Raw genomic sequence first — 144,179 nt, 5'->3', positions numbered from 1 at the left:
GGACTTACGGTGCTACCTGATGAGAAAAATAGCCACACATAAGAGAAAATTGGAGGCTTGTTCTAGTCTATTGGCCCCTGTACAACATAAAAGATTAGACAAATTCATTAAGCCTAGTGCCAATAAGTGAAAAGCAATTTAGGCCGGAGATAGCGATAGAGTTCTATTTGAGGAGCATAGGAAAAACTACAAGATGGGGGTAAATCTGCATCAAAGGACATGTACCTACAATGTATGACAACTCACTGGTAATTTTATGTCCTAACTCATTACGTGTATGTATTGTACACCTGATTATTGCTATAGTAAAATACTTTACTTTGCTTCAGGAATGCCTTGCAGGCATGCCGTTGTAGCCATGTACAAGATTGGGTTAAAGCTAGAGGAGTTTATGCATAAGTGGCTGACAATGGGATCCATTAGAGCCACTTACAAACATTGCATCAAACCTGTGAACAGTGAAGAGTACTGGATTCCATCAACTGCAGTACCATGTAATCCTCCACCAATAAAGAGACATGCACACCGCCCAAAAATAAAAAGGAAGGTAGATCCAGTTGAGAAAGAAATGCACTCGAACAAGGCAAATAAGACTTTTGAAGTCACATGCAGTAAGTGTGGCCAAACTGGGTATTATTACAAGACCTGCAAAAATGAAGCTAAGGACCCAAACTGGACACCGATAACCAAGAAAGAGAGAAGGGCTGCTAAATTGCAGATTGTAGTCACCAACGTCCCTAGCCAGAACACACCACAGGTATCTTAGGGTTCGATTTGCCATATTATAGACATGGTCAGGGTCTTAAGTGTCTGGTATTTTAATGGTCAAGATTCGATTTGTCTTACTTAACTATTGGTTATCCATTTCATTAGGATCAGCTATAACAGGGCACTAGTGCAGCTGCACCTCAAAGTGATCCTTTGGTAAATATTCTTTTCACCTACAGTCCTATTGGTAATTTTTGTTATCTGATTGCAAAGTTCTTAGTCTAGGCAAAAGCAAAGAAAAATAAGAAAAAACAACCTAAAGCGATTGAAAGGTATAATCCTTCACTTACTCAAGATCATGTGGATGAAATACCCTTCTCACAAACTGCACCACAGGCAAAAGAGGTACTGTTGTGTGAATATATAACTTGTCTTTATTCAATATTTTCTCAATACGTAAATGTCTTCTTTTATTGTTTTAGCCTGCATCAGATACAATCAACTTGAATCACAAGCCACCACAACAGCCCATCTTTACTAAACAGATGAACCAGTTGCAAAGAAGGAAGCACCCTATTGTAAGGCTCCAATGCCTCCCACATCTGCTCCACCAATAATCAATCTGCTCAACCAGCAATGGGGTCAGGCCTTCTGCTCCACCAATGGTTAACCAATTTACTCAACCAACAATGGGTATCAGGCTTCTTTTCCACCAACACAAAATAGCATATCCACGGAGACAATGCACGCAGCAAGTTCTGGGACTGCTTCAAGGCTTTTGAAGTTTATTCCAACTCCTGGGTTCATCCCACCAAGAAAAAAATAATCTATATAGGGATATGACAAACTCATTTCATATGTTTTGTGTCTTATTTTGGTACATTCTGCCAATGTTAATTTGGCTTTGTTTTGGAAAGTTTAGGTCCCAAGTAGAAAACTGATAAATTATGTGTTATCTCACTTTTGTAAAGGGTTATATGCTGCCCCTGAATATGTGTTGTTACATTTTCAAAACTTTTTTTTTGTGTTGCTTCTTCAGTGCATGAACCTAATATAATATATGAATTGTGTTTGCTTTTCGTAAGCCTATTCTCAGCTTCATATGTCCACAATAACAATAATAATATTAAACAACATATGTGTTTGATTATCTCCAAACAAAATATCATAAAAAGATAACATTCTTAACATCAATTCACATAGTCATCCTCTAACTTAATGTCCTAACGAAGTTTGCAACTATAATTCCACAGAAAAATGCAACAACTGTTGCAACACTAAAACACCTATGGTCACTCTGCACATGTTTGCATCTCTTAACTTGCAGTTCTAAAGCATGTACTGTATGCTCTAACTCCCTCACTTTTTCACCCAGCATCTCAGCTGTAGCCACGTGCTGATCTTCGGGTTACTTTCCACTATCAAAACCAAACGATTTCGAGCCTTCAAAATCGAACAACGCCACGAAATCATCAAGCCACGCAAAGTATTTGCAGTGTGACCCTGAACTCTGTAATATTTACAAATAATGGTAAGAACATGTTACCAGGGGTCACATCAAATGAACTTAATTAAAAATTCAAATCACCTTAAAGTTGGGACATCCATAAAACAACCTATTAGGGTTAAGCTCCGTCGAAGATAGGAACAGAATTGCATGAGTTCCACAATAGCACCGTGGAGCATTAAACCTCTTCTTCTTCCTCGTCTTCCGCGGTCCAACACTTCCAGCAGAGCCGGTGGTTGCACTCCTGCTTTCGTCGTTGACTACGTCTCTTCTAATTTCGTGAAGGGATGTTGAAGTGAGCTCCCTCATGCTGCTCATGGCGACTTAGGGCTTCACAAATTAGTCAGAAGGAGGGGGACGAATACCCACAACGAATAAGAAGTCACCTCCCCTCAAACGACCACGTTTTATGTTGACGTAGATGCGAACAATTAACCCCCTTACCATTTTAGTTGTCCATGTCTCTAGCAATCGTTCACGTGATCCAGCTCACACACGCTCACCGTGACAACTCAGCGTTTTCTGTTCATTCTTGCCGGAGATTCACCCTCAAGGACCAGCTTGTGTGACGGAGGTATGGGACAGGGACCGAAGTGGATTACGATATTCGTCAGAGGTTGCTTTGTCATTGTGTGAAATGGTCAGGGACCGGGTTGGTAGTTCACTCTTGTTTTATCTTTACTTTTTTTTTTATTTACACAATACATTCCGCTCACACACTACTATTAGTACGGGTTTTATTTTTTTGAAAAAATTTCAAGTGTATCGGGAATATCGGTATTCCAATTATATTAACCGTTGATATTAATTAATATATATTATATATATTTTTTATAATTCAGATCAACGATTAAAACAATTGAAATATCAGTGTTTTCGATACACTTAAAATTCTTCCTATTTTTTTATCAGTGAACTTAAATATGTGTGCGGCTCTTAGTAATAAAATAATTATTCAATAATTATTTATCAGTTTGACAAGTCGACCTAATAAATGTCTTATTTTATCATTTTTACTAAAAAACAGTTAAATACGTTAGATTTTTTTCCTTTAAATATATTGAATTAAATGAATAGATTTTATTTACATATTAAGAAAGCCAATTATGGTAACGAATTTGCCGATGTATAATTACTAAAAAAATAAACCTTAAAATTAGATTCTTATTAATTTACACAATTTTAATATTTTAAAGTCACTAAAGTAAATTTTTAATATTTTGGTAACTGCTATTATATCAAAATATAATAAAAAAAATGAGTATATATTTCTATCGCCAATAAAAGAAAAACTAAAAAGATAGAGAAGGAAATTTGTGGCCGATAAAAATGACAACAAAAGTTGTTTTACTATCCAAAATCGGTTATCCTAGTAGTAAAACTAAAAAAGAGAAAGAAAGAGTTGTTGTCGCCAATAAAAATTACGACATAAAAGGCTCTACTAGCCAAAATTGGGTACGCTAATGGTAGAAGAACAATATTACTAGAAAAAAGAGATAATTCTTTTAACTTTTTTATTTTAAATTTTTTGACGTACACAATACAGTGATACACATTTACGACATTACTACAAGTTTTATTTTTCTCACAAAGAACTCGAATACATCTGTAGCTCCTAACGAGATAGGTAATGTTACCGTATTTTAAGATATCAGTTGCTTATCTTAACTTAAAATATATATATATATATATATATATATATATATATATAATAAAATAAATAGAATAAAATGAAAATTAGATTTTTAAAAATATTAATTTTGGACTAATTTATTCTTGAAAAAAAATATTTATCAGATTTTCTAAGATAATAAACGGTGAATATATATGTTCTTCTGTTAATAAATATGCAAAACGAAACTGAATTGTTTATATATTTCGTTATTTACATTAGTATATGTCTCGTTATTATCACATAAGTAGAAAAATTTTGTAGTTTTGGACTTATCTTTTGAGTTTTCATATATCATTTATCAACTGTTCTTTATTTATCACAAATTCTATTAAAATAAGTAAAGTTTCATTCCAAAAGTTGTTATCTATATGAGTATATGACTATTTTTCATAGATAGACATATCAGACCAATTAACAGTACATATAAGTATCATCGTTAGGTTTTAGTTAATGAATTGATAGAAATACATATGTTTACCGTTTACTTTTTTAAAAGACTAAATTAATACTTTTTTTTCTTTAAAAATTAATTTATTTGAAGTCAAAATCTTCAAGAATCTAATTATTACTTTACTCAAATAAATATTTAATTATTATTTATTAGTTTGACTAATAGACTTAGTAAATCTCTTATTTTGTCATTTCTACTAAAATAGTAAAATATACTAAAATTTATTTTTTAAAATATATTATATTAAATAAATAGATTTTATTACATAGTAAGAAAGTCAATCATAATAGCCAATTTGCCTATGTGTGATTCAATGTTATAAAAAAATTAAACCTTAAAATTAAATCCTTATTAATTTATGCAATTTTAATATTTTAAAGTCAACAAAGTAAATCTTAACATTTTAGTAACGGTTTTGTTAGTTAAACAACAAAAAATTTGAATAACGTAAATAATAGAATAAAATTTGATCTAATAAAAAAAAACGTACTTCACCTAAATTAGCTAACCAAAACAGTAATTTAAAAATTTAATCATCCGCATAGCTAGTAAATTGAACATCCAACATATTTTAGTTGTATCTAATTAAATCCATTCCGATCAAATAACTATCCTCATAAGAATTTAAATAACTATCCGCATATCTATTAAAATGGCCATCCGACTAAGAATTAAAATAATCACCCGCATACCTACTACATTAACCCAAAGAGACAGTGTACCAGATAATAAACGACGAACTCATGTTGGACGAAAATCTCAGGCTGAATCTAGCATCGTTCGTGACGACGTGGATGGAGTTCGAGTGCGACCACGTTGACATGGATAAAGGGGTGAGGGGTGCAAAAACGGCGCCACAACAGAGTTGGAAGAGAACCTAGTGCGGCGGTAAAATGGGGCGACGGCGTCAAGAGCTTTGTGGAAACGACAATGACCGTTGCGGAAGATATCAACGTCGGTGAGGGGTGAAAAACGGTGTCACTAACAAGATTAGAGGAGAACCTGGTGTGACGGTGAAGGAGGCGACAGTGTCAAAAGCTTTACAGCGATGTCAATGACAGTTGCGAGAGAGATCGATGCACGACGCTGTTAAAAGGGTGGTAGGATGCAAAACGTATAATATGGGAATATGTAACCGTACGTAATGGTTTAGATGTTAATTCTAATTTTTTTTCAAATTTTAAAATTTAATAATAATTATTTAATTAATTAAGAATCTTAATTTCAATTTTAAATTTACTTTCATCGTTGTTTAAATTGTTCACTATATACATTATTTTTCTATATATTTTTATAGTAATTGTTATTATCTTAAAAAATAATTAAAAATGAATATATATTACTATCGACGATAAAAGAAAAACTAAAAAAAGAGAAAAGAAGAGTTGTTGTTGCCAATAAAAAAATAGGTGAAAATTCAAGTGAAGTCAACTTTACGTGAAGTTGATATCTGAGAGCCGTTAAATAAAAAATTAGTCAAATCAGTTAAATTATCTAATTATTCTCAAATATTAACATCACGTGAAGTGAACTACACCCGAAATTTTACCTAAAAAAATAACGACATAAACTGTTTTATTAGCCAAAATCGACTACTCTAGTTGCAGAAGAACAAGAAAAAAAAAGATAATTCTTTTATTTTTTTATTTTAAATTTTCTTTGGACTTATACAACATGCATCAACTCACACATTATTATAGTATGGTGAATTATATGGTAAAGATGTAAATTTATAGATTTTTTTTATAGAATAAAATAGAAATTAAAAAAGATAGAATTCACACTTTAAATAATAATAAAATAATAAAAAATAACTATAAAAAATTTATTTTCTCTCTATACTACTTTAATTTATAAAGTAGAATGCCCTTTATAGTATTATTACTATGGATTCTTTTTTTTTTCACCGAAAATTCGAATACGTGTGCCCAGTGAGACAGGTAATATTGCCCGGTTCCAAGACTTCGTTTGCTTATCTTAACTTTAAGAAAAGTTTAATAATATAAATATTCAATTATTGTTTATCAGTTTGACCAGTCAATTTAATAAATATTTTATTTTGTTATTTCTATTAAAAATAGTAAAATACACTATTTTTTTTAAATATAGTATATTAAATAAATTGATTTTATTTATAGAGTAAAAAAGTCAATCATAATAACCAATTTGCTTATATATGATTAAGTGTTAAAAAAATTAAATCTTAAAAATAAATTCTTATTAATTTACAAAATTTTAATATTTTAAAGTCACCAAACTGACCAAAGTAAATTTTAATATTTTGGTAACTGTTATTATATAAAATATAATTAAAAAAATGAGTATATGTTACCATCTTCGATAAAAGAAAAACTAAGAAAGAAAAATGAAGAGTTGTTGTTACTGATAAAAATGACGACATAAACCGTTTTATTAGCCAAAATTAACTATTCTAGTAGTAGAAAAACAATGTTATTATGAAAAAGAGATAATTCTATTTTATCTTTTTTTTATTTTAATTTTTTTGGACTTACACAATACACATTTATTTATATTTATAGAACTGTTAAAATAGGCTAATCTTATCGGTCCGTATATACGGGCGGATTTTCTTTCTAAAAGTAAGTCCGTTTAAATTTTAGATTAAATAGATTGGTCCGATTAATCTAAAAAAATTACGGGTTACACAAGCGATCTATTTATTTTTTCTTTACAATTTTTTTAAGAGTAGCACTTTTTCAAAAAGATATATATTTTTTCGACTCGATCCGAAAATTTGATCCATCTACTTAAAAAATTGATTGTTTAAGATTTTTAACTTAAAAATAATATTTTTGGTCAAAATATTTTTCAAAAAATAAAAATAAAAGGATAAGTAGACAAGCTCACCATTTAACTCTCGTACTGGCCATAAATAATCTCGACTAAAAATTTATGGCTTGTAAATAAAGCGGATACAAACTTAAATGGATCCAGCCTAAATAAACTAGACTAGCTCGTTTGACGGTCCTATCCACTCTCACACTACTATTACTGTTCTATTTGTTTCAACGAGAACTTGAATACATTTACAGCTCCTAGTGTGGCAGGTATACTTGTAAAAAGATGTTAAATGGACTAGCTTATTCCGTTCTATCCCATCCCACCAAAACTCGTCATTTGGAAGGTTGGCATATTCTGCTCCACCTAATGAGACGATCTTGAATTTCTCTATCCGCCTAACGACAAGTTGGCAAGCTTCTCATTTTTTTAATTAATTTTTTTTATTAATAAACCGTTAAGTATTAAACAATATATATAATTTCATAATCATTTTAATTAATTTATAATTTTTAAAAATATAATAAAAAATTATAATTTTTAAATTCATAAATATTAAAATTTTTATAATTCTAAATATGTAATAAACATAATCATCAATTAAATTTATTAAAATAAAATAATAAAATTAATATTATAAAAAATAAAATAAATATTATCTAAAAATATAATTAAATATTTTAAAATTTTTAATCAATCAAATATAAAACATAATTTAAATTATAAGTTAAAATATTTTTAATTATCATATTTATTTCCAAACCGCACGTAATGCTGTGCTGCCTTGTTCCAAGGCCTCATTGGTTATCTTAATTAAAAAATTGATAAAATAAATATTTAATTATTATTTATCAGTTTGACAAATCGGCCCAATAAATGTTTTATTTTGTTGTTTCAAGTTTTCAACTAAAATTATTAAAATACACTAAAATTTTTATTTTTTTTAAATATATTATATTAAGTGAATATATTTTATTTACATAGTAAGAAAGTAAATCATAATAACCAATTTGTCGATATATAATTTAATGTCAAAAAAACTAAATCTTGAAATTAAATTTTTATTGTAATTTTAATATTTTAAAGTCACCAAAGTAAATTTTAATATTTTAGTAGCTGCTATTATATTAAAAAATAATAAAAAATGAGTATATATTATCGTAATTTCAGTATAGATTTAGAACTAACATCGTGATATTTTTTCTCCCTCATGAAGAGAACTTTCGTTTTATAATTCACTTGGATACTCTCTCTCATTTTCTCTCCGCTCTAGTTACACAGAATGCAACTATGAGAATTTGGTTTGGTTCTGAAACTTGACATCTCTTGTTTCAATACGAGGTAATTACTTAACAAATTAAACTCTTTTCTTTTATATACATTTAATTTGTGTATATAAACTTGTTCCTTCTTTTATTATTATTTTATTATTATTATTCTCTAGTTAATTCATTCTTTGATTCCTATTATGTTTATCAATGGTTTCAGTTTCAGTTTTTCATTCACAGCACCACCACCACCAACAACAATAGAGGTAAGAGGAGAAAAGAAGTTGACAATAAATTTTGTTTTTTTCTAAGACCCTTTTGCCCACTTTGATCGATTTCTAGTTTCTACACTATACCCTTTTAAGGCTTAAATATACAATCCTTTTTTTAAAAAAAATATTTATTCCTTGCATGTTATTGCATTTCTTTTTCTGCAATCTGGAATGTTTGTAACTATTGTGTATTCTCTTGTTTTGTTTCAGAATTATATGTAGTTGTGTTAAAATTTTGAATGTTGAAGTTGATTTTGATGCCCATGTCCGCTAATTCAATAATTTCTTTACTTGGCTGCTAATTGTTTGATTCATACTTTTTGTGAAGAGAGTGTTACCTTGGATATCATGATGATAATGGTGGTGATGATGATTTTTGCTATTTATTGTTGTTGTTAATGTTCTTCGTGTTTTGTGTAAAATCTTATTAATCAACGTTTATGAGGTGTTGATCTGGGTTTAAAACTGGATTTGGGTATATTGTGGCTTTTTGTGTGTGATTGGATTTTTCAGAATGTGGTTGCTTGATTGGTTTTTTCTGCAGAAATGTTCACGTCATTTGTTATTTTTTCCCCCTTTTTAACAGAGCAATGCAAGATTCAATTTTGATAGAAAATAAGATGGTATTGTATTTTCTACTTTTCTGTAGGGTTCTGCATATATTCGAAGTTTTACTGATTTAAAAATTATTGCTTCTCTTGTTTTTCTTCTCTAGGGATTTACTAATTCATGTTTAGATGTATGAATGAGGGTTTGACTTATACTATGGTACTGGCTCAGTTTATTTATCATCAATTATTAATTGTTCATACATTTTTTTTATGAGATGAGAGATGCTGATCTAGGTTTGAAACTCGATTTGGGTATGTTGCGGCTGTTGGGTGAGATTAGGTTTTTCAGGTTGTGGTTACTTAATTGGTTTTCTTTGCAGAATTGTTCACATCAATTTTTATCTTTTTCAATGGTATGCAAGAGTCAAATTTGAACAAAAGTAAGATCTCATTGCATTTTTTGTGATTATACATGGTTATGGATACCCTAAACCTTAAATTTTCAGAATCACTAAATTTATGTTTAAAGGTAAATATGAGGGTTTTACTTATACTATGTTATTGTCTTAATTTTGTTTATGCAAATCATGGTTACGAAATCAATTAATTAGATGGATAAATGATTGATTATTGATTAAAATTCTGCATAATGTTTTACAAACTCTCTGTTTCTCCAAGCCAATTTTTTTTTTTTAAATATTAACTGTCCAATATTAGCAGATGAAGGCTCTTTGCTTCGAGGATGACAACAAAGAAGGCACTGAAACGAAATCTTATTTGGATAACAAACGTAGAGACAGAAAAGAAGCTCCTCGAATCGGAGATCAGTACCAGGCTGAGATTCCATCATTAATAACAGAGCCTCGTATTTGTCAATCAGTGAAAATTTCAAGAGATTCGGATAAGACAGAAGCTGTTTCATTGAAGTTAAGAATTCCTCTTATAAGGCCACATTGTAAACTTAAAAGCAGTTTTGAGATTTTAGAATCTGTCACTACTCCAAGGGGCTCAAATCTTCTACCCGGCTTGCTGAGTGCTCCATCTTGGACAGAGGTTGAGCGCAACAGTTTTCTCCTAGGCCTTTATGCCTTTGGGAAGAATCTTAATACTGTGAAGAGATTTGTTGGGAGCAAAAGTATGGGAGAAATACTCTCTTTCTACTATGGAAAGTTTCATAGGTCCGAAGGATATTGCCGATGGTCAAAGTGTCGGAAGTGGAGATCTAACCGACGTATATATGGCCAGAAAATATTCATAGGATGGAGACAACAAGAGCTGCTATCGCGATTATCTTCCCAGGTGTCAAAGGAATGTCAGATCACTGTGGTTGAGGTATTTTTCTGTCATATATTTTATTGAATGTGAATATGTGATGATTAATTTTTGGCTTTGAACAAAACATATATGTGAATTTAACATTGCTCACTAATACTTAACTTGAGTGTCTCTGTTATTATTATAATAATAATAATAATAACAGAGACACTATAGTATAAACATTTAGTAGTCGAGAACAAAGCGGCGGAATCCGAATTTACGTAGATGTTTATTTATTATTGCAGCTCACAGGAAAATTTGCTGAGGGTAAAATGCGATTTCAAGACTATCTTTTTGCTTTGAAGGATGCAGTTGGAATTGACCAGCTTGTAGTGGCAGTAGGTGTTGGCAAAGGAAAAAAAGATCTCACCATTTCCAAGAAAACACAAATCAAGCACAACAATTCTGTTAAACAGAAGATGCAGAAGGTGAAAAACTGTATTTCATCCACAGACATAGTTAAACTTCTTAAAGGAGGAGATCTAAAACTTAACAAAGATCGATCCAACAATCTCTTTTGGAAAGATGTTTGGCCTCGTCTTGTAGCAAAAGGATGGCACTCTGAACAGTATAAGGATGGTACTGTTTCTGGTTCGAAGCAATCTTCAGTTTTTCTTATTCCTGGTATCAAGAAATTTTCAAGGGCAAAACTTCAAAAAGGTAACCACTACTTTGACTCCATAAGTGATGTGTTGAAGAAAGTAGCGTCTGATCCAAGGCTTCTTGAGATGGAAGCTCAAGCAAATGAGAAGAGTATAGCTAAGAAAAAATTAAAACAGGAAAAGCAAGCCTTAGATGGGAACTCAACGAAGCATCAAGTTTCACATCCTCGAATTCATAGCTCAAAGCGTCAAGATCCAATGAAATTCACAATTGTAGACACCACCATAGTTTCTGATTCGGACAAGCATAAGGGGAGAAAACCAAGAATCTCAACTTTTCGAACCCTGAGTATGTCTACCATCTCTAGCTACTCCAGTGGATCCGAACAAGGTGCATCTCATTCTCAAGAGATTGAAGATCAAGCCGAACAAACTAGCTCTTCAAACCTAGTCAAAGAATCCTCTGATAAAAGGGTGAAAATAGAGTCACCTGATTATACAGTCAACAACTATGAAGAACAAGAGCCTTCAAAGGAGATCAACAAGTACAGATTTGTCCAAAATGTGATATCAGATTGCTCAAAATATTCGCGTCCTATCGTGAAAAAGCCAAAGTTAGCAATGGCTAACCATGGAGAGTATAGCGATTGTACCGTAAGTACTTCTGTAGACAAGAAGTTAGATTCTAACGAGTCCTCGTCACAATCGTACCATTGTGGAGAATCGGAGAGCATTCCAGACATGATCAATGAAGGCAATGATGTTGAAAACCACAGAGTTAGAGAAATTCCTGGAGAAGAAACCAAAATCAAAACGAAGATGTTACTTGACTTGAATCTTCCTCTCATTGAACCTGATTTAGAAGTTAAAATTGAAGTTCCATCATCTATGATCATGCAACAAAACAATGATAACCAATGTGAAAATGTACCTTGCTTTCCATCTGAGGTAACTCAAATCAATGAGATAGAGGAGTTTTCTGATGGCCACGAAGAGCAGAAACCAATCATTGTCAACCGGCGCCAGAGTACAAGGAATCGACCGTTGACTAGAAAAGCATTGGAAGCTCTGGAGTCCCGATTTGTCAACTCCAAGAGGAAGAGAAAGAACTTGGAATCTTCACAGAATAACTCAAAGTCTCAAGGTGATGATAGCATTGACAATCCTATGCCTTATATAGGAGTAGAGAAGGAAAATGTTATCAAGGAATATAGCAGTAGCATCAATTTGGGTAAGGAGGACATTTATGATATGTGAAAACTGAAAAATTTGGCATAGATTCATCTTTTGAAGATACATGTTTAAAAATGTTTTTTTATGTGAATTATATAAATGATTGATTTTATTGTTTCAAATGGATACAAAGGTATACAAGATCATCAAAGTCGTAGGTCACAATAAAATTGTAGCATACTTAGTTATTTAAATTTAATCATTTGGAGATTGACCATCGTTTCTCCATGTTAGTGTGTTTTCGTGTTACATATAGTTTTGATATTGACCGGAATTTTTTTTTGTAAAATAAACAAGCTATTCATAAATAAGTAAAGAAACTCTTATATTCAATATTGCATCTAAATTTAAATTAAATTTACATGACATTTTGTAACTCATTTTACTCATTTTTTACTCTATTAAATAAAGTAAAATCAAACATATACTTAGAATATCATTTGGAGAGAGATCAAAACTATTTCTTGCCAAATTCAAAATCCATTATTCTTTTAAATCTTATATATTTGCACTTAAGAGTTTAAATAATAATAATAATAATAATAATAATAATAATAATAATAATAATAATAATAATAATAATATTGATAAATTTGTGAGGTTAATTTTTTTTTTTTTGGGTCAAAGATTAATTCTTCTTGTTTAATGAATGCATTCAAACTAATTTTTCATTTATTGCTGGGCCTTTAAACTAATTTTTAAAATTTTGGAACTCCAGACAAAAAAATTATTTTTTCTATTACGGAAATATATATTCTTTTTCGTTTTTTAATGCTCCTAAATATAGGGGTATAAAATGATAGTATGTTACTACCCTCTTAGAGATTGGTTAGCAATATTTAAATTCACAAAATACTTTAAGGACATTTGACATATTTATAGTTATAAACATCATGTAAAAGTTGTGCGTGCTATCACCAACTACAAAATGCTATTTCGGTATATTAAGTGTGAGCTCTAATATTAAAAAATTAAAATGATAAATATATAAGTTGTTTTTTAAAAATATTTTTAAATATTCAATCAAATTTTTCATAACAGAATATATAGTCAATTTTTTCATAAACATTAATGATCAAGCAATGTTGATTGTATATAGGATATAGACAAAATAAAATGATATGCAGTTAATAAATACTATGAAATATTTTATATTGATAATATATTAAAATTGATTTAAAACAATTTTTATTTAGAATTTAAAAGTATTACTATTAAAAATGTATACATAAAAAATATTATATGCATACCAAAATTAGTCGTCCTATATTTGTATATAAATATATTATTTTATCTATTTTAATATATATTTTATATTTTAATATTTATTTTATATGAGTGGCTGAATTGATAGCAAATTTTTATATATAAATAGTATAGTTGAATATTTAAGAAAAATACTAGATAAATAATAAGTTAATTTTTGTAATTAACGCTAATAAATTTTTTTTATTTTCTTCTTCTTATGTATCTCCTTTTTATTCTTAAACTAAAATTTTTGGTTATCGATTTTTAAATTATTGGACCAATTTGATTGAACTTAGTTATTAAAATGGCTTAGACACATAGTATTATTGAACATTTAACAGGGATAAAATATTTGAATTGAATTTTAAATTATTGTTTAATAAAGCTAATTAAGTTCATTTAACTTTTTACATATATACTTATTAGAGTTAAGTATTGAGCTGAAATAAAATGTTATGATTAGCATTTTGCTTGCATACTACACAGACACAAACCTTAAAAATGAAATTCAATTCTTTTGCTAGTAAGATTTTCTTCTTTCCCGAGTCAAATTTAATTAATTCAAAAATTGAGTCCCTAATCCAGAGTAACAAATGTGAGGAGAATTATTAAATAAGATTACCTCTTAATAGAAAGATACACGTATGATTCTACTGAAAAAAATGACTGTGGTTGATAATAAACCATTAATTAAATAATAAAAATCAATTAATATATCAACATACTGATTTTTTTTTAAACACGTAAAATTCAGGAAGCCACTCTATATAATCAACTTGGTAAATATCTTGGAGAACCGTAACATTGCGCTAATTATTTTATTTTATTAATTTTTTTGACCTTTCACGGCATTTTTTAATCTGATAAGTCAAAGATTAATCCGTTACAAATTATGAATTTGAGTTTCATTTAAAAATCTGTTATTGGCCAATAAATTATTATTATATGTACAAAATAAAATTCTTTAACCACTCGACCAACCCATCTTAATTACGCTAATTATCTAAGTAAATGCTCCTAGATTGAAACATATGCTATATGTTTGTAGAAGAGATAATAAGTCAATTCTTGTGGGCTAACATAATATTTTAGTTGTAATAAATGGAGTAATTGTCAACAATATTCCAACTTTTACAATTATGTTCAGGCTTAATGAGGGACCAAATTCTTTAAAACTATTTCTATTGAACATTATATTTACTATGTAGTCTAATTAAGCACATCTATGTGTTATTTAGGGTTGGCAAAAGTGATAAGAATTCAGTATATATTATATAACATTCAACATACAGTTACGGGTAAAAAAAAAAAATCAATTACCAAATCAATTATTTATATAAGTATATATTTAAAATATAAAATATATATTAAAATTAAATTAACTAACACATATTTTTATACACATAATAATCGATTTTTAGTGGACTAACCAATGCTGAACAGACAATAACAGAAGTTATTTAGAAAAATTAATATGTGTATCCTTGGACAACTCCATAAACAATTTATGAAAAATTCACAAGAAATGCCCATGGGAAAGAATAATCCATGGTTGTCAGCAATGTTGGTTTTATCTATAGAGCTCGTTTGTCTATGTCAATTAGCAACCTTAACAAATAAAAAAAATATAAAAATTAGAAAGCCTAATTAAAAATTCTGTATCCATGTGTAGGAGGGTATTGCAACAAGGGTTAAACAATAATTTAATAAAGGATAAACCACTAAAAATACACTTAAATTATTTTATTGTTGATAAAAATAGTCTTAGTTTTTATTATTAATAAAAATACATTTAAATTATTTAAAAATTTGAAAAATTGTACACTACTTATAAACTAACTAAGACGTTTTACGTTAATAGAAAATAGTGATATGACAAATAAAATTTTTTATGTGATAAATAAGACTCTGACATTGAGAAGTGAATAATATTACGTTTTTACGTTAATGAAATTAGTCTTTAATTACGGTTGAACATTTTTAGTATATTTTTAAATGATTTAAAAAATATTTTTATTAATAATAAAATTTAAAAATATTTTTATCAGCATCAAAATATTTCGAGTTAGCTTTTGGTGAGTTACCCTATAATAAATAAGTTGATATAGATTAATTAGAGTTAGATATAACTGATAATAAAATGTTAGCTATACTAGCTTCTGTCCGTTTATGGATGTAATTATATATGTGCATGGGGGCATGCATGCATCATCAAATGTATCGACCAAATGTATGTATCGATAATTTCTAGTAGGTCCTTCTCATCAATTTTATTAATTATTACTATTTTTAGATGGAGAAATTAAAGGGTACTTAGCATTGGAAAGGTCTTCACAATCTTGTGACGTAAAAATGTTGAGAACCTTAGCTCATCATGTTTGATATTCTAGGCTTTGTCTCTTTGGTTTCTTGTTGTTTCACATGATAAATTAAGTGTACGTGAGAGCTCATAATTTTTCCATGGGATTATGACTTCTTCAAGCAATTATCCAAAACTGTATAATAAACAGTATCAAAATTAAAGAATTTGTCATCTTAACTAATCTCATATTAGTTATTATTTTTATATGTTAACAAACATAAATACAAAAGAAATTATAAATTATACGTTAGTATTTATTACTCTATTAGAATTATTGGTGGATGGTGGTGAAAATTTAGCGACCATTTTTAGAACTGCCGCTAAATAGAAAGATTGTGACAATTATTAAAATTTAATTATTCTATTAATTTTTATATTTTTATTATATTTTTAGTTAGATTTTTATATTTTTTGATTGGATCTCTATATTATTTTTAATTTTATAATTAGGTCATTTTTATGTCAAAAATATTAAAATTAACATAATATTTTTCTTAAAATACATGCAGTCAAAAATCTAATTAGGTTTTTGATTATGAATGAATACTTTCAATTTGTGAAGAAATATTCAGTTAACTCTAATATTTTTTACATTAAGAATGACCTAATTATAAAAAAAATTAGGATAAAGTACTATGTTGGTTCTCAATATTTAGACCAAATCCTAATTTGGTCTTAACGTTTCAAACGTCCTATTTTTGTCCCAAAAAGTTTCAAGCATGTTTAATGTTGTTCTATTGATAAATTTGACACTGATAATTAACGAAATGAGTGATGTAAATGGTAATAATATTTCTAGTTAAGTCACATCTTCTTCCATATATTAGAAAAATATAACCAAAACCTTTTTTTAACAGTTCTCATTTTTTTTTACTAATTTTGAATCCTAACAATCAATCATCAACACTTCAAAATTAAAAGAAAAAATTATATTAATGATCGTTGATGGATTAATTTTACTTACATAACAAAATCGAATGCTATTGACTCTTTAATATGAGAATTGTTTGTGTCAAATTTAATGGTAGGACAACATTGAAATCGCTTAATTTTTTTTGTATTGAATAGGACGTTTGAAAGTTTTTGAGACTGAAATAAGGCGTTTGAAATGTTAATGACTAAATTAAGATTCGACTCAAATGTTGAAGACCAAAATAATACTTTATCCATAAAATTAAAAATAGTACAAGAACTTAATTAAAAAAATATAAAAATCTAATTATAAATTTAATAAAATTATAACAAAATAGTTAAACCTTATATTAAAAGGAAGTACTTATATATATGCACTAATGCTTATAATTTTACTATATTATAAAATTATTTATTTTAAGACTTAAATTATTATTTAAAATTACATTAATAATGATATCAATAACATATAAATTATACAAGCGTCAGATTTTATATATACCAACTTGCTCATCTAGAACATATATATTATTATGATATTTAAACTATGGAATATTAAGAGGGACATAGGATGCCCTTAGTTAATGTCGTTGTGCCCTTAAAAGTGAACTTCATGGCATCTATATAGGTTCACTCGGAAGCAAACCCTCTTTTTTGTCATTACCAACTACGTTATCCTTCTTTTGTTTGAAGATATTTATTTGGCTTCTTTCCTTCTGTCGTTTAATTCGGATAAAATGGGACATGCATATACATATATAGATAGGAATTCGGCTATTTAAATCGGATAAATATGGGTAACAAAAAAGTAAAGAAAATTTAATAAGCAGTAAATATTGACTTTAGGTGTATAATTTATGAATTTTATATACATAACATTTTATATTTTTGAAATGTAAATATACATTTTAATGGATTTTAATTTTCTTTTCTTCCTAACAAAACTATTGATAAATATATATAGATCAAATTCTTTTAAAGTGGATAAATTGATAAAATTTTAAAGTAACTAATCATCCCCGGAATAAAATAATAAACTCACATATAATAAAAGTTATAAATTTAATAACAACTAAATTATTTTATTTTATTTTATCAATTTTCTCAAATTAGATTATTTTTTTCTTATGACCATAGTTTATCACTTTTATTTCTTAGTGTAGTGGGAAGTTCAATTCTTGTTTCTTTCGTATTATATTATTCAAATTAAATTTCTTAAGGTTAGTCTAATATATATCACTTTTAATAATGGGTTACTGTTCTACGAAGTAGCTATCTGAAAAAAAAAAAAAAACATATTGAGTATTGACAAATACTTCACAAAACTACCATTATATTTATTTCCTTCAATATAGAGGGAAAAGGGGTATTTAAACATACTATTTTGGAAAATGCAGGAAATTAATATCTATCTACTGGCCCTATACTTGTTAAATTGCACTGAAAGGAATCTTCCTTTTAGTACACTACTTCAATTGAAATTGTTAAAGAATCACTGAATGGCAAATTGGTTAACAATAATATCGGACAAGTCTTATATTTATTTACCTGCTTACATATATACATTTATTTCTATTTATTTTATGTTCAGAAATTAATTTTCTAAAATCAATTATTATGTCACGAACAAGAACCTTCTTACATTTTCCCTTTGAAGTAACCAATTAAGTACAATATGTTTGAATTTCTTTGGCAAGTGTGATTTATAGTGGACCAAAAAAGAGTGTATAATATTTAACTAAGTATCGAGAATTAAATTTTCAGTTTAAATATTAAAAAAATGTAAAACTATATATGAATCAGTTTTATTTCATCAATCAAAGTGGACATTTACAAACTAATAATATGTTAATCGTATCGTGCCTTCTCAATGATGGACATCTCATCCGTCGTTGAAAAAATGAAAAAAAAAGAAGAAGGATGAGTTGTTTTTGGGTAAGATATTTCGTGAGTATTTTTTATGTTTAATTTTGTGTTTCATTCAAAAGGATTTATTGAGGTGTCCTTTAGTCATTGGTTGTAATTTACTCCTAAACAACAAGACACATCTAAATAAGTACATTACATTGAGACACACAAGTTTATGTAAAAATAATGTTATATTATTTGATGTTATCATACTGCAATTAATCATAAAGGTTAGAACATTTTGATGTTATATTTATATTTCTATAGGAAAAGTATGAGGAGCCAATTAAATATTTATACAATGTATATAATGGAGGTTTAGAGAATATTAGAGATATAAATATTAGTGTTACATTTTTTCATCAACGTAAATCTTTGGGATGAGTGGTATCATAACTTGATATTAGAGCTTTAAATTCGAAAGGTTAAGAGTTTGATCCTTGGTGAATATTCATATAATAGAGATTTAGAGAGTATTAGAGATATAAGCATTAGTGTTACTTTTTCTCATTAGCGTAAGCCTCTGGGATGAGTGATATCATGACTTGGTATTAGAGTTTTAGATCTGAAAGGTTAAGAGTTCAATTAGCTTAAGCTTTTGACTCTTTTCTATATTCTTTTTGGACTTTGTTCGGTAAACAATGGTTTTTATGAACAATGTAAACAATAAACTTTAAAATTAGCCTAAAAAAATAAAAATACATTACACTCTTTAAATTATCCACCTAAATCTTAATATTAGAATAATTATTTGTACACCTAATAAATTTAACATCCGATATATCCATTATTCACATTATTTAATATTTTCATTCTCAACCTATACTTTTCTATAATTTTTTTGTGCAAGAACATTTTCTTCTAGACTTGATACATGGAGATAATCAAAGCGACTTACACCTAATGCTAAAGTCAAATTTTTATTTAGAAGAATGAAAGAACAATAATTAATTTTAGTTATTTATTTTGCTCATAAAAATTTTGATATATAATGTTATGAATCATTTAACAAATTAATATAAGAGCTATTTCAAAAATAATGTGTCTATATTTATTATTATAGAAGACTTTATTAATTTTTTTTTCAAAAAAATTAATATGATTGAAGTGTAAATAATCTTCAGAAATTTCTTTTTCTTTTATACTTTAATAATTTTTGGAATATTACCATGATGCCAAGAAGCTGGGGATATTTTACCTAGTAGTTGTCTTGATATGGACAATATTATATAATTATATAAAGCCAAACAAGACCAGCTTCCAAAGTTGGTATCATGGCAGCACCAATTGCTATAGCTTCCTAATTCCTCAAATAACTCCTTTCCTTTCCTTACTTTTCAGTTTCACCCAAAAACCAACCTCTGGAATTTAGTGAACAACACATACACACAGAATCTTCATTTCTATTCACTTCTTATCTTTTTCTTTCTTTTCTCTTTGTTTCTTTCAAATTAAATGTCAAACATTTCAGGTGAAGATACTAATAATAATAATGGTAGTTTCTCCTCAGAAGAACAACTACAGGAGAATGAAGAACAGCAACAGTTTCAATTACAAAATCACCCTCATCATCATCATCATCATGGTTCAAGTTCTTCTAGTGCTTGCAAAAACAACAACTCCACAAGTCAAGAACAAAAGCAACAAGTTGGAATCAAGAAGAAAAGAAACCAACCTGGAAATCCAGGCAAGTATATATACTCAACTATATACCCTGAAATTCATTCAGTTTTTGAAATTATATTCCACATAAAATAATTTTTACTATATATCCCAAAAAAAATTTTTATTAATTGTTTTTGGCACCTGTGAAATTTTATTATTTAAAAAAAAATGTTTTTTTTTAAACTGTATAAAAAATTTTGATTGTATTTATTACAGGCTTCATGTGTCCAGATGTATGTTAAACACAAAACTGTATATAGCCACCACTTGTAATGATGATGGTGCAGTTTATTTTCTTAAAATTATATTCAATTTTAAGGATGATATGAACCAAATAAATCCAACACATAAAAGTGTAAGTAGTTTAGGCAAGATAAAATTTTACCTTGAAATAATTATATATGTGGTTTGTGCATCTTAATTACTAACTCTTCTGGTCAAATTCTACTATTCTAGGATTTTAAAGGCTTAAATAGTGTTTTAGAAAAGCTTAATTAGTTGTTGCGTTAATTATTTTATTATAAAATTGTAAAGAATTATTATTATTATTATTATTATTATTATTATTATTATTATTATTATTATTATTATTATGGGAACGTAAGTGTTGCTTTTTTATACTTTCTTTCTATTACCACCTTTTTTTTCTAATTAAGTAACATGAAATAACATAGAGTGAATTTTCCTTATTCAAATCATATGCATCCTCTTACTCTTCAATGATTGTTCTTGATCCTATATATAGTACATTTCTGCCAATCAATAAATGTTGAATCGATAAAAATTAGTATATTTAAAAATTAATATACCTATATACAAATTATATTTAGATATTATAATAATATAATGTTTCTGAAACAAATTAACAGACAAAAAATCACTTTAAAAATAAATATAGATTGGAGATAAAATTCAAACGCGAGGAGAGAAAGTAGCTAATTATTTAGCATATTATTACTATTAATTCTTTTATGTGTACACTCTATTAAAAAAAATGTTAGGATCCAACAGAATTTGTAATGTTTAACTATCAATTAGCTATCATCAATATTTTTAATGGTGTGAGATGATATTTAACGATGTAAAATTAAGTATTTTTTTTTATGATTAAGTATTGGTCAAATTTCAACAAAAGTGTCGACTCTCTAGACTTTTTTAAAAAAATCATTTTGATATAGATATTTGTTCAACAACTAATATTTATTTTTTGTTTTATTAATTAAAAAAATCTAAATATATAATTAAATAATAACAATCGTATTTTTATAATAAATAGTATTATATATTGTTATCACTATTCATGTATGTATTTTTGCAAAGTGATGAAGATATTTAATTGATAAAATTGAATAAATTACAGATCCAAATGCAGAAGTGATTGCATTATCACCAACCACATTAATGGCAACAAATAGATTCATATGTGAGATATGCAACAAAGGGTTTCAGAGGGACCAAAACCTTCAGTTACATAGGAGAGGTCACAATCTACCATGGAAGCTAAGGCAAAGAGCAACAACAGAAGAGGCGATGAAGAAGAGGGTGTACGTGTGCCCCGAAAAATCGTGTGTGCACCATAACCCTGCCCGAGCACTGGGGGACCTCACTGGGATAAAGAAACATTACAGCAGGAAACATGGTGAGAAGAAGTGGAAATGTGACAAGTGTTCAAAGAAATATGCTGTTCAATCTGATTGGAAGGCTCATCAGAAAACATGTGGCACTAGAGAATATAAATGTGATTGTGGAACTATATTCTCCAGGTAAACATTTCAAATTTTGATAATTTTTTTTTAGTTGATCATCTAATGTGTGATATCATATTTTTTTCATGGTTCTATTTGAGTAGGTTATAATATGTGATCACACTTTACAAGTTCAACTGAGAAAAAATATTGAAAGAATTTATTTGCATAAACATTTTCTATTTCTTTTTTGCACCTATGTTTGAATTATATGGATAGATGTATAATTATTTATGTGTTTTTATCTAACTTTTCATATTTTTTGAAATAATAATTTTATAATATAATATAAGTGTTTTTATACATGACCAAAGGTTTAAAATTTTATTCTTATTATTATAAAAGAATTTTAGTCTAAGGAAAAAAAATATAATGAAATTTAAGACCAAAAAATAAAAATCAAATAAAACCTTAAATCACTAAATTAGTAAAATTTTAATATTTTTAGCTGTTTATATCTTAAAATAATCTTTCATAAACAGCCTTTTAGAGAATAATAATAATAATAATAATAATAATAATAATAATAATAATAATAATAATAATAATAATAATAAATTGTTTCTTATTCATTATTAATTAAGCCTCATAATATAGTGTATCTTTTGTGAAGTGAAGGCAATATTTGAATCCACCTTCAATGCATTTATTTGGGGAGGACTATACATCATAACTCATAAGTTGATTCAACGAAAATAATTTCTCTTTTTAGTCTTTTTTCTTTGTCTTCTCTCTTCTACAACTATTATATGTAAGAGTAAAACTTTTAAACTTTAAAGTACAAATAAGTGAATAACACAAATCTTTATAGAGATTAAGCACATTATTCAGTATATTTTTCACTTCAGCTTCATTGTAGTTTGTGCTCGTAATAAAAAGATGTGAATGTGACAGATAACATTTATTTTCCATTATTTTGCATGTGGTGTGGTCTATTCTTCCTTAGATATGTCACTTCAATATATCTTAATATAGTTAAAATTTTCGGTAATTAATACTATTATCATCACAACTGTGACAGTATCAATTCTGCCAAACATGTATAGCACCATTGAGTTGTGATATTTGGCATTGACTCCCCCACTTTCTCGCATTAAATGTAGACAAATATGTATGAGAAAATTTTAAACACATGTAAAATTTATTATTTTTTTATCAATATTTTTAATCATCAATCCAATTTGTTAATCTAATAATTCAATAATATATTTTTAATCAATATTTTTAATTATTATTAAATAATTATTGGTCAAAAATAATAAATTTTACTAATCTTATAATATTTTTCAATCTGTAATTATGGCTACCCGAGGTTGTTGAATTTTAAAAAATATTCCATATATTCATTTTATAAAATGGATTTTACAATTCCAATTGTAAAAATGTAGCTGAATTTAATATACGAAATAAAATGAATACAAATAATATATTTCTTATATTATAATTAAATATTGTTTTGAAATACTTTCTATCTTAGGACATGTTTTTTGGTATTTCCACCCACCTAAAACGAGGCAAATAACAAAAATAAAATATTTTCTTTGTCTCTATTACTATCTCTAATATTTTTGTATTTTACATTCTGAAACAATTTTCAAGTGGGCCTTAAATTTTAAGCCATAAAATTCAGTACTTATTGACCATTAGAGTGGTCCTAAATATTGTCAACTCATTTCTCTGAAACCATGCAGAAGGGACAGCTTCATAACACACAGGGCCTTTTGTGATGCATTAACTGAGGAAAACAACAGAATAAATCAACAAGGATTAACAAATGGGGTGCCACAAAACTTGCAAAATGAACAAGTCTCTGATCTTATAGCCACAATGCCCCTAAGCAACAGTAATGCATCAGAACTCAACAGCAATAACCATAACAATCCACTTAGAACACTCTCACAAGAGATTGTACCAGTGCCATTCAAGTCCATGAGCATTGGTGGGGGCATTTTCTCCCCAACAAGTTCATCATCAGGTACACTATTTGGTGGTCCAAAGAGCATGCACCCTCTTCCTACCTCTTCTTCAAGCCTTCAACTCAGTTCCAACAACTCCACTGGTTTCAATTACTTCCAAGATAGCAGCAAGAACTTGGGTCTTGTTTCCAGCTCAGCTCACATGTCTGCAACTGCACTATTGCAGAAAGCAGCACAAATGGGTGCTGCTGCAAGCAGCAACAGCATTAACTCCCCCATGATGCAAAAACCCTTTGTTACTACCATGGCCGGTCCTGACCAAGTTTCTGGTGCTGCTACGGCTATGCAGCACCATAACCGTAATAACCCTCCTTCCTATGATCATCACTTCAATCCACAGGCTGATCAATTTTTTCATAAAAGGCAGCAAGAAATGCCACTGATATTTGAAGCTAATAACAATAGTAATGATGGGTCAACAACAAATAATGATATAGGAATGCTTAGCACAATGTTCATGGGAAGTGATCACAATACACAAGAGGTTGGTGCTACTAGTTTGGTCCATGAAAGAGACCTTGCAGAAGGAAATAACCAAATGGGGGCACCAAGGTTTGGTGTCAGTAATGACATGAAAACAGTTCATGATTTCTTGGGAGTTGGAGGGTCAACTTCAAGAGCTACAGGGAATTTGCATGAACCTCAGAGACATCATCATCATCAACAAGAACAACAGAGATTGGAATTAGAAGCATTAAGCCAACAGAGGTTACCACTTATTAATCACTTTCAGCATCACATTCCACATGGAGATTCAACTATGGAGAAATCTGTTTGGGACATATGATATAAACCATATCCAGCTGTTTTTTTAATGGGTTCGAAGAACATTAGAAGATATCTTGTCTATCAATTTGTTCGGAATTTAAAAAAAAAAAAACAGAAAAAGAATTTCTGCCCAATGAATGATTATTATCTAACTCTTGCTCGTATCATATCAATGATAACACCCTTTCCCTCCACCTGGAAGAAATAAGAACACTAAAACATTACAAAATTATACTTCCTTGGTAAAATATTTCATTTTCGTCTTTTCTTTAAAAACGATGCAGCCTGCAGAAAGATCTTGTCAACTTCATCAAACTTGGGTGAGTCAACATCCTTGTCTGTACTTTTTGAATCCAAGGATATCTGTCTAAGATGGTCCTCAAAGACATCTGTTTCTCCATCACTTTGATCTGTTAAATTATCAAACTCATCCAAATAGAGAGGCTTTTCATCCTTCACTAGATTATCTGTATCTGAATCTGTCTCAAAGATATCCGATAAATTTTCAAGATCTGAATCCAAATCCGAGTCAGCACCAGTCTCATCCTCATCTGGGAACTCAATCTTATCATTTATCATTTGATCAAGTTTATCTGAGTTCTCTTGCTGGAAAAATTTAGAAACAGTTCTATCAGACTCAATCCTCTCCTTGCCACCTTTATGGAGTTCCTCAATGGCATCTATGTTACTTTCAGTTGTGCTGCTTAGTTGTGCTCGAAGAATTTCAAGTTCTTGCTCAAGTCGAGGAATATATCTCCGCACAGCTCTAAGGCCATCTCTATATTTGGATTTATCCAGTGCCTACATAAGATGAGATTACGAACAAGACAGAGTAAGAAGAAGCACCAATCTACTATGTACTTGAGTGGCGTAATAAAGTAAAAGTAAGAGTTGTAATATAAAATTAGGAAATGTCGACAACGAAAACGAACTAGAAGTTTAGGAGTAGATCTTTAAACACACACCATAGTGTAGCCTGATGAAACACTAAATTTATTCTTATTCAGAAATGACTACACTGAACGTTAGACACATTACCTTCTTCCTTGAAAGAGTGATACGTGGAGACATAATCTCTGTTGGTGGCTGAGCATAATTTTTCCCTCTATACATTATTATTGTGTTATCTTCATGAATGTCAAGTACTATCCCTCCAGTCAGTCTTGCCAGCTCTTTTGCAATCTCCTTGACCTCCTCTGGCGAAAATGTCTTCACCACCACCTTCAAAGTCTGATGCTTTTTCCAATGCAGATGCATGTTCAAAATCACACCTTGGTAAATTCCTCGTCTTCCAACAGGCACATAATTTTTGCATTTGAGACCCATCTTTAAGAAGAAGAAATGCTCTTCTGGCGTCAATATCTCAGGATCATGGGTCGCTTCTGATGATTCTGCAGGCTCAATCTTCTTCAAGGCTTCTAAGAGTCTCTCTTCCTTTTTCCGAGCCTAGAACAGTGAATAAAGCATCATACACTAATTACTTGACATTATACACATAAAAGACATCGCAATAAACTAAAATTATAGGTGTTAAATGAAAAAGCTATCTCACTCTTGAGAAAAATAAACATGGAAAAGAAAGAATCTGTTTCATTCCATGTCTTTGTATAGTATATCAATTCAATCTGGCGCACATAAAGAAGCAAAAAATAATATCGATCGTGGAAAACAATGAAAGCAGTTGACTCATTTACGTTAGAAAAAAAGGAATTTACCTTTAACAATTTATATAACAGTTTTTCCTCAGTTGTCATCCTCTCATACTCCTTCTTCTTCTTATATCTAAAGAACTTTAGCCATCTTACAACTGCTCTTTTCCCCTTCAGTTTTTTTCTCTTTACTTGGGCATTACCAGAACCATCAGCATTTGAGGATTTTTCAGAATCCTGGCGTGGTTCTATGGCCTTATCATTATTCTTGAGATGTGGACCTGAATGAAAGCTTGTGACTCCCAAGAAAGGATGTGCTTTTACATCATAGTGGCAAAAAGTCGGTTGCTGGCCACAAACTGTATATATAACATAGTTCAAGCTATTGCAGTGTTAGGCAATGTACAAACAAATAATGTATCTAAAGTTTTGGCTTCGCATGTGAGATTACAGCTAACTGAAGTTGAAAATAGAGAGGGGAAAAAAATTATGAGTAATACATTGAAATATTTGATCACATAAGATCATTGCCAAACTAAAATAAAAAAGGGTGAAACTATAACACTACTCTAAAAAAGCTTAGCTAGATATATTATTCTGTCATCTAATACATTATAACCCATTTTCACCTTAAGTGATAAAAATGAAAGGCCAACCATGTTGGAGTGTTGTTTCAGAATATTTCAAAGGAAAAACATATGATCCAAGTGTCAACAACACAATCAAAATACTAACTATGCTTTTAATCATTATGTCAAGTAGAAAATGTACACAAATCATAGAAAATGGCAAAAATATTCAGAGATAACTATTCATTTCACATCTTTTTGCATAACAATAAAATTTTCCATGAGAGGTACCTTGTTTTGCGAAGTAAGGAACTACTGGAGAGGAAAGGTCTGACAGTGAGAAGCAAAGACTTAGAGTAGAGATTCTTGCGCAATTGAACTTTAGCCAGAGCTAGTGATGATGCTAAAACCTTCCCCAGCATTTTTACTTATCTGAATTTTGCAGTGTGTATTGAGCTACTGATCAATTTTCAGGGCATTTGCGTAGGCAAAAACCATTTTAAAAAATAAAAAGGAACCAATTGCAATCCTGAGGGCAGTTAAATTCATGGTTATCAAAATTGAACTAGTAATTGACCCGGTCATACGACCAGGTCACTAGGTCATACGACTAGGTCACTGGTTCAACTGGTAGGTCATTGATTCACCCAGTTGCCCGGTCATAATTAAATAAAAATGTAAAATTATAAAAATAAAATTAAAATCAAAAGTTAAAACTTAAAATGCATGACTTCATAAACATATTAATAACAATCAAGTATCAATTCTTAGACATATGATGCAGAAAGAGATAATAAACCAGTCACTAGTACAAAATATTTTCTCAATTTAAATGAACAAGGGAGAGCAAAAGATAACACAATCATTAAATCAAATCCAAGGGGTTATCTCAAAGTCAGCATCTATATCTTCATTGGACAAATTTGAAACATCTATATCTACATTTGTGTCTTTTTCACAAATCAATAAATAATTCATAATAGCAACTGAGTTGTGATGGAGACATTTTTAAAATTCTAGCCCAAAAAAAAAACAGAGAGCGTGGGAACAACAATTTAACTGAAGAATTTTATTATGAGTTGCACAGAGCATGAACCTCATTTTCAACATTCAACTATAATAATTTTCAGCAACAAAAGATTTAGCTCAAAATATGATTTACAGATTTACAGCTAGACAAAATTTAGCTAAGTCAGCAAGACAACAATAGATTGATGATAATCAGTAAGAAATTCAACTCTGTGATGATTTTCAGAAACAAAAAAAAATAGTTCAGTGATATTTTCAGCAACAAAAATCAAGGTGCAGTAATGAACTACAGCAACAAAAAATTTAGCTAATGATTTTTTCAAATAGACAGCAACAGATTCAAGGTTCAGTGATGATAATCAGTAAAAAATTCAACTTTCAGCAACAAAATCAAGGTGAAGAGATGAATTACAGCAACAAAATTGAGCAAAAAGAGCAGGGGAATTTGTTGAAACTCACCAAATCGGGGACCAGCTGCTGCCGGCGAGGAGGAAGCTGATGGTGAGGCTCGAAGCAAGAAGACGACAACGACGACCAACCCCGGGACGTGCTGCTTCTGCCGCCGCCGGCGACGAGCGCATGGAAGGCGCCCGACTGAGTGCGAGACGGTGAAGAGACAAAGAGCGATGACGATGACCAGCCCCGGGACCTTCTGCTTCTGCCGCCGACGATGACGAGCGCAGGGAAGACGCGCGCTTACTATGAGGCGGTGAAGAGACAGAAAGCGACGACGAGCTTCAGTGCGAGACCGGAGACGAGAGATGAGAGAGGTGAGCTTGAGTGAGAGAGTGACGAGACTGAGACACCGAGTGGTTTTGGCTTTCCTTTACTTGAAAACGACATCGTTTATAATTTTAAAAAAATTAACCATGACCTGGTCCCACTTATGAAAACCAGCCGGTTCACCGATTTTGCTTAAATCCGAACGGACCAGACCCATTTTTTGCGTGTCTGATGTAATGATTTTTAAGCAGTTTGAACTTTTGAAGGGTAGCTCAGCCCGGTTAGACCACCAGGTTTCTGGTCAAATTGGGTTTGATAACTATTGTAATGTTAGGTTTATAGAGTAAATAGCTATTTTTTTTTTGTTTTACCCAAACGGTATCTTCCAACCCGAGAGATTAAGGACTAATCCGTCGCAGATTTGAGTTCCATTTAAGGGTTTACCGCTGGCCAATGAATTGCTGCATGCACAAGGCAAGGTTCGAACTCCCGACACTTGCTTAAACAGACGAGTGAGCTGACCACTCAACCAACTCAAGTTGGTTAGTAAATAGCTATTTTAACACCCGAAAAATTAAACTTTTGATAAAACGGATCTCAACATTTGTTTTTAACAAAATGACCCTCGAAAAATATATTCCATTTGATAAAGTGACCCTAACGTTTAATCATTAATTTATTCATCCAATCAATAGTTAAATTTCAATGAAATTACTTAACACTTGTGCGACAGAGTGTAACGGGCAAGTGAACCGAATTTAGAAAAATTAAGAATAGTACTAAATCAATTACCTTGAAAATAAAAAATTAGAACTCATTTGATAATTAAATTTTGTTAGAAACTATAATGTTGGACTAAAATGGTAAAATAAATTTTTTTTTTTCTAAACAGTCCCTAATTCAAGTCATTAAGAAGCAAAATGGGGGCAATCTTGTTAAGCGAGTTCTACTCTTACATTTTCATGAAAGTAAAACTAGATTGGCATAAACTTTCAAAGTGTCTTGATACATCTTCTAACACTGATAAAATGACCAATGTCAAATTTATCGAAATTTATTTATTTATGAAAAAAGATAGGGCCAGCTATTTGTTTGGTGGTTAGTACTCAGTATCAGGAGTGTCACAGTCACTCAAATTTTTGTAATTAAGAAATAAATTTTCTTAGAAGGTGAAAAGTGTTGTCTTAATTTCTAAGATTTAGTAATAATCAGAAGTAGTAATAAACACGATTGAACTAACTCACAGTCAACCAAAGCTACAAGGTTCTCAAAGAGAGATCTGTAATTGTTTAACTACATTCATTCAGTAGTGTTACATGGCTTCAAGGAAACTCTGCAGTGTGTTGTTCTGTTGTTGTCATGGTAACATAACTTCTCATCATAAATAAATTATTGAATTTTCCGCAACTATTGAACCCGCTTCCAAAATATTGGCTATAGAATAATACTTAAAAAAAAAACAATTTTTTAATGTTAATCAGCTTAACCTTATGCATACCAAAATGCAAGAATTTTTCTCTCCAATTTTCTTGAATGTGTCTAACTTCTAACCATGGCTAATATGTGAAAATGGTTGCCCCAAACGTAGCTGAATGCCAACATGAATAACACTCGAGACAGCTTTCAAAACCTCTCTTTCTGCTTGTTTTGCTATTTCCATTGCATCTCTGAGAGTAAGTCAACATAGGTTACTACAAGACACTCATTCAAATTACATGTCAAACTCATCAAAGTTAGGAAATTAAAATTTTACCGAATTTGGATTTCAGGGGGCATGGAAACCTCGATTTGAAGGACGATCTTGCCTTGAAACATGTGCCGTGTTACACGCTCAACTGACATCTGAAAATACAAGTGATTCTAACTTCAAAACTCAACTCAAATTCCACAAACAATGGAATAGATTAAAATATTACCTGTGGGAAATTCGATGAGATTATATCAGAAACAATTCCTTCAATGTTATTATCCTCAGCAGAAGCAATACTACCATGTTCCTTGTCTTCACTCCAAGAATCTTCTTGTTGATCTGTTGTGCTGGGAGAAAGACATGACATTGCAGGATCTACAAGAGAAATTTGATAATAATATCAGCTAAGAAATTGATATTAAAATAAATAAATCAATAAGATTCTTCCTTGGGCAAAGTAAGAAATTTATGAAACTATGAAAATTGAATATTAAGACCTATGTGTATGAAGATTTCAGCCACAGTTGGATGGGACTTGTGAATTCGTTTTCGGACATTTTCACCAATGTTATGTGCAGCACTAACACTAGAAAAAGGATCAACCTACAACCGGAAGCTAGCAAGTCAGTCCCGGAGATAGGATCATAATGCAATCGAATCAGGAATCTCCAATGCATAATTCATGTGACATAACATACGATTCGGGAGAACAAACCTCAATATGTACATCAAGATATAGATATGAGCCAGCTCTCCTTCCTCTTAAGCGATGACACCCCTGCATACAGATTATTGAAAGAAAGTTTTGAAACAATAACCAGAAATGAATACAACCTTAGTCCATAAATTAATATGCAAAACAGAACTAGAAAGCACAGTGCATACAAAAAAAAATGGAAACAAGAATTTCATGTATTTATTCAAGTAAAAAGGATGACATTATTTGAGATATCACATGCAAAGTCCAAAGAGGAGAAGAAAAACCTTGACGCCATCAACTTGCAATATTGTTTGTTTAATAGGATCCAAATGCTGTGCTGGGATTGCAGCATCCACCAATTCCAAGATACTGATAATCAATCATAAGGAACATGTTGATTAGATTAGAAGTTTGGACATAACTAAAATTGCATATAGATACTTCTGGAGAAGGACAATCTTTTACCAACTCCCTTCACAGGCACATAGCAAGCAATGAAAAACTGAGGTGGAACAGATAATTATGAACCTTACCTTTGGTAACCAGTTTCAGCCCCAGCTTTTAAAATCATGCCTGACACAAGCAGTCCTGCAAGGGGATCTAGAAACTTCACTCCAAGAATAGACCCTCCTAAAATGGAGATGGAAGTCCAGGGTCAGTGGCTGTAAGCAATAAAAAAGACATAAATCAAGTTTAGAGAAACAAATCCTGTGCAAAGAGGATATGTATACAGAGGCATGACATCTTACGGCCTTTCAGAAATTAGATCGAAATGTAATTTTAGTCCCTCAAAAGACAAATATATGCATACTTGTATAGTTGCTAAGATTTAACTTTATCAACTTGATCCCTCAAACTACAAATTCCAACTGATTTAGTTCCTTTACCTTATAATGATGTCATGATTATACTAATAGCATCAACCCATCATAACCGATCACTATTTTTAACCCAACAAGGCAACAACACACCTTAGTGCCTCGTAATCCGTGACATGTACTTAGCCAGTATCATAACAGAATATACCAAAGAACTAAAATGAATAACCTTTCAGAAACAAAGTTCCTTAGTCCTTACCAACTCCAATGAGAGCAACTACTGATGAAATAGCGTCTGCTCGATGATGCCATGCATTTGCTTTCATCAGTCCACTACCCTGCTTCTCACCAGCACGTTTTGTTATCCAGTAAAGCCTAACAATTCACAAGCACCTATAAATACTGAGGTCTTGGAGAAGGAACAATATGTTACATACCCAACATTTAAAATAAAATACAGAATCTAATAGTGGACATAATCAAATCATACTTAAAATAGTTAGCACACTGCAAAGTTAACATACTTAGAATAGGTGACTAGAATAGGAATCAGGAAAGTAGGGCCTCTTCCCAACACATGTGCATGTTAAAATTAAATAGTATCATTACCCTTCTTTAACACATATTGACAGAATAGTCATATTCAAAGCAAGGATAGGATGTTCCATGTCGATGCCATGGTGATGTCCACCATGTCCGTGACTATGCACATGTTCATGTGCCACTGCATGGCTAACCATTTCAGGGCCAGATGAGAACACTCCCTGCAGATTGATAAGAATGCAGTAATAAAAAGATGTCTTGCAATCTATTTCCAAAAAGGGGGAAAAAAAGCTTACTCAGCATTTATTTGAATGATTTTGGTCATACGAATAAGTGAAGCAACAAAGACAATGAAGTAAAAAATTATTCAACTATTGAAGTGTACCATCAAAATATCAACCGCATGCCATGCAATGCCACCTGCTGTTCCCAAAAGCATACAAGAGATTCCCAGAGCTCCCAAAGTCTCGAACTTTCCATGTCCTGAGATACAATGATAGAGAAATGTAATCTTAAAAGACATAAAAATCCACATGAAAGAATCAAGTCTTGTGAATCTTTACTAAATAAATAAATATCAACAGCAACCATGCACTACTCAGTAATCTAATCACAACAAAATATCAGGAAAAGAATTGCATTATGTGATACTCCTCTGTTCTTATAACCACGATCTTACATGTAACATACAATTGTATTCAAATGACCCCTACATTTAGTGATGAATAAAATGCCAACATTTAATGTCCATGCATATGGATAAGAAACAGTAACTTGAAGCATATAAGAGATAAATGGAGTAGCATGGAGATACAAATCAAGTGACCATATGGATGTTCTTTATCTCTAGGCGCCTTGGCAAGTCTAAAAGATAACAAAGCTATGCCACTCAGAACCTGCAGTGGAAAAATGACACAAGCTTTCAGGCGACCACAAAAGAATAACCACTGCACTCAAAAGAACAAGAGGTTCCACACTAAGCCCTCTTTGCTATGTTGTAAGGGCTATTTTTGCCTCAGCCTACATGAAACCTCCAAAAATTACAAGAGCATCACATTTTATTGTTTCCGACAAGTTTCACTTATCTAAGTAAAATTCAATAACTATTAACCACTTTATCAAACCATATATAGGCCAAACCGGACTTTGACCAGTTCATTTAATACAGAACAAGAAGTAGAAGAGACTAATCTCACTAACTAGAGAGTGATGTCAGAAATAACTCAACTTGAATTTCCAAATATCATGACTAGAGGGTTTATTCATGTACCATGTACAATAATTTATTATTATTATTATTACTATAAATAATTATAAACACAATACATCACCACATCAGAAATGGAATGAGCTGCATCCGCGATGATTGCAGTGCTCCCGGAGACATAGCCAGTGAAGGCTTTTCCAGTGGCTAACCCAATGTCGGCAGCGAGACCCAACCGGAAAATATTCTCCCCCTCCTATCAATCTCAGAATTAATAGAACAAAAAAGATGAGAATCTCAATTATCCATAATTCATACACTCGAGTCCTAGTACACACAAATCCTGCATAGCTATCCATAACAGCAGAGAAACTAACCGAATAACTGACACCTAACTACAAGTAATTTACTATAACTGCAGAAACTAACTTTAACAGAATAACCAACACATAACATAAATGCATACCATAACAGAAGAAACTGATATTAACAGAATATAACTAACATCTAACTACTCAAAACTAACATAACATGAGAAACCAATTAACGAACTAACTAACTTGCTAATTACATCACGAGCGATGAAATTACCTCCTTAAGATCCTGAGAGAAGCGGTGGTGGTGATCGTGGTCGTGATGAGAATGACCAAAATGCTCTCTTCTGGGGATTCTGAACACAGGATTCTCCGAGAAAATAAAAATACTCTCTTTTTGATAGAGATTCAGAGATTTCTTTGCCGTTGTCCGATTTTGCGAAGACGATGAGAGTCTGGCAATGCAGGCTCTGTAAATGGGATTCAGATTGCGGAATCTAAGTCCCATGTTTGTGTGTTTCTTTCTTCCCTTATCGAATTTTTAGGGTTTCAAAATTCAATTGCAATTTCTAGTGCGTTTGATTATAGAAGCTTAGCCGAAGCTCGCAACGAAGCTTAACGTCTTGTATGATGTATCATAAGAAGAAAAAACTCTCTTCTTTCCCATGATGTGGATCTAACGCAATTGTGGCAAATACGACACGTGGCAATACGAGGTAATTGCCATTACCATAGCCACGTGCTGCGAATCTTATTCCCACAAGTTCGCTAATTTTTATTTTTTTTTATGTATGCCTACAAAGAAAAGAAGAAGAAATTATTTATCATTTATTTGATCAGCCTAAAATTCTTCTTGATTATAAAATAAAATAAAGGGAGGGTATGTACTTTTTTTTTAATTCTAAGATATTAATAATATTTTTTATTTATCAAAATATTCTTAGTATAACAATTTTATGTCAACAATTATAAATAACAACTACTATTAACAATTATTTAAAAAATAAAATTGCACTTCAATCATTATATCACTTTTTAATTTTAATATTAGAGAGATGATTGTGTTTTGCATCGTTAACAAAGGTTAGTGTGTTTTATCCGGTTATAGAAATTACATTCTAAAAAAAATAGAAGATCACACCTACAAATTTCTTAATTTTAAATTTAACTTTTTTTTATTTATAAATCTAACCTACCGATTTGTCTTATAAAATTAATATTTTACAAGAAGATTAAATATTTCATAGAAGACCTACCTTCCAAGGTCAAGGTGAACCCTGAACAGGCTAGTTGACCCATTACTATAACAACTTATAACTATACGGAAGACACATATATGCAGAAACTATAGAATGGCTCATTCTTGGATTCAAAGTGCACCCAAGGATAGGTCATCAATGGTTTAGTTGTGGATATGATCAACTATACTAAGTCACATTAGTTTTATATATTGATTGAATAAATGATTAAAAGTATAGATAAATAATTTATTTATTTTAATATACTTATGCAAACGAAAACTTCTTACCTACTGCGGACGAATTTTTTTTTAATATAATAGTTACCAGTTATCCATTCTTCAATAATTTAATTGGTTAATTAAACTTGCATGTTCAAGAAACCATAACAAAAGTTGACAAAGAAAAAACTAAAAAGAATCAACAAAAAATAAAAAAATTAACTAAATATTATAATAGTACAATTTGCTCACCAAATGCTAACTCCTAAAAGTACATAAATGATGAAACAACTAGAACTTGAAAATAGGGTTGAATCAAGTTGAATTTAAAATAAAGTTCTTTTGATATTTTGTTTTTGCGAAGCTTATTATGCAGAAATTTTTTTTATTTTATCTCTAAAATCAGAAATAAATAGAGAAGAAAAGAAGAGAGTGAGACCAGTATATATCTTCGTTCGATTTTTAAATGTCATGAAACTTACATTTAAGTCTCTCCACCATAATATTCATCTACTATCTATTACTAAGCTTTTTAACACAGTCTAACAACTCAAGTGTTGTCCTAACTTAGAAGGAAAACCTAAACAGATTCAAACACACCAAGTACTTTCTCAACTTACCAAGAGGAACTACTCCTAGTTCAATAATTCAAATACACAAAGTTTTTAGTAGCTTTTTCATACATTTCTCTTGTCTTTTTTCTCATGACTTTTTTCAACTCATATATTCATCTTTTTCTCAATTATAGAAGATGACACTAGATGACCATCACACTAAAAATATGAATGAAGCACAAAATGAAGGAAAATGTTTCAGTTCAGATAGTATGAGATGATGCTCAAGTGTGACTCTACTTTTCTTCTTTTCAAATGTTAAAGTGAGGCCTGTCAATGCAGCTTGCTCTTTCAATTCTTTTTCATTGCCTCTTCTAATTTCTTGTACCTTCTTCCCATTGAAACTGTCTCTATTGGCATGCAATCTTTTTTTCATTCTGCTCCACTAACTCTGTTTATTGAGAAGCTGCTCTACTACTTTTGCTGTTTTTGAATTTGCTGTCTTTCTTAGCATGCATAGCATTTCTATTTTTTTACCATTATTATTGTACATTGTTCTGCAATTTTGTTTTACTCTACCACTTTCTAAACTTTGCTTTACCAATATCCTTGGAGTAGTAGAATTGTCCTTGTGTCTTTGTTGTTTTACTAGAGCTACATCTGTTCCATAATATTGCCAAATGTTACTTTACCTTTTTCTTCATTTATTTAAACCATGAATATTCGGATCTCTCTCTTAGCTTATATATGTTTTGATTTGTTTTTCATTAACATGTAATATATAAATAGACCTGCATTACTTAGCACATACATTAAACATATTTGAACTTTAATCCAAAAAATATTCGTCATTATTTTATATATCCAATATCAAACTTAACTCAACAAGGAGAATAGTTAAAACCTATACTATAGTTTCTCCTAAAGTCATCTTATCCTTTTTACCAAAAAAAAGTCATCTTATCCTACCCACAAAAAGAATTACAATTTTGTATCTTTATATAAAATATATAGTAAAATTTATATAATTTTTTAATTAATTATTTATATTAATTTATTTAATATATTTTTCTATAAAAAAAACAATTATTCTTCTACGCACGGTATGTATATAAACTATTTTCTAGAATGACATAATAATGTGAATCAAACAAACCCTATATAATCTTATTTAAAAATACTATTTATACATTAAAATCAGACACTAAAATTAACTATTAATGTATTTATATATAAATATATGTGTAATTTAATTTATTTTCAATGTGTATTTATATTCCAACATATATATTTATACTGATAGTTGATTTTAGTAGATTTTGGTATACAGCTAGCAAAGTACTTCAAAAATATTAGAAAAAAGGACAAATAGGTCCCAGACTTTTTGCCCCGCAGACATTTTTGTCCCTGACCATTGAAAAATACTTTTAAGTCCTAACCTTCACAAAACCTGGACGGATCAGTTCCTCCGTCCAAATGCCTCCGCCGTCAGGGACTGATCTGTCCAAATGCCTTCCTCAATGACTGATCCGTCTAAATTTTGTGAAGGTCAGCAACTTAAAAATATTTTTTAGTGGTCAGAGACGAAAATATCTCCGGGACAAAAGGTCAGGGACCTATTTGTCCTTTTCTCAAAATATTATCGAGCTCTATTTTGTCTTATTAGATTGTTTAATTTTAAAATATTTATTATTTCTGTGGTTAGTTATAATAACTGCAATATATATAACTGACAAAGTTAGTTAGTTAGAATAAGAGTTGGTAGTTTTAGTTAGTTACCAGTGATTGACACGTGGAAATTGTAGTTCAGTTAGTTAGCATAGTAGCTCTCTTGTATAGAAGCTTCTTTCCTCTCTCTTCCAATGGAGATTGAAGCTCCTAGTTCTATGTAATCAATGCATGAATAACAGAAACTCAAACTCTCCCTCCTCTGTTTCTTCTTTCTGTTCCTTACACCACAAGCTTCTTGCTTTTCTTCCTTTCCCTCAATCAATGCAGATAGATTACCTATAAATACCACTCTTCACTCTTCACTTCGGTTCTCTCTACTTTCGCTCTGCTCTTCTCTCTTTTCGATAACACGCTCTGTAGTAACCGCGTCTTCTACAATCTTTACTCTCTCTCTCTCTCTTTTTTTTTTGGTCCTTCAAGTTTTTATTTCTCTTAGTTATTCAATTTCATTGAAACGCGAGCTTTTTTGCGTTGATTGTATATAACCTGATGTTTTTCGTTTCTTCTAGGATTTGATTACTACATGTGATGATTGTGTTACTGTAATGCCTAATTAATAATCATCGGTTGGTTTTAAACTGGAAACTGCATGTGCATGGAGTTCATTTTGTATTGTTTGATTGAATATGTTATTATTTGGAAGGTTTGAAAGTTGAAATGGAGGAGAAGCGGATTGATTTTGCGCAAGAATGCAAGCAAAAGGTGAAAGGGATTCTCAAGCTTATATGGATCCTGGAAGGTTCACCTGAACCACCTTTCAATTCAGAGGAATATATGATGCTATACACGTATCCATTTCTTTCTTTCTCTTTTCCCCTTTGTCTTGTACGTGTTTATGTATTAATACGTTGTTATTTATGTCAAGATTTTAATAGCGTTGTTTAATTCATATAGCTGATAAGACTTTGATGATGACGGAGTACGAGTTGCATAGTATTATTTGCAACTGTACCTTGAAAAATTTGGATTGCATTAGACACTTGTTTTGCAACTTTTTGCATTTGCCGCCATTGAATCATCTAGCTTTAGCTCATCAATGTATTTTGGTACACCATGACTGAAATTGCTGCTGCATCAGTAATGGATTCTTGTAATATTACATAATTAGATTAGCAACTTGGATCACAGCTGCAATTTAAAACAACTGGCTTTGGTTCTTGTGTTTAATTGATTAGTCTTTGATTCTAGTGTTTGCAGCTGCATCATCGTGGCAATGCTTGTGATCATGTGATGTCAATCCTATATTCTTGTTCAATTTTTGCATGATTGTTAGAATTACAATCCAACTGTGGAGAATATAATGTTTTTCCCGCCCTTATTTTTGTTTTATAAAAAGAACAAAAATGTTTTAGATATGAGAAAGTCTAGGGACCAGCAACTTTTGTGTTTTGTGGCCAGCACTTAACTATCAAAAGAAAAGTGAGTGATCTTCCACCATTGGATATAATCCCATACCATTAAAAACATTATTGATGGCCAATTGATAATTACAAAACACAAAAATTGCTGGCCCCCTAACACTCCTCGATAGATATTCCGCTTTCCTTAAGTTTGATTAATATAGAACAATATATAATATGTGTATTGAGAGGGATCTACAGATTTATGTCAAGTACAAGAAGGTTCTTGAACTATATCTTGAAAACTTTGTAAGGAAGCATCACCCCCTCACCTGATATTTTTCATTTATCATGATTTTTCTTTTGCTTTGATCATGTGACTAAGTTTGATAAAATTAGCTTCTATATGAATTTAATTGTTCTTATTCTAAAGGCTTTGCGGGCTATAAGAAATAAGCACGATGAGTACATGTTGAAGGAGCTCGCCCAAAGATGATCAAACCATAAATCATGGTCAGGTGGCTTTTTCTGTTCTTCTCTCGTCTCCATCGATGCTACATCACGAAATACAATCTCCCTGAATTCAATGAAGTTGGGATATCTTGTATAAAGCCCAAAAAGTGTTTTCATGAGCTGATGATTAATTTTCATCAGTCATACTATTGACTATTTGGTACCTTGGAAGACAATATGATGTTTTGAGCATGATTTATCATTGTTTATTAGGTATTGGAATTAAGAAAATTACCTTTTTAATAATATTTTTAATTGATCAAAATATTCTTAGTACAGCAATGTTATGTCAACAATTATAAATTACACTCCTTCCACGAACTGCTGATTAGTTTTCATCGCTCTTAGTCTTGGTTTGGTAAAACTTTTATTTTTCGAAAGTAGCTTATGAAAGCTGTCTTTTAAAAGACAGCTTTTTAAAAGGTGCAGCACTTGCGTTTGGTAAAATCACGTAAAAAATAGCTTTTAATAAGCACAAGCACTACAATTGTATTTGGTAAAACAATTTTTAAAAATTAAAAAAATTATAATAAACATATTTATAACGAAGAATAATATTTTTTTAAATTTTAGAGACCAATAATTTAAATATTTATTTGATTTACTCTTTATATTAATATAAATAGAGTTATCATTAGTCAATACTCAATAATAAAACTTGTATGTAATCTAATGTTAGTACTGACATCTATATATATTGACTCACTTTTATAAATCACAAAAAATGGGACACATATCTCAAGTAAAATTATATATATATATATATATATATATATATATATATATATATATATATGTTGTTATTATAATTTTGACTAATGTTTATCAAGTTGGTGTATAAAAATTTTATGATTGGTTTTCATAAATCAGGTCTCCTTCACAGTTTAAAGAATAGAGAAAAACAAACATCTACTAAAAAATACAAAAATAACACACAAAAATAATATAAATGATAGAAGTTCATACCTAATACGTGATAGAGATGTATTTGTGTTAAAATTGTGAAGATTAGGTTGAAAAATAAAAAATATATGAAGATCTTATAATTTGTGAATGTTAGGTTGAGAAATAAAAAATATATGAGTATTTCAATAACAATATAATGATGAAAAATATATGTGGAAAAATAAATAAAATCTGGTGTTAATAATTAATAATGGTAATTTTGAATATTTATTATATTAGATTTTTTTTAATTTTGATAAGCACAAGCCAACTTTAAAAGAGAAAAGCTTAGTATACAAGCGATTAGGGCTTGTAACTATTACAAGTTCATTAACGCCTAATCCACTAAAACGCGCTGCAACTCCTACGTCACTTACACGCGCTATACAAAGATCCCGCATTTGTATAACTACCAAATTTAAAAGATTTGTTTCCTTCTTTGTTTTCTTTCTTTTCAAATTTCATCGTTCTTCTTCTCGCGCGTCTTCCCCTGGTTTTCGATCGTTCTTTTCCTCTCCTTTCTCATTGGTTTGTTCTTCATCATTGACGTTAGTTTTTCTTTCTGTAACTCCAGCTTCGTTTTGACATGGTGTATTTATAGTTTTTGACATGGTGTATTCTGCAACCTCTCTGTTGTTGATGACCAGTTTGTTCCGAAGGTTGGAATGATCTTTACCACCCTTGAAGATGCTAGAAAATTTTACAGGAACTATACCAAGGTTGCAGATTTTTCTACAAGAGTTCGGAGCACAAATAGAAAGGAAAACGAGATTAAGAATCAATTGATTACATGTAGCAGAGAGGGAAAATGAAACTCTCATAGCAAAGACTCATTTGATAGGAATTGGAATGATTTTCTGCTAAACTTTGGTCTTGTGGACAACAAGTGGCTTTCAGGTAGTGTTGGGTTAAAATCTACAGCAAAGGTGTAAATTTAATTTTTTATCGGGTGTATTTATAGTCTGTGTTTGGGTGTATTATGCAGATCTCTATGCAGACCGTCATATATGGGTTCCAATCTATCTGGATCACCACTTTATATTATAGTACCTATAAATCAGAAATTTTGAATACACTAGAGAGAGTTTAATTAATTTTGGTCTTGTGGACAACAAGTGATTTTCAGGTAGTGTTGGGTTAAAATCTGCAGTAGGGGTGTAAATTTAATTTTTTATCGGGTGTATATATAGTCTGTGTTTGGGTGTATTATGCAGATCTCTATGCAGACCGTCATATATGGGTTCCAATCTATCTGGATCACCACTTCATATTATAGTACCTGTAAATCAGACATTTTGAATACACTAGAGAGAGTTTAATTAATTTTGATCTTGTGGACAACAAGTGGCTTTCAGGTAGTGTTGGGTTAAAATCTGCAGCAGAGGTGAAAATTTAATTTTTTATCGAGTGTATTTATAGTCTGTGTTTGGGTGTATTATGCAGATCTCTATGCAGACCGTCATATATGGGTTCCAATCTATCTGGATCACCACTTCATATTATAGTACCTGTAAATCAGACATTTTGAATACACTAGAGAGAGTTTAATTAATTTTGATCTTGTGGACAACAAGTGGCTTTCAGGTAGTGTTGGGTTAAAATCTGCAGCAGAGGTGTAAATTTAATTTTTTATCGGGTGTATTTATAGTCTGTGTTTGGGTGTATTATGCAGATCTCTATGCAGACCGTCATATATGGGTTAGATTGGATCACCACTTCATATTATAGTACATGTAAATCAGACATTTTGAATACACTAGAGAGAGTTTAATTAATTTTGGACCTGTGGACAACAAGTGGCTTTCAGGTAGTATTGGGTTAAAATCTGCAGCAGAGGTGTAAATTTAATTTTTTATCGGGTGTATTTATAGTCTGTGTTTGGGTGTATTATGCAGATCTCTATGCAGACCGTCATATATGGGTTCCAATCTATCTGGATCACCACTTCATATTATAGTACCTGTAAATCAGACATTTTGAATACACCAGAGAGAGTTTAATTAATTTTGATCTTGTGGACAACACGTGGCTTTTAGGTAGTGTTGGGTTAAAATCTGCAGCAGGGGTGTAAATTTAATTTTTTATCGGGTGTATTTATAGTTTGTGTTTGGGTGTATTATGCAGATCTCTATGCAGACCGTCATATATGGGTTCCAATCTATCTGGATCACCACTTCATATTATAGTATCTGTAAATCAGAAATTTTGAATACACTAGAGAGAGTTTAATTAATTTTGGTCTTGTGGACAACAAGTGGCTTTCAGGTAGTGTTGGGTTAAAATCTGCAGCAGGGGTGTAAATTTAATTTTTTATCGGGTGTATTTATAGTCTGTGTTTGGGTGTATTATGCAGATCTCTATGCAGACTGTCATATATGGGTTCCAATCTATCTGGATCACCACTTCATATTATAGTACCTGTAAATCAGACATTTTGAATACACTAGAGAGAGTTTAATTAATTTTGATCTTGTGGACAACAAGTGGCTTTCAGGTAGTGTTGGGTTAAAATCTGCAGCAGAGGTGTAAATTTAATTTTTTATCGGGTGTATTTATAGTCTGTGTTTGGGTGTATTATGCAGATCTCTATGCAGACCGTCATATATGGGTTCCAATCTATCTGGATCACCACTTCATATTATAGTACATGTAAATCAGAAATTTTGAATACACTAGAGAGAGTTTAATTAATTTTGGTCTTGTGGACAACAAGTGGCTTTCAGGTAGTGTTGGGTTAAAATCTGCAGCAGAGGTGTAAATTTAATTTTTTATCGGGTGTATTTATAGTCTGTGTTTGGGTGTATTATGCAGATCTCTATGCAGACCGTCATATATGGGTTCCAATCTATCTGGATCACCACTTCATATTATAGTACCTGTAAATCAGACATTTTGAATACACCAGAGAGAGTTTAATTAATTTTGGTCTTGTGGACAACAAGTGGCTTTCAGGTAGTGTTGGGTTAAAATCTGCAGCAGGGGTGTAAATTTAATTTTTTATCGGGTGTATTTATAGTTTGTGTTTGGGTGTATTATGCAGATCTCTATGCAGACCGTCATATATGGGTTCCAATCTATCTGGATCACCACTTCATATTATAGTACCTGTAAATCAGAAATTTTGAATACACTAGAGAGAGTTTAATTAATTTTGGTCTTGTGGACAACAAGTGGCTTTCAGGTAGTGTTGGGTTAAAATCTGCAGCAGGGGTGTAAATTTAATTTTTTATCGGGTGTATTTATAGTCTGTGTTTGGGTGTATTATGCAGATCTCTATGCAGACTGTCATATATGGGTTCCAATCTATCTGGATCACCACTTCATATTATAGTACCTGTAAATCAGACATTTTGAATACACTAGAGAGAGTTTAATTAATTTTGATCTTGTGGACAACAAGTGGCTTTCAGGTAGTGTTGGGTTAAAATCTGCAGCAGAGGTGTAAATTTAATTTTTTATCGGGTGTATTTATAGTCTGTGTTTGGGTGTATTATGCAGATCTCTATGCAGACCGTCATATATGGGTTCTAATCTATCTGGATCACCACTTCATATTATAGTACATGTAAATCAGAAATTTTGAATAGAATAGAGAGAGTTTAATTAATTTTGGTCTTGTGGACAACAAGTGGCTTTCAGGTAGTGTTGGGTTAAAATCTGCAGCAGAGGTGTAAATTTAATTTTTTATCGGGTGTATTTATAGTCTGTGTTTGGGTGTATTATGCAGATCTCTATGCAGACCGTCATATATGGGTTCCAATCTATCTGGATCACCACTTCATATTATAGTACATGTAAATCAGAAATTTTGAATACACTAGTGAGAGTTTAATTAATTTTGGTCTTGTGGACAACAAGTGGCTTTCAGGTAGTGTTGGGTTAAAATCTGCAGCAGAGGTGTAAATTTAATTTTTTATCGGGTGTATTTATAGTCTGTGTTTGGGTGTATTATGCAGATCTCTATGCAGACCGTCATGTATGGGTTCCAATCTATCTGGATCACCACTTCATATTATAGTACCTGTAAATCAGACATTTTGAATACACCAGAGAGAGTTTAATTAATTTTGGTCTTGTGGACAACAAGTGGCTTTCAGGTAGTGTTGGGTTAAAATCTGCAGCAGGGGTGTAAATTTAATTTTTTATCGGGTGTATTTATAGTCTGTGTTTGGGTGTATTATGCAGATCTCTATGCAGACCGTCATATATGGGTTCCAATCTATCTGGATCACCACTTCATATTATAGTACCTGTAAATCAGACATTTTGAATATATCAGAGAGAGTTTAATTATGGAAAATTTTTTTACTTATAATTGGATCAAATATATTTACACCATGTGTTCAATTTCTTAGAACAAGAAGATCAATAAAACCTAGAAGAACATAGAAGAACAGTAAAACATAGTTCTTCGATTTCGAAATCAGAAACAGAAATGTGGAAAATGTACGAGATGAGTAAAACAATAACGTACCTTGAATAATATTTTGTTGATGGTTTCTGCTATTATTCGCGACGAGTTCAAATGTCTCTTCGGTTTGGAATGTTGCTCGAAACTTGAGGATTTGTGTTATCTTTGAAGGAGAAGAGGAAGAGTGAGCCATAACGAGCGGTTTTCTCGAAGCGTAATCGTTCGAGTGACGCGCGTGAAATTGACGCTCCATTTAAAGGGAGGGAGTGCGCGTGGATTAAACCTGAGTTGGGCCAACTTGTAAGGATTGTATGCGTTATTTGCTTGTATGTGTAGCGGAGCCCACTTTAAAAAGCTCCATAGGCCCAGCACAGATGGCATACCTGTCCGCCTCATATAACGCTGCACCCGGGTTCAAATCCCAGCTGAGGCTGGTTGTTGGTTTAAGAACCCATGATACCCATGGTAGTGTGTGTGAGTGTGTTGTGTGTGTGTGTGAAACATGGGTGTAATGCCTAGGATTGGGGGCTGTCCAATCCACTTGACCAAAAAAAAAAAAAAAAGCACCACTAACTTTTAAAAGCCACAAATAAAAGCAATTAGACTTTTTAATTTAACAAACGCAAAATGAGGTACTTGTGTTTTTAAAAAGCTCAAGCACCTCTTCAAAAAACTTTACCAAACCCAGTCTTACTATTGACTTTGGTACCTCGGAAGACAATATGATTTTTTGAACATTATTTAGTTTTGGATTCCACCCTCAAAGCTATATTTTTTTTTTCTTATAAAGTTCCAAAGTCTATAGTAGTGTGGTATGCATGATCCAAACTGGCTGTTGATGCAAGTCTCAGAAATAGGAAAATCATATGTAAACTAGGACAAGAAATAGGAAAGTCTCCGTATCGTACACATTTTCATCTTTGAAGTGTGCAATTTTTAAAAAATAATGGGGATCAAAGTGTAGTTTGAGCCTCCCAAGGGAGAAGAGAGTGTACCTAGACTTCGAAACAACTTTGTTTTACTATCTTATACCGGCAGCATCATTTCATTCATGAGCATCTGGTTGACCAATTTGATTTATGTGTAGGTGGAAGATCTCTCTAGAGTCTATAGGATTTCCCAGCAAATACCTAGATTCTTGATACTTCTTGTCGATTTATTCAAGGAGGTTGGTTTCTTTGGTTTTATTGTTTGGGATCAAAGTCAACTATTTTTTCAGTCTTGTTGCAATGATAGCATTGTTGGTTATGCTTCCATTGCAGCATATTACAGCTGAAGGTACGGTATTGATCCAACAGGAAGAAGAAGCTGCTAACAATCAGGTTTATATGCATTCCCTTTGTGTTGGCATACCTGCAGTAGTTATGCATCTTATTCTGACTTTAGTCATTGATTATCTAAATGCCGACAAAAAAATTTTTCTTCACTTCAGACTGCAAGAGAGTCTAGCATCCGTGGACATGTTAGTTTCCATGCCTTTTTCTTTCATTTTTTTGTAGTAATAGCTGTAAGGCTGTAAGTATAATCATGTCATATAGCAGGTACTAATCAGACAAATTATCGAGGCCCATGACAAGTATATGGCATATGTCAATGCTTGCTTTATGATTGATACTAAGTTTCACAAGGTTTGAGGCAATTTTGATATTCTGTTAGTTTCTTTGAAGAACAAATACTCTAAATATCATAAGTTATTAAATGATATATTTGATTTTGGTTGTCTCAACAGGCACTGAAGGAAGCATTTGTGATATTTTGCAATAAAACTGTTGCAGGCTGTACCACTGCAGAACTATTAGCTGCATTTTGTGATAATATCCTAAAAAGGAGAGGGAGTGAGAGGCTGAGTGATGGAGCAATTGAAGAAAATCTTGACAAGGTACTTTTTATATTTTCTTCATCAGATTCCCATTGCTATGAATTGTGTTGACAAATTTGTTTAATCTCCTGCAGGTAGTCAAGTTGCTTGTTTATATCAATGATAAGGATCTTTTTGCAAAATATTGCAGGTCAAACTTTTATCATCGTAAATTTTTACATTTGTTTCAGCCCCCATATTGTAGTACAAGAACTATTTATTTATTTATTTGTACATTCTATAATTGCAGGAAGAATCTTGCCCGCAGATTACTATTTACCCCGGATGCTAATGAGGAGCAGGAGAGGATTCTTTTATCAATGCTAAAGCAACAGCTTGGGGGAAATTTCACATTGAACATGGAGAGAATGGTCAGTTGATTTCATTGCCAACTAACTAAATTTTAGTACTATCTTCTTTTCTTGGTTTGATAATATAACGTCGTGGTAACATGGCATATACAACTGTCATGCATGCAGGTTAATGACATGATATTGGCCAGGGAATGTCAAAGTCAATTTTTGAAGTATCTTCATAATAAGGAAATTCAAAATCTTGGAATGGACATCACAGTTACTGTCCTTACTACTGGGTCTTGGCCAACTTACAAAACATTTGATCTCAATCTCCCTTCCATGATGGTAAGAACATAGTGAATTACTTCAAGTTTCCATCCTTACTGTATATTTTATTTTATTTTTGTCTTTTCACAGATTAAATGCATGGAAGTTTTCAAGAGCTTTTATGATTTAAGATACGGGAGAAAGACAAGAAGACTTAGGTGGATTTACTCATTGGGGACATGCAATGTCAATGGCAACTTTGAACCAAAAACCATTGAACTAATTGTATCCACAAGTCAGGTGATTTCCTTCCCAGCAACCCAAAAGAAAAGTCAGCACTATGGAAGTATTGTACATAACAATCGTTGGTTCATTACTCATGTTTATGTATAGAAAATTTTGTACTTTACAGGCTGTTATCCTGCTGCTATTCAACAATGCAGATAGATTGAGCTATTCAGAGATTATGACTCGGCTGAACTTGAGCCACGAAGATGCCGGTGGATTACTCCACTCGCTGTCCTGTTCGAAGTATAAGATACTTAACAAGGAGCCCAACACAAAATCTATATCTCCAAATGACATCTTTCAGTTCAACTCTAAATTTACTGACAAAATGAGGAGGATCAAGGTTTGTTCTTAGTTTTATCCATAGGCCACATTTGATTTGCAATCTCATAGCTAGTTTTCAATGTTTCAGTTTTCTTTGTTGTCAAAACATAACAAGACATGTTGTCTTTTTATTGTAGATCCCCATTACACAGAATGAGGACAAAAGGAAGATGGTTGAAGATCTCGACAAGGATAGGCAGTATACCATTGACGCTGCAATTGTGCGCATTATGAAGAGCAGGAAGGTTTTGGGCTATAAGCAACTGCTTTCGGAGTGTGTCAAGATGTTAAGCCCCTTGTTCAAGGTATAGCAATATGCATGCATCTCCTAATTTGAGTGAATTTGTATTGGCTGAATTATTTTCTGGTTTCAAGTATTATCTTAATTTGCAAATGTTGGTATTTGATTTGCAGCCTGAAATCAAAACAATCAAGAAACGCATTGAACATCTCATTGCAAAGGACTATTTGGAAAGGGACAGAGATAACCAAAATATATTCAAATATGTGGCATAATGGAAGCAACTAATGTGCAGTGGCCAATGTTTATTGTCTAGTAGTTAAATGTAGTTAAATGCATGATAGAATGATTGCTCCATGCTTCTTTGTCGATTGTTGTAGACAATGGAGGCTATAAATATTTGGAAAGGAAGAATTACTGAAAAGAAATTGTTAAAATACGTGTCTAGCAACATAAGATATAATACATTTTTTTCATCTTAGTCTATAAGGAATTTGGACAATCTGTTTTTAAAATTTTAACAAAATGACAAGGAGATCTCACATCAAGCGATATGTCATGCAAAGTCCGGAGAAGGGCAGCATCTAAAAATGTAAACCGGTAGTCTTAGTAGCTGATTTTACGGCTTGAATTTGCAATCTTAAGTCAATCTAGAAATAGCTTCTTGTCTACCTCCATTCTCATCTCAGCTGTGCAGATGTCTCAAACAACATCAGACCCTCTGCCATTGATTCCTAATAGAAGGTCAAAGATGGTAGTTGGAAGAATCAGCTTCTACCTTCAATGTTTCAATTTGATAGAAGTTAACAATAACAGCATTCATTCACTGGAAAATACTAGGACTATCTCACATTCTAGAAGAGACAAAATTAAGAATAAGTGCGTTAGAGAATTGTGACAATGGAAGGACATCCATTAACATCCATTAGGCCAAGTTTAAGAGGAAAGAGAGGTGGTATTCTCCAGTCTTTTTATTCAACATCAAAATTTGCTTTACACTCAGCATGCTTTCTTATACTAACTACTCAGGCCACTACCCTTATTCCCATCAATTACATTCCCAATTCCATTATTATAGTAACTAACCTAACAACTACTACTGCTAACTAACCATCCTATCTTTAAGTAAATGGACTTAACAGCTTTCTAAAAGGAGCCTGCTTCCCTCGTTTCCAATTGTATACAACTTCGTTTATATCCTAAGGATGAGTAACATAATCCATCTGCCCATCTTGGAGCTCCAGGAACTCTGAGCGGCGCCAAAGATTTCTGAATAGATAGAGCCATGGTGGAGCTGATGACATGTTTGATGTACCCTAGAAATCTGAAGAACATGTCCAATTAGATTAATATTATAGATACCTCAGGAAAATAAATAAATGAATAAATAACAAACAACACTAAAAATTAATTTGTATATGCTTAACGGTTAAGATACATGGTGGTTAAATCAGAGTTGATGCATCTACTCTCTACTCTAAAGTTGGCATTGACATTGGTGCTCTATATGACAGAGTGAAGGTACAAGTCCAATATATATAGCTCTAGAGACATTCATAATATATAACTACCAGAACGACCAAAATTCAGAGGTAACAGTGCCAATAAAATTAATCTTAGGAAACAGTTGCATGAAATGAAATCATGGTGTTAGTAGTATAATATGTAATCATCATGCAACAAAACAATAATTTAAGAACCCAACAAATTATACCCGAATAACTTTGATTAAAGTTATGACAATTAAATTAATTAAGCAGCCCCAAGACATCATTATGTGATTGGAATTAAAATTTTATATTCCTAGAGTATATTTCTTCCATTTTATTTATATTTATACAAAGAAGGAAGCAATGATGTATATGTTAGTTCACATTACGAAGAAGAAAAATGAAGCAAATATGGATGCAATGAAAGGGTGAAAAGTTGCTTACAATTCTCAATGCAAGACCGGCGAAAAGCAGTATGGATAAGCAAAGAGCAAGAGGAAGGTGGTCCAGGCAGCCCAAAAAGCTGTTACCACAACAAAAGCAAGAGAGTGATTAGGATTTAGGAATGTCTTGGAGCAAATAAAGAAAAATCACAAAATTATCCACAAAATTAGTACCAATTATCAACTCCTGAGAATATCAAACAACTATTCATGAGGAGATAGTTTCTGCAAAAAAGAGACCAAAAGTTATTTACTATTTTGTTATGCAATAGTCCAATGATGAGAAGAAACTTAAAAAGTGGAAGTAACAGAGTGATAGCTCTACACCCTATAAGATAGACCAATTGAATTATGAGTTCTGATACACTAACAGCCACATAATGCTACTCAAAAGCGAAAAGTCAAATCTAAATTTGCCTTGACCATGTCTGTAGTGGTGATTAAGAGTGTAATAACAGAGGATTAAGTTTTATATTTAGAGTTGAAGGACATGAGACACATGATTTGAAACAGTGTAGAGTAGATTTCATAAACAACTAACATGACTTGTTACAATTAAAAAATGGGTTGATGAAATTCAGTAAAAATAAACTATCATGATGATAATATAATGTATGAAAAATGAATGTGATGTTAGAGAAGATGAAGTGGGTTTGGGATAGAAAGGGCAAAAGAGTTACCTGTTTTAAGATGTTGAGTCATTGCAAATCGATCTCCCATTAACAAAAATGTGGGGGGTGTGGGAAATGGATGGCCAAATGTTGGGATCCTTCCTCTCTATGCCTTCACCCAACAACCCACATTTAATAATGAAGAGTCGACTTAAAGAGGCAGGCAACCTTATGTTCTCCAGCTTAGAACATTCTTCAACCCGTAATTCTCGAAGGGACTGTGATTGTGACAGCTCCTCTAGAGATGTCAAATTTTCACGTCTTGCGATTATGAAGGACCTGAGATTTGGGAACGCTGACAATGGGAAGGATGTAAGTGAATCACAGCTGTTGTCTATTTCAAGACTCGTTAGTGACTCATGTTGTTGCTGTTGCATTGGGAATTCCACATTCTTGCAATCCTTGATTGATAGCTCTTGCAATAAAGGGGGCAGAGAATCCCCTGGAAATGATATGGCTGATGAGCAGTTTAAGATTCTTAACTCTGCGAGAGAGGTTGGTTGGGTGTGAGTCATGGCATCAAACACATACTCCACTGGCTGCCCTCCATCAACGGATAGAGTTTGCAACATCGAAAGTGGTAGCTCCCGAATTCTTGCTTCCTTTGTGCCGTATATTTGTAAATGGCATAACATGGGAGCTCTTGGCAGATAACTACCAAGCTCCTCGCATTCTTCAATCCAAAGTGATTTCAAAGACGGAAGGAAAGTGGGGAGATCTCCTCTTAACTTGGGACAGTTCACTATCGAAAGATGCTCAAGTTGAGGAAATGGTGCATCATCTTCGTCACATTCAAATGACTCCCATTCCTCCCAGCAAGGCATGTAAAAAAATGAGAGATGTTTAAGGGATCGGAAGGGTGTCTCCTGATGATGATGAGTTCCATCATCCTTATAGAATGAGCCACCAATCATCTTCAGCTTCTCACATCGTGAAATCTCCAATCTCTTTAGAGAGGGTAACTGTCCTAGTGAAGGAAGCACCCAACAATTCCTGCATCCCAACAGCTCCAACTTAGTCATGTTGTGGTACGAAGACTGCCCTACCCAATCCGGAAACATGGTACCTCTGTAACCCCATAAGCTTAGCCTCTTCAAGTCTTTGTGAGGTTCTAATTTGGCAAGTACATCTTTTTCGATTTGGGAATCAACAATATCACTATCTTCACCTGATGACCACTTCAAGAATAAATCAGTGATGTATTTCTTATCAACCATCCTTGCCTTCCAAGCTTCACTGCTATCAACCACATTCTCTAATTTCTCAATACTGAGTGACCGTTGAAGATTTACAAGTTCTCCCAATTCCTCTATCCCATTCTCTTCATGCTTTCCAACAATGTAGTGACATAAAATCTGCAAGTCTTTCAATTTGCTCATCGCTTTTGGCATCTCTTCTAAATTAGTATATTCAATATGGAGATGGCGTAGATTTATAAGATCTTGCATCCTGCTTGGAAGCTTTTTTAGTCCTTTACACCTGGTCAACTTCAGTGTATGTAAATTGTACAATTTGCTCAATGACTCGGGCAATACCAAAATAGGCGTATAAGAGACATCCAATTGACGCAAATTTACAAGACCCTGCATGTTGATTGGAAGCTTTTCTAGTCTTGTACAATTACTCAACTTCAATGTTTGTAAATTGTACAAGTTAGTCATTGAGTTGGGCAATGTCATGATAGGTGCACCCGAGAGATCCAAATAACGCAAATGGATCAAATCACCTATTGAATAAGGCAATGTATCAAGTGGAAAGAATTTAAATGACAAAACTCTTACATGCTTCAACTGTGCAAGTAAGCCACAAGGATCAAATTTCTCTGTGGAATCATGCCATTTATCAAATATCAGCAATGTCCTTGCATTTTTTAAGCTTTCACATGCTTCCAATATCTTTGAGAACAAAGCATTCATGCTACGATCATATGAAAGATGACGAGAACAAGCATCATGCATATATGCAGTTTTGAGTTCAATGGTTCTAGAAAAGAACTTCCCACCATAGAATATCGATAAATCATGCATGAGATCATGCATCACAAATGAATTTTCAAGAGAGTTAGAATGTTGAAAAAATGATCTTGAAGCCAAATCGTTAAAATATTTATAACCAATTTCTTCTAAAGTGCTGCCGCCCTTTGGTTGCTGCAAAAGACCTTCTGCCATCCATAATAACACCAGTTCATCTCTTTCGAATTCGTAGTCTTTTGGAATAAAGAACAATAAACAAAGCAACGTTTTAAGTATGAAGGGAGGTAATGATAACTAATTTTTAAGGCAGGAAGAATGCTACTCTCATCTTCAGAAAACTCCCAAATTTTGCTATTCAAAACATCAATCCAATCCCTTTCATGATCTTTTGTTCTTAATAATCCCCCAAGTGTTTGAACAGCCAATGGTAACCCTTTACACTTTTCAACAATTTTTCTGCCAACAATTTCTAAAGCTGAACGGTCTCTAGATTCAGTAGGAAAAAATGCATGTTTTGCAAACACTAGCCAACAATCTTCCTCATGCAAGAAACTCAAATTGAGAGGTTGATTATGATTAGTTTTCACCATAGAAGCAACCGGATCAAGACGGGTTGTTACAAGGATATGACCTCCCTCACTTCCACATTCAAAAGGAGTTAAGAAACTTCCCCAACCCTCACGATTACTGCTCCATACATCATCTATAACAATCAAGAATTTCTTCCCTGCTAGCTCATCCTTCAAATGATTTTGGACTGTATCTAAATCACTTGAGTGACAAGAACTACCAGTTTTCTCTATCACAGTCTTTGTCATCTTAAGAACATCAAATTCTTCCTCACCAACACAAACCCATGCTTTAACATGAAATTTTTGCTTCACTTTGACATCATTATAAACCAATTTTGCCAGAGTAGTTTTGCCTATCCCACCCATGCCTACTATGGGAATCACAGACAAATCACCATTGTTAGTATCATCTAACAACAATTTCACTATAGCATCCCTCTCTTTGTCCCTCCCAACAAACATATCAGATTTTTTAACTAGTGAGGTTGATGGAATCCTCCCAGACATATTCTTGGCTGCAATATTTTCTAGACCAAGGATATCTTTGTGTTTTGCAATATCCTCTAGTCTAGCAATGACTTCTTCAATCCTAGTAACAACCATATCCTTATCTTGTGAATTGAAGATACGAGACAGGAAGTTACCTGGATCCTCTTGAATGGCAGCTTTGGTGGTAATTTCATCCAACAAGTCATCAGCATCATAGACAGCATCTTGAAGATTTTGAAGCCACCTCTTCACAGCATTGACAGTGATCTGTTTCTTCTCAGCATCATTCAGCACAGCTTCAACCACGTTCAGAATTGTCTCCAACCTTCCTAGCAGATTCTGGTCAAGCTTCTTTCCTCGAATCCATTTGACAAACTTATCATCGGACAACCTGTCAAAAAGAACATTGAAGAAAGAAGAGAGAAAAGCTCCTCCAACAAGTTCTGCAACCATGTTCACAAGGAAGCGCTTTGTGTTTGCACTCAACTCAGATTTCTTACAAAGAAGGAAGTAGTAGCAAGTAATGAAGTGTTGGTATGTTTACATTAAAGTATACATTAAAGTCAATAATACCGGGCAAGTTTTCGCCATTGAAAAAAGGCCAGTTCTACTGTGACTGTAGTTTAGATGACTACAAGTGTCTATAGTTTTCTCTACAAATCAGCAAATGCCACCTGGTTTAGTTTTGCAAGTGGTTGACCCTTTTAAATAACTCCTAACTGAATTTACCATAAGTGCTGAAAGTTGAGACTTATAATTAGAAAAGAAAAATTTTAATAATTAATTTATTTGGTTTTGAATTATTGTTTGCGACTTTGTGGATCACTCCTTGAAGAACACGGTGGTTTATTCTTCGTGTCCTACCTTCTTGGTCCTCAACTATGTAGCTCGGTGCGGGATAGTAACAGTAATTGGCGCCCACGCAAGATCTGATCCCTAACCACTCCTTCCGCCACCCCCTTGGATCTCGCTCACTCTCCACTTATGTTACCACTCTTCAGTCTTAGTTGTTGCAGCAATAACCGTCGCCTTCCACCGAGCGAGTCGCACTCAAGATCTCCGACTCAGTGATGAGTTGACCTGGACGCGGAGCGAGTTGAAGAACATGAAGGTGGGAACGGTGTCGTTCCAGTGGCACAGCCTGGGAAAATGTGTTTTTTTTTTTCAACTAGAATATATGAAAATGGTTAAGATTAATAACAAAGTTACTGTGATAAAAATTTGGAACTAAACCAATTAAGAGCCAACTAAAAGGATCAAATTAGCTTTAGAGTCAAAATTCTTAGGTCAGCTGTCTTTAGCTGATTTGTCTTCTATATTGTAGCCAGTAGCCACCATAGCCATTGAAATTGTAGCCACAGTAGAATGCACCAAAAAGCTTGAAAAAATTGGTGTGTTAATTAATTATACAGAAAAAAATAGAATTTTTGTTTTTAAAATTTTAAATTAAGGAAGTCATTATATAAGGGCGTCTAAAACGTCTTTTTTTTTTAAGATATTTTTTAATAATTAAAATTTAATACTTATGCCGTATTATTTTTTTTTATCAAAATTAGTTAAATAACTTAATTTAACCGAAAAAATGATGAATTAAATTTTGAATTGGTCAAAATTAATATTATTTTTTATAAAAATTAACTATAATATTTTTATTATAAAAAATAACTAAAATACTTCTATTATATTTATATATATTAATTTTAAAAATTTTTTTTCTATGTTATCATAGGATTAGGATTTACAATTTTCAAAATATATATATATAATATAAATATTTTAGTTATTTTTTATAATAAAAATATTATAGTCATTTTTTATAAAAATTATTAATTTAGATATGGTTTTATAAATATTCTTGTAGGCCCAAAATAAAATTGAAATTAAAACTAATATCGGAAATGCTCTGAGCTCTTCCAAACTTAAATATTTAGTTGGATTGGCTACTTTTCTTAATGGAATACAAAAAGCTCTGTTTATTATTATATAAATAAACCTATAGAAGAATAATTGTTTAATTTGACATTAGGAAATAAGTTAAACCATGTAATCATCCTTTATCTGTTTCTGGCTTCTAAGCTTCATTGAGATTGAAATATGATTTCTAAAAATTGTCTTTTTTCCTGGTCTGGTGACTCTAAAAGCTAAATGCATAAATTGAAGACATGTATCCCAAATTCCCAACAACCTCAACAACATTTTCATGTAATCTTCAATAATGGTTGCAATCTGATTTTCTTATTAAAAAAAAAAATTGTTAATATAAACTACTTTTACCATTACAAGCCCACGTATTAAAAAGAGATGGCACAAGGTCAACCACTCACCAAGACTACTAAACTTATCAGAACATTCACACAATTTTGAACAAGAAAATTTACAAAACAATCTCAAAAAAGTACTAGTATGTGACACAGTTTATAAGTTGTAATAATGCATTAATTAGTTTTCAACGACCTAACCACACAATAATGCAAACCAAATCTTTATCTGTATGACAGTAACTATATAGCACTATAAAATGTATGCATTTTGAGATAAATTTGGTATATCATATGGACTGAAATTATTCAATAATATATAAGTTTGAGCATAATTTTATAGCAATAATTTCTACTAAATTTAAGCATCAATTATCTTGGTCCATCATTGCAACTTAAGATGCTCACTTATTGGTACATAGCTAGAAGTTTTAGCAAAACTTTTTTATTAGGATGATGTGACATATCACATATTCATTAGGATTACTCATTAGAAAATACAGGATTACCAGAATAAGCCATAAAGAAAGAGATATACCATTTCAGAAATGTACATAGGAGAGTTGCCAAAAAGGAACTTGAATTTACTCAATTATTGCTATAAATCCCATGGTGTGACAGAGTACTGAATCAACCAAAGCCACTTAGTCATACAGAAAAGTAATCTACTTGGCAAAAAAAAAAAAAAGATAGAAAAACATGATTCTAAATCAATGGCATAGAGTATCTCAGTAATGGACTCAGCTAAGCAGTCAAAATTATCAATTTTATGAACAAATCTGAATGCACAAAGTTTGTATGTTATTCCCAACGTTCAAAAGAGAAAGAGAAAGGGCTGCTCAGTGGTTACACATCTCCTATTTCCTTCCATCCAAGTGGAATCTGAATTGACAGAGCCATATGGTGGAATTGATGACATGTTTGATGTACCCTAGCAACCTGAAGAACATGGCCACTTAGATTAAAATATTATTGCTACCACCAGAAAAAATAAATAAATAACAAACAACACTAAGAATGTAATTTGCTACTTGTCATGACCTTGTCCTCAACTACTATGTAATTTGCATATGCTTAGTGGTTAAGATACATGGTGGTTAAATCAATCAGAGTTGATGCATCTACTCTCAACTCTAAAGTTGCCATTGACATTGGTGCTCTATATCAATCATCATAGAGTGAAGGTACAAGTACAATACATATAGCTCCAGTGATATTCATAATATATAACTACCAGAACGACCAAAATTCAGAGGTAACGGTGCCAATAAAATTAATCTTAGGAAACCATGGTGTTAGAGTATGATATGCATGATGCAATGAAACGATGAGTAATTTAAGAACTCAAATTTTTTTTTACACGAATACCTTTGATAAAAGTATGCCAATTAATTAAGCATCTGAAGACATCATTATTTTAATGTTATTAAAATTTTATATACCTAGATCATATTTCTGCCATTTTACCTATATTCAATTGTTATTACAAAGAAGGCATTTTGTTTAATTAATGAAAGGGTAAAAGTTGCTTACAATTCTCAATGCAAGACGGGCGAAAAGCAGTATGGATAAGCAAAGAACAAGAGGAAGGTGGTCCAGGCAGCCCAAAAAGCTGTTATGGCAACCAAAGCAAGAAAGTGATTAGGATTTAGGATTGTGTTGGAGCAAATCAAGTACAGGAATATGTAGGTGGGGGCATAAATGTTTTTCTCTTACAATAGACATACCTTTTTATCATAAAATCACAAAATTGTCCACAAAATTACCAATTGTCAAGGGCAGAATCACGCATACTCCTTCTGAGGAGATGGTTCCTGCAAAAGGAGAGCAAAAGTTCTTTACTATTTTGTTGTGCAATAGTCCAACTATGACAAGAAGCTTAAAAGGTGGAAGTAGCAGATTGATAGTGAAGATGGGCCAACTGAATTATGAGTTATGATACACTAACAGCATATAATGCTACACAAAAGTCAAAACTTGGTCAAAAGAAATGACTCAGAATTCCTTTCTGATATCATGACAAATAATTTTGTCTCGACCACGTACTGTAGTGGTGATTAAGAGTGTCATAACTGAGGACTGGGTTTTATATTTAGAGTAGAAGGACATGAGAGTATGAGACACATGATTTGAAACAGTATAGAGTAGATTTGATAAAAAAATAAAATGGATTGATGAAATTCAGTTAGAATAAAACTATCGTACTGATAATAGAATGAATATGATGTTGCTGAAGATGAAATGCTTTTTTTTTTTGAGAGAGAGAGAGAGAGAGAGAGAGAGAGATAAACAGTACCTGTTTTAAGATGTTGAGTCATTGCGAATCCGTTTCCCATCAACATAAATACTGGGGATGTGGGAAATGGATGGCCAAATGTGGGGGTCCTTCCTCTCTATGCCTTCACCCAACAACGGACATTTCCTGATGTCGACTTCCCTTAAAGAGGCAGGCAGCCTTATTATGTTCTCCATCTTAGGGCACTCTGAAATTAATAAGTATTGGAGGGGCTGTGTCTGTGACACCTCCAGAGATGTCAAATTTTCACGTCTTGTGATTGTGAGAGACTCGAGATTTGGGAACGGTGGCAATGCGAAGGATGTAAGCGAATCACAGCTGTTGTCTATTGTAAGACTCGTTAGTGACTCATGTTGTTGGTGTTGCATTGGCAATTCTACATTCTTGCAATCGAATATGCTCAAATCTTTCAACGAGGGAAGGAAAGTGGGCAAATCTCCTCTTAACTTAGGACAGTTGCATATTGAAAGATACTCAAGTTTCGGAAATGGTGCATGATCATCATCACATTCATAAGACTCCCATTCCTCCCACCAACCCATACGACGAAATTCCAGAGATTTAAGGGATCGGAAGGGTGTCTCCTGATGCTGATGAGTTCCATCACCCTTATAGAATGACCCACCAATCTTCTTCACCTTGTCGAGCACGAAAATCTTCAATGTCGTTAAAGCGGGTAACTGTCCAAGTGAAGGAAGCACCCAACAATTCCTGCATCCCCTCAGCTCCAACACAGTCATGTTGTGGTACGAAGACTGCCCTACCCAATCCGGAAACATCGTACCTCTGTAACCCCAGATGGATAGCTCCTTCAAGTCTTTGTGAGGTTCTAATTTGGCAAGTACATCTTTTTTGATTTGGGAATCAACAATATCACTATCTTCACCTGATGACCACATCAAATATAAATGAGTGATGTATTTCTTATCAACCATCCTTGCCTTCCAAGCTTCACTGCTATCAACCACATTCTCTAATTTCTCAATACAAAATGACCCTTGAAGATTTACAAGTTCTCCCAATTCCCCAATCCCATTCTCTTCATGCTTCCCAACAATATAGTAACATAAAATCTGTAGGTCTTTTAATTTGCTCATCCCTTTCGGCATCTCTTCTATTTTAGTACCTTCAATTTCGAGATGGTGCAAATTTACAAGATCCTGCATGTTGCTTGGAAGCTTTTTTAGTCTTTCACAATGACTCAACTTCAACGTTTGTAAATTATGCAATTTGCTCAATGACTCGGGCAATACTTTAATTGGCGTATGAGAGAGATCCAAATGAAGCAAATTTACAAGATCCTGCATGTTGCTTGGAAGCTTTTCTAGTCTTTCACAATCATTCAACTTCAGTGTTTGTAAATTATACAATTTGCTCATTGACTCTGGCAATGTCTCGATAGATAAATAAGAGAGATCCAAATAACGCAAATGGATCAAATGAACTATTGAATCAAGCAATGAATCATGATCAACAACACAAAAGAATTTAAATGACAAAACCCTTAAGTGCTTCAACTGTGCAAGTAAGCGACAAGGATCAATTTCCTCTATGGAATCCTTCCATATTTCAAAATCGATATCCAGCAATGTCCTTGCATTTTTCAAACAATCACGTACTTCCGAGATCTCCGAGAATAACGAATCATCGATGCCAAGACCATCTGAAAAATGACGAGGACAAGCATCATGCTTGTCTGCAGTTTTGAGTTCAAAGTTTCTCGAAAAGAACTTTCCACCGTAGAATATTGCTAAATCATGCATGAGATCGTGCATCACAAATAAATTTTCATCAGTGTTAGAATGTTGGAAAAATGATCTCGAAACCAAATCATTAAAATATTTAGAACCAACTTCTTCTAAAGTGCTGCCACTCTTTGGTCGCTGCAAAAGACCTTCTGCCATCCACAATAACACCAGTTCATCTCTTTTGAATTTATTGTCTTTTGGGAATAAAGAACAATAAACAAAGCAACGTTTTAAGTACGAGGGGAGGTAGTGATAACTGATTCTCAATGCAGGAAGAATCCCACTATCTTTTTTGGGAAGTTCCCAAATTTCACTCCTCAATATAAACTCCCAATCCGCTACTTCTTTTCTTGCTCTTAATAAACCTCCAAGTGTTTGAGCAGCCAAAGCTAACCCATTACACTTCTTGACAATTTTTCGACCAACTTTTTCTAGATCAGAACGGCTATGGGATTCAGCCGAATTAAGACATGCATGATCTGCAAACACTGACCAGCAGTGCTCATCACCCAACAAACTCAAATGGTAAGTTGGAAGAGTTTTCACCATATCAGCAGTGGAATCAAGACGGGTTGTTACAAGAATCTTAACACCCCCGTTACTAGATTTAAAAGGCTTTAGAAAACTTATCCAGTAATCATAATTGTTTCTCCACATGTCATCCAAAACAACCAACAACTTCTTCCCTGCTAGGACTTTCTTCAAGCTCTCCTGAATTGTGTTTAACTCAGTTGAGCTGCAAGAACTAGAAGTTGCTTCCATCACAGCCTTTGTCACCTTAAGAACGTCAAATTCTTCTTGCCCATCACAAACCCATGCCTTAACATCAAATTTTTGTTTCACTCGGTCATCATTGTAAACCATCTGAGCCAAAGTAGTCTTTCCTATTCCACCCATGCCGACCATAGTAATCACGGATATTCCACCGTCATTGGTAACATCTAACAACAGTTTTACTATGGCCTCCCTATCTTGGTCCCTGCCATATATTTGATGCACATCAACCAGAGATGTTGAGGGGATCCTCCACGACATGTCCTCCACCGGTATCTCCTTCAAGCCAAGACCATCTTTCTCATTTACAATTGTCTCTAATGCATCAATGATCTCTTCTATCTTGGTTACTATCTCACCATCACCATGCAAATTGACATAGCGAGACAGAGAGTTACCTTGAACCTTTTGAATGGCAGCTTTGGTGGTGACTTCATCCAGTATGTCTTCAGCATCGTACACAGCATACTTCAGCCTGTCCAGCCAGTTCTTCACATCTTCCTCTTCGATCTGCCTCCGCTCGGCGTCATTGATCACAGCATGAGCAGCCTTCAGAACTGTCTCCAGCTTCTCAACCAGCTTCCGGTTAAGCTTCTTTCTCTGGATGAAGTTGACAAGTAAGGGTGAAATCAGCATGTCGTAGATAGTGCCAAGTGCAGAGTTGAGAAAAGCTTCCCCCACAAATCTTGCAGCCATGTTGGTCTCAAGATTAGAAGAAAGAAAGCAAGGAAAGTAGTGGATGATTGTTTGCAATGAAGGTAAAGGAAGTAGTAGCAGCAGGTTCAGAAAGTGATGCTTAATTGCTTATGTATTTTGTTTTCCTTGTAGCAAAAAGACATTGACTTCACACATGTTCATTGGTCTTTGGGACAAGTTCGTGTGATGCTTCCGTCTCTCTTCCTCAGGAAAAAAAAGTGACATGTTTGAGTGCTTTCAGAATTATATGTGTGGTCCACACTGCTTCCAATAGCCAATAGCATGATGGATTTGTCTTCCGTGGAGAAAGTTCGTTCTGATCCTTAAAGAACCTGACTAGAATATTCAATTCAAAATATGCGTGGCTAGAAAATTAGTGATGATAATAGTCAGTATTATTGTTACAATCGTAATAATAAAAAAAAAAGAATAATCGTAGTGGATATAAAAAAACAATAGTAATAATTATAATACTAATATTAGTAATTAACTAATTACACTAATAAATATGAATTGTTGAATACTACTACGTACTTAAGAATGTTGAGTATGAGTTTGGTACTTAAGAATGTTGAGTATGAGTTTGATTTTTAAAGTAGAGGTTAAAAATTTATTTTGCATCTGGTCTTTTTTTTGCTAAAAATAGTTTTATAGGTTTCAATTTGTTATAAAATTATCATTTTTATCAAATTTTAAATTTTTATTTCAAAAATACCCCTAATTAAAAAAACGTTGAATAAGAGGAAAGGGATTGGGGGGAGGAGGGGGGAAGGAGAAAGGGCCACCGCTATTAATAACAGGGAAGAAGAGAGGGGGTGGCTGGATCTCGCCGCTGCTCCTCTGGGCTCGGCGGAGGTGCTCGATGGTGATGGGTTTTGGTTCGAGGGAAGAACAGGAGAAAGCTTTGGTGGTGAACCGAGGGAAGAGAAGAGGTCGCGCTGTAACGGTGGCGCTAGGGTAGTGCAAAGAGAGAAGAAGAAAAGGGTTGCGGTGCTGTGATGGCGGATCGACACTGTGATGGCTGTGATGGCAGTTTTGGGTGACTCGTTGGCTTCTACTTCTGCTTCCATTCTTCTTCTGCTTCTGCTTCTATTCTTCTTCTGCTTCTGCTTGTATTATGTTGTTGATTTCTGATTATTGTTGTTTCTGGTTGCTTTTGCTTCTTATTCACTACATTGTTTCATTGTTTTTGTTATTATTTTGCTCCTGCTTTTGCTCATGTTCTGTTTCTGTTTGATTACATTGTTGATTCATTGTTGTTGTTGTTTTGCTCCTACTTTTATTTCTGCTCCTGCTCCTACTTCTGCTTGATTATATTGTTGATTTATTGTTGTTGTTGTTTTTGGTTCTGATTCTGGTTTTGCTTATGCTTGATTTTGGAGAAGAAGGAAAAGTGACATTTTGGTTTGAAGAATAATTTTAAAATTAAATTAAACTTTTTGAAATTATTTTGTAACGGAAGAAAGACTAAAAATAAAATAAATTTTTGCCCTCTACATTAAAGATCAAAATTATACTTAATCCTACCTAAAATAAGAATAGAAGTGATTATAATGACAATATCAATAAGTGTTGATTCTAATGATATTATTAATAATTTTGATGTTACGTTTCAAAAATTATAGATATTTTAATAAAGGAGATTATATTGTGAGTTTTATTTGATAACACTACTTTTTTACATAAAATCATAATAAATACTGTTCAAACCATGGTTCTGAAAATCGGATCGGACCGGCCGGTTCAACCGGAAAAACCGGGAATCGGTCAGTTAATCGGTCCGGGTAAGCTCAAAAACCGGCCAGCAAAAAACCGGTAAAAAACCGGTCGAACCGGTCGGTTAACCGGTAAACCGATCGAACCGGCCGGTTTTTAACGGTTTTTTAACGGTTTTTTATTAAATTAATATATTTAAAATTATTTTTAGGTTTTTTAATAATTTTATTTAATATTTAATTAAACCGATTGAACTCCGGTTGAACCCCGGTCGAACCATTGAACCATTGAACCAGTAACCTCACCGGTTCATTGACCGGTCCGGTTCTCGCAACCTTGGTTCAAACAATTATGCAAGGAGTAGAAAAAATAAAAGCGACATCATAATTTTGCTTTGATAACGATAATAACAATCAAAATAGTAATAAGAGTCATAATAATAAATTCATAGTAATCTTTTATAATAAATACTGTAATAATAATATTCATGTAATAATGAAAATATTAATTTTTTTTATGTTTTCATCCTTTTAAACAAATATTTTTAAATTTTTTTATTTATACTCTTAAAAATTAAAAACAAAAAATAAATAAGATTATTTTTATTTTTTTAAATATAAATAAAAAATTATTTCTATAACAATTAAAAAAATTAAGAAATGACATGAATTATATTTAATTATAATAATAGAGAAACGTGATTAATACATATAGTTCCTTTAGGTAACTGTGGAATTTTGAAAATCGTGCATAGAAGAGAGAGGATTTGACATCTGTGGTATGTAGGGGTGTCAAAAATCTCCAGCAGGCGGGGATCTCTGCGGGGACCGCCCCAAATGGGGCTCCGATGGTGGAAAATTTTTTCCGTGGAGATGGGGATGGGGAACAAAATTCTCCCGAGACAGGCGCGGGGACCCGAGCGGGGATCCCCGCCCCATCCCCGATAATTCCCCGAATTGTTAAACTTACTTAAATACTCTTACTTTATTTCTAACATAGGGGGTATTTTAGTAATTTCACCCATTAAAAAACCTTAACCCTATATTCCCTTCTCACCTTTGTTGTTGCGCCCTCTCTAACTCTCTATTCCCATCCAAACCCCAACTCTCCAGACTCTAGTCACTCACTCACTCTCCACTTTGTTCAAACTTCAAAACCCTCACAGCTAGCCACCGGCCACTCTTGCGCCGTCACCCTAGCAGCTTCACCGCGTCGTTCTCTCTCCTCAGGCACGGCGTCCTTCTCCTCTCCACTTCTGCGTCTGCGTGTTTGCTTCCATTCTAGTCACTGTATGTTAACATATTTGTCTCTATTGTTTTAACAGAGAACATGGAGATGTTTGTTGGAAATTTTATGCCGACAATGAAAGAATATTTGATGTTAAAGACTTTGTTTTATTGCTTTCTTTATAATGGAAGTTGCATTTTAAGATTTTATTTTATGGACTATGATTTGTTATGTTGTATTTCTGGACTTATAATCTTAGATAAGATATGTCTGTGTGTTTGTAATAATATTTTTTAGTTTGTTTTTTTGCTTTTTTGATATTTTTTACTATAATTTTCATGTGAATGTTAAACATAGGGAGATGGGGAATGGGGCCCCGCGGGGAACGCGGGGAATAGGGGAAACGGGGATGGGGACAATTATCCCCCCATGACGGGGAATGGGGCGGGGACGGGGATTAATTCTGGGGGCGGGGACGGGGAGTAGGGAAGCATCCCCCGTCCCGCCCCCGCCCCCGCCCCGCCCCATTGACATCCCTAGTGGTGTGCATGACTTGGATTAATGTCAATTTCTTCTAGAGAAAGTATTGGAACCAATATTAACTAGAGTGAGACTCGCACAATGCACGGAGAGATAGATTACTTATATTATAAATAGATTTTAATAAATATTATATTAAAAATATTTTAGAGAATATATTATAAATAGATTTTGAATTTATTTTTTTAAAAAAGACATAGATTATTTATATTAGAGTTATATAAAACTGTATTTTCATTTTTTTCATTTTTTGATTTACATTAATTGCTACACTTTATTTTTTTTTACATTTTTTTGTTTGTAAATAATAAAAAAAATGAATGAATGAGAATGAAAAACATATAAAAATATTAAATTAAATTTAAAAAATTTTTGACAATTAGTATGAGAGATTAAGAAATGAAGAGTAGTAAGATTCTTAATATGTATAAATTGTAGAATTTGAATATTTGTAACTGAAATTTTTTATAATAATTATTATTATGACACTTTTAATGTATGTTTATTTCATTTAATTAGTACTTGATGTTTCAATTGAATAATAATAGATAAGAGTTTTTTGTTGTAATTTTTTTAAAACATTTTACTAAATAGTGATTGGCTGATTTTCATCTTTTGCCAAGTCATTAGAATTGTTGATGTGCCATCATTAGCAAAGAAAAGATGGCTTAAACTCATTATAGAAAAGTTAGTATGAGTTTTTATATATTATAAAAATGTTAAATTAAATTTAAAAATTTTTTACAATTAGTATGAGAAATTAAGAAATAAAGAGTAGTAAGAGTCTTAATATGTATAAGTTGTAGAATTTGAATATTTATAACTGTAATTTTTTTTAATAATTATTATTATGACACTTTTAATGTATGTTTATTGCATTTAATTAGTACTTGAATAATAATAGATAAGAGTTTTTTTTAATTTTTTTAAAACATTTTACTAAATAGTGATTGGTTGATTTTCATCATTTGCCAAGTCATTAGAATTGTTGATATGACATCATTAGCAAATAAAATATGGCTTAAACTCATTGTGGAGAAAGTTAGTATTAGCAAAGAAACGATGGCTTAAAATCATTGTGGAGAAAATTAGTTTGAGCTTTTATATATTATAAAAATTAGTATGAGAGATTAAGAAATGAAGAGTAGTAAGAGTCTTAATATGTATAAGTTGTAGAATTTGAATATTTGTAACTGAAATTTTTTATAATAATTATTAGGGATAAGTATTGTTTTGGTCCCTCACGTTGAGGGTCGGAATCGAACCCGTCCCTGATCTAATTTTTAATTTTATTCCTAAACTACCCCTAATCCCCAGCGAGCCACCGCTCCCCCTCTCCCCTTTCTTCTTCCTCTTCTCTCATCTCTTCTCTGTCCCCTTGCCCCACTCTCCTCTCCTCTGCCACCGAACAGCCCCAGCAAGCCACCGCGAGCAGCTTTCCCCCTCTCCCCTTTCTTCTTCCTCTTCTCTCATCTCTTCTTTGTCCCCTTGCCCCACTCTCCTCTCCTTTGCCACCGAACAGCTGCCGCGCCCCTCAGTGATGGCATTGTCACCCAACCTTCGCCACTGCGCCCTTATCGGCGTCCCAACCCGTCACCACCCCTGTCCGAACCCTAACCCAGCCAACCACCCCCGCGACCCTCTACCTTCTTCTCCCCCTCGCGTCTCCTTTCAGCGTCGAACCACCATCGCGAACCAACCTCCATATGGCCGAACCACTGACCTGTAGCCTCCACCATCGACGAGCCATGGCGACCCAACCCAGCGCCGCCGTGGCGTCCAGGCCCCTCCCCTTCGTGCGAAGCCCTTTCCCCTTCCCCTTGCTCCATCGCTCCTCCCACTGTCTTTGAAGGTTAGAATAGGACAAAATCCCTGTTTCCATTTCACTGTGTCCTGACCGCTGCCACGTCACCAGCGCCACCACCAGGCCAGCTGATTTGCTCCGCCCGTTCCTCACCACCACGTTTTCTTCTCCTTCCCTGCTCCAATTTTCTGCTTTCCAGGTGGTTAGAAAATTTGAGCTGGATAGTGAATTTAGGTTTTTTGTTTTGATTAATGCTGCTGTTTGGAAATGTTGCTGTTTCATAGATTTGTCCAGTGCTAAATTGGCTTGTCTGATTCTGCTGTACTCCTGTCTCTTGCTGCTGTGCGTTTGTTCATGGCGATTTGGAGTGAACCAGCTGCTAAATATTGTTAATGGTTGCTTGTGCAGGGATGATTTTTGCTCAATGTATGAATTTAAGTTGTTATTGCTGCTGAGTTCTTATTTCAATGTGACCTTCATTGTTGGATTCAATTGGGTATAATTGTTTGAATTCTTATTGCTTGCTTGTAATTAGTTGTTGAATTCAACAAATAGAATACTGCCTGACTCCATCACTTTTGTTCATTGTGCTGTGTTTTCCTTCTCCTTCCTTGCTCTAAATTTCTGCTTCCCAGGTCTCAATTTTTTTCTCTTTTGTTTATTCTGTGCTGTGTTGTTGTTGTTGTTGTTGTTGTTATTGTTGTTGTTGTTGTTGTTGTTGTTGGTGGTGGTGGTGGTGGTGGTGGTGGTGGTGGTGGTACTGGTGCTGGTGGTGGTTGTGGTGGTGGTGTTGGTGTTGGTGGTAGTGCTGGTGGAGGAGGTAATTGTGTTGGTAGTGGTGAGGGTATTTTGGTCCCAAAAAAATTAAAAGGACGATTTTAATACGAAAAAAAACATTAAGGACGATTCTAAATCGAAAATTAGATCAGGGACGGGTTCGATTCCAACCCTCAACGTGAGGGACCAAAACAATACTTATCCCTAATTATTATTATGATACTTTTAATGTATGTTTATTGCATTTAATTAGTACTTGATGTTTCAATTGAATAATAATAGATAAGAGTTTTTTGTTTTAATTGTTTTAAAACATTTTACTAAACAGTGATTGGTTGATTTTTATCTTTTGCCAAGTCATTAGAATTGCTGATGTGGCATCATTAGCAAAGAAAAGATGGCTTAAACTCATTATGGAGAAAGTTAGTATCATCTTTTATATATTATAAAAATGTTAAATTAAATTTAAGAATTTTTTTACAATTAGTATGAGAGATTAAAAAATGAAGAGTACTAATAGTCTTAATATGTATAAGTTGTAGAATTTGAATATTTATAACTGAACTTTTTTATAATAATTATTATTATGACACTTTTAATGTATGTTTATTGCATTTAATTAGTACTTGAATAATAATAGATAAGAGTTTTTTGTTTTAATTTTTTTAAAATATTTTACTAAATAGTGATTGGTTGATTTTCATCTTTTGCTAAGTCATTAGAATTGTTGACGTGGCATCATTGGCAAAGAAAAGATGGCTTAAACTCATTGTGAAAAAAGTTAGTATCAGCTTTTATATATGATAAATAGATAGATTATAAATAGATAGATAGATTTGGCAAGATTTGAGTGATGGATTCTAAAATTTTGCCAAGTAAGCGATGGTGCTGACATAGCATTAGTAGAAGAAAAGAAATAACTTATAAGTAATGTGGGTAAACCTAATTTTGGTTGTGACTGTTGGACAGAACCGTTTAAAAAAGAGGAATACATAAATGTGTGCTACTTGCAATGAGTTCACAATTAAAATGTTATTATTTATAACAAATAAATAGGGCTATTGAAAATGATATTGAACAACAGAACAGAATGAGAAGAGTAAACGGCAAAGTTGAAAATCTTTAGGAAGATACCTGTGACGAATTTTCTACGTTAGCGGCGCCGAATAGTGACGTTGGTCTGACAGAAAAACCGCAATAGGAGGAATGGAGTTTGCCCCAGTTTCTGCAATTTATGCAATGCGGCTCCGCCGGAGATGTACATCGTGATGGACAATTTGTTTTGAGAAAAAAATAATGGCTCATGGGACCGAAAGAGGATGGAGGAAATAGGATCTTTGTACGGAGAGGTGCCAAGAGGAAGAGGGTTTCGAGAAGTATGAGAGAGGTAATAAGCTCTTTGGTTTTCAGAGCTTTTTTTTTTGTAAATATTAATTTGTGTTTTTGTTGTTTTAAAAATAAGGATTGATTTGGAAAAAGTTAATTTGGTTTTTATTGTGTTTTTTAGTTATTTTTGTGTTTTTTTATTTAAAAATAAAAGTTGATTTGGCAAGATTTGAATGGTGACGTTGGTCTGACAGGAAAACCGCAATAGAAGGAATGGAGTTTGTCCCAGTTTCTGCAATTTATGCAATGCGGCTCCGCCGGAGATAGACATCGTGATGGACAATTTGTTTCGAGGAAAAACAATGGCTCATGGGACCGAAAGAGGATGGAGGAAATAAGATCTTGGTACGGAGAGGTGCCAAGAGGAATAGGGTTTCGAGAAGTATGAGAAAGGTAATAAGCTCTTTGGTTTTCAAAGCTTTTTTTTGGGGTAAATGTTAATTTGTGTTTTTGTTGTTTTAAAAATAAGGATTGATTTGGAAAAAGTTAAGTTGTTGGTTTTTATTGTGTTTTTTTGTTGTTTTTTGTGTTTTTTATTTTATTTGAAAATAAAATTTGATTTGGCAAGATTTGAATGGTGGATTCTAAAATTTTGCCAAGTAAGCGATGGTGCTGACATGTCGTTAGTAGAAGAAGAAAAATAACTTAGAAGTAATGTGGGTAAACCTATGTACCTACTTTTATATATTAAGAATAGATTGTATACAATGTATACAATGAATAAAAAAAGGTAAAATTAAAAATTACATCATTAATTAATTATTTAATTTTAAAATTTAAAATTTAAAAATTAAGATTAGTATTTAAATTCATTCACACTATATACGGTTATTTCTAATCTTACCGTAATCTCCAATACACGTCCAAAATTCATCGTCATCTTCTCCGGTTCTCACCTTGCGTCATTGAATTTCTCGCCGGTCATACCGAGGCAGCCGCATCACCGTCCTCATCTCTGCCGGTCAGCCCGATGTGCATCGCCCTCCAACGCTCAGCCTAATATTGCTGTTGCTGTTTTTGTGCCTCTCTTCCGAATCGGCTTCCCTTTCTCCAATTTCTTCAAGCCTTTTCTCACCGATGATACCACCATCTTCTTCTTCTTCAGATCCAAACATAGTTAGTTTCTTTCATGATTTGACCTTTATACTTCACAACAGTGCCGCTTTTGTCATGACTAGTCCTTCAAAATTATGTTTCACCACAATAATATATTCTTCTGTTTATTCATCTTCTTCTTCTATTTTAATGGTCAAGTTAGGATGGTCATTTTAGTAGGTATGCGGATGATTATTTTATTTTTATGTAGATGATTATTTTGATTGGATTGAGTTTAGTTATATATAATTAAAATATGTTAGATGTTCAATTTATTAGGTATGCGGATGATTATTTTTATCCTTAAGTAAATGGTTATTTTTATTAAGGGTGAGTGGTGTGTGGCAAGTCAAGTAGCGACGGTGAAATGGGATGATTATTGATGAAAGTGAGGTGGCCGCTCGTTGAAAAAGAATAGAGTATTAGATGATTTTATATGGTTATTTTTTTAAAACAACTAACTGAATTTTTTAAAAATTTGAAATTTGAAATTTAATGTGAAATAATTGAATGAGAGTTTTTAAATTTATTATTTTGTGAATAATTTTTATTTTTAACTCATATTGAGTCAAATAAACAACCCATTATACAAATATCTCATTGACTCGCAGGACTCCTTCCTTTATTCTCCTTTTGTTGCAAAATGTTATTTATAAACCGGTCTCTCTTTTTAAAGCAAATTCAATTTTATGCGCCACATTTATATAGACCATTAGATTTGATTAGATAAAAATTAAAGGCTAATATAAAAGAAGAACATTGATGGATTCTAATAAATACAGAATATCCTAGTACATAAATAAATACTTTAAATGATAATACTTTAATTCACAATATTTTAAATGGTAACAGAATCTTTTATTCTTAAATAATTAAATATAAAATATATAAATACAAAAATATGAGTATTCTTTATTCAATAAGATTAATTATTATGCAAAAAAAATTTATGATATTAAAAAATCATATTAAAATAAAATTTTAAACTGTAACATAAAAATATAAAATAATTAAAATTTTATTTTATATTACTTAACAAATAATTATATTATTATATTCAAAATTTATTAATTAACTAATTTTGTTAAAGATATTATTATATAAAATAATTTTTCATCAAAATATTTCAAAAATATAATTTATTTAAAATATTATATATAATACATAAAAATATTAACCTTTTTATTTTTTCATTTTTTATAAAAAACGGAATAAAAATAATATAATTCTAAATACATGTTTATCACATTATATATTTACTTATATTAGTAAGACTTAAACTAATCAAACTTATGTAATTAAAAATATAAAGCATATAAATATAAAAAAATAAATATTTTTTATTTATTAAAATTAACATGTAAAGTTTCATATATATAATATTTAAAATTATATATTTATAATAAGATCATTTTTTATTTTTATTATTTTTAAGTATTTTTTTATTGTTTTAGTTAAATTTTTTATTCTCTAACTCGACCAAATTTATATATATAGGTGAATTTTACCCAATTTTCTCTAAAACAACATGTAAATTAGTCTCTATGACGTGACACATTTAATTAGTTATTTAATTTTAATTTGAGTTAATTTAACTCAATGAGAATTAACATCTTAACTAAAATATTTCTTTGTATTTATTCAATAAAATTTTTTTGTTGGCATAGTATTTGAACCAAAGAAATATAATTTATATATTTATATAACATTAATTTTTTTGTTGGCATAGTATTTGAACCAAAGAAATCTTATTGAATAAAAAATATTCATATTTTTGTATTTATATATTTTATATTTAATTATTTAAAAATAAAAGATTCTGTTACCATTTAAAGTATTGTGTATTAAAGTATTGTCATTTAAAATATTTATTTATGTACTAAAAAATTCTGTATTTATTAGAATCCATCAATGCTCTTCTTTCATATTAGCCTTTGATTTTCATCTAATCAAATCTAATGGTCTGGCATATCCAATAAACATATACTGGTTGTGCTCGTTTTAGACATACCCTGTATATGTTAGTTCACATTACGAAGAAGAAAAATGAAGCAAATATGGATGCAATGAAAGGGTGAAAAGATGCTTATAATTCTCAATGCAAGACCGGCGAAAAGCAGTATGGATAAGCAAAGAGTAAGAGGAAGGTGGTCCAGGCAACCCAAAAAGCTTTTACCACAACAAAAATAAGAAAGTGATTAGGATTTAGGAATGTGTTGGAGCAAATCAAGTACATAAATATTTGTTTCTGACAATAGACATACCTTTTTATCCTAAAATCACAAAATGGTTCACAAAATTACCAATTGTCAACTCCAGAGAATATCAAACAACTATTCACGAGGAGAGAGTTTCTGCAAAAAAGAGACAAAAAGTTATTTAGTATTTTGTTGTGCAATAGTCCAATGATGAGAAGAAGCTTAAAGAGTGGGAGTAACAGAGTGATAGCTCTACACCCTAGAAGATGGGCCAATTGAATAATGAGTTATGATACACTAACAGCCACATAATGCTACTCAAAAGGGAAAAGTCAAATCTAAATTTGCCTTGACCATGTCTGTAGTAGTGATTAAGAGTGTGATAACAGAGGATTCTGTTATATATTTAGAGTAGAAGGACATGAGACACATGATTTGAAACAGTGTAGAGTAGATTTGATAAACAACTAGCATGACTTGTTAGAATTAAAAAATAGGTTGATGAAATTCAGTAAGAATAACCTATCAAGATGATAATATAACGTATGAAAAAGAATGAACATGATGTTGGTGAAGATGAAGTGGCTATAGGATAGAGAAAGCAGAACAGTTACTTGTTTCAAAATGTTGAGTCATTGATATTTGGGAATGGGTCTCCAATCAACTATAATGTCATGGATGTGGGAAATGGTTGGCCAAATGTGGGGGTCTTTCCTCTGTATGCGTTCACCCAACAACGGACATTTAATGATGAAGAGAGACTCTAAAGTGGTAGGCGGCCTTACTATGTTCTCCAGCTTAGGACAGCCTTGAATTTGTAATACTCGGAGAGATTGTGACTGTGACACCTCCAAAGATGTCAAGTTTTCACGTCTTGCGATTGTGAGAGACATGAGATTTGGGAATGCTAGCAATGCAAAGGATGTAAGTGAATCACAGCTGTTGTCTATTACTAGTTTCTCTAGCCAGTGATGTTGTTGGTGTTGCATTGGGAATTCTACATTCTTGCAATCTATGATGTGAAGGTCTCGCAATGAAGGGGGCAAAGAATCCCTTGGAAATGATATGACTGATGAGCAATTTGAGATTTGTAGCCATCTTAGAGAGGTTGATTGGGTGTAGGTCATGGCATCAAACACATACTCCACCTGCTGCTCTCCATTAACCCGTAGTGTCTCCATCATCGAAAGTGGCAGCTCCTGGATTCTTGCTTCCTGTTTGCCATCTATTTCTAATTGGCGTATGATGGGAGCTCTTGGCAAATAACAACCAAGCTGCTTGCATCCATCAATCCAAAGGTTCTTCAAAGACGGAAGGGAAGTGGGCAAATCTCCTCTTAACTTTGGACAGTCCAGTATCATGAGCACCTCAAGTGAAGGAAATAGTTCATCATCATCACATTCATATGACTCCCAATGCTCCCAACAAGGCATTCTATTAATAGACAGAGTTTTAAGGGATTGGAAGGGTGTCTTCTGATGTTGATGAGTTCCATCACCCTTATAGAATTCACCACCAATCTTCTTCACCATCTCAAATCCAGAAAGCCTCAATTCCATGAGAGAGGGTAACTGTCCAAGTGAAGGAAGCTCCCTACAATTTCTGCATCCCCTCAGCTCCAACTTAGTCATCTTGTGGTACGATGATTGCCCTACCCAATCCGGAAACATGCTACCCCTATAACCCTCAATTGTTAGATTTTTCAGGTCATTGTGAGGTTCAAATTTGGCAAGTACATCGTTTTCAATTTGGGAATCAACAATATCACTATCTTCACCTGATGACCACTTCAAGCATAAATGACTGATGTATTTCTTATCAACCATCCTTGCCTTCCAAGCTTCACTGCTATCAACCACATTCTCTAATTTCTCAATACGAAATGACCCTTGAAGATTTACAAGTTCTCCCAATTCCCCTATCCCATTCTCTTCATGCTTGCCAACAATATAATAACTCAAAATCTGCAAGTCTTTTAGTTTGCTCATTCCTTTTGGCATCTCTTCTAAATTAGTATCTTCAACATGGAGATGGCGAAGATTTACAAGATTTTGCATGTTGGTTGGAAGCTTTTTTAGTCTTTCACACCTGCTCAGCTTCAATGTTTGTAAATTATACAATTTGCTCAACGACTCGGGCAATACCATAATAAGCGCACCAGAGAGATCCAAATGACGCAAATTTACAAGGTCCTGCATGCTGGTTGGAAGCTTCTCTAGTACTTTACACCTGTTCAACTTCAGTGTTTGTAAATTATACAATTTGCTCAATGACTCGGGCAATACCGAAACAGGCGAACCAGAGAGATCCAAATGACGCAAATGGATCAACTCACCTATTGAATCAAGCCCATCAAGAGGAAAGAATTTAAATGACAAAACCCTTATGTGCTTCAGCTGTGCAAGTAAGCGACAAGGATCAATTTCCATTGGGGAATAATACCATTCATCAAAATTGATTTCCAGCAATGTCCTTGCAATTTTCAAATTATCACATGCGTCCAAGATCTTTGAGAACGAATCATTGATTCGAAGATCATATGAAAGATGACGAGGACAAGCATCATGCTGGTCTGAAGTTTTGAGTTCAAAGGTTCTAAAAAAGAACTTTCCACCATAAAATATTGCTAAATCATGCATGAGATCGTGCATCACGAATGAATTTACATCGGCTTTAGAATGTTGAAAAAATGATCTCGAAGCCAAATCGTTAAAATAGTTATAACCGACTTCTTCTAAAGTACTTCCACTACTATTTGGTTGTTGCAAAAGACCTTCTGCCATCCACAATAACACTAGTTCATCTCTTTTGAATCTATAGTCTTTTGGGAATAAAGAACAATAAACAAAGCAGCGTTTTAAGTGTGAAGGGAGGTAGTGATAACTTATTCTTAATGCTGGAAGAATTCCACTATTTTTTTTGGGAAGTTCCCAAATTTCACTCTTCAATATAAACTCCCAATCCGCTGCTTCTTTTCTTGCTCTTAATAAACCTCCAAGTGTTTGAGCAGCCAAAGCTAACCCATTACACTTTTTGACAATTTTTCGACCAACTACTTCTAAACCAGAGTGGATATAGGGTTCAGCAGAATTAAGACATGCATGATTTGCAAACACTGACCAGCAGTGATCATCACCCAACAAACTCAAATGGTAACTTGGAGTAGTTTTCATCATATCAGCAGTGGAATCAAGACGGGTTGTTACAAGAATCTTAACACCCCGGTTACTAGATTTAAAAGGCTTTAAAAAACTTATCCAGGCATCATAATTGTTACTCCACATGTCGTCCAAAACAACCAACAACTTCTTCCCTGCTAGGACTTTCTTCAAGCTCTCCTGAATTGTGTTTAACTCAGTTGAGTTGCAAGAACTAGAAGTTACTTTCTCCATGACCATCTTTGTCGCCTTAAGAATATCAAATTCTTCTTGCCCATCACAAACCCATGCCTTAACAACAAATTTTTGTTTCACTCGGTCATCATTGTAAACCATCTGAGCCAAAGTAGTTTTTCCTATTCCACCCATGCCGACGATAGGAATCACGGATATTCCACGGTCATTGGTATCATCTAGCAACAAATTTACTATGGCCTCCCTATCTTTGTCCCTGCCATATATTTTGCCTACATCAACTAGAGATGTTGAGGGGATTCTCCATGACATGTCCTCCACCGGTATCTCCTTTAAGTCAAGACTATCTTTCTCTTTTACAGTTGATTCTAATTCAGCAATGATCTCTTCTATCTTGGTTACTATCTCACCATCACCATGCAAATTGACATAGCGAGACAGAGAGTTACCTGGATCCTCCTTATGAATGGCAGCTTTGGTAGTGATTTCATCAAGTATGTCTTCAGCATCGTACACAGCATCCTTCAGCCGGTCCAGCCAGTCCTTCACGGCTTCCTCTTCAATCTGCCTCCGCTCGGCGTCATTGATCACAGAATGAGCAGCTTTCAGAACTGTCTCCAGCTTCTCAACCAGCTTCCGGTTAAGCTTCTTTCTCTGGATGAAGTTGACAAGTAAGGGTGAAATCAGCATGTTGTAAATAGTGCCGAGTGCAGAGCTGAGAAAAGCTTCCCCAACAAATCTTGCAGCCATATGATGATCTCAAGATTAGGAGAAAGAAAACAAAGAAAAGTGGATTATAGTTTGCAAGAAGGTAAAGGAACTAGTAGTAGCAGCAGGTCCAGTGAAGATTGTATGTATGATCCATACTGAATCCAATAGCCAATAGGGTGGTGATATTTGCATCAATTTTTTAGCTGAAACTTTCAACACGCTAACATTTTCCATTCTATTTATGGCCATCTAAATCATGAGGGCCTTCCTCCACCCAACATGATAACGAAATGTGGATAACAATTGATTGGTAACACATGATAAGAAGGATTTAACATGGTTAGACTCTCTACTTAGTAATAGATTACACAGATATGATGATTATTATACTAATAAATTACAGCAGGGGATAATGAAGATTCCCTCGTAGTTGAAGCTGTTGCCACAGTCATAGTGTTCAAGGTAACAAGGGAAAGTGTGTGTACATAGAAGTGTTAAGTCACAAACTACCCATTCCCCTTCCCTTAAACCTGAAATATGAACATTGGTGATATAATCTTTCCAATCTATTGCCTTTACATCAAATCCCAATCCCCTTTTCTCTTCTTCAAACACGATTTCCATTTATCTTTCTGTGTTACTGTTATAAGACCTGCATCAAAATAATAACTGGTTTTACCTCAGTAATCTAGTCTAGCAAAGAGTACTATTCAGTATCCACTATTCACTTTCTTTTTTGCCTCTAAACTTGAATTATTAAGTATGGAATATGGCGTGATATAATGCAGATATAAGGATACGACTATGTTTAAAAATTACAAGTTACAATACGGCTATAGTATAACATCTAATAAAATTGGTAAAATATAACCAGACGTATCTTCAAAGTATTTGACATGACATGTATCTAATGGAAATACGGTGACCAGTTTGAAGTATCTATGCATTAGGCTTTTTCCCCCAACCTTTATTTATGAATCTGACATCTAGCATGATGATGAACAATGTTCGGAAAATATGTGATAGAGCTACACGAGACGTAATAATTTTTCAACCCAAAATAAAAAATAAATAAATAAATAAATAAAAATAAAATAAAATAATACTCTATTGTGATTTTATGCTTAAGCTATATTCTACCCTCGTATATGCCACCTCCATGCATTTGTAAGCCAGAGGAGCTCCAGTGTCTTTTAATTTCATATTCGTGGGCACAAAACCTATCAAATAAAGAATATCAGAAAAAGGAATCACATTCACAAGGAAAGACAATTAACCCTTCAATAAGGTTTTTTATTTTTTTAAAAATAAATTAATAAATAAAAACTATCAACTTACTCGTACAATTTTGTTGTGCTACTATAAATTTGGATAGACTGAATCATCTCATTCTCGTTACTATCATTGTTGATAGATTCTAATAGAGAGGCTCCATGAAAAAATTTCAGTTGAAAATGCTTACAATGCATGATTTTCTTGTTCTTTTATATACAAATTGCATTCTGCAGAAGCTATATATCAGATGAATTACAGGAAGGTTTTATTTATAATACTCTCTCTACTATAATAATTCTCAAGATGATTTGATTTCTTCCTTTTGAATTGTTTCAGAAGATGTTAAACTAGTAGGAATAACAATTAAAAATGAAAATCCATTCAACATAGTACATAAACACCAGTATCCTATACTACACTAACAGATAAGCACATTCATTATCTGGTAAAATTAAGATTTTGATAAAATTCGCAATCTTGAAGTCAATCCAGAGTTAGCTTCTTGTCTACCTCCATTCTCGTCTCAGCTCTGGAGGTGTTTCAAACAACATTACATCCTCTGCTTTGATGCCTAATGGAAGGTCAAAGATGGTAGTTGGAAGAAACAGCTTCTACCTTCAATGCTTCAATTTGATAGAAGTTAACAATAACTGCACTGATTCACTAGGATATACTAGGACTTTCTGACATTCTAGAAGAGATAAAATTAAGAATGAGTATGCAATTGCATGTGATGTAGAAAAGATTATACAAACTTGCCATATGCAAAGAAGATCTGTGGACCGCACCAGAAAGTCAAACAATTCAACTTCAATATCTGTAGACGACTCAGGTTATATCTTTGTAGATGATTCAGAAAGATCCAAATAACACAAACTTATCAGTTTGTCTGTTGAATTGGCGAATGAATCAAGAGGAAACCAATGAAAAAACTCTTAAGCTCTCCAGATTTGATAGTAAAAGTCATACACAAGGACTATTTCCTGAGGTTGTAATAATGGAAGGGCATCCCTTAACAATGTTCTTGCAAATTTAAAAAATTATCACATGCTTCCAAATTTTTTGAGACTGCAACATAACCATCAGCATCAAATGAAACATGACAAGTTTTACTATCAATCTCATCCCCACCCCTATGTTCAATACCAATCTCTCCATATGTTAACGGCAAAAACACCAATGTAACACTTTGTTTAGACCAAGGTTAAGAACTCCACAAGAGGAAAGAGAGGCGGTACTCTCCAGTTTTTTTATTCAACATCAAAATTTGCTTTACAATGAGTTCAGCAAGCCTTCTAATACTAACTGTTTAGGCCACTACCCTTATTCCCATCAATTACATTCTCAATTCCTTTATAGTAACTAACCTAACAACTACTCCTACTAACTGTCCTATCTTTACCTAAATGGCCTTGACAGCTTTCTAAAAAGAGCCTATTTTCCTCCTTCCAATTGTCTACAGCTTTATCTAAATCCTAAGGATGACTAACAATCCACCGCCCCATGTTGGAGCTCCCAGGGATCTGAGCGGCGCCAAAGAGCTCTGAATTGATAGAGCCATGGTGGAATTCATGACATGCTTGATGTACCCTATCAACCTGAAGAACATGGCAACATAGATTAATATTATAGCTACCACAAGAAAAAATAAATAAATAACAAACATCACTAAGAATGTAATTTGATGCTTGCAATGTCCTTGTCCTCAACTACTATGTAATTTGAATATGCTTAGTGATTAAGATACATGGTGGTTAAATCAATCAGAATTGATGCATCTACTCTCTACACTCTACAGTTGGCAATGACATAGGTGCTCTATATGATAGAGTGAGGGTACAGTCCAATATATATAACCCTAGTGACATTCATAATATATAACTACCAGAACGACCAAAATTCAGAGGTAACAGTGCCAATAAAATTAATCTTAGGAAAACATGGTTCTAGTAGTACAATATGCATCATGCAATGAAACAACGAGTAACTTAAAATTTTACCTGAATACCTTTGGTAAAATTACGAAAATTAATAAAGCTTCTCAAGGCATCATTATTTGACTGGAATTAAAAAGCGTATATTCCTAGATCATATTTTCTTCCATTTTATCTATGTTCCATTATTCATACGAAGAAGGCAAGAAGGCATTAAGCAATAATGTATATGTTCGTTTACATTACAGAAGAAGAAAAATGAAACAAATATGGATGCAATGAAAAAGTGAAAAGTTGCTTACAACTCTCAAGGCAAGACCAGCAAAAGCAGTAAGAAACTCAACATTGAATTGGAAGGGGAGGAAATAGCAAAGGAAGGTGGTCAAGGCAGCCCAAAAATGTTACTGCAACAAAAGTAAGGAAAATTAGGATTTAGGGAAGTGTTGTAGCAAATCAAGTACAGGAAGTCAGGAATATATAGTTGGGGGCATAAATGCTTTTTTTTCTTGCAATCATAGACATATCTTTTTATCCGAAACATCACAAAATTATGAATTATGAATTGTCAACTGCAGAGACTATCAACCAAACTCTTTATTCCGAGATGCTTACTGCAAAAAAGAGACCAAATGTTTTACTATTTTGTTGTGCAACCGTCGAATGATAAACTTTAAAAGTGGAAGTAGACGAGTGATGGCGAAGATGGGCCAATTGAATTATGAGTTATGATACACTAACAACCATATAATGCAACTCAAAACTGAAAAGTCAAGACTTGGTCAAAAGCCAATTGAATTATGAATCATGATAACTAAATTTGCCCCGACCATGTGCTGTAGTGGTGACTAACAGTGTTATAACAGATGATAAAGTTTTATATTTAGAGTAGAAGGACATGAGACACATGTTTTGAAACAGTGTAGAGTATTTGATAAACAAGCAGCATGACTTGTTACTACAAAAAAATAAAATGGGCTGATGAAATTCAGTAAGAACAAAATTATGTTACTGATAATATAATGTATGAAAGAATGAATACAATGTTGGAGTGAAGTAGCTTTGGGATATAGAGAGATAGCAAAAGAGTTACCTATTTTAAGATCTTAAAGTCAAACTGAATCCATGTGCCGTTAACAGCAATTGTGTGGATGTGGGAAATGGATGGCCAAATGCGGGGGTCCTTCCTCTCTATGCCTTCACCCAACAACGGACATCGAATGATGGAGAGATACTCTAAAGAGGCAGGCAGCCTTATTATGTTCTCCAGCTTAGGGCATTCTTCAACGCTTAATCGTTCGAGGGACTGTGACTGTGACAGCTCCAGAGATGTCAAATTTTCACGTCTTGCGATTGTCAGATCCTTGAGATTTGGGAACGCTGGGAATGCGAAGGATGTAAGCGAATCACAGCTGTTGTGTATTTCTAATGTCTGTAGCGAGTGATGTTGTTGGTGTTGCATTGGGAATTCTACATTCTTGCAATCGTATATGACTAGATATTCCAATGAAGGGGGCAAAGAATCCCTTGAAAATGATATGGCTGATGTGCAGTTTGTGATGCTTAACCATGTGAGAGAGGTTGGTTGGGTGTGAGTCATGGCATCAAACACATACTCCACCTGCTGCTCTCCATTAATTACTAGTCTCTCCAACATTGAAAGTGGTAGGTCCCGCATTCTTGCTTCCTGTTTGCCATCTATTCTTAATTCACGTAGGATGGGAGATCTTGGCAGATAACAACCAAGCTCCTCGCATCCTGAAATGTAAAGATCTTTCAAAGACGGAAGGAAAGCGGGCAAATCTCCTCTTAACTTAGGACAGTATCTTATCCAAAGTGTTTCAAGTTGAGGAAATGGTGCATCATCATCATCATCATCACATTCATATGACTCCCATTCTTCCCAGCAAGGCAGTTTTTCAATAGTCAGATATTTAAGGGATCGGAAGGGTGTCTCCTGATGCTGACGAGTTCCATCACCCTTATAGAATGACCCACCAATCATCTTCAGCTTCTCGCAATGTGAAATCTCCAATCTCATTAGAGAGGGTAACTGTCCGAGTGAAGGAAGCACACAACAATTCCTGCATCCACTCAGCTTCAACTTAGTCATGTTGTGGTACGAAGACTGCCCTACCCAATCCGGAAACACGGTACCCCTGTAACCCTTTATGTCTAGATATTTCAGGTCATTGTGAGGTTCTAATTTGCTAAGCACATCTTTTTCGAGTTGGGACTCAACAATATCACTATCTTCACCTGATGACCACTTCAAACATAGATAACTGATGTATTTCTTATCAACCATCCTTGCCTTCCAAGCTTCACTGCTATCAACCACATTCTCTAATTTCTCAATTCGAAATGACCCTGGAAGATTTAAAAGTCCTCCCAATTCCCCTATCCCATTCTCTTCGTGCTTGCCGACAATATAGTAATATAAAATCTGCAGGTCTTTTAATTTGCTCATCCTTTTCGGCATCTCTTTTATTTTAGTATCTTCAATGTCGAGATGGTGCAAATTTATAAGATCTTGCATCTTGCTTGGAAGCTTTTTAAGGTTTACACACTCTCTCAACTTCAACGTTTGTAAATTATGCAATTTACTCAATGATTCGGGCAATACCTCAATTGGCGTATAAGAGAGATCCAAATGAAGCAAATTTACAAGATCCTTCATGTTGCTTGGAAGCTTTTCTAGTCTTCTACACTCACTCAACTTTAGTGTTTGTAAATTATACAATTTGCACATTGACTCTGGCAATGTCTCGATAGGTGAATGAGAAAGATCCAAATAACGCAAATGGATCAAATCACCTATTGAATCAAGTAATGAATCATGATCATCAAGAGGAAAGAAATGAAATGACAAAACCCTTACGTGCTTCAACTGTGCAAGTAAGCGACAAGGATCAATTTTCTTTGTGTAACCATTCCATGATCTAAAACCAACATCCAGCAATGTCCTTGCTTTTTTTAAACAATCACATACTTTCGAGATCTCTGAGAATAACGAATCATTGATATTAGGACTATATGAAAGATGACGAGGACAAGCATCAAGCTTGTCTGCAGTTTCGAGTTCGAAGGTTCTAGAAAAAAACTTTCCACCATAGAATATTGCTAAATCATGCATGAGATCGTGCATGACAAATGAATTTTCATCAGTGTTAGAATGTTGGAAAAATGATCTCGAAGCCAAATCATTAAAATATTTATAACCAACTTCTTCTAAAGTGCTGCCACTCTTTGGTTGCTGCAAAAGACCTTCTGACATCCACAATAACACCAGTTTATCTCTTTTGAATTCATAGTCTTTTGGGAATAAAGAACAATAAACAAAGCAACGTTTTAAGTGGGAAGGGAGGTAGTGATAACTGATTCTTAATGCTGGAAGAATCCCACTATCTTTTTTGGGAAGTTCCCAAATTTCATTCCTCAATATAAATTCCCAATCTGCTGCTTCATTTCTTGCTCTTAATAAACCTCCAAGTGTTTGAGCAGCCAAAGCTAACCCATTACACTTTTTGACAATTTTTCGACCAACTACTTCTAAAGCAGAACGGATATGAGGTTCAGCAGAATTAAGACATGCATGATCTGCAAACACTGACCAGCAGTGATCATCACCCAACAAACTCAAATGGTAAGTTGGAATAGTTTTCACCATATCAGCAATCGAATCAAGACGGGTTGTTACAAGAATCTTAACACCCCCGTTACTAGATTTGAAAGGCTTTAAAAAACTTATCCAGGCATCATAATTGTTACTCCACATGTCGTCCAAAACAACCAACAACTTCTTCCCTGATAGGACTTCCTTCAAACTCTCCTGAATTGTGTTTAACTCAGTTGACTTGCAAGAACTAAAAGTTACTTTCTCCATCACCGTCTTTGTCGCCTTAAGAACATCAAATTCTTCTTGCCCATCACAAACCCATGCCTTAACATCAAATTTTTGTTTCACTCGGTCATCATTGTAAACCATCTGAGCTAAGGTAGTCTTTCCTATTCCACCCATGCCGACCATAGGAATCACTGATATTCCACCGTCATTGGTGACATCTAACAACAGTTTTACTATGGCCTCCCTATCTTGGTCCCTGCCATATATTTGATGCACACCAACCAGAGATGTTGAGGGGATTCTCCATGACATGTCCTCCACCGGTATCTCCTTCAAGCCAAGACCATCTTTCTCATTTACAATTGACTCTAATTCAGCAATGATGTCTTCTATCTTGGTTACTATCTCACCATCACCATGCAAATTGACATAGCGAGACAGAGATTTACCTTGAACCTTTTGAATGGCAGCTTTGGTGGTGACTTCATCAAGTATGTCTTCAGCATCGTACACAGCATCCTTCAGCCTGTCCAGCCAGTGCTTCACAGCCTCCTCCTCGATCTGCCTCCGCTCGGCATCATTAATCACAGCATGAGCAGCCTTCAGAACTGTCTCCAGCTTCTCAACCAGCTTCCGGTTAAGCTTCTTTCTCTGGATGAAGTTGACAAGTAAGGGTGAAATCAGCATGTCGTAGATAGTGCCAAGTGCAGAGTTGAGAAAAGCTTCCCCACAAATCTTGCAGCCATGTTGATCTCAAGATTAGAAGAAAGAAAAGAAAGGAAAGTAGTGGATGAATGTTTGCAATGAAGGTAAAGGAAGAAGTAGCAGCAGGTTCAGAAAGTGATGCTTAATTGCTTATGTATTTTGTTTTCCTTGTAGCAAAAAGACATTGACTTCACACATGCTCATTGATCTTGGGGACAAGTTCATATGATGCTTCCTTCTCTCTTCCTCGAAAAAAAAAAGTGACATGTTTGAGTGCTTTCATAACTGTATGTATGGTCCACACTGCATCCAGTAGCCAATAAGATGATATTTCCATGACATTCTTTCACACATTTCTTACTTTTTCTACTGTTTTTTTTTTCAAAAGATACTTTTATTTTTCCAAATGGAATCAAATTTATTCAGAAAAAGTTGAAAAAGCACATCAATAATAATTATGATGTTTTACATAATAGGCCTTCCTGCAGTAATCTGCATTATTGCGTTTGTCCTACTTGCCTAAATTATTGCATGAAGAAATTGTAATGTACTATCAGATCAAATGTAAACCCATGTGCCATGTACCTATTTCTAAGCTTCATTGTGAAAGAACCACGGTTCTAAATTAGGTACTGTTGAGCCTGTTTAGATTGATAACTCAAAATTTAGTAGGTATGTAAAGTGTAAACTCAAATTCATTTGTCAGTTTAGGAACTACATTTCAGTTTAATATTGTTAAAAAGATAAAATGGAATAAATAAAACAATTGAATAGTATCACGTGTCAAGAAGGTTTTAACAAGGTTAAACTCTCTATTTAGTGATAGATTACAGAGATATAATGAAGATTCCCTCGTGTTCAAGGTAACAAGGGAAAGTGTTTAAGTTACTAAGTACCCATTCCCCTTCCCTTAGACCTGGAATATGAACATTCGTGATCCAAATTCCCTTTTCTCTTCTTCAAACATGATTTCCATTTATCTTTCTTTGTTACTTTGTCAAACCAGCAACAAAGTAATAACTATTAACTGGTCTTCGGTCTAGAAAAGACCAAAGAATACTACTATTCCCTTTGATTTTTTGCCTCTAAACTTGAATTATTAAGTATGGGATACTGCATGATATAATGCAGATATCAGGACATGACAATGTTTAAAAATTACAAGATACTACAATACGGCTTTAGTACAATATCTGATAAAATATAAAACAATTTTTTATCTAAGAGCATAATACTAATATCAGAATTAATACAAATCAGTTTAAACCCAAATTTATTTGGTTTATTATTAATGAATATTACTTGTTTAGATATATAATTTATGAAAAGTAATAAATATCAAATATAACTAGAAGCATCTTCAAAGTATTTGACATGACATGTATCAAATGGAATAGCGCAACTAGTTCGAAGTATCTATGCATCCTAGGTTATTAGTGCCGCCACTAGTTAAATCTAATTTAATCTACTATCCATATAAAAAACGAACATCATTCAATCAACTTTGTTGTGTGTACGTGTGTATAACATTTTTTATAATATAACAATACATGAATAATGTAACGATCTTATAATCCAACGAAGGTGTCGAGAAATAAAATCTATATTTAAAGCCAAGCATTTTCTTAGTGCTTTTATGACCATCAGCGTTATATTATATCTAATGTCTGTCTTAATCAGTAGAGCAACCTTGTTCATGAGATTTTATATCAGAAAAATTGATAATATTACAAACTGCAACTTAAAAAGTTAATTTCCTGCTGTACATGCTCCCACTGCCAATTGTTATTTATTGTCTTCTGTTCTCTATCAACTACCAATAGCCTTTTTTATAACCAAAAAAAAAAAAAGATGAGGAAAGAAAGAAAGAAAAAAATGGGGAAAAAAAAGTTTCGCCAGTGATCCTAAATTTGTACAAGGCAACCTGCATACAAGTTGAATAAGAATCAGAAAGTGAAATGATTCTCTCAATCCAAAAATTCAGTTTTACTACTGATTGACCCAAGTGATAACCAATCAATGGTAAAATCAACATGGATTTTTCAATTGAGAGGATTTAGTAAAGGAAACCAAACTACAAGAGAAAAGGCTCACTTACATTCAACTCCCTTCAACTCCTTCCTTTGGAGTGATGATCCAAGAGTGACTCTATTTTCAACTGGAACATGGGTGACTACATTTGAATGCAAAGCTCTACAAAATCCCTTTCTCTAGCATATATATAACTTTACATTTTTGGGTCGCAAAAAAAAAATAATAATACTCCCTCGAGAAAGAGAAGAGACCAAGCAATGGCAAGAATTTCAAAGGAGCTAAGAACTTGCTTTAAAGAAACTCCAACTCCAGAATTTTAATACCTCCATACTTTCTAGAGATTTACCACACTCTTCATTCTTGGTATCTGATCCCCATTTCTGTGTTTGCATCGCAGACATGTATATACACAAGATTTTATATGATAAACCGTGCCCTTCATAGTACGGTTCAGCCCATCATTTGTCTCAGCGAAGGCAGACTTAACCAACAAGCAATGCTTAACAGGCTAGATGATCTTCCAACTGCCTGGATGCTTCACCGAGCTATCGCCTCCATAGCAAGTCGAACCAATTGCAGTAAACCTTCTATATCCTGAAAGCTAAAGTCAAGAGCCTTCTTGATGGATGACAAACCCTCTGCATACTTACCCTCACCAAGGTTTGAATTAGCAGCTGCAAAAGCACTCTGTGATCTCCTTGAGGCTTCCATAGCAGAATTCATATCCTGAACCTGAAACATGACAAGTCACTTGTATTCACATCCTATTGGATCCAACTGATCAAACAAGATTTTTAATTGGAAAAAAATAAAATAAAAAATATTCAAAGACAAGTATGAATGTAAATTAAGTAATGGCCTAGGAAAGAGAAGGTATTTTTATTTATTCATACTACCTGAATTGTGGAACAATGTCCCCATTTAGAACTATCTTAACCCTGTTTCCTTGATATTCTAATTCCCTTTGTTTTGGTGTTTCAATCCTTCAACTCATTCAGATTAAAGACCTTGGATGTTTTAGACTTGAACAACTCTTTTGTTGCTATGTATTATTTACACTAGGATCTTACTACTATTCACAAGTTTTTAAATTCTCCTTGATCTGAATCCAAGAGAAAGGTCCCAAAAATGTATTTTTTAGCTAAGTTGTGCACCATGTTCATAACTTACTGTAATTTAATTTGCTGCATTTGTTAGTATCTTACTAAATATAATAATCTAGGTTCCAATCCTAGTACTCCAAAATAAATAATTGAGATAAAGCCCAATTTGTCAGCACAATTTTCATGTGTATACTTACATAATTGAGCAGTCGCGCCATATTAGGACGATTTCTGGCAGCAATAACATGGGTTCCAGCAACTTGGGGGGAGCTGGTAATCTTGCACAAGGCAACCTTGTCTGCTGTTATAGAGTTGTTAACATTATCAACATCAGATGCAGACGATGAAGGTGACTCGCCTAACAAATGTGACAAGGAGCTAATCAAAATAGTGATATAATGATGATAATATAGAGAAAAAGATATAGGGGTTAAAAAAAGGGAATTAGACATACATCTACTCCCATTTCACCAACAATATTCTCACAGTTAATGGTGCTGGTGAGGAAGCGAAGAATGGGTACATAATAAAAGGACAAAAATACAAAGAATCTTAAACTTGCTATCATCTAGCAAATTGGCCATATCTACCTGTCCTTATTCTATCGCCATCGCTTTCTTAATTATACACCAACTGATGAGATCTGTAATTATGATTCTTTTTGGTCTAAACCACCAATATCTGAAGTCTACTGGACTTCAACTAGTCTAGCTCAACATTAGTTTTTTTTTTTTTCCCAACCTGTGTTTATGAATCTGACATCTAGCCTGATGAACAATGTTTGGAAAATATGTGATAGAGCTACATGAGACATAATAATTTTTGAAACCCAAAATCAAAAATTAAAAATAAAAATAAAATAAAAGAATACTCTACCGTGATTTCATGCTTAAGCTATATTTTACTAGTTATTTACCAAAAGGGACTGGTATGCGGTAGGATGTCGAGCACAAATTTAAATGGTAAGTGAGAACTCCAGTAAGAAAGAAATGATAGCATCACTCAAACACCAAAATCTGGTAAAATAATTCATTACCAAGAGGAACCATTTGCATAGCTGTCTGCAGCTCATGCCGATCTCTGCTTGCATTAGTGCTCGAGGAATATACAACCCTCATATATGCCACCTCCATGCATTTGTAAGCCAGAGCAGCTCCAGCCATGTCTTTCAATTTCTCATATTCATGGGCACAAAACCTATCAAATAGAGAATATCAAAAAAGGAATTAAATAAAAAACTTGAGGCTACATATGCCACCCAAAAGTAAAAATAAAGCTCAGCTAAAATCCATCAATTTTATGTACTACCACCAACATGGACAAACTACAAATATGAAATAAGTTATAAACATGTATAACAGTTACATAGAGTGAGAAGGGTCTATTGAACTTTTCACAAACATTTGTGGTACAATGTTTATAGTTTTATTAGATTGTATGTACCAAATTCACAAGGAAAGACAATTAACCCTTCAATAAGGTTGTGTGTTTTTTAAGAAATAAATTAATTAAAAAAAAAAACTATCAACTTACTCGCACAATTTTGCTGTGGTACTATAAATATGGATATACTGAATCATCTCATTCTTGTTACTATCATTGTTGCTAGATTCTAATAGAGAGGCTCCATGAAGAAACTTCAGTGCAGCTCGTAAGTAAATCCCCGTGCTCTCGAGAGTGGATTCTAAATTCTGCATGGTAAACCCAAAATCTTTAAAATAAGTACCAATGAGAATTAAAAAGAATTAATCCAGAAGTGATTGTACGAAAAAAACCTTAAGACGATCAGCCAGATGCTTTAAGTCTTTAGCTTCTTTCAAAGCATTGCTAGCCGAATGGCTATTAGAATCTCTTCTGTTTGGAGTAGGGTTGTCAAGCTCCCTGGATTTGTGTCCATTAATCGTGGGATGTCTGGAATTAACTTGCTGTGTTCCATTTTGATATTCACCCTTTCGAATTTGTTTCTTTTGCAACTTCAATTCATCATCTACTTGGGGAAGATCACCTGCTACATCTCCAGAGGGTGGCAATGACAACTTACCTTTTCCAATTACTCCTTTGTCATTTCTTTCTGAAAGAGGCCTTTTTGAAGATCTTTCAATATCACATTCTGTCAACTGGCTCTGACTAGTAGCAGGCAATGCCTCCTGCTTGCAAATGCCATTTGTACGGACTTCTTGAAAGTTGTGCTCTTTATTTAATCCATTCTGTATTTTCCTAATATCATTTTCTGTATAATCTTTCTTCCCAACAAGTATATTCTCGCTTTTGTCAAGCTTTGACCCAACATTCTCTTGCAGCTTTGCATTGCCTTCCTTACGCTGTTTTGCCTCTGATGGAGGAGATTCATCTTGCAGTTGGATAGAACTTTTGAACTTTTCAGCAATAGACTCAGACTTATAGCTGCCACCATTATCCTTCAAAAGTGATCCTTTGCCAATCTTCCTTGGATGAGTCACATTAGCATGATAAACGCCGGTGCTGTCTTCACCATGACATCGATCTTTAACTTGCTCAGTTGCACTAACCACAGCAGCAGCATCATGAAATCCATCTTTCACCGTCAGTTCCCTATTTGTAAATTTATCTGTATTTAAAATTCTCATAGGTGATGAAGAAACTGATTCCACTGGCGAGCCTTTCAATTCCTGGAAGCTAGCTTTGGTTTGATGTGAGCCAGAAACCTTTGACGAGCTTGAAGTAGTGGCAGCAGCAGAAGCCCTCAGAGGCCCCAAATCTACCTTTGAACTCTCCATACCACCCACATTCCGTTGTGATGGCGCACTCCCTGGATTTTGCCTGAATTTGTGGTTCTTAGTATGACTACCTTTTTTGTCTGTCCTGCCACTTCCTTTACTGGAACTTGATTCTCTACCTTCAGATTTTGAATTTCTTGGCTTCTTTTCCCTCCGAGAGTCACTAAACTCCACATGACTCTCCTGTAATTGAGCATCCTGATATTCCTTCAGTTTCCTCTTTTTAAGAGCACCATTGGAATCATAATTCCCAAAATTCAGGGATCCCTCATCCATGGAACCCTGACCCTTATCTTTTGCTATCTCAGCTGAAGGCAGTAGCTTGTCATTACCATTGTATTTAGAGTCCCTTGAAGAGGAGCGATCTTTTGGTCTAAGTGGATCTTTGCCAACTGAAGTAGTTGGAACATTACTATTCGAGCTGTATCCCCCCTTCCTAGCAGGCCCATTCTGCGGCATCCACTCTTCATCATTACCATCAATCTTACTTTTCTTGTATGGTCTAGAACTATCTTGATCAGTGTCCTTCCTGATTTTTGCTTTCACATTCTTTGTATCACCTACCAACAAATTTTGATAAACAGACATAAACACCAGTTGCTAATACTACACAAATAGATAAGCACATTCATTATCTGGTAAAATAAATTACCTCCATCAGGATCCTGTTCCAGCATTCGCTGCTTAGTTTTGTGTTTCTTCACCAAAACATCAGGGTTACTCAAAGCAGGAGATTTATTTACATCATTTAAGCTCCTACTTTTCACTGATGAGGGCAAGCTTTTCTTCATAGAAGATGAAAATTGAGAAGAGCCATCTTTATTGGCAGAGTTCAATGTCTTTTTCATAGGTTTTTTCTTCCCTCCAGGCATTGCAAACAGATCATTGTTTTGCTGGGTAGTTGGTACAATTCCTGCTACCATAACACTTGCAGGGACATTTTGCACGTTGCTTTGACCATTATGAGGAGGCACTTGATATAATGTAATAAGGGCTTTTGTGGTATCATCCTCACTAACATTACAGCGATTCATATCAGGCCTGCACATTATGCAAATTTTGTAAGGTTTGAACAAAGAAACATTTATGTAATTGACTTAGTTTGCTATCCAAATAATCCACAATTCAACATAAACAGATGTCATTATATGTTACCAAGCAAGCTCAAGATTCCTAACTATTTATTTTAATAAGGACTTTTGGATAAAAAATGGGCAAATATCTTCTAAATATTTAATCACAGGACTAGAACTTACAGCCAATCAAGCATACTACACAACCACTTTTCAGGCAGGCTATCAGGATTAGTGCCGGCTGGAAGAAGGCGCCACTTATGACACCGGTCACACTGCACCCAATTATCTTCCATCACAACTGGAGCCAGTGATGCAGGATCTCCTTTTCCAATATCTGCCGCAGCACCATTCACATTAGTGTACTGGACATTTGTGGCTCTTTTAGGATCTTCATCAGATATTAATGACTTATCAACCTTCTCAGCACCACCTAATCTCTCCTTTATTCCACGAGTAATTTCAGGTGTGCGCCTCTTGACAGCCTCGGTTTCCTTCAGTTTACCCCCATATGAGGTTTCTGGCGAGGCCATTCTGTCCTCCTCTTCATCTAGTTCCCCAAAGAAGTCTCTGTATGTATCTCTAGCCTTTCCAGGGCCTTTTTGTACCCTGGCCTCTTCAGTTTCATTTTTTGACATCGAACTACCATCAAAACTCTTCTTTACTTTAGGCACCAAAGAGGTGCCAGACTTTAACTTCTGCTTTTGTATCACAGCAGTGACAGTGCCATGGCTTCCTTTTGAATTCTTAGGAGTATTTGGCTCACCCCACACTGAATCACAAATTTTAACTCTCCCAGGATTGTCTTTTTCTGTACAAGCCAATGAATCATTCAGAGAAACCTTCTCTCCCACAAATTTCCTCCCTAAACCTCCCTTTGTCTTACCATTCACTTCAGAAGTTGTTGGCTCCACTAGGCTCCTTTGTGCTGGATCACCTGAACCTCCCTTTATTCTTTCAACATAACCATTTTCGGTAGATGTTGACTCCACTAAACCCTTTTGTCCATGATCAGAAAATGTCTTCTCCCTCATTATACCCTTGTTAACTTCCACAGCCTTTACTGAATCATCACGCAAAGAATATGAACTGGATAGAAGTGGAAGCTTCGGGGTTTTCGAAAGCCGCTCCTCAGTATTCACTGCATTTATACCCTGTTCCTTCCGTGATAGAACATTCTTCTTACTGTCGCTCTTCATGTCCATTGAGGACTCATAACCGTCTAGAGACTTAATTTTCTTCCTTCCTGACGATTTTTTGTTGCCTTTGCCTCTTAGAGTGTTAGATTCTTGCGGTAACATCCCAGAACTTTCTGGCTTATTAATATAAACAGGGACAGGTGTGCTCTCTCTGGCACATGTTTCCCTTTCTATTAACTGAATGAGATCATCAGTTAGAGGCGACAGCAGCATAGGGAGGTCCGTCATAATCTGTTTCAAGACACCATAAGAGAAAACATTTTCCAGTCTCTTCAAGCACAATATGAAGATAGCACAGAATCAAATTGGAAACAGAAAGTTCACCTTAAGGATACAAGATGGAGATTCAAAAGGAGCATCTTGACGCTCATGAGAAATTCCTTCACTTTCTGAGGGGCTGTCATCAAGTGATGATGATGGAGACACATCAAGACCAAGTCCACTATAGATAGCAGCATTTCTCCGTGTTGGTAAATTGTCAGCACCCATCTTGATTCGAAATTTCAGTGTCTTCCGGTCTGATGTGCTTCTAGGCTTTATGCTTAGAGAACCATTTTCTTGCGTGAGAGCGTCATTAGAAGTGAACACCTCAGCACCAGCAGTTGTCATGCCATTTTCTTGAGTGATAGCATCATTAACAGAAGGTGCCTTAACAGCAGGCAGCCTTGAGTAGCCAGCAGAACCTGGGCCAGGTCTCAATGACTGATTTCCATTTGAAAATTGTACAGCATCCCCTTGCCCACCCTGTTTAGATGTACAATAGATTAATTTGGAATAACAAAACCTAAAGCCATGATCAATTTGACAAATGTACATATACATATTTGGCCCCATATTAATGTAAGAAATTTACCTCTGGTTGCAACTTAGGGGAAGATTTGGATGTATTTTGACTATGAGCTTTTGATGGAGTCCTTGGATGACCCCATCCAGGAGACCGCTGACTGGAAGGTAAAAATGATCCATAACCACCAAATTTAGCCCCTGTAATGATGAAGTGTTCCCCAATGCCGTTAGAACACTAGAACGGGAACTGATAACTATTCAGCACTGCACTTGAATCTTGGTTATAAGATGTAACAACTTACCAAGATTCTCTGCACACACCCCACCCTCAAAATCCTTCTGAAAGTGTCCCAGAACATCTTGAAGTTTTGCATCCTTTGAAAAATAAAATTCCAAAAGGCATAAACCATACAGTAGAGAAATGTAAGGATGAATCTTTAGGATGCATTAACAGCCATCACACACTCAGTCAGCTCAATTTCCAAATTAAATAAGTTTCTCCAATTCACACAAACTTCCCAAAATGTGAGCTCTATGAACTGAAATAATTCAAAAAAGAACAAACAAAACACTCTTATATCTTTCAGTACATGGTTGACATTATATGTAATCCTATCCTATCAAAGGATAAAAGTTATAGAACTATAAGCAGGTATGTGAGAAGCATCAACAACAAATCTACACCAACGAAGGGTAGGAGAAAAGAAACCCTTTACACTATCAGCTACATTAAAGCACCACCTTTATCACCGTCTAAACAGACATTCTGAGCAAAAGTTTCTTCAATCATCTAATGCATCAAGTTGAGGACCAAATGCCACCAAAATTAAGGATTTTTTTTTTTATCACACCCTCTATGTGAAACATCACACATAAAATAAAATACATTCCAAATGTTCAATTCAATCCTAATAAAGCGCAATTCTGTAAAGCACAACTCCAAATAAATTGCACAAACTAGGGAAACACATAGTTAAGAGCTAAGGCATTGAATCCAGGATAGTAAAACAAGCAAAAAAGAAGTCGTAAAATACAGGAATTTCAAAAGAACAATTTGAGTACAAGACCCTAAACATCTATAATTAAAGGAACACAAAAACAGCACTTACAATGTAAGAGAGATCAACATCAGGATCGATGCTAGCATCATCAAGATCCTCCTCGTGGTTCTGGAATGAGCATGCCTCTCCCTCTTCAAGTTCAGACTCCTCCATTCTGCTCCTTCCACCACCACCAAACCCTAACCCTAACCCCTTTCTCGCATCCCTAATTTCCACAAAATTCATCAAAAAATAAAATTAAAAATTACACAGAAAACAATCCCTGCAACTTAAAACCTCCGCATTCAAAAGACCCAAATTTTCCACCAACACTTAAAAAACTTCACCCACACGATCGAGTTACGAATCATAACCTCAAATTGCAACTTTTTCTTCACAATCTAAATTATAATTTAAACTGAAAAAAAAAAAAAAAAACTAAAAGCACTAGCCTTGTTCGACAATCGGTGGAAGTAAACGACTCCCTAATCTTAACGAAACCCTTCTTAGGTTTCGAACGTTATTCCAATGATCAACACACAAAGAAGTTCTTTTTGTTTGTGTTTTTTTTTTTTTTTCTGCCTCTCTTCTCTGGTTTTTGATGAATACAGAAACTCAGAAGCCGCTTTTTTTTTTTCCTCTTAATTATATTTACTTTTATTTAATACTATTTTCATTTCTTCCTTGGGAGGTTAAAAAATAAAAATAAAATGTTTTTTCTTAATCCCATAGACTCATAAAGAGAGAGAAACTTAAGATGAATGTGTTGTTTTATTATTTTTATTTTTTCCGGTAGAGAGAAAGAAAGAAAGTTTGGCAAAGTAATTCGTGAGATTATTTAGGTTATTTTATTGATAAGGTTGTGTTAATAATTATAAAATATATTTTTTAAAATTTTTATATTTAAAGAATAATATTTAATTATTTTTAATTGTTATTATTAAATTTTGTTATTAATTAAATAAAATACAATTAAGTTATTGTGAAATCTATGTGTTTTTCTTAACGCCTTTCTTTTTTTTAATCAAAATTTTTTTAAAAAAAATTATCATGATAAAGAAGAAGAAAACAAACACATTTGGAAACGTTAGTATAACAAATAGTTGTATGATGTATTTGGAAAGGATTAATAGCTTCTGAAAAAGAATTTATTCAATCTAGTGATTTTTTTTTCAATTGATTGAATTAGACTGTAAATGCAATGATTTATTTCATGGGATGAGATTTTTTGTTCAAAGTCTAAGATGGTTCAGATGCACTAAGAAAAAAAATAAAAGACAGACTCTTTTATGCATGTTTTACTTTGTTGGAGAAGATATAGCTTAGTTGGTAGAACTCCGCTCTTACAATTAGGTCATTGTAATTACGAGTTAGATGTCTAATTGTCTAGGTGGTAATGATGGTTTCTTGTACCTGAATCGGTGGCTTATATTTTCTAAGTAATAGAAAAGAGAAACCAAAACATGCATATTAAAAGATTCTATGAGACAAAAATAGACACTTAAAAACGTACATGAGGTAGAATATTAAAAGATTCTATGAGACAAAAATAGACACTTAAAAACGTACATGAGGTAGAATAGGTAGTTGATGACAATAGTAGGAGTCTGGCGACTCTTCTAAGGTTTCATTATTTGGGATCTTGGAGAAAAGGATCAAGTTGGCCCTTGCAAATAATTTGATTCACTATCTTCTTTCAACCTTTGAATGAAAAAGGTATGGTATCATATGCTTCAATAGCAATCAAATTGCTCCACATGTACTTCAGGGCGAAAAATTTTAAGCGCGCAAACCAAATATTTGAAATATCGAAGGCTCAATGTTTCCAACCAAAGATAAAATAAGGTGTGTTTTTCATAAGACTGAGATCAATAAAAAGATATAATCAAATCGAGCCATCTATGTAACAAGTAAATGCACATGGAATCATCTTTTTTTTATTAAAAAAATGGTAAACTAACGATAGAAAGGGGCACTCTACTATACATATTGAAGTGGTATAGAGAGAGAGAATAAATTCTTTTTATAGTTATTTTTTATTATTTATTGCTATTCAAAGTGTGAGTCCTATCTTTATTAATCTCTCTTTCATCTTATAAAAAAAAGATCTGTAAACTTACATCTTTACCATATAATTTACCTGATAGAAATATCAGTTAATAAAAAAGTCAAATACAAAAAAAATATGTTGAGTTTTTTAAATAATCAAAATTATTTTTTTAATAAGCAATTTGTTTTGTTTTAATACTATTTTTATTTTTTCTTTTGGAGGTTAACAAATAAAAAAATATTTTTCTTAATCCTATGAATAAAGAGAAACTTAGAATGAATGAGTTTTTTATTTTTTTTGTGGGTAGAATGAAAGAAAAAAAACTTCGCAAAGTATTTCAAGAAATTGTTAAGGTCATTTTATTAATAAGATTCTGTTAATAATTATAAAATATTTTCTTTTTAAATTTTTAGATTTGAAGAATGGCATTTAATTACTTTCAATCTTAATTATTAAAATTTATTGTTAATTAAATAAAATACAATTAAGTTATTGTTAAATATATATGTATTTCTCTTAATGTCTTCTTTTTTTTCTTCTCATCGAATTTTTTTTACAAAAATTTGTCATGATAAGAAAAATAGAAGAACAAGCATATTTGGAGAGCGTAGTATAGCAAATAGTTGTATGCTACGTTCCAAAAGGATGAATAGCTCCCAAAAAGGAATATATTGATTCTCTCCCAATTGATTGGATTGGATCGTAGGTGCGACGATTTATTTCACGAGCGAGGTCTCTCGTTCAAGTCCAACAGAAGAGTGACTCCTTCATGCATCCTCCACTTGGTCCGGAAGGATATAGCTCTGTTGGTAGAATTTTGCTCTTGCAATTGGGTCGTTGCTATTACGAGTTGGATGTCTAATTGTCCAGGCGGTAATGATAGTTTCGTGTACATGAACGTGACTCACTTTTTCTAAGTAATGGAAAAGAGGACCGAAAAATGTCACTAAAAAACTCTACTCAGACAAAGATAGACTGTCAATAACATAGAGGAGGTAGGATAGATAGTTGGTCAAATCTATTAGTTATCGTACATGAACAATAGTTAGAGTCGGCGGCTCTTCTAGGGTTTTCTTATCTGGGATCCTGGGAAAGAGGATCAAGTTAGTCCTTGCGAATAGTTTGATTCACTATCTCTCTTCAACCCTTTGAACAAAAAAAGAATGGAAGCATATGCTTCAGCAGCAACCGAATTGCTCCACATGTATTGCAAGGTGGAAAATTTTGAACGCGAAAACCAAACATTTGAAATTTTGAAGGGCCAATGCTTTTAACCAAACGTAAAATAATGTGTCTTTTTCATAAAATTGAAATTGGTAAAAAGATATAATCAAATCGTTTCATTTATATAATAAGTAAAAGCACAGGAAATCATCCTCTTGTTCTTTTTGTCAAGAAAAAATATGATAGACTAACTTATTGAAATATTATTTATTGAAAAAGTCCAATGCAATGAAAAATTGTATATTGAGTTTACAATTCAAATTATTTATCTAATAAGCAGTTTGATATTTTTTAATATTATATTTATTTTTTCTCTGGAAATTTTAAAAATAAAAATTAAATATTTTTCTTAATCCCAAACCACAAGGAAAGAGAACCTTAGAATAAATGATTTTTTTTTTCAGTAGAATAAAACAAAGAACATTTGGCAAAGCATTTCATGAGATTGTTAAGGCTATTTTATCATAAGGCTGTGTTAATAATTATAAAATACTTTTCTTTTAAATTTTAATATTTGAAAAATGACATTTAGTTACTTTCAATTTTAATTATTAAATTTTGTTGTTAATTAAATAAAATGCATTTAAGTTATTATTAAATACATGTTTTTCTATTAACATCTTCATTTTTCTTCACATCAGAATATTTTTATAAAAATCTGTCATGGAAAAAAAATTGGCAGAACAAGCACATTTGTACAGTGTAGTACAACGGATGATTGTATGCTGCGTTTCGGAAAGGATTAATAGCTCCTAAAAAGGAATTTATTGATTCTCTCCCAATTGATTAGATTCGACCGTAGTTGCAATGATTAGCTTCACCAGCGAGGTCTCTATTTCAAGTCTAGGATGGTCCAGCTGCACCAAGAAAAAGAACAGAAGACTGACTCTTTCATGTATACTCCACTTGACTCGGGAGGATATAACTCAGTTGGTAGAATTTCGCTCTTGTAATTGGATCGTTGTGATTAAGAGTTAGATGTCTAATTGTCCCAGCGATAATGATAGTTTCTTGTATATGAACTGTTGGCTCACTTTGTCTAAGTAATAGAAAAAAGCACCAAAAGATGCCACTAAAAGACTAGTAGTTCGTCAAATCTAGTAGTGATCGTTCATGGACGATAGTTGGAATCGGCAGCTCGTCTAGGGTTTCCTCATCTAGGATACTGGAAAAGAGGATCAAATTGGCCCTTGGGAATAATTTGATTCACTATCTTCCATCAACCCTTTAAACGAAAAGGTATGGAACCAGATGCTTTAACAACACCCGAATTGTTCCACATGTACTGCAAGGTGGAAAAAATTTCGCATACAAACCAAACATTTGAAATCTTGAAATCCCAATGCTTCCAACCAAACATAAAATGATGTTTCTTTTTCATAAAATTGAGATTGACAAAGAGATATAATCAAATCGCACCATTTTTGTAATAAGTAAATGCACAGAAAATCATCTTTTTGTTATCAGTTAATGGAAAAGTCTAATGCAAAAAAATGCATGTTAAATTTTTTAAACAATTCAAATTATTTTTTAAATAAGTAGTTTGATTTTTTTTAATTCTATTTGCATTTCTTTGTTGGCAGACTAAACAATAAAAATAAAATGTTTTTCTTAATCCCATGTGGAGAGAGAAACTTAGAATGACTCAGTTTTCTTATTATTGTTATTTTTTTCGATAGAATGAAACAAAGAAAGTTTGGTAAAATATTTCATGAGATTATTAAGACTATTTTATCGATAAGGTTGTATTAATAATTATAAAAAATTTTCCTTTTAAACTTTTATATTTGAAGAATGACATTTAAATTACTTTCAATTTTAATTATTAAATTTTGTTGTTAATAAAAAAAAACACAATTAAATTATTGTTAAATCTATGTTTTTCTCTTAACGTCTTCCTTTTCTTTTTATTAAAATTTTTTTACAAAGATTTGTCATAGTAAGGAAAAAGGAAAACAAGTACACTTGGAGAGAGCAGTACAACTAATAGTTGTATGCTGCGTTCGGAAAAGATGAATAGCTCTCGAAAAGGAATCTATTGATTCTCTCCCAATTGGTTGGATTGGATCGTAGGTGCGATGATTTACTTCACTAGCGAGGTCTCTGGTTCAAGTCCAGGATAGCCCAGCTGCGCTAAGAAAAAGACCAGAAAACTGACTCCTTCATGCATACTCCACTTAGCTCGGGAGGATATAGCTCAGTTGGTAGAGCTCCGCTCTTGCAATTGGGTCGTTCCGATTACGAATTAGATGTCGGCCTCACGTTTTCTAAGTAATAGAAAAGAAGACCGAAACATGCCACTGAAAGGCTCTACTGAGACAAAGATGGACTGTTAAGAAGGTAGAGGTGGTAGGATAGGTAGTTGGTTAGATCTAACAAAGATCGTACATGGACGATAGTTGAAGCTGGTGGCTCTTCTAGGGTTTCCTCATCTAGGATCCTAGGGAAGAGGATCAAGTTGGTCCTTGGAATAATTTAATTCACTATCTCCCTTCAACCCTTTAAACGAAAAAGGTATGGTATCAGATGCTTCAGTAGCAACCGAATTGCTCTGCATGTATAGCAGGGCGGGAAATTTAGAGCATGCAAACCAAGCATTTGATGATAAGGTTGTGTTAGAAATTATAAAACATATTTTTTTAATTTTTTATATTTGAAGAATAATATTTAATTATTTTTAATTATTATTATTAAATTTTGTTATTTTTAAAATAAAATACCATTAAGTTATTGTGAAATCTATGTTTTTTTCTTAACGTCTTTCTTTTTTTTAATTGAAAGTTTTTTCAAAAAATATTATCATGATAAAGAAGAAAAAAACAAGCACATTTGGAGAAGGCAGTATAACAAATAGTTGTATGCTGCGTTTGGAAAGGATTAATAGCTCCTGAAAAGGAATCTACTCAATCTAGTTATCTTTTTTTTTTCAATTGGTTGAATTAGACTGTAGATACAATGATTTATATCATCGGATGAGGTTTTTGGTTCAAAGTCCAAGATGGCCCAGGTGCGCCAAAAAAAGAATAAAAGACTGACTCTTTTATGCATGTTTCACTTGGTTGGAGAATATATAGCTTAGTTGGTAGAATTCCACTCTTACAATTAGGTTATTGCGATTACGAGTTAGATATCTAATTGTCTAGGTGGTAATGATAGTTTCTTGTACCTGAATCGGTGGCTTAATTTTTCTAAGTAATAGAAAAGAGAGCCACAACATGCATACTGAAAGATTCTACTGAGACAAAAATGGACTCTTAAGAACGTACATAAGGTAGAATAGGTAGTTTATGACAATAGTTGGAGTCGGCGACTCTTCTAAGGTTTCCTCATTTGGGATCCTGGGGAAGAGGATCAAGTTGGCCCTTGCAAATAATTTGATTCATTATTTTCCTTCAACCTTTGAATGAAAAAGGTATGGTATCATATACTTCAATAGCTATCAAATTGCTCCACATGTACTTCAGGGCGGAAAATCTTAAGCGCGCAAACCAAATATTTGAAATATGAAGGCTCAATGCTTCCAACCAAATGTAAAATAACGTGTGTTTTTCATAAGACTAAGATCAATAAAAAGATATAATCAAATCGAACCATCTATGTAATAAGTAAATGCACATGGAATCATCTTTTTTTTTGTAAAAATATAAAATGGTAGACTAATGATAGAAATATCAATTAATAAAAAGTCAAATACAAAAAAAAAACATGTTGAGTTTTTTAAATAATCAAAATTATTTTTTTTTAATAAGCAATTTGATTTGTTTTAATACTATTTTTATTTCTTCTTTGGGAGGTTAACAAATAAAAAAATATTTTTCTTAATACTATGGAAAAAGAGAAACTTAGAATGAATGAGTTTTTTTATTATTTATGTGGGTAGAAAGAAAGAAAAAAAACTTTCGCATAGTATTTCATGAGATTGTTAGGGTCATTTTATTAAAAAGATTCTGTTAATAATTATAACATATTTTCCTTTTAAATTTTTAGATTTGAAGAATGACATTTAATTACTTTCAATCTTAATTATTAAAATTTATTGTTAATTAAATAAAATACAATTAAGTTATTGTTAAATATATATGTATTTCTCTTAATGTCTTCTTTTTTTTTTTGCTCGTCGAATTTTTTTTACAAAGATTTGTCATGGTAAAAAAAATGGAACAACAAGCACATTTGGAGAGCACAGTATACCAAATAGTTGTATGCTACGTTCCAAAAGGATGAATAGCTCCCAAAAAAGAATCTATTGATTCTCTCCCAATTGATTGGATTGGATCACAGGTGCGATGATTTATTTCACGAGCGAGGTTTCTGGTTCAAGTCCATGATGGCCGAGCTGCGCCAAGAAAAACAACAGAAGAGTGACTCCTTCATGCATGCTCCACTTGGTCTGGGAGGATATAGCTCTGTTGGTAGAATATCGCTCTTGCAATTGGGTCGTTGCTATTACGAGTTGGATGTCTAATTGTCCAGGCGGTAATGATAGTTTCGTGTACATGAACGTGACTCACTTTTTCAAAGTAATGGAAAAGAGGACCGAAAAATGCCATTAAAAAACTCTACTCAGACAAAGATGGATTTTCAATAACATAGAAAATGTAGGATAGATAGTTGGTCAAATCTAGTAAATATCGTACATGAACAATAGTTGGAGTCGGCGGCTCTTCTAGGGTTTTCTTATCTGGGATCCTAGGGAAGAGGATTAAGTTGGCCCTTGCGAATAGTTTAATTCACTATCTCCCTTCAACCGTTTGAATGAAAAAGGAATGGAAGCATATGCTTCAGCAGCAACCTAATTGCTCCACATGTACTGCAAGGCGGGAAATTTTGAACACGCAAACCAAACATTTGAAATTTTGAAGGCCCAATGCTTTCAACCAAACGTAACATAATGTGTCTTTTTCATGAAATTGAAATTGGTAAAAAAATATAATCAAATCGTATCATTTCTGTAAAAAGTAAAAGCACAGGAAATCATCCTCTTATTCTTTTTGTCAAGAAAAAATATGATAGACTAACTTATCGAAATATTATTTATTGAAAAAGTCCAATGCAATGAAAAATTGCATATTAAGTTTTAAACAATTCAAATTATTTATCTAATAAGCAGTTTGATATTTTTTAATATTATTTTTGTTTCTTCTTTGGGAGTTTAAAAAATAAAAATAAAATATTTTTCTTAATCCAGCGAGGAAAGAGAACCTTAGAATGAATGATTTTTTATTTTTATTTTTTCAGTAGAATGAAACAAAGAACATTTGGAAAAGTATTTCATGAGATTGTTAAGGCTCACTACTACATATTTGACTTTTACTAACATTTAAAAAATGTTACTAAATCATCATATTAAAATGTTACTTATGTATATTAGTAACATTTTTACAAATGTTAAATATACTCTATGTTACTAAAGAATTTTACTAAGATTTTTCTAAAGATTTAATAACATTTAATAAAAATGTTACAAAAGATATTCTAGAGCAATATTACAAAAAATGTTACAATAGATCATTTATAGTAACACTTAAAAAAATATTACCAGAGATATTTTCGGTAACACTTAAAAAAATGTTACCATAAATATTCTTTATAACACTTAAAAAATATTACAATAAATTTTCTATAACAACACTCTAATGAGCAGTTTGATATTTTTTAATATTATTTTCATTTCTTCTTTGGAAATTTAAAAAATAAAAATAAAATATTTTTCTTTATCCCACGAGGAAAGAGAACCTTAGAATGAATAATTTTTTATTTTTATTCTTTTCAGTAGAATGCAAAGCATTTCATGAGATTGTTAAGGCTATTTTATGATAAGGTTGTGTTAATAATTATAAAATACTTTTCTTTTAAATTTTAATATTTGAAAAATGACATTTAGTTACTTTCAATTTTAATTATTAAATTTTGTTGTTAATTAAATAAAATACATTTAAGTTATTATTAAATACATGTTTTTCTATTAACATCTTCATTTTTCTTCACATCTGAATATTATTACAAAAATCTGTCATGGAAAAAAAAATTGGCAGAACAAGCACATTTGGATAGTGCAGTACAACGGATGATTGTATACTGCATTCGGAAAGGATTAATAGCTCCTAAAAAGAAATTTATTGATTCTCTCCCAATTGATTAGATTGGACCGTAATTGCAATGATTTACTTCACCAACGAGGTCTCTAGTTCAAGTCTAGGATGGCCCTGCTGCGCCAAGAAAAAGGACAGAAGACTGACTCTTTCAAGCATGCTCCACTTGCCTCGGGAGAATATATAACTCAGTTGGTAGAGTTTTGCTATTGCAATTGGATCGTTGTGATTAAGAGTTAGATGTCTAATTGTCCCAGCGATAATGATAGTTTCTTGTATATGAACTGGTGGCTCACTTTGTCTAAGTGATAGAAAAAAGCACCGAAAGATGCCACTAAAAGACTAGTAGTTAGTCAAATTTAGTAGTGATCGTTCATGCATGGACGATAGTTGGAGTCGGCAGCTCGTCTAGGGTTTCCTCATCTAGGATACTGGAAAAGAGGATCAAATTGGCCCTTGGGAATAATTTGATTCACTATCTTCCTTCAACCCTTTAAACGAAAAAGGTATGGAACCAGATGCTTCAACAACACCCGAATTGTTCCACATGTACTGCAAGGTCAAAAAAATTTAGCATACAAACTAAACATTTGAAGTCTTGAAATCCCAATGCTTCCAACCAAACATAAAATAATGTTTCTTTTTCATAAAATTGAGATTGATAAAGAGATATAATCAAATCGCACCATTTTTGTAATAAGTAAATGCACAGGAAATCATCTTTTTGTTATCAGTTAATGGAAAAGTGTAATGCTAAAAAAAAATCAATGTTAAATTTTTTAAACAATTCAAATTATTTTTTAAATAAGTAGTTTGATTTGTTTTAATACTATTTGCATTTATTTTTTGGCAGACTAAACAATAAAAATAAAATGTTTTTCTTAATCCCGTGTGGAGAGAGAAACTTAGAATGACTCAGTTTTCTTATTATTGTTATTTTTTTCGATAGAATGAAACAAAGAAAGTTTGGTAAAATATTTCATGAGATTATTAAGACTATTTTATTGATAAGGTTATATTAATAATTATAAAAAATTTTCCTTTTAAACTTTTATATTTGAAGAATGACATTTAAATTACTTTCAATTTTAATTATTAAATTTTGTAGTTAATTAAAAAAAACACAATTAAATTATTGTTAAATCTATTTTTTTCTCTTAATGACTTCCTTTTTCTTTTTATTAAATTTTTTTTTACAAAGATTTGTCATAGTAAGGAAAAAGAAAAACAAGTACACTTGGAGAGAGCAGTACAGCTAATAGTTGTATGCTGCGTTCGGAAAGGATGAATAGCTCTCGAAAAGGAATCTATTGATGCTCACCCAACTGGTTAGATTGGATCGTAGATGCGATGATTTACTTCACTAGCAAGGTCTCTGGTTCAAGTCCAGAATAGCCCAGCTGTGCTAAGAAAAAGACCAGAAGGCTGACTCCTTCATGCATACTCCACTTAGCTCGGGAGGATATAGCTCAGTTGGTAGAGCTCTGCTCTTGCAATTGGGTCGTTCCGATTACGAATTATATGTCGGCCTCACGTTTTCTAAGTAATAGAAAAGAAGACCGAAACATGCCACTGAAAGGCTCTACTGAGACAAAGATGGACTGTCAAGAACGTAGAGGTGGTAGGATAGGTAGTTGGTTAGATCTAACAGAGATCGTACATGGATGATAGTTGAAGTTGGCAGCTCTTCTAGGGTTTCCTCATCTAGGATCCTAGGGAAGAGGATCAAGTTGGTCCTTGCGAATAGTTTAATTCACTATCTCCCTTCAACCTTTTAAACGAAAAAGGTATGGTATCAGATACTTTAGCAGCAACCGAATCGCTCTGCATGTATTGCAAGGCGGGAAATCTTGAGCATGCAAACCAAGCATTTGATGATAAGGTTGTGTTAAAAATTATAAAATATATTTTTTTAAATTTTTATATTTGAAGAATAATATTTAATTATTTTTAATTATTATTAAATTTTGTTATTTTTTAAATAAAATACAATTAAGTTATTGTGAAATCTATGTTTTTATTCTTAACGTCTTTCTTTTTTTAAATGAAATTTTTTCAAAAAAAACTATCATGATAAATAAGAAGAAAACAAGCACATTTGGAGAGGTCAGTATAACAAATAGTTGTATGCTGCTTTTGGAAAGGATTAATAGCTCTTGAAAAGGAATCTACTCAATCTAGTAATTTTTTTTTCAATTGGATGAATTAGATTGTTGATGCAATGATTTATATCATCCGATGAGATTTTTGGTTCAAAGTCCAAGATGACCCAGGTTCGCCAAAAAAAAGAAAAAAAGGGACTGGCTCTTTTATGCATGTTTCACTTGGTTGGAGAAGATATAACTTAGTTGGTAGAATTCCACTCTTACAATTAGGTCATTGCGATTACAAGTTAGATGTCTAATTGTCTAGGAGGTAATGATAGTTTCTTGTACCTGAATCGGTGGCTTACTTTTTCTAAGTAATAGAAAAGAGAACAAAAACATGCATACTGAAAGATTCTACTGAGACAAAAATGGACTCTTAAGAACGTACATGAGGTAGAATACGTAGTTGATGACAATAGTTGGAGTCGGCGACTGTTCTAAGGTTTCATCTTTTGGGATCCTGGGGAAGAGGATCAAGTTGGCCCTTGCAAATAATTTGATTCACTATCTTCCTTCAACCTTTGAAAGAAAAAGGTATCGTATCATATGCTTCAATAGCAATCAAATTTCTCCACATGTACTTCAGGGCGGAAAATCTTAAGCGCGCAAACCAAATATTTGAAATATTGAAGGCTCAATGCTTCCAACCAAATGTAAAATAACGTGTGTTTTTCATAACAATGAGATCAATAGAAAGATATAATCAAATCGAACCATCCATGTAATAAGTTAATGCACATGGAATCATCTTTATTTTTGTAAAAAAATAAAATGGTAGATAAATGATAGAAATATCAGTTAATAAAAAAGTTAAATACAAAAAAAAAACATGTTGAGTTTTTTAAATAATCAAAATTATTTTTTTTAATAAGCAATTTGATTTGTTTTAATACTATTTTTATTTCTTCTTTGGGAGGTTAACAAATAAAAAAAAAATATTTTTCTTAATCCTATGAATAAAGAGAAACTTAGAATGAATGAGTTTTTTTTATTATTTTTGCGGGTAGAATGAAAGAAAAAAACTTTCGCATAGTATTTCATGAGATTGTTAGGGTCATTTTATTAATAAGATTCTATTAATAATTATAAAATATTTTCCTTTTAAATTTTTAGATTTGAAGAATGACATTTAATTACTTTCAATCTTAATTATTAAAATTTATTGTTAATTAAATAAAATACAATTAAGTTATTGTTAAATATATATGTATTTCTCTTAATGTCTTCTTTTTTTTTCTCGTCAAATTTTTTTTTACAAAGATTTGTCATGGTAAGAAAAATGGAAGAACAAGCACATTTGGAGAGCTTAGTATAGCAAATAGTTGTATGCTACGTTCCAAAAGGATGAATAGCTCCCAAAAAAATCTATTGATTCTCTCCTAATTGATTGGATTAGATCGCAGGTGCGATGATTTATTTCATGAGCGAGGTCTCTAGTTCAAGTCCATGATAGCCGAGCTGCGCCAAGGGAAACAACAGAAGAGTGACTCCTTCATGCATGCTCCACTTGGTCCAGGAGGATATAGCTCTGTTGGTAGAATATCGCTCTTGCAATTGGGTCGTTGCTATTACAAGTTGGATGTCTAATTGTCCAGGCGGTAATGATAGTTTCGTGTACATGAACGTGACTCACTTTTTCTAAGTAATGAAAAAAAGACCGAAAAATGCCATTAAAAAACTCTACTCGGACAAAGATGGACTGTCAATAACATAGAAGAGGTACGATAGATAGTTGGTCAAATCCAGTAGATATCGTACATGAACAATAGTTGGAGTCGGCGGCTCTTCTAGGGTTTTCTTATCTGGGATCCTAGGGAAGAGGATCAAGTTGGCCCTTGCGAATAGTTTAATTCACTATCTCCATTCAACCGTTTGAATGAAAAAGGAATGGAAGCATATGCTTCAGCAGCAACCAAATTGCTCCACATGTACTGCAAGGCGGGAAATTTTGAACGCGCAAACCAAGCATTTGAACTTTTGAAGGCCCAATGCTTTCAACCAAACGTAAAATAATGTGTCTTTTTCATGAAATTGAAATTGGTAAAAAATATAATCAAATCGTATCATTTCTGTAAAAAGTAAAAGCACAGAAAATCATCGTCTTATTCTTTTTGTCAAGAAAAAATATGATAGACTAACTTATCGAAATATTATTTATTGAAAAAGTCCAATGCAATGAAAAATTGCATATTGAGGTTTAAACAATTCAAATTATTTATCTAATAAGCAATTTGATATTTTTTATATTATTTTCATTTCTTCTTTGGGAGTTTAAAAAATAAAAATAAAATATTTTTCTTAATCCCACGAGAGGGAAGAGAACCTTAGAATGAATGATTTTTTTTTTTTTTTTCAGTAGAATGAAACAAAGAACATTTGGAAAAGTATTTCATCAAATTGTTAAGGCTCACTACTACATATTTGACTTTTATTAACATTTTAAAAATGTTACTAAATCATCATATAAAAATGTTACTTATGTATATTAGTAACATTTTTATAAATGTTAAATATACTCTATGTTACTAAAGAATTTTACTAACATTTTTCTAAAAATTTAATAACATTTATAAAAAATGTTACAAAAGATATTCTATAGCAATATTGCAAGAAATGTTACAAGAGATCATTCATAGTAAATTAGTAATACTTAAAAAAATGTTACCATGGATATTTTTAGTAATACTTAAAAAAATATTACCATAAATATTCTTTGTAACACTTAAAAAAATATTATAAATCTTCTATAACAACACTCTAATAAACAATTTGATATTTTTTAATATTATTTTCATTTCATCTTTGGAAATTTAAAAAATAAAAATAAAATATTTTTCTTTATCCCACAAGGAAAGAGAACCTTAGAATGAATGTTTTTTTATTTTTACTTTTTTCAGTAGAATAAAACAAAGAACATTTGGCAAAGCATTTCATGAGATTGTTAAGGCTATTTTATGATAAGGTTGTGTTAATAATTATAAAATACTTTTCTATTAAATTTTAATATTTGAAAAATGACTTTTAGTTACTTTAAATTTTATTTATTAAATTTTGTTGTTAATTAAATAAAATACATTTAAGCTATTATTAAATACATGTATTTCTATTAACATCTTCATTTTTCTTCACATCAGAATATTTTTACAAAAATCTGTCACGAAAAAAAATTGGCAGAACAAGCACATTTGGACAGTGCAGTACAACGGATGATTGTATGCTGCGTTCAGAAAGGATTAATAGCTCCTAAAAAGAAATTTATTGATTCTCTCCCAATTGATTAGATTTGACCGTAGTTGCAATGATTTACTTTACCAGCGAGGTCTCTAGTTCAAGTCTAGGATGGCCCAGCTGCGCCAAAAAAAAGAACAGAAGACTGACTCTTTCATGCATGCTTCACTTGGATCGGGAGGATATAACTCAGTTGGTAAAATTTCGCTCTTGCAATTGGATCATTGTGATTAAGATTAGATGTCTAATTGTCCCAGCGATAATAATAGTTTCTTGTATATGACCTGGTGGCTCACTTTGTCTAAGTGATAGAAAAAAGCACCAAAAGATGCTACTAAAAGACTAGTAGTTAGTCAAATCTAGTAGTGATCGTTCATGGACGATAGTTGGAGTCGGTAGCTCGTCTAGGGTTTCCTCATCTAGGATACTGGAAAAGAGGATCAAATTGGCCATTGAAAATAATTTGATTCACTATCTTCCTTCAACCCTTTAAACGAAAAAGGTATGGAACCAGATGCTTCAACAACACGCGAATTGTTCCACACGTACTGCAAGGTGGAAAAAATTTAGCATACAAACCAAAAATTTGAAATCTTGAAATCCCAATGCTTCCAACCAAACATAAAATAATGTTTTTTTTTTCAAAAAATTGAGATTGATAAAGAGATATAATCAAATCGCACCATTTTTGCAATAAGTAAATGCACAAGGAATCATCTTTTTGTTACCAGTTAATGGTAATATCTAATGCAAAAAAAATGCATGTTGAATTTTTTAAACAATTCAAATTATTTTTTAAATAAGTAGTTTGATTTGTTTTAAGACTATTTGCATTTCTTCTTTGGCAGACTAAACAATAAAAATAAAATGTTTTTCTTAATATCGTGTGGAGAGAGAAACTTAGAATGCCTAAGTTTTCTTATTATTGTTATTTTTTTCGATAGAATGAAACAAAGAAAGTTTAGTAAAATATTTCATGAGATTATTAAGACTATTTTATCGATAAGATTGTATTAATAATTATAAAAAAAATTTCTTTTTAAACTTTTATATTTGAAGAATGACATTTAAATTACTTTCAATTTTAATTATTAAATTTTGTTGTTAATTAAAAAAACACAATTAAATTATTGTTAAATTTATGTTTTTCTCTTAACGACTTCTTTTTTCTTTTTATTAAAATTTTTTTACAAAGATTTGTCATAGTAAGGAAAAAGGAAAAAAAGTACACTTGGAGAGAGCAGTACATCTAATAGTTGTATGCTGCGTTCGGAACGGATGAATAGCTCTCGAAAAGGAATCTATTGATGCTCACCCAATTGGTTGGATTGGATTGTAGTTGCGATGATTTACTTCACTAGCGAGGTCTCTGGTTCAAGTTCAGAATAGCCCAGCTGCGCTAAGAAAAAGACCAGAAGACTGACTCCTTCATGCATACTCCACTTAGCTCGGGAGGATAGAGCTCAGTTGGTAGAGCTCCGCTCTTGTAATTGGGTCATTGCGATTACAAATTAGATGTCGGCCTCACGTTTTCTAAGTAATAGAAAAGAAGACCGAAACATGCCATTGAAAGGCTCTACTGAGACAAAGATGGACTGTCAAGAACGTAGAGGTGGTAGGATAGGTAGTTGGTTAGATCTAACAGAGATCGTACATGGACGATAGTTGAAGTTGGCGGCTCTTCTAGGGTTTCCTCATCTAGGATCCTAGGGAAGAGGATCAAGTTGGTCCTTGCAAATAGTTTAATTCACTATCTCCCTTCAACCTTTTAAACGAAAAAGGTATGGTATCAGATGCTTCAGCAGCAACCGAATCGCTCTGCATGTATTGCAAGGCGGGAAATCTTGAGCATGCAAACCAAGCATTTGAAAATAAGGTTGTGTTAGAAATTATAAAATATATTTTTTAAATTTTTATATTTGAAGAATAATATTTAATTATTTTTAATTATTATTAAATTTTGTTATTTTTTAAATAAAATACAATTAAGTTATTGTGAAATCTATGTTTTTCTTCTTAACGTCTTTCTTTTTTTAAATGAAATTTTTTCAAAAAAAAATTCTCATGATAAAGAAGGAGAAAACAAGCACATTTGGAGAGGGCAGTATAACAAATAGTTATATGCTGCGTTTGGAAAGGATTAATAGCTCTTGAAAAGGAATCTACTCAATCTAGTGACTTTTTTTTCAATTGGTTGAATTAGACTGTAGATGCAATAATTTATATCATCGGATGAGATTTTTGGTTCAAAGTCCAAGATGACCCAGGTTTGCCAAAAAAAGAAAGAATAAAAGACTGGCTCTTTTATGCATGTTTCACTTGGTTGGTGAAGATATAGCTTAATTGGTAGAACTCTGCTCTTACAATTAGGTCATTGCGATTACGAGTTAGATGTCTAATTGTCTAGGTGGTAATGATAGTTTCTTGTACCTGAATCGGTGGCTTACTTTTTCTAAGTAATAGAAAAGAGAACCAAAACATGCATACTGAAAGATTCTACTGAGACAAAAATGGACTCTTAAGAACGTACATGAGGTAGAATACGTAGTTGATGACAATAGTTTGAGTCGGCGACTGTTCTAAAGTTTCCTCATTTGGGATCCTGGGGAAGAGAATCAAGTTGGCCCTTGCAAATAATTTGATTCACTATCTTCCTTCAACCTTTGAATGAAAAAGGTATGGTATCATATGCTTCAATAGCAATCAAATTGCTCCACATGTACTTCAGGGCGGAAAATCTTAAGTGCGCAAACCAAATATTTGAAATATTGAAGGCTCAATGCTTCCAACCAAATGTGAAATAACGTGTGTTTTTTATAAGACTGAGATCAATAAAAAGATATAATCAAATCGAACCATTTATGTAATAAGTTAATGCACATGGAATCATATTTTTTTTGTAAAAAAATAAAATGGTAGACTAATGATAGAAATATCAGTTAATAAAAAAGTTAAATACAAAAAAAAAACATGTTGAGTTTTTTAAATAATCAAAATTATTTTTTAATAAGCAATTTGATTTGTTTTAATACTATTTTTATTTCTTCTTTGGGAGGTTAACAAATAAAAAAATATTTTTCTTAATTCTATGGATAAAGAGAAACTTAGAATGAATGAGTTTTTTTATTATTTTTGTGGGTAGAATGAAAGAAAAGAAAAACTTTCGCATAGTATTTCATGAGATTGTTAGGGTCATTTTATTAATAAGATTCTGTTAATAATTATAAAATATTTTCCTTTTAAATTTTTAGATTTGAAGAATGGCATTTAATTACTTTCAATCTTAATTATTAAAATTTATTGTTAATTAAATAAAATACAATTAAGTTATTGTTAAATATATATGTATTTCTCTTAATGTCTTCTTTTTTTTTTCGTCGAATTTTTTTTACAAAGATTTGTCATGGTAAGAAAAATGGAAGAACAAGCACATTTGGAGAGCGCAGTATAGCAAATAGTTATATGCTACGTTCTAAAAGGATGAATAGCTCCCAAAAAAATCTATTGATTCTCTTCCAATTGATTGGATTGGATCGCAGGTGCGATGATTTATTTCACGAGCGAGGTCTCTGGTTCAAGTCCATGATGGCCGAGCTGCGCCAAGGGAAACAACAGAAGAGTGACTCCTTCATGCATGCTCCACTTGATCCGGGAGGATATAGCTCTGTTGGTAGAATATCGCTCTTGCAATTGGGTCGTTGCTATTACGAGTTGGATGTCTAATTGTCCAGGCGGTAATGATAGTTTTGTGTACATGAACGTGACTCACTTTTTCTAAGTAATGGAAAAAAGGACCGAAAAATGCCATTAAAAAACTCTACTCGGACAAAGATGGACTGTCAATAACATAGAAGAGGTAGGATAGATAGTTGGTCAAATCTAGTAGATATCGTACATGAACAATAGTTGGAGTCGGCGGCTCTTCTAGGATTTTCTTATCTGGGATCCTGGGGAAGAGGATCAAGTTGGCCCTTGCGAATAGATTAATTCACTATCTCCCTTCAACCGTTTGAATGAAAAAGGAATGGAAGCATATGCTTCAGCAGCAACCAAATTGCTCAACATGTACTGCAAGGCAGGAAATTTTGAACGCGCAAACCAAACATTTGAAATTTTGAAGGCCCAATGCTTTCAACCAAACGTAAAATCATGTGTCTTTTTCATGAAATCGAAGTTGGTAAAAAAATATAATCAAATCGTATAATTTCTGTAAAAAGTAAAAGCACAGGAAATCATCCTCTTATTCTTTTTGTCAAGAAAAAATATGATAGACTAACTTATCGAAATATTATTTATTGAAAAAGTCCAATGCAATGAAAAATTGCATATTGAGATTTAAACAATTCAAATTATTTATCTAATAATCAGTTTGATATTTTTTAATATTATTTTTATTTCTTCTTTGGGAGTTTAAAAAATAAAAATAAAATATTTTTCTTAATCCCACGAGAGGAAAGAGAACCTTAGAATGAATGATTTTTTTTATTTTTTCAGTAGAATGAAACAAAGAACATTTGGAAAAGTATTTCATCAGGTTGTTAAGGCTCCCTACTACATATTTGACTTTTATTAACATTTTAAAAATGTTACTAAATCATTATATTAAAATGTTACTTATGTATATTAGTAACATTTTTACAAATGTTAAATATATTCTATGTTACTAAAAAATTTTACCATCATTTTTCTAAAGATTTAATAACATTTATAAAAGTGTTACAAAAGATATTCTATAGCAATATTACAAGAAATATTACCATAAATATTTTTGGTAATACTTAAAAAAATGTTATCATAGATATTCTTTGTAACACTTAAAAAAAATATTACAATAAATCCTCTATAACAACACTCTAATAAGCAATTTGATATTTTTTAATATTATTTTCATTTCATCTTTGGAAGTTTAAAAAATAAAAATAAAATATTTTTCTTTATCCCACCAGGAAAGAGAACCTTAGAATGAATTTTTTTCAGTAGAATAAAACAAAGAACATTTGGCAAAGCATTTCATGAGATTGTCAAGGCTATTTTATGATAAGGTTGTGTTAATAATTATAAAATACTTTTCTATTAAATTTTAATATTTGAAAAATGACTTTTAGTTACTTTAAATTTTATTTATTAAATTTTGTTGTTAATTAAATAAAATACATTTAAGTTATTATTAAATATATGTTTTCTATTAACATCTTCATTTTTCTTCACATCAGAATATTTTTACAAAAATCTGTCACGGAAAAAAAAATTGGTAGAACAAGCACATTTGGACAGTGCAGTATAACGGATGATTGTATGCTGCGTTCAGAAAGGATTAATAGCTCCTAAAAAGAAATTTATTGATTCTCTCCCAATTGATTAGATTGGACCGTAGTTGCAATGATTTACTTCACCAGCGAGGTCTCTATTTCAAGTCTAGGATGGCCCAGCTGCGCCAAGAAAAAGAACAGAAGAATGACTCTTTCATGCATGCTCCACTTGCCTCGGGAGGATATAACTCAGTTGGTAGAGTTTCGCTCTTGCAATTGGATCGTTGTGATTAAGAGTTAGATGTCTAATTGTCCTAGCGATAATGATAGTTTCTTGTATATGACCTGGTGGCTCACTTTGTCTAAGTGATAGAAAAAAGCACCGAAAGATGCCACTAAAAGACTAGTAGTTTGTCAAATCTATTAGTGATCGTTCATGGACGATAGCTGGATTCGGCAGCTCGTCTAGGGTTTCCGCATCTAGGAAACTGGAAAAGAGGATCAAATTGGCCCTTGGGAATAATTTGATTCACTATCTTCCTTCAACCCTTTAAACGAAAAAGGTATGGAACCAGATGCTTCAACAACACCTGAATTTTTCCACATGTACTGCAAGGTGGAAAATATTTAGCATACAAACCAAACATTTGAAATATTGAAATCCCAATGCTTCCAACCAAACATAAAATAATGTTTCTTTTTCATAAAATTGAGATTGATAAAGAGATATAATCAAATCGCACCATTTTTGTAATAAGTAAATGCACAAGAAATCATCTTTTTGTTATCAGTTAATGGAAAAGTATAATGCAAAAAAAATGCATGTTGAATTTTTTAAACAATTCAAATTATTTTTTAAATAAGTAGTTTGATTTGTTTTAATACTATTTGCATTTCTTCTTTGGCAGACTAAACAATAAAAATAAAATGTTTTTCTTAATCCCATGTGGAGAGAGAAAATTAGAATGACTCAGTTTTCTTATTATTGTTATTTTTTCGATAGAATGAAACAAAGAAAGTTTGGTAAAATATTTCATGAGATTATTAAGACTATTTTATCGATAAGGTTGTATTAATAATTATAAAAAAATTTCCTTTTAAACTTTTATATTTGAAGAATGACATTTAAATTACTTTCAATTTTAATTATTAAATTTTGTTGTTAATTAAAATAACACAATTAAAGGATGAATAGCTCTCGAAAAGGAATCTATTGATGCTCACCCAATTGGTTGGATTGGATCGTAGGTGCGATGATTTACTTCACTAGCGAGGTCTCTGGTTCAAGTTCAGGATAGCCCAGCTGCGCTAAAAAAAAGACCAGAAGATTGAATCCTTCATGCATACTCCAGTTAGCTCGGGAGGATATAGCTCAATTGGTAGAGATCTGATCTTGTAATTGGGTCGTTCCGATTACAAATTTGATGTCGGCATCACGTTTTCTAAGTAATAGAAAAGAAGACCGAAACATGCCGTTGAAAGGCTCTACTGAGACAAAGATGGACTGTCAAGAACATAGAGGTGGTAGGATAGGTAGTTGGTTAGATCTAATAGAGATCGTACATAGACGATAGTTGAAGTTGGCGGCTCTTCTAGGGTTTCCTCATCTAGGATCCTAGGGAAGAGGATCAAGTTGGTCCTTGCGAATAGTTTAATTCACTATCTCCCTTCAACCTTTTAAATGAAAAAGGTATGGTATCAGATGCTTTAGTAGCAACCGAATCGCTCTACATGTATTGCAAGGCGGGAAATCTTAAGCATGCAAACCAAGCTTTTGATGATAATGTTGTGTTAAAAATTATAAAATATATTTTTTAAAATTTTTATATTTGAAGAATAATATTTAATCGTTTTTAATTATTATTATTAAATTTTGTTATTTTTAAAATAAAGTACAATTAAGTTATTGTGAAATCTATATTTTTCTTCTTAACATTTTTCTTTTTTTTAATTGAAATTTTTTCAAAAAAAATTTATCATGATAAAGAAGAAGAAAACAAGCACATTTGGAGAGGACAGTATAACAAATAGTTGTATGCTGCGTTTGGAAAGGATAAATAGCTCCTGAAAAGGAATCTACTCAATCTAGTGATTTTTTTTTCAATTGGTTGAATTAGACTGTAGATGCAATGATTTATATCATCGGATGAGATTTTTGGTTCAAAGTCCAAGATGACCCAGGTTCGCCAAAAAAGAGAATAAAAGACTAACTCTTTTATTCATGTTTCACTTGGCTGGAGAAAGATATAATTTAGTTGGTAGAACTCCGCTCTTACAATTAGATCATTGCAATTACGAGTTAGATGTCTAATTGTCTAGGTGGTAATGATAGTTTCTTGTACCTGAATCGGTGGCTTGCTTTTTCTAAGTAATAGAAAAGAGAACCAAAACATGCATACTGAAAGATTTTACTGAGACAAAAATGGACTCTTAAGAACGTACATGAGGTAGAATAGGTAGTTGATGACAATAGTTGGAGTCAGCGACTCTTCTAAGGTTTCCTCATTTGGGATCTTGGAGAAGAGGATCAAGTTGGCCCTTGCAAATAATTTGTTTCACAATCTTCCTTCAACCTTTGAATGAAAAAGGTATGGTATCATATGCTTCAATAGCAATCAAATTGCTCCACATGTACTTCAGGGCGAAAAATCATAAGCGCGCAAACCAAATATTTGAAATATTGAAGGCTCAATGCTTCCAACCAAATATAAAATAACGTGTGTTTTTCATAAGACTGAGATAAATAAAAAGATATAATCAAATCGAACCATCTATGTAATAAGTAAATGCACATGGAATCATCTTTTTTTTGTAAAAAAATAAAATGGTAGACTAATGATAGAAATATCAGTTAATAAAAAAGTCAAATACAAAAAAAAACATGTTAAGTTTTTTAAATAATCAAAATTATTTTTTTTAATAAGCAATTTGATTTGTTTTAATACTATTTTTATTTCTTCTTTGGGAGGTTAACAAATAAAAAAAATATTTTTCTTAATCCTATGAATAAAGAGAAACTTAGAATGAATGAGTTTTTTTATTATTTTTGTGGGTAGAATGAAAGAAAAAAACTTTCGCATAGTATTTCATGAGATTGTTAGGGTCATTTTATTAATAAGATTCTGTTAATAATTATAAAATATTTTTCTTTTAAATTTTTAGATTTGAAGAATGACATGTAATTACTTTCAATCTTAATTATTAAAATTTATTGTTAATTAAATAATATACAATTAATTTATTGTTAAATATATATGTATTTCTCTTAATGTCTTCTTTTTTTTCTTATCGAATTTTTTTTACAAAGATTTTTCATGGTAAAAAAATGAAAGAACAAGCACATTTGGAGAGCGCATTATAGCAAATAGTTGTATGTTATGTTCCAAAAGGATGAATAGCTGCCAAAAAAGAATCTATTGATTCTCTCCCAATTGATTGGGTTGGATCGTAGGTGCGTTGATTTATTTCACGAGCGAGGTCTCTGGTTCAAGTCCATGATGGCCGAGCTGCGCCAAGGGAAACAACAGAAGAGTGACTTCTTCATGCATGCTCCACTTGGTCCGGGAGGATATAGCTCAGTTGGTAGAATATCGCTCTTGCAATTGGGTCATTGCTATTACGAGTTGGATGTCTAATTGTCCAGGCTGTAATGATAGTTTCGTGTACATGAACGTGACTCACTTTTTCTAAGTAATGGAAAAAAGGACCGAAAAATGCCATTAAAAAACTCTACTCGGACAAAGATGGACTGTCAATAACATAGAAGAGGTAGGATAGATAGTTGGTCAAATCTAGTAGATATCGTACATGAACAATAGTTGGAGTCGGCGGCTCTTCTAGGATTTTCTTATCTGGGATCCTGGGGAAGAGGATCAAGTTGGCCCTTGCGAATAGTTTAATTCACTATCTCCCTTCAACCGTTTGAATGAAAAAGGAATGGAAGCATATGCTTCAGCAGCAACCAAATTGCTCCACATGTACTGCAAGGCGGGAAATTTTGAACGCACAAACCAAACATTTGAAATTTTGAAGGTCCAATGCTTTCAACCAAATGTAAAATAATGTGTCTTTTTCATGAAATTGAAATTGGTAAAAAAAAAATCAAATCGTATCATTTCTGTAAAAAGTAAAAGCACAGGAAATCATTCTCTTATTCTTTTTGTCAAGAAAAAATATGATAGACTAACTTATCGAAATATTATTTATTGAAAAAGTCCAATGCAATGAAAAATTGCATATTGAGGTTTAAACAATTCAAATTATTTATCTAATAAGCAGTTTGATATTTTTTAATATTATTTTCATTTTTTTTTGGGAGTTTAAAAAATAAAAATAAAATATTTTTCTGAATCCCACGAGAGGAAAGAGAACCTTAGAATGAATGATTTTCTATTTTTATTTTTTCAGTAGAATGAAACAAAGAACATTTGGAAAAGTATTTCATCATATTGTTAAGGCTCACTACTACATATTTGACTTTTATTAACATTTTAAAAATGTTACTATATCATCATATTAAAATGTTACTTATGTATATTATTAACATTTTTACAAATGTTAAATATACTCTATGTTACTAAAGAATTTTACTAACATTTTTCTAAAGATTTAATAACATTTAATAAAAATGTTACAAAAGATATTCTAGAGCAATATTACAAGAAATGTTACAATAGATCATTCATAGTAACACTTAAAAAATTATTACCATAGATATTTTTGGTAACACTTAAAAAAATGTTACGATAGATATTCTTTGTAACACTTAAAAATATTACAATAAATCTTCTATAACAACACTCTAATAAGCAGTTTGATATTTTTTAATATTATTTTCATTTCTTCTTTGGAAATTTAAAAAATAAAAATAAAATATTTTTCTTTGTCCCACGAAGAAAGAGAACCTTAGAATGAATGATTTTTTATTTTTATTTTTTTCAGTAGAATAAAACAAAGAACATTTGGCAAAGTATTTCATGAGATTGTTAAGGTTATTTTATGATAAGTTTGTGTTAATAATTATAAAATACTTTTCTTTTAAATTTTAATATTTGAAAAATGACATTTAGTTACTTTCAATTTTAATTATTAAATTTTGTTGTTAATTAAATAAAATACATTTAAGTTATTATTAAATATTTTTTTTCTATTAACATCTTCATTTTTCTTCACATCAGAAAATTTATATAAAAATCTGTCATGGAAAAAAAATTGGCAGAACAAGCACATTTGGTCAGTGCAGTACAACGGATGATTGTATGCTGCGTTCGGAAAGGATTAATAGTTCCTAAAAAGAAATTTATTGATTCTCTCCCAATTGGTTAGATTGGACCGTCGTTGCAATGATTTACTTCACCAGGGAGGTCTATAGTTCAAGTCTAGAATGGCCTAGCTGCGCCAAGATAAAGAACAGAAGATTGACTCCTTCATGCATGCTCCACTTGGCTTGGGAGGATATAACTCAGTTGGTAGAGTTTCGCTCTTTCAATTGGATCGTTGTAATTAAGAGTTAGATGTCTATTTGTCCCAGCGATAATGATAGTTTGTTGTATATGAACTGGTGGCTCACTTTGTCTATGTGATAGAAAAAAGCACCGAAAGATGCCACTAAAAGACTAGTAGTTAGTCAAATCTAGAAGTGATTGTTCATGGATGATAGTTGGAGTCGGCAGCTCGTCTAGGGTTTCCTCATCTAGGATACTGGAAAAGAGGATCAAATTGGCCCTTGGGAATAATTTGATTCACTATATTCCTTCAACCCTTTAAACGAAAAAGATATGGAACCAGATGCTTTAACAACACCCGAATTGTTCCACATGTACTGCAAGGTCGAAAAAATTTAGCATACAAACCAAAAATTTGATGTCTTGAAATCCCAATGCTTCCAAACAAACATAAAATAATGTTTCTTTTTCATAAAATTGAGATTGATAAAGAGATATAATCAAATCGCACCATTTTTGTAATAAGTAAAAGCACATGAAATCATCTTTTTGTTATACGTTAATGGAAAAGTCTAATGCAAAAAAAAAATGAATGTTGAATTTTTTAAACAATTCAAATTATTTTTTAAAATAAGTAGTTTGATTTGTTTTAATACTATTTGCATTTCTTCTTTGGCAGACTAAACAATAAAAATAAAACGTTTTTCTTAATCCCGTGTGGAGAGAGAAACTTAGAATGACTCAGTTTTCTTATTATTGTTATTTTTTTCGATAGAATGAAACAAAGAAAGTTTGGTAAAATATTTCATGAGATTATTAAGACTATTTTATCGATAAGGTTGTATTAATAATTATAAAAAAAAATTTCCTTTTAAACTTTAATATTTGAAGAATGACATTTAAATTACTTTCAATTTTAATTATTAAATTTTGTTGTTAATTAAAAAAACACAATTAAATTATTCTTAAATCTATGTTTTTCTCTTAAAGTCTTCTTTTTTCTTTTTATTAAAATTTTTTTACAAAGATTTGTCATAGTAAGAAAAAAGAAAAACAAGTACACTTGGAGAGAGTAGTACGGCTAATAGTTCTATGCTGCGTTCGGAAAGGATGAATAGCTCTCGAAAAGGAATCTATTGATTCTCTCCCAATTGGTTGGATTGAATCGTAGGTGCGATAAATTTACTTCACTAGCGAGGTCTCTGGTTCTAGTCCAGGATAGCCCAGCTGCGCTAAGAAAAAGACCAGAAGACTGACTCCTTCATGCATACTCCACTTAGCTCGGGAGGATATAGCTCAGTTGGTAGAGCTCCGCTCTTGCAATTAGGTCGTTCCGATTACGAATTAGATGTCGGCCTCACATTTTCTAAGTAATAGAAAAGAAGACCGAAACATACCACTGAATGGCTCTACTGAGACAAAGATGGACTATCAAGAACGTAGAGGTGGTCGGATAGATAGTTGGTTAGATCTAACAGAGATCGTACATGGACGATAGTTGAAGTTGGCGGCTCTTCTAGGGTTTCCTCATCTAGGATTCTAGGGAAGAGGATCAAGTTGGTCCTTGCGAATAGTTTAATTCACTATCTCCCTTCAACCCTTTAAATGAAAAAGGTATGGTATCAGTTGCTTCAGCAGCAACCAAATTGCTCTACATGTATTGCAAGGCGGGAAATCTTGAGCATGCAAACCAAGCATTTGAAATCTTGAAGGCCCAATGCTTCTAACTAAACGTAAAATAATGTGTCTTTTTCATAAGACTGAAATCGGTAAAAGGATATAATCAAATCATTCCATCTCTGTGATAAATAAATGTACAGGGAATTGCCTTCTTATTTTTTGTCAAGAAAAAATATAGTAGCCTAACTGATTGAAATATCTATTACTGAAAAAGTCCAATACAAACAAAAAAACATGTTGAATTTTTCAGACAATTTAAATTATTTTTCTAATAATCAATTTGATTTGTTTTAATGTTATTTTTTTCTTCTTTGGAGGATTGAAAAATAAAAATAAAATGTTTTTCTTAATCCCATGAAGAGAGAAACTTATAATGATTTTTTCAGTAGAATGAAAGAAAGAACGTTTGGCAAAGTATTTCATGAGATTATTACGACCATTTTATCGATAAGATTGTGTTAATAAGTATAAAATATTTTTCTTTTAAATTTTTATATTTATAGAATGACATTTAATTACTTTCAATTTTAATTATTAAATTTTGTTGTTAATTAAATGAAATACAGTTAAGTTATTATTAAATATATATTTTTCTCTTAACTTAACCTTTCTTTTTTTCTTATTGGAATTTTTTCACAAAGATATGTCATGGTAAGATAAATGGCAGAACAAGCACAGTTGGAGAGTGTACTACAGAAAATAGTTGTATACTACATTCAGAAAGGATGAATAGCTCTCGAAAAGGAATCTATTGATTTCTCCTAATTGGTTAGATTGGATCGTAGGTGCGATGATTTACTTCATGAGCAAGGTTTCTAGTTTAAGTCTAGGATGGACCAGCTACGCCAAGAAAAAAAACTCCTTCATGCATGCTCCACTTGGTTCGAGAGGATATAGCTCAGTTGGTAGAGCTCCGCTCTTGCAATTGGATCGTTGCTATTACGAGTTGGATGTCTAATTGTCCAGGTGGTAATGATAATTTTTTGTACATGAATCGATGGCTCACTTTTTCTAAGTAACAGAAAAGAGGATCGGAACATGCCACTGAAAGACTCTATTGAGACAAAGATGGACGGCCAAAAACATAAAGGAGGTAGGATAGGTAGTTGGTCAAATCTAGTAGGGATCGTACATGGGTGATAGTTGCAGTCGGCGGCTTTTCTAGAGTTTCTTCATCTGGGATCCTAGGAGGAGGATCAAGTTGGCTGTTGCGAATAGTTTGATTCACTATCTCCCATCAACCCTTTAAACAAAAAAAGGTATGATATCAGATGCTTCAGCAGCAATCGAATTGCTCCACATGTGTTGCAAGGTGGAAAATCTTGAGCACACATACCAAGCATTTGAAATTTTGAAGGCCCAGTACTTCTAACCAAACGTGAAATAATGTGTCTTAGCTTTTTCAAAAGACTGAGATCAGTAAGAAGATATAATCAAATCGAACCATCTCTATAATAAGTAAATGCACAAGGAATCATCTTCTAATACTTTTTGTCAAGAATAAAGATAGTAGACTAACTGATTGAAATATCAGTTAATGAAAAAGTCTTTTGCAAAAAAAATAAACATGTTCAATTTTGTAAATAATTTAAATTATTTTTCTAATAAGTAGTTTAATTTATTTTACTATTATTTTTATTTCTTCTTTAGGAGGTTCAAAAATAAAAATAAAATATTTTTCTTAATCCCAAGAGGAAAGAGAAACTTAGAATGAATGAGTTTTTTATTATTTTTATTTCCTTTTTGGTAGAATGAAAGAAAAAAAGTTTGGCAAAATATTTTGAGATTGTTAAGGCCATTTTATCGATAAGGTTGTGTTAATAATTATATAATATTTTCTTTTTTAATATTAATATTTGAAGAATGGCATTTAATTACTTTCAATTTTACTTATTACATTTTGTTGTTAATTAAATAAAATACAATTAAGGTAATGTTAAATCTATGTTTTACTCTCACGTCTATTTTTTTATTGGAATTTTTTCATAAAAATTTGTCATGGTAAAAAAAATGAGAGAATAAGACAACAAGCACATTTGGAGAGCGTAGTCCAACGGATAGTTGTATGCTGCATTTGGAAAGGATGAATAACTCCCAAAAAGGAATCTATTGATTCTCTCCCAATTAGTTGGATTAGATTGTAGGTGCGATGATTTACTTCACGAGCGATATCTCTGGTTTAAGTCCAGGATGGCCCAGCTGCACCAAGGAAAAGAATAGAAGATTGACTCTTTGAGGCATGCTTCACCTGGCTTGGGAGGATATAGCTCGGTTGGTAGAGCTCCACTCTTTGAATTGGATCGTTATGATTATGAATCGGATGTCTAATTTTCCAGACAGTATTGATAGTTTCTTATACATGAATTGGGGACTCATTTTTTCTAGGTAATAGGAAAGATGAGTGAAACATGTCACTGAAAGATTTAACTGAGACAAAAATAGACTGTCAAAAACGCAGAGGAGGTAGGAAAGGAAGTTAGCAAGATCTAGTAGGGATTGTACACGGACGATATTTGGAGTCGGTCATTTGGGATTCTGGGGAAGAGGATCAAGTTAGCCATTGCTAATAGTTTGATTCACTATCTCCCTTCAACCCTTTGAATGAAAAAGGTATGGTATCAGATGCTTCAGCAGCAATTGAATTGCTCCACATGTATTGCAACGGGTGAATTCTTAAGCACGCAAACCAAACATTTAAAATCTTGAAGGCTGGATGCTTCCAACTAAACAAAAAGTAATGTGTATTTTTCATAAGACTTAGATTGGTAAAAAGATTTAAACAAATCGCGCCATTCCTGTAATAAGTAAATGCATAGGAAATTGTCCTCTTATTCTTTTTGTCAAGAAAAAAGATGGTAGACGAACTAATCGAAATATTAGGTAATGAAAAAGTCCAATACAAAAAAAATGTATGTTGAATTTTTTAAGGATTTTAAATTATTTTTTTAATAAGCAGTTTGAATTCTTTTAATATTATTTTTATTTTTTCTTTGGAAGGTTAAAACATAAAAATAAAATGTTTTTCTTAATTCAATGAGGAGAGAAAAACTTACAATGAATTAATTTTTTTAATTATTTTTAGCTTTTTTCGGTAGAATGAAAGAATGAAAGTTTGTCAAAGTATTTCATGCAATTGTTAAGGCCATTTTATAGATAAGGTTGTGTCAATTATTAAGAAATATTTTTCTTTTAATTTTTTATATTTAAAGAATGATATTGAATTACATTCAATTTTAATTATTAAATTTTATTGTTAATTAAATAAAATACAATCAAGATATTGTTAAATCTATGTTTTTCTCTTAACGTGTTTCTATTTCTTCTCATCAGAATTTTCACAAAGATATGTCATGGTAAGTAAAATTACAGAACAATTATATTTGGAGAGTGCAGTACAGCGGATAGTTGTATACTGCGTTCAGAAACGATGAATAACTCTCGAAAACGAATCTATTAATTCTCTCTCAATTGGTTGAATTATACCGTAGGTGTAATGATTTACTTCACGAGTAAGGTATTGTTGGTGGATCCCCAACTAAGTGGGACCCACAAGTTTTAAAAACTAAAACAAAAGAAAATAATAACAAAATAAAAGAAAGTACGGAAAGGGGGAGAGAGATTTGGATCTTTTCATTTTTAAAAAAGAAAGAAAGAAAGAAACAGAGAGCTTCGACGAAGGAGAAGAGAAAAATGGGGAAAAGGGCAGTTACAATGTGCTCCGATTGAACTGGTGAACTTGCTCCATTTCTTATAAAATTTTAGTATGTTATTTTTGGTGTAAAGATGAACATTAGGATATAACTTGTTAGTTGTATTGTTGCCTTCTCTTTTGTCTGATTTGAGATACCCACTTTATGGAGAGTCTATGTTGATTCCATTAGTTTTAATGATGTATCTTATTGATTGTTGGGATGTCTTAGTGCTACTAGGAAGACTGATTGTGTATCCATTATTTTGATAGTGGAAGATTTTACTAGACTAGGTCCCGTGGGTTTTTTATCCCTCTTTTTGGGAATTTTTCCATGTTAAAATTCTGGTATTTGATTATTTAATTTCTGCCATTATATTTGCTGCTTGGGGTATCTTTGGTATTGCCTATTTAATCGCACAGGTTGTAGAAAAATTATTTTTGGTGCTTCCGCTGTTAAACAGGTTCTTATTTGAACTTTTGTTGAGTTTTTCTAACAAAGTAGTATCTAGAGCTTTGGTTGTTTATCTCTGTGTTGATTAAATGGAGAAAAATACTCATGGGTCAAATATGGTCAAATTAAATTCCCAAAATTACTCGATTTAGAAGACCCTCATAGAAGATATGTTGTATAGCAAAGACTTGTATGATTCTGTGGAGGGGGATAAATCCAAAGGTACCAAATCCAATGCTGAATGGAAGAAGTTGAATCGGAAGGCAGTTGCTTTGATTAGGAAATGCCTTGATCTTAGCATGTATCCACATGTTGACACCAAACCGAATGCTAAAAAGATGTGGAATAAATTGAAGGAGTTATATAAGAGGAAGAATGTGCAAAACAAAGCATTCTTAATTAGGAAGCTTGTCAATATGAAGTATATTGAAGGTAAATCATTGTCGAAGCACTTGAGCACCTTTCAGGAGACGGTGAACTAACTGAAAAATAATGAAATCACTTTGAATGATGAGCTGCAAGCCTTGTTGTTGTTGAGCTCTTTGCCTGATAGTTGGGAAGTTCTGGTTGTGACACTGACTAACTTAGCTCCAAAAGGAAAGTTGACGTTAGTAATGGTTAAAGAGAGCATGTTGAATGAAGAAGTCAGAAGAAGAGAGCGAGGTTTGATTAATGCCTCCTCCCAATCAGAAGCACTTGTTTCAGAGTCACAGGGGAGAAGTCAAAGTGGAAAACCTCATAGTTCTGACAAGTCAAAGAGTCAAAGCAAGTCGAGAGGAAAGTACAAGCCAAGAAAGGAGTTCATTTGTCATCATTGTGGCAAGTCGGGGCATATCAAGAGGTATTGTAGGTTCTTGAAAAGAGAACAATCAAGGGGGAAAATGAAGACAAAGGTAAAGATAGTGATAAAGAAACTACTGCTATTGTTTATGCAGATGTTCTTATCACATATGATGAAAATTATGTGAATCTTGTCTGTGATGATTCCACTTGGATTATGCTGGTGCCTCATGTCATGTCACTTTGGGCGTGAATTTTTCACTTCTACACTGCTGAAAATTTAGGCAAGATCAAATTGAGAGATAAAGGAGTGTGTGATATCATTGGTATGGGTGATATGTGGCTTGAAACCAACATATGATGCAAGTTGCAGTTGAAGAATGTTAGGCATGCACCAGATATGCAGTTCAATCTTATTTCAGTGAAGGCATTGGATCAAGAGAGGTATTGCACTTTCTTTGGTAGTGAAAAATGCAATATTATCAAAGGGGCTCTTATTGTTGCTAAAGAAGACAATAGTCTCGCTACTCTCTACCGGTTGCAAGCAAACTTGTGCAAAGAAGATGTGAATGTAGCTGATGATTCCTCTTCTGATTTGTGGCATACGTCTTGGTCACTTGAGCGAGAAAGGCCTAAGCGCCTTAGCTAAGAAGCACTCACTTCCCGTGAAAGGTACAACTTTAAATACTTGTACTCGTTATTTTGTTGGAAAGCATGCTAGAGTATCATTTCATAGTTCTAGATTTAATTCACACTCATGTTTGCACTATGGATGCTAAGACATTAGGTGGTACATCATACTTTGTTACTTTTATTGATGATTATTCTCGAAAAGTGTGAGCTTTTGTTTTGAAATCTAAAGACCAGGTGCTCGATATCTTCAAACACTTTCATGCAAGTGTTGAAAAAGAAATAGGAAGAAAATTGAAATGTGTTTGAGCAGATAATGGTGGTGAATACATGGATCCGTTTGAAGAGTATTATAAAGGACATGGGATCAAGCTTGAGAAGACGGCTCCTAGGGCTACTCAACATAATGGAGTTACAGAGAGAATGAATCGTACTATCAATGATAAAGTCATGTGTATGCTCTATCATACAAAGTTGCCTAAATCCTTTTGGGGTGAAGCGATGAGGACTGCAGTAGATTTGATCAACCTTTCTCCTTCAATTCCACTAAATGGTGATGTTCAGAGAAAGTTTGGAGAGGAAAAGATGTCTCCTATAATCACTTGCGAGTGTTCGGCTGTAGGGCTTTTTTTGTTCACATTCCAAGAGATAAAAGGTGCAAACTTGATGGAAAGTCAAAGCAGTATATCTTCATGGGTTATGGTCATGGAGACTTTGGTTATAGATTATGGGATCTGGTGAGCAAGAAAATAATTAGAAGCCGAGATGTGATTTTTCTTGAAGACCAAACTATTAAAGATTTGGAGAAAACAGATAAGCTAACAATAACTGTTAGACGTTCTACTGATGATGAACCTGGTCCTTCCACTAGACCTCCTGTTGATGGGGAGATGTACAAGTTGATAATGATGGTGATTATTTACATGATGAACATCCTAAGGTGCCAGATATTGAAGTTCCACCTGAACTACCAGTTGAGCCTAAATTGAGAAGATCTACTAAAGAGCATCATCCTTCTCAAAAATACTCTCCTCATGAGTATGTGATAAACACTGAGATTGGGGAGCCAGAGAGCTATCAGGAAGCTATGTATGATGAGTATAAGGAAGATTGGTTGAAGGCTATGCAAGAATAAATGAAATTCTTGCATGAGAATCATACGTTTAAATTGGTGATGCTACCGAAGGGTAAGAGAGCATTCAAGAATAAATGGGTGTTCAAATTGAAAGCGGGATGAAAATGCCTCACGGCCAAGGTACAAAGCTTGACTGGTTGTGAAAGGTTTTGAACAAAAGAAAGGTATTGATTTTTGAGGAGATTTTCTCTCCAGTTGTGAAGATGTCCTCTATTCGAGTTGTGCTTGGATTGGTAGCTAGCTTGAATATAGAGGTTGAGTAGCTTGATGTGAAGACTGCATTCCTTCATGGTGACATAGATAAAGAAATTTATATGGAGCAACCAGAGGATTTCGAGGTTAAATGAAAGGAGCATCTTGTATGCAAGTTGAAGAAGAGCTTATATGCGCTGAAGCAAGTACCAAGGCAATGGTACACAAAGTTTGATTCCTTCATGCTAGAAGATCATGGGTATAGTAAGATTTCTTCTGATAATTGTGTGTATGTTAAGAAATTCTCTGATAGTGATTTTATCATTCTCTTGCTTTATGTTGATGAGATGTTGATTATTGGTCATGACACTAAGAAGATTGAAAATCTTAAGAAAGAATTGAACAGATCCTTTGCTATGAAGAATTTGTTGCTTTATGATTGATTGTTAGTCCTGCAAAGAAAATCCTTGGCAGGAGTATCACTCGTGATAAGAAGAATAGAAAATTATGGTTGTCGCAGTAGAAGTACATTGAGAAGGTTTTAGAGAGGTTTAGCATGAGTAATTCCAAACATGTTAGTACTCCACTTGCTAGTCATTTCAAGCTGAGTTTGTGGCAATATCCTACAAGTGAGAAAGAGAAAGCAGAAATGAAGAATATTCCATATGCATCTCCAGTTGGCAGTTTGATGTATGCTATGGTTTGCACCAGACCGGATATTGCTCATGCCGTTGGAGTTGTTAGTCGGTTTCTCTCTAATCCTGGCGAGGAACACTGGCAAGTAGTGAAGTGGATTCTCAGATACCTTAATGGTACTTTCAGAGTTTGTTTATGCTTTAGGAGTGGTCAACCTGTGTTGGATGGTTATACAGATACATATATGGCTGTGGATCTTGATTCAAGGAAGTCTACTTCTGGTTAAATGATGACTTTTGTAGGAGAAGATGTGTCGTGGCAATCTGGACTTCAGAAATGTGTTGCTTTGTCTACTACAAAAGCAGAATACATTACTGTTGTTGAAGCTTCTATGGAACTCTTATGGATGAAGAAATTTCTACAAGAGTTAGGTATCAATCAAGAGAAGTTTGTGTTATTTTGTGACAGTCAAAGTGTTATCCATCTTAGCAAGAATTTGATGTTTCATTCTAGATTGAAGTACATAGAGGTGAGGTATCATTGGATACGTCAAGCGCTTGAGATGAAGTCATATGTACTTGAGAAGATCTATACTGATGATAATGGTTCAGATATGATGATTAAGAGTTTACCTGCAGTGAAGTTTGATTCCTGCAAAGAGAAGGTGGGCTTGGTGGAGCAGTCTATCTCCACTTGAGTTGGTAAAGAGGAGATTTTTTGGTGGGTCCCTAACTAAGTGGGGCCACAAGTTTTAAAAACCAAAACAAAAAAATAATAACAAAATAAAAGAAAATGGCTTTAAGCCACAGAGAGGGGGAGAGAGATTTGGATCTTTTCATTTTTCAAAAAGAAAGAAAGAAAGAAAGAAAGAATAGAGAGCTTCAATGAAGGAAAAGAGACAAATGGGGAAAAGGGTAGTTACAATATGCTTCAATTGAACTGGTAAACTTGCTCCATTTCTTATGAAATTTTAGTATGTTATTTCTGGTGTAAAGATGAACATTAGGATATAACTTGCTAGTTGTATTTCCTTCTCTTTTATCTGATTTGAGATACCCACTTTGTGGAGGGTTTATGTTAATTTCATCAGTTTTGATGATGTACCTTGTTAATTGTTGAGATGTCCTAGTGCTACTAGAAAGACTGATTGTGTACCCATTATTTTGATATGGAAGATTTTACTGGACTAGGTCTCGTGGGTTTTTTGTCCCTCTTTTTGGGAGTTTTCCCACGTTAAAATTCTGGTGTCTCATTATTTAATTTCTATCATTATATTTGCTACTTGGAGTATCTTTGGTATTGCCTATTTAATCGCACAAGTTGTGAAAAAATTATTTTTGGTGCTTTCGCTGTTAAATAGGTTCTTATTTAAACTTTTGTTGAGTTTTTCTCGTTGATTCAAGTCCAGGATGACTCAGTTGCACCAAGGAAAAGAACAAAAACTCACTCCTGCATGCTCCCCTTGACTCGGGAGAATATAGCTCAATTGGTATAGTTCCGCTCTTGCAATTGGGTTGTTGTGATTATGAGTTGGATGTCTAATTATCCAGACGGTAATGATAGTTTCTTGTACATGAACCGGTGGCTCATTTTTTTTAAGTAATAGAAAAGAAGACCAAAACATGCCATTGAAAGACTCTACTGAGACAAGATGGGCTGTTAAGAACGTAGAGGAGATAGAATAGGTAGTTGGTCAGATCTAGTAGGTAGCGTTTGTTTTCGGAGACAGGACACAGACATGGACAGCACATCCTTGAAAAGTATTTGGAAGTAGAGACATGGACACTGAACACATTGTCTCCGAGACAGTTTTTTATAATTTTGTGTCCGCTCTTTCATGAAGGACAATGATGGATACGGAAATTAGAAGAGGGACATGTACTTTTTTTATGATTTTTTTTTCTTTTTGTCTATAGATATTTTTTATTATTCCACTGTTACCCCTTCTTATTTTTTCTAATTTAAAAAAAATCATTTTTAAAAAAAAATCATTTTTTTGAAAAAAAATCAATTTTTTTTAAAAAAATTGATTTTCTAAATAAAAATAGATTTTTATGTGCAAAAGCTATTTTTTCATGTAAAAATGGATTCTTTTTTAAAATTAATTTTTTATTTAAAATTAATTTAACTTATTAATCTAAACAAAAATTTTTATTAATCAAACTTAGATTTATTTTTTTGTTAATGTTAACCATATATCTTCCTACATATTAATAATAAATTTAAAAATAAAATAATTATGTTTATAAATTTTATTTTAATATAAAAATTATTATATAATTTTTTATTAAAATTTTTTGTCCTTTCAAACATTTTTTTTCAAGTTCTACTTTCATTTTCTATTAAATTAGTTTGTACTTGATATAGAAAATTTGGAATCACATGGCTATTTTAATCATTTCATATAATATTTTAATCTTGTCTTGTACATCGTATCCAAACACAATACACAAACAATAATTTTTAATGTCTCCGTCCTATTGTCTCTGTCTCAGTGTCATGTTCTGTTCTGTCTTTAAAAACAAACGCTACCGTAGAGATCGTATATGGACGATAGTTGGAGTCGGCATCTCTTCTAGGATTTTCTCACCTGTGATCCTAGAAAAGAGGATCAAGTTGGTCCTTGTGAATAATTTGATTCACTATCTCCCTTCAACCCTTTGAACAAAAAAGGTATGGTATCAGATGCTCAGCAGCAACTGAATTGCTCCACATGTACTACAAGGTAGAAATTTTTGAGTGTGCAAATCAAACATTTGAAATCTTAAAGATCCAATGCTTCCAACCAAAAGTAAAATAGTGTCTTTTTCATAAGATTGGAATCAGTAAAAAGATATATTCAAATGGTTCTATCTCTGTAATAAGTAAATGCACATGAAATTGTCTTCTTATTTTTTTGTCGAGAAAAAATATGGTAGACTAACTGATTGAAATATCAGTTAATGAAAAAGTCCAATACAAAAAAACATGTTGAATTTTTTAAACAATTCAAATTTTTTTTAATAAGTAGTTTAATTTATTTTAATACTATTTTTATTTTTTCTTCGGGAGGTTAAAAAACAGAAATAAAATGTTTTTCTCAATCCCATGAGGAAAGAGAAATTTAAAATGAATGACTTTTTTAATTTTTAAATTTTTTGGTAGAATGAAAGAAAGAATGTATGGCAAAGTATTTCATGAGACTGTTAACGCCATTTTATTGATAACGTTTTGTTAATTATAAAATATTTTTCTTTTAAATTTTTATGTTTGAAGAATGACATTTAATTACTTTTAATTTTAATTATTAAATTTTGCTATTAATTAAATGAAATACAATTAAGTTATTATTAAATATATTTTATTTCTTAACGTCTTCCTTTTTTCCTCATCGAAATTTTTTCACAAAGATTTGTTATGATAACGAAGAAATGAGATAGAACAAGCACATTTGGAAAGTGTGGATAGTTAAATACTGCGTTTGAAAAGAATGAATATCTTTCGAAATGGAATCCATTGATTCTATGCCAATTGGTTGGATTGAACTGTAGATGCGATGATTTACTTCAAGAGCGAGGTATCTGGTTCAAGTCCAAGATAGCTCAAATGTGCCAAGAAAAAGAACAAAAGACTAACACCTTCATGTATGCTCCACTTGACTCGGGAGGATATAGTTCAGTTGGTAGAGTCCACTCTTGCAATCAGATCATTGTGATTACAAGTTGGATATCTAATTGTCCAAGCAATAATGATAGTTTATTGTACCTGAACCAGTGACTCACTTTTTCTAAATAATAGAAAATATGACCGAAATATGTTACTGAAAGACTCTATTGAGACAAAAATGGACTGCCAATAATGTAGAGGAATTAGGATAGGTAGTTAGTCAAATCTAGTAAGAATCATATATGGACGATAATTGGAGTGGGTGATTCTTCTAGGGTTTGCTCATCTGGAATCCGTGGGAAGATGATCAAGTTGGCGCTTGCGAATAATTTGATTCCCTATCTCCCTTCAGATCTTTGAATGAAAAAAGTATGGTATCAGATGCTTTAGCAGCAACCGAATTGCTCCACCTGTATTATACAAGGCGAAAAATCTTGAGCGCGTATACCAAGTATTTGAAATCTTGAAGGCCCAATGCTTCCAACCAAACGTAAAATAATGTGTCTTTTTCATAAAAATAAGATCAAATCGAATCATCTTTGTAATAAGTAAATGCACATGGAATCATTTTGTTATTCTTTTTATCAAAAAAAAAAAGATGATTGATTAACTAATCGAAATATCAATTAATGAAAACGTCGAATGCAAAAAAAAAAATTCATGTTGAGTTTTTTTAAGCAATTCAAATTATTTTTTTAATAAGTAGTTTGATTTATTTTACTATTATTTTTGTTTCTTCTTTTGGAAGTTAAAAAATAAAAATAAAATATTTTTCTTAATCTCATGAGGAGAGAAAAACTTAGAATGAACAAATTTTTTTATTATTATTTTTTTTTTTTTGATAGAATGGAAAAAAGAAAGTTTGGCTATAGAATGGGAAAAAAAGTTTGGCAAAGTATTTCATGAGATTGTTAAGGCCATTTTATAGATAAGGTTGTGTTAGTAATTATGAAATATTTTTCTTTTAAATTTTTATATTTAAGGAAAGATATTTAATTACTTTTAATTTTAATTATTAAATTTTGTTGTTAATTAAATAAAATGCAATTATTTTAATACTAAATTTATGTTTTTCTCTTAACGTCTTTTTTTTCCATTGGAATTTTTTTACAAAGATTTGTTATGGTTAGGAAGAAGGAAAAACAAGCACATATGGAGAGTGCTTCCAACCAAACGGAAAATTTTTTTTACCAAAGATAAGGAGATTCGAATCCGCGATCTCTTAAATGAGTATGAGAAGATTATGTCATTTGAGTTATAATTTATTGGCATTTTCATTTCTACTTTGGGAGGTTAAAAAATAAAAATACAATGTTTTTCTTAATCCTACAAGGAGAGAGAAACTTAGAATGAATGAGTTTTTTTTATTATTTTTATTTTTTTCGGTAGAAGAAAAGAAAGATAGTTTAGCAAAATATTTCATGAGATTATTAAGGCCATTTTATAGATAAGGTTGTGTTAATAATTATGAAATATTTTCTTAATTCTTTTATTTAAAGAATGATATTTAATTATTTTCAAGTTTAATTATTAAATTTTGTTGTTAATTGAATAAAATACAATTATATTATTACTAAATCTATATTTTTCTTCTTAAATGTCTTCCTTTTTCTTCTCATCGAAAATTTTTCACAAAGATTTATTATAGTAAGAAAGAAGGGAGAACAAAAACTCTTGTATGCTGCATTCGAAAAGAATGAATATCTCCCAGAAGGAATCTATTAATTCTTTGCCAATTAGTTGGATTGAATTGTAGGTGCAATCTGGTTCAAATTCAGAATGGGCCAGCTTGGCAAGCAAAAGAACAGAAGACTAATTCCTTCATGCATGCTCTACATGACTCGGGAGAATATAACTCAGTTGGGATAGCTTTGTTCTTGAAATTGAGTCGTTGCGATTACAAGTTGAATGTCTAATTGTCCAAGCGGTAATGATAGTTTTTTGTACATGAATTAGTGGCTTATTTTTTCTAAGTAATAGAAAAGAGGACTAGAACATCCTACTGAAAGACTCTATTAAGACAAAGATAGACTGTCAAGAACGTAGAGGGGGTAGGATAGGTAGTTGTTCAGATCTAGTAGGGATCGTACATGGATAATAGTTGGAGTTGACGTCTCTTCTATGGTTTTCTCATTTGGGATCCTAGAGAAGATGATCAAGTTGGCCCTTGCGAATAGTTTGATTCACTAACTCCTGTCAACCCTTTGAATGAAAAATGTATGGTATCAGATGCTTCAGCTCCAACCGAATTGCTCCACATGTATTGCAAGGCAGGATTTTTTGAGCACACAAACCAACCATTTGAAATTTTGAAGGCCTAATGCTTCCAACCAAAGGTGAAATAATGTGTATTTTTTATAAGATGATCTTTGTAATAAATAAATTCACAGAGAATCATCTTCTTATTCTTTTTGTTATGAAAAAAGATGCCAAGATGGTAGACTAACTGATCGAAATATTAGATAATGAAAAAGTCGAATACAAAAAAAAACGCATGTTGAATTTTTTAAACAATATAAATTATTTTTCTAATAAGTAGTTTGATTTGTTTTAATACTATTTACATTTCTTCTTTGGCAAGTTAAACAATAAAAGAAAAATATTTTTCTTAATCTCACGAGGAGAGAGAAACTTAGAATGGATAAGTTTTTATTTTTTTATTTTTTTTAGGTAGAAAGTTTCCCAAAATATTTCATGAAATTGGTAAGACCATTTTATCGATAAGGTTGTGTTAATAATTATAAAATATTTTTCTTTTAAAATGTTATATTTAAAGAATGATATTTAACTACTTTTAATTTTAATTATTGAATTTTGTTGTTAATTAAATAAAATACAATTAAGTTACTAAATTTATGTTTTTCTTTTAACGTCTTTTTTTTTCTGGTCAGAATTTTTTCACAAAGATTTGTTATGGTAAAAAAGAAGGAAGAACAAGTACACTTGGAGAGCGCAGTACAGCGAATAGTTGTATGTTGCGTTTGAAAAGGATGAATAGCTCTCGAAAAGAAATTTATTGATTCTTTGCCAATTGGCTAGATTAAAATATAGGTGTGATGATTTACTTCACGAGCGGAGTCTCTGGTTCAAGTCCAGACCCAGCTGTGCCAAGAAAAATAACAAAAAATTGACTCTTTCATGTATGCTCCATTTTTCTCGGGAAGATATAGCTCAATTGGTAGAGTTTTGTTCTTGTACCTGAATCAATGGCTTACTTTTTCTAAATAATAAAAAAGAAGTCTAAAACATCCCACTGCTCTATTGAGACAAAATAGACTGTCAAGAACGTAGAGGAAGTAAGATAGGTAGTTTGTCAAATCTAGTAGGAATCGTATGTAGACGATAGTTAGAGTCGGCGGCTCTTTTAGGATTTCCTCATATGAGGAATAGGATCAAGTTAACCCTTGCGAATAGTTTGATTCACTATCTCCCTTTAACTCTTTGAAGTTTGAACGAAAAAAGGTATGGTACCAAGCAGGGACGGATCTATATACATTGTAGTTGCCCCACTACAATTTGAAATTTTTTTGAATAGTATATGATAATAATATTTATTTGCCCCTATTAAATTATTGAATTTGACTCCACAATAATTTTTTACTTAATTTTTGGTACTTAACAATCAGTTTAAGAATTTCATATTAGATATTTATTAGAATGATAAATTCTCAATTTAAATAAGATTAGTGTTCTTTCTTAAAAATAAACTCAAAAGATATTATTTATCTTTTTTAAAATTAGTTTTAGTTTTTTCTGTAGCACATTGAAAGAATTTTTCAACTATTAATATCACTGAGAGTTGGCTTTTGATTGTACGAGAAGTGAATTTCTAAATAATTGTTTAGTGATATATATATATAAAAAAGACATTTCGATTGTATTGTTAAAAAAATATGAATCAATTTTTTTAAAAATATGAAACCTAAAAAATAAAATTATATATTATTATTTAAAATTATTTTAGTGTTTTAATTTGTAAATTATATATTTTGAAGACTAATCATATTTTACAATAACAAAATATAACTATAACAATAATTATGCTATATGTACATAAAAAGTAACTACCCATATAGAATACGTATTGAAATACAAAATACATATTGAAAATAATTTAGACAATAAATATATTTATACACAAATACATAATGATTAATGAACAATTTTATAGCTGATTTTTATGCAATATAATATTTTTATTATAAAAATTATTAGAGTTTATTTATCTTGTGTCCTAAAAGTACATATTAAGATTACAAATTGAGATTATTTTTGTTGGAAATACAAAAAACTTAAGTTTTTAATGTATTTATTTTGCAGTTATTAAATTCTTCCATTAATATTAAGCTTGTCATGTGTCTTTAGGACACATATTAGCTAAACCCAAATTATTATTATGTTATATATATTTTGTCTCCACTGTCAAAATTTTCTGAATCCGTTATGGGTATCAAGATGCTTGAGTAGCAACCAAATTACTTCACATGTATTGCAAGCCGAAAATTTTGAGCGCGCAAACTAAGCATTTGAAATCTTGAAAGCCTAATGCTTCCAATTAAACGTAAAATAATGTATCTTTTTCATAAGATTAAGATAAATAAAAAAATATAATCAAATCGTACCATTTCTGTAATAAGTAAATGCACAAGAAATTATCTTCTTATTCTTTTTGTAAAAAAAAAATGGTCAACTAGCTTATCGAAATATCAGTTAATGAAAAAGAATGAAAAAAATGCATGTTGAATTTTTTAAACAATTTAAATTATTTTTTAATAAGCAATTTGATTTGTTTTGCCAAGAAAGTATGTGGTTCGAGTCCGTATAGCCCTACTCTAAGATTATAATATATATTTATATTTTTATGTTTAGATTTCTATTACTATTTATATTAGAATAATATTTTTTATTTATTATATTTTTTTTATTCTCATTTTATTTTTTGTGATTTATTTTTTTCTATAGCCTAAGTTTAATCGAGTTCGGGGACTATTTCCAAAAATTTCAGATAACTCTGATTTATTTGAATTAAAAAAAACGAGATTTGCCCCCTTCATTCTTTTTTAATTGTTTAGAGGGTTGGTTCTTTTACGACATACAAAAACATTCTAATAATTTGTAGAAATATATGTTTTTATATATATAGATTCAATTTTTGGTTCGACAAAAGGTTCAATTATATGTAATAATAGCATCTCTTCTATTTCGTTGAATTTCTTTGAATTCTTACTCTTCTTTGTGAAAAGATAAGAAGAGGTATCGTTTTTCGAAGATATCTTTTTTCGCTCCGTTCTTGTTGTTTTTAAAATTCTTTCAACATTAAATTTGTGTTTTTCAATTTTATCGCCTTTTTTTTTTACTTTTTCAACGTTTCTTTTTAATAACAAAGAACAAGGGTATTCGACTTAAATAGTATAAACATGTAAGAAATAAAAAAAAAAAAACACAAAAGTGTTGAGTCATAAAAGTTCGAAATTCTAATAAAATGGACTTCTTAAAGCGAATACATTCATTAGATTTAATAACATTATTTTGTTATATCCAAACAAATACAAATTCAATTCATTTTATAAAAAAAAATGTGACTAATTAACAAATTTTCAAAAGGAGTATTATATTTTTTGAAAATTAAACAAATCTTTACTTATTATTTATTATATTTTATATTAATGGCTCGAATTTAAGAGTTTTAAATTTAAGATTTAAGATTTATAATTTATGATTTAAGGTTTAAAGTTTAGAATTTTAGAACTTAGAGTTGAAAATTTTTGAGAGTGCTACATTTTTTATTTTCTTCTGAGCATAGTAATATTTACTATTTTATCTGTAATGCTCCCTAATAGTTTTAAAAATATTCATTTTGAAAGAGTTGTTCTTTATGTTTGAGATGTGTTGTTTTAATTTGTTGTAATAAATGAATAAAGAGCTTTTTGAAATAAGTTTTTACCTAATTATCTTTTAATTGTCTTTTAGAATGATTTTAAACCTACTAAGAAAGTATTACCTATGAATATCTGAAAAAAAAAGGAAAAGAAGAAGTTGATATTAATGTAATTATAAAAAAAAATCATGAAGATCACCTGATAGAATTCTTTCCCAAGAAAGTTTAGTTGAAAAGGGAAAGTGAAAGGGAAAGAGAAATACCCCTTTGGAAGGGTTTTCTATTTTCTCTCTTTCTCTCCGGTTTTTTTCTATGTTTCAAATTACAACCTTCATTATTTCAATTTCATTCCTTTGTCCGAAAGATTATCACAATTTATTTGCCCCTCTCGCGTGATTTTTTCACACGTGCAACTGTGCCCATGTCTATTTTTCACTTTAACATTTTATTTTATTTTATTATAATGATTATTATTTTAAAAACAAAACATACAATTTGATAAGGTTGGAGAGTTGTAGCTAGTTGTTTCTAGAAGTTAGGTTATCTGGTTCCACGTGAAGCTAATATAACCTTTAGATTTAATTTGATAAAACTTTTATTTTTTAAAAATAATTTATAAAAACTATTTTTTTTAAAAAAGTATAGTTTTATATTTGATAAATTAAATTAAAAATAACTTTTAATAAATATAAATAATAACAATTATATTTGATAAACTAATTTTTAAGATTTAAAAACATTATAAAAGATATAAATTTACACGTTAAATTAAAAAATTAATTAATATATGAGATTATATTATACTTTTAAATTTTAAAAAATACAAATTAATTTTTAAAAATTTCACTTTTTAAAAATACTGTGATCTTTTAAAAATTACAAACACAAAAATATGATCTTTTTAATTTATTAAATATAAAATAAAAAATTTATATTTTTAAAAAATATAAATACTTTTTTAAAAAACTTTATCAAATTAAACCTTACTTTTATTGATATGCACTACTTTGCTAAATTAACATGTTAGCATAGTTTGTTACATAAATCTAAATATATATGGTGTATATTGAGATTTGAGGGCAATGGAACTGAAACTAAATTTAAAGCAGTCAAATTCAAACCTTAAGTACTTGACGCAAGTATATGTTAGAACGTGGGTCAAAGGAAAGTTCAAATGCTCTTTGGTTGAGCACTTTGGTTGAGTTGTGAGTTGTGACTCAAACTTTATCTTCCAGCTAAGTACTAATAAGTAATAACAAACCCACTCAAACAAGTCAAATTAAATGAGTTTAATTTTGATTTTATTAGGTTTAAATATGGCGGTGTGAATATTACAAACCCTCTTTTAATTTGTAGTTAGTCAGAAATTACAAAATGCAATTATGTTATACAATTTAAAACGATCTACTATAGATATTTAATTTATCTCAAGGATTTTGTACAGAAATAAAAAACATTTTTTGTAAAACATGTTAATTAAGGATATTATTCGTAGATTTTATTTTCTGATGGATATTTGATTAATTAATTCAAACAATGAGATATATTCATTAAATGTTAAATTTTTTTATAATTTAAAAAAAATTTAAAATATTCTAAAAATAGATAAATATATATACTAACATTAAAATACACTACATCAATATTTTTTTGTATCAGTAGAATACTACCTGTGTCCTGTAATATAATATAATATAATATAATATAATAATATTATTTGTAAGTTTTATTCTTTAATAAATATTTAACTAATTAATTTAAACAATAAAATGTATATATTTTATTTGTAAATCATGCTAATTAAAATTGATACAAAATAAAAATTAGATTTTTTAGAATAATTTATAATGAGTAGAATTTTGGTTATCAAATATTAATTTTCATTTACTTTCAAATAAAATACTTTCTTAAAATATTTTGAAAAAAGTAAAATATGCATATTTATACCAAAACGCATTACATCAGTATTTTTAGTGTCAAAATACTACCTGTTGCAAGATAATATAATGATATAAGGATTTTGTATAAAAAAAAATAAATATAAAAATAAAGCTTTTTTTGGTAAAACAAAACAGAATATAATAACCAAAGTCAAGCTTGTTTAAACTATCAACTATTAACATGAAGTTCATCCAATAGATAGGAATTTTTATACTGAAGCCATAACTCAAAGGAGGTATGTTTTCACTGAACCTTGTGATTTGACCCTAACGCAGCAGGCTTCATATTCAGCTGTTTTAAAGTCGAAGAAGTGTCTCCTAAATCTACCAAACAATTTCCCGAGTTCTTCTCTCGATCTTTCCGGGTGATCTTGGAGAATTACTAGGTTCTCAATGTGTTCATATTTTTATCAAATACTATAACAAAATTAGATATAAATATATATTTATGATATTCTAATTAAAAATAGCAACACTATTCGAATTCGAAAGTACCCATGATGCTTCTTCCGTTAGGGGCGGATTTTCAGCGGGAACGTAATAGGACGGGCTTAAATTTGGATAATATCCGTCTTGGTATATATATATAAATGCGGATTAAATTGGATTGGATATGGTTAAAATCTCGATAATCTGTACTAAAATTATCGGATCGAATTAAATATCTGCAATTTTTTAGTTAGGATATTATCAGCACATTTGCGGATCGAATCAGATCAGATCTCGGATATATCCGTAAAACATATCAATATTTTAAAAAACTTATTTTTATTAAAAAATATCAATAAAATACTATTTTTTTACTTTTTAAAGATATTTACTTTTAAAATATTATTAAACATACTTTTCTTAAATAATAAAAAATATAATATATATAATAATTATTAGTTAAAATAAATATAAAAAATATTTATTTATTTATTTATTTTTGCGAATATGTGGATATACAGATACTTACATGAAATCTGCAATCCGATCTTATTTGTATGCAGATCCGATAATCTTGTGAATCGGATTCAGATAAATATCGCGGATATGTGAATCGGATCTGATCCATGAACACCTCTATATATAATATATGTAAATTAATTAGTAAAATAATTAATAATATTATATTATTTTTAAAATTTTATTTTAATTTATGTTATTTATGTGATAATGATTATATAAATTTTAAAATTTTATTTTATTTGTTAGATTTTAATAATTATAGGAACAAATAAGAGTGAGGCGAATACAAATGAAAACAACTTAGAGTTTAATTTTTTATTATTTATAAGTAGGAGCCGAACAAATTTTATACAAATTATTGTAACATAAGACAGAATTGAATAAGACAAAAATCCGTCCATACTTAATTGGCACTCCTAACTCTAGTTATAAAAAAAATTTATTTACCAATAACACTTAAAAAGTCTTCTTTCTCACTCAAATACTTCTGTAAAAATTAAAATTAAAAAATAAACCATAATAATAAATTTGAGATTGGCTTAAATGGTAAGTCTAAAAGATAACCTATATACCAACTTTCTCTCATATAGTCATATGTCCATTATAGATATTATAGATTAAAAACCACGACTCCACTGGGGATCGAACCCAGAATCTCTGGTTCCGTAGACCAGCGCCTTATCCATTGGGCCATGGAGTCACTGTTTCCCGTTTGCTCATTTTCAGTATAAGTAACTATTATTTAATTTACAACGAAAGCGTAAGCATAAGATACAATTCGAGCAGATCCTATTTTCATATAAACACAATGATAGTGTATTGCTAAACTCTAAAGTCTAAAGCATGCGCGAAAGTGCAAAACCATGTCTAAATTAAGAATTAAGATACATTGTTCCCTACCGACCAAAAAAAAAAAGATACATTGTTCCCTTAATGATTCCTGCAACGAACACATATATGATATATCAATCCATAAACAGTGATAAAAGAAATTAAAAAATTATCCACAAGAAAAATAGGAAACAATCATGCCATGCATTAATACACACTATACATTATGTATATTAATATATTTAGGGATATATATTACACATTATTATACTATACTAATCATGAAACTGAGTGACGCCTTCTCCTAGGGAAAGGGAATCTGCTTTCTGAACTAGCACCATTTGGCTTAATGCTAGATATCCTAAATAGAATATTAATTTTGCTAAGTTTTCTTGACAATGATTTGAATAGCCTGCTTGCAGAGCGTGTCTTTACAAGCCCCTGCTTCATTGAAACGTGATCTTTCTCCAAATCAGTTAGCCTCATTCGCATTCTCGCAACCTCCAGCTTCAGCTCCCGGTTCTCTCTTCGCACGGAAGCGTAGTTGTCTCGCGGAGAAATGGCTCCGCTTCCTGCTCCGCTCCCGGAGCGTTGAGGGAACTGGCCGTTGAATCCTCCGCCGAAGAAGATCTGGTTGTGTCCTCCGTTCATTGCGTTTCGCAGCCGGATTTGCTCGAAGTAAAGAACTTGAACCGCCATTTGTACCGGCAGCCTTTCGTTTTGCGCTGCATGGCTGCATGCTTCTTGAGTCAGTTTCTGACAATCAATGGCCTTGCAAAGACGGTATCGATCTGAGTCCTTTATGTTTGGATGAACCTGCACAAGAAAAAAGCAAACAAATCAAAGACAATAGTCTAGTCTCTGTTAGAAATATAATCATTCATTCTTACAGCTTTTTGTGTCAACTTAAACTTTTGAAAGAAGTGCTTTCATGACATAATATCAGAACTTTTATAATCGAAGCGTTCATAAAATTTAGCTTAAGATCCTATCTGCTTAACTTTTTTGGGAGAAGTAGTTTCACGATTGTTTCGAACAATTCTTAGTTATTGCTCGAAACAATCGTGAAACTACTTAATCGAGAAAGAATTCTTACCTTAAGGAAGATATCAACAGCTCTATAGAGACCATCACTAACTACTCTGGCGTGATCTGGAAGTAGCTCTGCAAGCGATATAAACTTGGATGGTGACAAGTTCGGATCGAGTGCTACTTCGGTTAGAAAATTGTCCAACAATTTTGAAACCTTAATAATTGAGCTTTGTTTTGGAGATCCAGGACTGTCATAGTCATAAACCATTTCGCTTTCGTCTCGCATTCGATTATCATCCTCCTCCTCCTCATCCAAGTTCAAGAAAATGGAAAATATCCTCACAATTGAATCCATGTCATAAACTATTGCTGTGTTCTGCAAATTTTGCTGCGAATTTGTTGGAATTAGTATGTCTTCAAGGATTGCCTGGTCAAGCTGTAGGCCAATCCTTCTCTCCAGATCGGATCTGCACGACGAAGAAGCGAACACAGCAATTGCAGCCTTCAACAAGCTGGATAGAAACGCCATTGGAACGGGACTTTTCCTTGATTGCGTAGGCAGCAAGCTAACAATGGCTTCCACAATTATCCTGTGTCTCTTTTGCAACTCCAAGTCAGATGAACTTCCCTTGAAAAATTGAGGATCCTTACTAATACTAACAATCCCCTGAAGCGAATTGTGCGCGTAATTTATCAAGATCTTGCTGATCATTTCTTGTTTTAGTCCCTTCGACTTCACGGCCGTCAGAACTCTCTGGAAGAATTCAAGGCTAAGAATATTGAGAGACTTTCCCCACCAATCCGACGGCGTCTCTGGTTCCATGCTAGAAATAGTCTTGGAAGGGAAGTTATGATCCAATTTCAACAATCCAGA

General features: G+C 32.2%; 11 protein-coding genes and 1 non-coding gene across 21 annotated transcripts in view; 3 read left to right on the top strand and 9 right to left on the bottom strand.

Annotated features, from left to right (window-relative positions):
• Positions 1-8,319: 8,319 nt before the first annotated feature.
• Positions 8,320-12,505, top strand: LOC112755707 (uncharacterized). The gene is made up of 4 exons (XM_025803973.3): positions 8,320-8,481; positions 8,629-8,674; positions 9,952-10,563; positions 10,794-12,505. Exons 3-4 carry the CDS (start codon positions 9,952-9,954, stop codon positions 12,405-12,407), a joined length of 2,226 nt encoding a protein of 741 aa, XP_025659758.1. The 5' UTR covers positions 8,320-8,481; positions 8,629-8,674; the 3' UTR covers positions 12,408-12,505.
• Positions 12,506-20,081: 7,576 nt separating this feature from the next.
• On the top strand, positions 20,082-25,119 carry LOC112729390 (zinc finger protein GAI-ASSOCIATED FACTOR 1). Its single transcript, XM_029293426.2, has 3 exons — positions 20,082-20,500; positions 21,839-22,241; positions 23,915-25,119. The coding sequence occupies exons 1-3, from the start codon at positions 20,269-20,271 to the stop codon at positions 24,984-24,986; spliced, it is 1,707 nt and encodes a 568-aa protein (XP_029149259.2). The 5' UTR covers positions 20,082-20,268; the 3' UTR covers positions 24,987-25,119.
• Positions 24,959-29,042, bottom strand: LOC112755691 (uncharacterized CRM domain-containing protein At3g25440, chloroplastic). 2 transcript variants are annotated; one of them, XM_072221605.1, is made up of 5 exons: positions 28,674-29,042; positions 27,477-27,617; positions 26,683-26,998; positions 26,006-26,413; positions 24,959-25,768 (listed from the first exon to the last, which is right to left on the bottom strand). In XM_072221605.1, exons 2-5 carry the CDS (start codon positions 27,605-27,607, stop codon positions 25,220-25,222), a joined length of 1,404 nt encoding a protein of 467 aa, XP_072077706.1. In that variant the 5' UTR covers positions 27,608-27,617; positions 28,674-29,042; the 3' UTR covers positions 24,959-25,219. The 2 variants fall into 2 exon arrangements, with proteins under 2 accessions (XP_072077706.1, XP_072077707.1); XM_072221606.1 differs by having other exon boundaries at positions 27,477-27,714; positions 28,674-29,009.
• Positions 29,043-30,152: 1,110 nt separating this feature from the next.
• On the bottom strand, positions 30,153-34,999 carry LOC112755683 (metal tolerance protein 2). Its single transcript, XM_025803935.3, has 13 exons — positions 34,484-34,999; positions 34,020-34,148; positions 33,515-33,584; positions 33,074-33,171; positions 32,755-32,909; positions 32,405-32,520; positions 31,861-31,957; positions 31,612-31,696; positions 31,343-31,405; positions 31,125-31,230; positions 30,854-31,002; positions 30,691-30,779; positions 30,153-30,604 (listed from the first exon to the last, which is right to left on the bottom strand). Exons 1-13 carry the CDS (start codon positions 34,712-34,714, stop codon positions 30,484-30,486), a joined length of 1,509 nt encoding a protein of 502 aa, XP_025659720.1. The 5' UTR covers positions 34,715-34,999; the 3' UTR covers positions 30,153-30,483.
• Positions 35,000-45,909: 10,910 nt separating this feature from the next.
• On the top strand, positions 45,910-48,914 carry LOC112755654 (cullin-1). 5 transcript variants are annotated; one of them, XM_025803889.3, is made up of 12 exons: positions 45,928-46,327; positions 46,422-46,481; positions 46,592-46,621; positions 46,701-46,787; positions 46,889-47,038; positions 47,113-47,168; positions 47,268-47,388; positions 47,497-47,658; positions 47,731-47,880; positions 47,993-48,211; positions 48,330-48,497; positions 48,607-48,914. In XM_025803889.3, exons 4-12 carry the CDS (start codon positions 46,740-46,742, stop codon positions 48,706-48,708), a joined length of 1,176 nt encoding a protein of 391 aa, XP_025659674.1. In that variant the 5' UTR covers positions 45,928-46,327; positions 46,422-46,481; positions 46,592-46,621; positions 46,701-46,739; the 3' UTR covers positions 48,709-48,914. The 5 variants fall into 5 exon arrangements, with proteins under 5 accessions (XP_025659682.1, XP_025659674.1, XP_072077705.1 ...); XM_025803905.3 differs by having other exon boundaries at positions 45,977-46,327; positions 46,698-46,787; XM_025803897.3 differs by lacking the exon at positions 46,592-46,621 and having other exon boundaries at positions 45,910-46,327.
• Positions 48,915-49,368: 454 nt separating this feature from the next.
• Positions 49,369-55,443, bottom strand: LOC112755644 (putative disease resistance protein At3g14460). 2 transcript variants are annotated; one of them, XM_025803876.3, is made up of 5 exons: positions 54,227-55,443; positions 51,047-52,763; positions 50,541-50,591; positions 50,368-50,446; positions 49,369-49,757 (listed from the first exon to the last, which is right to left on the bottom strand). In XM_025803876.3, the coding sequence occupies exons 1-2, from the start codon at positions 54,522-54,524 to the stop codon at positions 51,052-51,054; spliced, it is 2,010 nt and encodes a 669-aa protein (XP_025659661.1). In that variant the 5' UTR covers positions 54,525-55,443; the 3' UTR covers positions 49,369-49,757; positions 50,368-50,446; positions 50,541-50,591; positions 51,047-51,051. The 2 variants fall into 2 exon arrangements, with proteins under 2 accessions (XP_025659661.1, XP_025659653.1); XM_025803868.3 differs by having other exon boundaries at positions 51,047-54,679.
• A 1,449-nt stretch (positions 55,444-56,892) lies between these two features.
• LOC112729379 (putative disease resistance RPP13-like protein 1) lies at positions 56,893-62,137 on the bottom strand. The gene is made up of 4 exons (XM_025779607.3): positions 58,626-62,137; positions 58,057-58,143; positions 57,863-57,941; positions 56,893-57,268 (listed from the first exon to the last, which is right to left on the bottom strand). The coding sequence occupies exon 1, from the start codon at positions 61,841-61,843 to the stop codon at positions 58,631-58,633; it is 3,213 nt and encodes a 1,070-aa protein (XP_025635392.1). The 5' UTR covers positions 61,844-62,137; the 3' UTR covers positions 56,893-57,268; positions 57,863-57,941; positions 58,057-58,143; positions 58,626-58,630.
• Positions 62,138-72,558: 10,421 nt separating this feature from the next.
• On the bottom strand, positions 72,559-76,854 carry LOC112729366 (putative disease resistance RPP13-like protein 1). Its single transcript, XM_025779601.2, has 2 exons — positions 73,201-76,854; positions 72,559-72,742 (listed from the first exon to the last, which is right to left on the bottom strand). Exon 1 carries the CDS (start codon positions 76,687-76,689, stop codon positions 73,219-73,221), a length of 3,471 nt encoding a protein of 1,156 aa, XP_025635386.1. The 5' UTR covers positions 76,690-76,854; the 3' UTR covers positions 72,559-72,742; positions 73,201-73,218.
• A 2,289-nt stretch (positions 76,855-79,143) lies between these two features.
• LOC112729356 (putative disease resistance RPP13-like protein 1) lies at positions 79,144-84,768 on the bottom strand. 3 transcript variants are annotated; one of them, XR_011874720.1, is made up of 3 exons: positions 80,950-84,768; positions 80,162-80,470; positions 79,144-79,523 (listed from the first exon to the last, which is right to left on the bottom strand). XR_011874720.1 is itself a non-coding variant. In XM_025779593.3 (2 exons), the coding sequence occupies exon 1, from the start codon at positions 84,388-84,390 to the stop codon at positions 80,950-80,952; it is 3,441 nt and encodes a 1,146-aa protein (XP_025635378.1). In that variant the 5' UTR covers positions 84,391-84,768; the 3' UTR covers positions 79,144-79,523. The 3 variants fall into 3 exon arrangements, 1 of the variants encoding a protein (XP_025635378.1); XR_003814520.2 differs by having other exon boundaries at positions 80,162-80,263; XM_025779593.3 differs by lacking the exon at positions 80,162-80,470.
• A 1,320-nt stretch (positions 84,769-86,088) lies between these two features.
• LOC112755631 (cysteine-tryptophan domain-containing zinc finger protein 3) lies at positions 86,089-95,217 on the bottom strand. Its single transcript, XM_025803855.3, has 13 exons — positions 94,852-95,217; positions 94,469-94,625; positions 93,662-93,734; positions 93,427-93,557; positions 92,898-93,317; positions 91,558-92,804; positions 90,954-91,342; positions 89,321-90,861; positions 89,079-89,236; positions 88,582-88,742; positions 87,743-87,903; positions 86,507-87,174; positions 86,089-86,332 (listed from the first exon to the last, which is right to left on the bottom strand). The coding sequence occupies exons 2-12, from the start codon at positions 94,571-94,573 to the stop codon at positions 86,980-86,982; spliced, it is 4,581 nt and encodes a 1,526-aa protein (XP_025659640.1). The 5' UTR covers positions 94,574-94,625; positions 94,852-95,217; the 3' UTR covers positions 86,089-86,332; positions 86,507-86,979.
• A 46,852-nt stretch (positions 95,218-142,069) lies between these two features.
• Positions 142,070-142,142, bottom strand: TRNAR-ACG (transfer RNA arginine (anticodon ACG)). Its single transcript has one exon. It is a non-coding gene; the product is annotated as a tRNA-Arg (tRNA).
• Positions 142,143-142,458: 316 nt separating this feature from the next.
• LOC112755617 (BTB/POZ domain-containing protein At1g03010) overlaps positions 142,459-144,179 on the bottom strand; it is a 3,883-nt gene continuing 2,162 nt past the window's right edge. For both annotated transcript variants that reach the window (XM_025803828.3, XM_025803835.3), the window contains exons 3-4: positions 143,370-144,179; positions 142,459-143,089 (exon numbers count right to left, since the gene is read on the bottom strand). The exon at positions 143,370-144,179 is cut by the window's right edge and continues 399 nt beyond it. In XM_025803828.3, coding sequence (XP_025659613.1) covers positions 142,553-143,089; positions 143,370-144,179 — 1,347 coding nt within the window. In that variant the 3' untranslated portion in view covers positions 142,459-142,552. The remainder of the gene's footprint in view (positions 143,090-143,369) is intronic.

The sequence above is a fragment of the Arachis hypogaea genome, chromosome 2, assembly GCF_003086295.3.
Source record: "Arachis hypogaea cultivar Tifrunner chromosome 2, arahy.Tifrunner.gnm2.J5K5, whole genome shotgun sequence".
Taxonomy (NCBI): Eukaryota; Viridiplantae; Streptophyta; class Magnoliopsida; order Fabales; family Fabaceae; genus Arachis; species Arachis hypogaea.
Note: the sequence above shows the minus strand (reverse complement) of the source record. Positions and strands in the feature narration are given on the sequence as shown.

What these genes read in the sequence shown, in the direction of transcription:
- LOC112755683 (XM_025803935.3), bottom strand. Translation starts at nt 34,714, where the DNA reads ATGGGACTTAGATTCCGCAATCTGAATCCCATTTACAGAGCCTGCATT. An exon ending in TCAATATGTGTTAAAGAAGG is followed by an intron (nt 32,521 to 32,754) that starts GTAATGATACTA and finishes GTGAATTGTTAG; the next exon opens with GCTTTACTGGATAACAAAAC. An exon ending in GCTGAAACTGGTTACCAAAG is followed by an intron (nt 31,697 to 31,860) that starts GTAAGGTTCATA and finishes ATTGATTATCAG; the next exon opens with TATCTTGGAATTGGTGGATG.
- LOC112729379 (XM_025779607.3), bottom strand. Translation starts at nt 61,843, where the DNA reads ATGGCTGCAAGATTTGTGGGGGAAGCTTTTCTCAACTCTGCACTTGGC.
- LOC112755644 (XM_025803868.3), bottom strand. Translation starts at nt 53,205, where the DNA reads ATGGCAGAAGGTCTTTTGCAGCAACCAAAGGGCGGCAGCACTTTAGAA.
- LOC112729366 (XM_025779601.2), bottom strand. Translation starts at nt 76,689, where the DNA reads ATGGCTGCAAGATTTGTTGGGGAAGCTTTTCTCAGCTCTGCACTCGGC.
- LOC112755691 (XM_072221605.1), bottom strand. Translation starts at nt 27,607, where the DNA reads ATGCTGGGGAAGGTTTTAGCATCATCACTAGCTCTGGCTAAAGTTCAA. An exon ending in TCCTTACTTCGCAAAACAAG is followed by an intron (nt 26,999 to 27,476) that starts GTACCTCTCATG and finishes ACACTGCAATAG; the next exon opens with CTTGAACTATGTTATATATA. An exon ending in TGTTATATAAATTGTTAAAG is followed by an intron (nt 26,414 to 26,682) that starts GTAAATTCCTTT and finishes TCACTGTTCTAG; the next exon opens with GCTCGGAAAAAGGAAGAGAG.
- LOC112729390 (XM_029293426.2), top strand. Translation starts at nt 20,269, where the DNA reads ATGTCAAACATTTCAGGTGAAGATACTAATAATAATAATGGTAGTTTC. An exon ending in AAACCAACCTGGAAATCCAG is followed by an intron (nt 20,501 to 21,838) that starts GCAAGTATATAT and finishes AATAAATTACAG; the next exon opens with ATCCAAATGCAGAAGTGATT. An exon ending in TGTGGAACTATATTCTCCAG is followed by an intron (nt 22,242 to 23,914) that starts GTAAACATTTCA and finishes GAAACCATGCAG; the next exon opens with AAGGGACAGCTTCATAACAC.
- LOC112755707 (XM_025803973.3), top strand. Translation starts at nt 9,952, where the DNA reads ATGAAGGCTCTTTGCTTCGAGGATGACAACAAAGAAGGCACTGAAACG. An exon ending in GTCAGATCACTGTGGTTGAG is followed by an intron (nt 10,564 to 10,793) that starts GTATTTTTCTGT and finishes TTATTATTGCAG; the next exon opens with CTCACAGGAAAATTTGCTGA.
- LOC112729356 (XM_025779593.3), bottom strand. Translation starts at nt 84,390, where the DNA reads ATGCTGATTTCACCCTTACTTGTCAACTTCATCCAGAGAAAGAAGCTT.
- LOC112755654 (XM_072221604.1), top strand. Translation starts at nt 46,488, where the DNA reads ATGCATTCCCTTTGTGTTGGCATACCTGCA. An exon ending in CATTGAACATGGAGAGAATG is followed by an intron (nt 47,389 to 47,496) that starts GTCAGTTGATTT and finishes TCATGCATGCAG; the next exon opens with GTTAATGACATGATATTGGC. An exon ending in TAATTGTATCCACAAGTCAG is followed by an intron (nt 47,881 to 47,992) that starts GTGATTTCCTTC and finishes TGTACTTTACAG; the next exon opens with GCTGTTATCCTGCTGCTATT.
- LOC112755631 (XM_025803855.3), bottom strand. Translation starts at nt 94,573, where the DNA reads ATGGAGGAGTCTGAACTTGAAGAGGGAGAGGCATGCTCATTCCAGAAC. An exon ending in CCCCTAAGTTGCAACCAGAG is followed by an intron (nt 93,318 to 93,426) that starts GTAAATTTCTTA and finishes ACATCTAAACAG; the next exon opens with GGTGGGCAAGGGGATGCTGT. An exon ending in GGAACAGGATCCTGATGGAG is followed by an intron (nt 90,862 to 90,953) that starts GTAATTTATTTT and finishes ATTTGTTGGTAG; the next exon opens with GTGATACAAAGAATGTGAAA.